The sequence below is a fragment of the Protopterus annectens genome, chromosome 8.part0, assembly GCF_019279795.1.
Source record: "Protopterus annectens isolate FY-2018-M chromosome 8.part0, PAN1.0, whole genome shotgun sequence".
NCBI classification, from domain to species: Eukaryota; Metazoa; Chordata; order Ceratodontiformes; family Protopteridae; genus Protopterus; species Protopterus annectens.
The window spans coordinates 241,272,049-241,416,227 of NC_056741.1; the positions used below are offsets into that span (position 1 = coordinate 241,272,049).

The window sequence follows — 144,179 nt, forward strand, 5'->3', positions numbered from 1 at the left end:
TCATGTTAAGTTTGTGTGTACAATGATTGTTAGGATAGAACTGGGTTGAATTCCCCCTCCAAAGAAACAGTTCTTTGGATAGAGCAGAGTATATTTTTCATCCCAGTAAAATCAATGCACCACTGACAGGTCCATATATGTAATATTCATTGGTATTAGTTGACTGGCCATTTCACTATATACAGTAGAGGCATCTCCACCCTGTCTGTCACGTGTTTCACAATTTTATTGTGTGAGCAGCATGTTTATTGTGTATATGAACAACTGTATTATTGTCAAAACTGAAATAGCCTCAATGGCTACAAGCGCGGATGTTTCATCTTGATAAATAGCTCCTGCAGTTTGTATTCCCTTATGTCACACAGCATGCAAGGATGGCTTTTAACTTAACCCCCCTGTATGTTATGATCAGTGCCGCAGCCTACGATCACCTCCTCCCTTACTCACACCCTCTATATCATGTAGTCCTGCACTAGAGGGTGGTAATCGTACCCACTGTTACCCATGCAAGTAGAGATGACACTTTTGTCACACAAAAGGTGCTGGAAGAGCTTATAGGGGATAATAGATAGGAGTTTGGATGCCCGCCTTGGCTATATGGAGACCATGCTGCAGTCTTCCCAGAGCTGTCTCCAGCTACTGAAGCAGGACCCACTGGTGACAACCAACAGGGTGAGTAATGCCACAGTAGGTCAAAGTTGGCAGAGACTGCATTTGTAAATTCTCAATCCTGTCCTCAAACCCAGTGTTCTCTCCCCTTTTGTGTTTATGCCCACCCCAGCATGCAAACCCAGTGTTCTCTCCCCTTTTGTGTTTATGCCCACCCCAGCATGTTGTACAATCTCCCCTTGTTTGTCTGTCTACATTAACATTGTGTTCCCCTATCCTCATTTTGCTTCCCCACACCCTGTCAGTCATGTATGTCTTTTCCTGTGGCCTAATATTCCCATCTTACCCACCTCTTACTTCCTTGACTTCCTTCCCCAACTTTCCCTTCTCCAAAGAAAAGACATAAAAGGGGCACCTGTCCCACAAAAATACTCACTCATGCCTCTCCACTTTTCAATCATTTGACCAATGTGTACATAATTGGCTGCAATTGTTCATCATAAAAAGTGTAGTTTTCTGACAAATTATAAAGGATTTCTGTCATTAAATCATTACAAGAATCATTACAAGTATTGTTGTAATTCACCAGGATTATTGAACTAAGAAGTTGAGATGTATGGCTCCGAGCCCACCTCCATCCTGCTCTCCTCATGTCCTATCTTCTTGCTTCCCATTTTCATCTCTGTCCTATACTTCCCTTTCTAACTTATAATACGGTCAAGAAATAGACACATCCCACAGGCCTATAATTCAAATCATCTTTCTGTGGTCATAAGCTGTGTGACATTTTGCAGAGAACACTGATAATGCCCATGTATAACCACAGAGAAATGACACTTACAATCCTATGACAAAAATGAAGAAAAATCCTTGACATGCACAAATGCTTTTGCTATCAGTCATGATGAGTTTCATCAAACATTTATGAAATGCTATAAAGTAAACAGTTTCTCTGTAAAGACCTCCATCGCTTATTATATTCATGATATAATGTGCACATTACTAGAGCACTGGGAGCAGCATTCTAACCCCCTAAGGGTGGTATGTTTTACAATATTCATTTTTCAGTCTGCAACTGTATTCCATTCCTTTGTATTCTGTTTTTTCCCTATGCCTTTCCTATGACTGTTTCTGTGGCATGCCTGGCTAATGCTCTTGGTCAAGGAGTATGATTGACAATGGCATGGGTTCAAATCCATTTTTTTCTTGCAATTATGTGTTCCATTACCCTGAAATGAAACCTTCCTATCATTACTTTGTATATTATGTCATGGAATGTGGAAATTTCCAGGCAAACATATTAATGGATTCATATAGCATTGTTGAACTAATAAACTGAGAGATATACTCATATCCCACTTTCATTCTGCTTAGTCCTTATTGGCTGCCCTTGTATTCTACCTCTGCTTACTTCCCTTTTTCATCTGTGTTCTATACTCTCATTTCTAACCTTTAATCTGGTTAAAAAGTAGACACACACACACAAGCCCGCAGAGAACAGCAGTGATGCCAATATATAACCATAGAGAAATAGCACCTTTATATCCTGTGGCAAAAGTGAAGAAAAATCCTTGTAATGTGCTAATTAGTGTCATTGTGCATGAACATTCCAGTATGAAATAAAGTACAGCTAATGTTTTTAGTCAAACACCTTTGATGGATCAGTGCACTCATGAACTTATTTTTATTATGTCAGTGCACTGTTTGGGGGGGGGTCACATCTTCTGTGGGTTATATGTTGTTGTACCATCTGCACATGTGCTACAGTTAACTATTATGTGTGTTTTATAATCTTACTAGTTGGAGTGCTTCAGTGGCTCCTCTTACTGATGCACTGCTGTGGAGAATATTAGTAGGAAAGTCATGGGTTCAATTTCCTTGAGCCCTATCTTTATGTTACTATTAGTCTGCATATGTGCTACATTTCCCTGATATATGTTTTATGACCACATTTAATCTGACTGATTCAGTAACTCTCTGCTAAGGAATTGAATTGATGGGTCAACTCCCCTGACTGTATCTTAGTTTCTTTTTTTTAATGACTTTACCATTATAGTTCAGGTTCACTGCTCACAATCTGATGTTGTCAGGACTGGAGTAGGTCAGTACATCATGTTACTTTACTGTATCCCACATCTCCTGTCTAGGTTTCACATTATTCTACATTTAAGTATTGTTATACCTCCTTTTCTGTTGTGTTTTGCCATCCTGTTTTGTTACACAACTCACTTCACACTTTTCTGTGCATCTCTTTCATTTCCTTTGCTATGGTGAAACCTCTTACTACACCCTTAGCCATATGTGCCAGTTTCACTGCAATGGAATATTTCACTGCATATATATTGCTCTACATTACATCCACATTATCAGTATTGCTTTACTGTCTATACATGCAAACGTATGACCTCTATCAGAAGTGTTAGTGCACATTCAGTGTTTACCTCAGCTGCTCACACTTAACTCTGGCCATGAGGAGCTGCTCTAGTAAATCATATACGCACACTTGCATGCATATACGGATCTATCCTACCCCTACACACACACACACACACACACACACACACACACACACACACACACACACACACACACACACACACACACACTTAAGTATGTTATGAGCTCTTTACATCAAAATATTTTGGATATAATGAAAAACATTTAAAAAATGTAACTTTTCAGAATTTGCAATCATTTTTTGCTTTTGAACATCCATGCATTTGCTTGGTTTATTTAATGGTCCTCCATGTCCAGAGTGCTTAATAAAATGAATTATAGACATCTGATTTTTCATTGAAATGGTTGCTGTCCCATTGCAGTTTTACTTAGAGACACAACCTCAGAAGTTTCACAGTCTTTATGTGCTAGGAACAGTACTGAGGCAGTTGTGAATGTTCTTCCAGGAACTGCGTGGTACTTGTTTTACACAAATGTTTATAATTCCACTCATACAGATTTCCAGACTTCCATATTTCCCAGAGAAGCACATGATCCTGGTGTGGCTGCTCTAACAATTACTTCAACATTAAGCTTGATACCTTCCTACTGCTTTTGCATAGAGTCAGGGAGTCAGACGTCTATACGAAACACTAGGGATATGCACTCTTATGTATGAAAACTAGTTTGTGATAGCCAGGGTTTTTTCTGGAATATCAATTTTGCAGTTTACGAGGGATTTTTCCTTTCCCTGGTACAACCTCAGACTATATATATATATAGAGAGAGAGACACACAGAGTGAAGACATGAGAGAGAGAGAGAGAGAGAGAGAGAGAGACACAGAGTGAAGACATGAGGGGGATGAAGTACCCAACACACTGGACTGTACAGGAAAGACTTTTGTGATTTTTTTTTTTACTGCAAATGGTGTCTACATTCCTGTGGTGTCACTACCTTGTGATTGCATTTCTGTGAGATCACAGTAGAGTTAAAAGCATGCCAGAGATCTCTTTTTCACTCTTATCCTCTCTCCAACCAATAAATCTGGTAGTCTTCTGAAGTTTCTAAGACAGCAGTATTTTTGCATCTGACAACTCCTTTCTCATAAGATTCTTCAAGGGTCGGATAGATGTTCATCATTCTCAGTGCTGCAGTAGCCTATGTATATTTTGGATTATATCCTGCCTGGATATAAAAGACAGTCTTCAAAAGTCTCTGGCTTCCCTACACATATGTGCCCAGGCTGCTGTGTCTCAAGATCCACAGGGATAAAACAGCTGTCTAGGAACTAATTTCTTCAGCACTTTCTTGCTGTTCTACAGAGTGCACCTCTGGGCTTCACAGGATCAACAGTCAGCTTATGAGAAAGGAGTTGTCAGAGGCAAAAATACTGCTATCTTAGAAACTTCAGAAGACTACCATACACACCAAGTCTAGTCCAGATACAGATTTGCTGTATCCAGGACTGTTTGTAAGCTCCTGAGCCCCACCACCCGCTTAACTAGGGTTAAACTATTCCTGGCACCATAAAGTCTGCTCTTTAAATGTTCCCTTGCAACTAGCCAGCTTTTTAGTTTTAGCACTGAAATCTGTTTCTTTGAGCTCAGCACTTGTTCAGAACTTGTTGTAAGCACTAAATAAGCTACAAATTACTACAGCACTTAGCTTTCCTCACTTGTCTAGAGGAAAACAGTTTTTAGTACTTAATAAATAAGCATCTATCCAAGCATGTCTAAAGGTCAGCTCACAATGTTTTCTCCTGTCTAACTGATGAATCTGGGCATCTTAGGGCAATGCAGCAATTGCCTCATGTGCACAGACAACTCTCTCCTCCTACCACCCAACACTACAACTTGTGAGAGCTGCACTTATATAGCCAAACTGGAAGCAAAGCTCTCTTCACCGAAGAAAGGACTAGACAGTCGAGGAGAAGGTAAACAGTTGCACCATACCACACTCATCACATAGTCCCTCAAAACCTACACCACCAAAACACACACACACAAACACAAAACACATGCCTACATTCACAGAGGCTCTCAATAAAAATCTGCCCAAACAACTGAGACCTGCAAAGTAGAAATGCAAGTAACCTTCGCCATCAACACAACCCAAATGACACATAGTCCACATACTCAGTGTGCCACTCAACTACAGCCCATAAGGCATAATGTACCCAACACTCTAGTCATAGGTAACTCTATAGTCAGGCACAATGATGTTCCACTCACTAGGCTAAATAAGGAAAAAGTTACTGTCAGCTGCCTGTCGGGTGCCAGGATCCACCACATAACGCATGCACTCAGGCCACTCCACAAGAAGTACAAATATGACTCTCTCATTGTCCATGTTGGTGTGAATGACCTGAGATGTACCTCCCTGGACTACATGAAAAGAGACATAGAGGAGCTCTCTGATCTTGTAGCCCAGGCAGGTATGACCCTAGCCCTGATTAGCATCCTGCCATCACCCAGAATGATACCACAGTAGAAAGACAAAATGATTGACTTCAACAATTGGCTAAGCTTCTGGTGTCATTCTAAGGGAATCCAGTATCTGTCTGCCTGGGATGACATAATCGACAGACCATGATGCCTTGCTAGAGATGGCCTTCACCTGTCACCCTTGGGATTCCGGATACTGGCAAAGGTTCTTGTCACTCCTATAGTGCCTTTTTTTAGGCAAGGTTCAAATGACAAATTCACCACCGTAACAGGTACAAGCAAGCAAAATCTGTGGGTAATTCTACTCACTGCTAGATGTATAAACCTCAAATTGCATTAATTCGAGGCACTCCTTAAAATGGAGAACATCGACATCTGTACAGTGACAGAGACTTCTTTCAAAGCTCCAGAGAGCACCCCTGCATTACCAGGCTATAATTTATACCACACCTTTCAGCCACCTAACCCGGACCGAAACACTAAAGGTGGAGGCGTATCCATATTCATTAAGGATATCCACACCCCCAAGCTAGTTGCTCAGCATAATGCATCCGAGATTATCCAAGTTCAACTAACTCTGGGCAAGACCGCAATCCAGATTGTAGCCTGCTACAGACCCCCCACCATGCCCCAGGATTCCCACTCCTTTTTTCTTGATACACTGGAAAATATTAGGGTACAACCCAACACCCTAATAATGGGTGATTTCAACTACCCCACCTTTAACTGGGAAAACTACACATGTACCAACTCCTTTGCTCAATGTTTTCTTGAATTGCTCAATGTTTTCTGGAATTCATCATTTCCAGTGTCTTGGATCAACTTATCCACACCCCTACCAGGGGCAGCAATATCTTAGACCTGGTCATCACCAACATGGGTGACCATTGTTCCACACCAGAGGTCAATTCCTTGTTGGTCAGATTCGACCACAAGCTAATCACCCTAGACATCCAGATCCCGCTCCCACCTGCCATTAGGAAAACGACCATAAAAAATTTCTCCAAAGCCAACTTCACACTTCTTAAGACAGAAGTGGCAAACTTTACGACACCCATGCAGATGGACAATAGAGGTATGACTGCTGAATCCTACACAAATGCACTTTATAAGCACTTACACGAGTGCATGGATCATGCTATCCCTAACAGAACCAAGATACTATCCTCCAAAAAAAAGGAAGCTAATCTGGTGGTCTTCTGCCATAAACAAACTCTACAACAGAAGAAAGAAACTGTTGCAAAAAAGAGTGAAATCCCATAATGGGGGGAACTCCCTAATCAGCCTCAATAAGAAGCTGAGATCCCTCATAAAATCCTCTAAAGCTAGTTATAAAAAAAATCGCCACTAATTCTAAAGACAACCACAAAGCATTCTATAGCTATGTCAAGAATCTCAATGGCAACACTCAGATCTGCTCGGAGTTACAGCACAATGGCACTAAATATACAGAACCAACTGATATTGCAAACATCCTGGCAGATAGGTTCAGTGATAACTTTACCCCCCTCTCACCCCCTAAAGGGCCCATCTCTATACTGGAAGAATGCAAAGTTCCTGTAATCACGACTGCACAGGTAAAAACCTAACTCGCCAAAGCCAGGAACACAGCATCCATGGGACCTGACAACATCCCAGGCTGCCTTCTACACAAACTACAGAATGAACTGGCACCCCACCTAAGTACCATGTTCAGTCATAGCCTCACCTCAGGCTTTGTGCCGATTGAATGGCACACCACAATGGTTATCCCACTCCACAAAGGGTAGACATGACAGACCCTGGGAACTACCACCCCATTAGCCTGACACACCTGGTCTGCAAGGCCATGGAACATATCATCATGGAACTCATAAACAAAGACATTGGAAATCTCCAAACTCTGGACCCCCACAGAGTTTGGGTTTGTAAAAGGCAGATCATGTCTCCTAAATCTGATAGACTTCTTTGAAGCAGTTACCAAAGCCATAGATGAGGGTAAGGTGGTTCACACAGCCTATCTAGATCTCACCAAGGCATTCGACACCATCCCCCACTCTGGAATTACAGATAAACTCACTAAACTAGGTATAAATCCCTATGTCACAAGATGGGTTGCCAACTGGCTTACTGACAGAACCCACACTGTGAAAGTAGCAGACTCCAAATCAGACTTCAGACCAGTGACAAGTGGAGTACCACAGGGTTCAGTCCTGGGTCCTCTTCTGTTTGGTATCTACTTCTCTGAAGTACAGGCTAACACAGAAGGTCTTTGGCTAACTGAGTTCGCAGATGACTGCAAACTACGAGCCATAACTGAAACTCCTAATGATGTGGATATCCATCAAAAGGGCCTCACTGAGACAGATGCCTGGTGTCAAAGCTATGGCCTCAAGCTCAGTGCCAAAAATGTCATTCCCTTTGGTAAAAACTCTGCACCCATGAACTACCACATAGGTGGTAGTCTACTTAACACCGATAGTGTGATAAGAGACTTTGGGACAAAGGTGGAGAGTAGTGTCTCCTTTGATAATCACATTGCCACAGTGGTCAGGAAATCTTTCTACGTGGCACTCATCACAAAAGGTTTCTCATCCAGGAAAAAAAGAGGTCATTGTTCCCCTCTACTCATCACTCATTAGATCCATTATAGAGTACAACACCCCTTTTGGTATGTACCTGACAAGACATCTACAGCAACTGGAAAGGCCACAGAAATACCTCACAAAGAAGATAATTGGCCTCAAACAGATGCCCTTTGCAGACCATCCCAAAAAAACTCCAGATTTACTCCGTTGCATACCACCTACTCAGAGCTGATCTCTGCCTAACATACAAAGCTATGTCAAACCCAGAGCTGTTGGACATGCTCCACTTAAAGAAACCTCAATCCCTCCGAGCTACATGCTCTAGGGACCTAAACCTTGTCACCACAATAAACAGAGCATGCTGGAGGGATAAATTTCTGTCCCAGAGACTTCCCTTACTCTGGAACAGATTACATATCTATGTCAAACAGAGCTCCTCATTAGCACTCTTCAAGAAAAATCTTATGATTGGATGGGTAATAGGAAATTCACCCCAGGATCACTTCTGTGGCTCTGCTTGACAGAGGCACAGGAAAATAATTTTCTTGGGTGGCGAAAGCCAGGGTATCTTTTTGGCTAGGCTTGTATAGGCCCTAGGGCCAATAGCCTAGTACCTACCTATAAACCTATGAGTTATTTTTAGTTGCTAGGACTAATTAACTATGTTTGGGGTACTATTTGTGACACAAAGTCTGCTACCTGTATACTTATTATGTGTAAATTGAAGAATGAAATGTTTTAAGGGATTACAAGTTTGTTTGTGCTTGTATACACATTGTGACAATTTACCTTCATTTTACTTAATTCAGTGACATTTTCTGTGAAAAGGGACTTCTGAATTGTGAAGGACTGAAGTGTACTGCTTGTGCATTTGTTTTTGTGATATTTGTGAGATTGTGTAGGGAAAAGCAAGCTCATGTAGTGCTTGTGAACTCTAGAGGGACAACTGACATTTTGACCAACTTTTCCAGCAATACTCATTGGCAAACAGGCTTCTTCTTCAGCAAGAACATGGATCCCCATACCAGTCCTGTGGTTCCTCTTCCTGCTCTACCTAAAAAGTAAAAACAAAAAAAAAAAAAAGATCCCTTGCCTATACTGTTGCCCCAGTCTACACTTCAGCCATTGGTGGATGACTTCACAATGGCCACAGCTTGTTCCTCAGACCACTCACTGGTTTCCAGGGTACCTTCTGGTGTAGACTCTTCTGCCACAATGGGTTAACCAAGTCCTTTACTGCTGTTCTAGTTCCATACTGGGCATGGGGAATCATTATCTTTGGGTATGAGAATTTCTCCAGAAGGTTCTTGAGTGTAGCTGGGGTAAGAGACATGCATCTCAAGTTGAAGAGCCATATTTCAGTCAGTCTCCTTGCGATGTCCACAGAAAACAAGAAAAAAGTTAGAAATATTCATCTAAAGACAATGTGTCTGTTAAAAAGGATGAATTACTTACCTTAGCTAAGGGTTTATTGTAAACATTGAGTTTTGTGGAATAGCAGAAAAATTTAGTCATAAATCCACAAATCCCAAGGATGTTTTATCAGGGAATTCTGATAATGACAGAGATATAGCTTCTTCTGCATTTTCCTCACAAGCACCTGACTGACCCTGAGGAGGGTGTTTCCTTAATTTCTCCTATGGTTTTCTTTTTCAGAGACTGTGTCTAGGATGAATAATTTATTTTTGTGAGAAGAAATGAACGCTCCCCTCATTAAAGAGGTATTATGATATGTTACAAGTGGACAGGCCACATTCTACTCCTATTATGCAGTTTTGGATGTTGTTTTTTATTCTGCTGCAATAATCCTGATGGTCAATCTTCAGTCCCAAAAAAAGCAGATAGACTTTATAAAGTTCCTCAGTCTAACATGTGTCTGTTTCTCACCTCATGTCTGATCCAGCAGCTATTTCTATTTCTTCTCCAGATGCTAACAAAGTTCTGGTCTATAATAATCCTTCACCTTCAGATAACACTGGTAAAGCCTTTGATAGACTTTTGTAAGATACATTTTTCTTCTTCAACTCTAGTCTTCAGAATCCTGAATTACTAGGTTCATACAGTGGATATAAAAAGTGTACATACCCTGTTAAAATGCCAGGTTTTTGTGATACAAAAAAATGAGACCACAATAAATAATTTCAAAACTTTTCCCACCTTTAATGTGACCTATAACCTGTACAATTCAATTGAAAAAACAAATCTGTTAGGGGAAAAATATAAAAAATAAAAAACGTACAATAAGCTGGTTGCATAAGTGTGCACACCATTAAACTAATACTTTGATGAAGCACTTTTTGATTTAATTACAACATTCAGTCTTGGGTACACACCTGCCATCAATTAAAGGACTCTAATTAACCCCAAATAAACTTCAGCTGTGCTAGTAGGATTTTCCAGACATTTACTCAGTTGCCTGCTACAAAAGCCATGGTTCGCAGAGAGCTTACAAAGCATCAAAGGGATCTCATTGTTGAAAGGTATCAGTCAGGAGAAGGGTACAAAAAAATTTCCACAGCATTGGATATACCATGTAACACAGTGAAGACAGTCATCAAAAAGTGGAGAAAGTATGGGACAACAATGATGTTGCAAAGAACTGGATGTCCCTCCAAAATTGATGAGACTAGACAAAAACCTGGTCAGGGAGGCTGCCAAGAGACCTACAGCAACACTGAAGGAGTTGCAGGAATTTCTGGCAAGTACTAGTTGTGTACTACATGTAACAACAATCTCCCATATTCTCCATATGTCTGGACTATGGGGTAGGGTTGCAAGATGAAAGCCTTTTCTTACACAAAAAAAAAATCTAGGCCCAGCTAAAATTTGCAAAACAATACATCAAGATATACTGTGTTTAGTACGAGGGAATCACGTTCCATGTTTTTTCATACTTTTATACAGTGGCATTTCAATGTTTCTTCTAAATATTTCTAGCATTTTTATATATTGTTAATTTGTTTTATTGCTTTAATCAACATGAAAGGGTATTTAAATGAGTCGTGTTTTAAGTGATGCTGTTTCCATTTTAAGCTTTCAGCGTTTCTGAGGAAGTTGGTGAATTTTAAACTGACGAAAAGCTCGCAAAGAAGCTTAAGTTCATTAATAAAGTTTGTTATTCCAGTGTTACCGGCCTCTTTACTGGATGTTTTTGAGGAGCGAAGAAGTGTAGTTTCCTCATTTTAATACATCATCTCCCAAAAGCATGTGGAAAAATGTGTTATGGTGTGATGAGACCAAGGTTGAACATTCCGGCCACAATTCCAAAAGGTATGTTTGGCGCAAAAACACTTCACATCACCAAAAGAATACCATCCCCACAGTGAAGCATGGTGGTGGCAGCATCATGTTTTGGGGTTGCTTTTCTTCAGCTGGAACAGGGGCTTTAGTCAAGGTGGAGGGAACTATGAACAATTCCAATTACCAGTCACTTTTGGCCCAAAACTTTCAGGCATCAGCTAGAAAGCTGAAGATGAAGAGGAATTTCACCTTTCAACACAACAATGACCCCAATCAATCTGACAGATTTGGAGCACTTTTGCAAGGAAGAGTGGGCAAATATTGCCAAGTCAAGATGCACCATGCTGATAGACTCCTACCCAAGAACACTGAATGCTGTAATTGAATCAAAAGGTGCTTCAACAAAGTATTAGTTTAAGGGTGTGCACAATTATGCATCCAGCTTATTGTACGTTTTTTATTTTTTATATTTTCCTCTAACAGATTTGTTTGTTTTTCAATTGAATTGTACAGGTTATAGGTCACATTAAAGGTGGGAAAAGTTTTAAAATGATTTATTGTGGTCTCCTTTTTTTATATCACAAAAACCTGACATTTTAACAGGGGTGTGTACACTTTTTATATCCACTGTATGTTAAAGTACATATTGATTTATGTAGACAGTTTGAAGAAATGTCCTGCCATGTTACCTTCAGAAGGTAGATCCTCTCTGGGTTCTATCATTGCTAGTCTTTCCTAAGTGACTTTCTTTAAGGAGTGCGTATGGTTGTGCTGACTCCGTGTCCTGGGCTACAGCTACTACTACTGTTATGAGACATTTTCCTTGGGTAGGTAATCAGAAGTTTTCTAAAGAAGTAAAATCTGAGATTTTGAATTCTCCTTTGGATAATGAGGTTTTGTGTGGTCATTCTACTACTCAGATACTCAAACAGTTTGATGGAAGAGGCAAACTGATCCAGGGAGTTTCTAACATTTTCAGCGCCCTTTTTCTAAATTTCCAACCCCCCCCCAAAACAACAGCAAAACAAGAAATCCCAGCAAGCTTCCAGCAAACAAAGATCTAAAAAGACATGGTAGAAGGGGTGCAACAAAAAACAGGGACCCTTTCAGAAAAAGGGAAAGGACTCTACTTCAGTATAACTATGCCAGCATGTCCTCCTATTCTTCCCCTTCCTATATCTTTTTCAAAAATTGGTTCTTAGTTTTCATATTTTACTATAGCTTGTTTCAGACAAATGGGTTCTGTGAGTAGTGTAGGAGGGTTACAATGGCACTGGATAGACATGCCTGCTTTGCAGGGCGTTCTTCATCATCCAAAACAAATGGAATGTTCTTCTCAGGATCTTCATTATATGCTTTCTTTGGAGGTTATGGAACAACAAAGTGCCTCAAAATCAAAGGGGAGAAGGATTCTGTTCTAGAATATTTCTGGTAGCAAAAAAAGTATCCTTTATGGTGATCAGTAACTCACCTATCCTTTTTCAACTTGTTTGTGAAAGTACCAAAGTTCAAGATGTTGACCTTACTGAGTCTGTTACCTTTAATTCCTCTTGTGAGCTTCATGGTAACTCTAGATGTAAAAGATACTTATCATCACATTTCTATTGTGATGGACTTCGGGGGTTTTCTTAGATGTTCTGTGTAAGGAGTCACATTACCAGTACTCTGCATTACCATTTGGGTTATCTACTCCTCCAACGGTGTTTACAAAATGCCTAGTTCCAGCAATATCTCATTACAATCTGCAGGACATTCACATATTTCCTTATTTATATGACTTCCTTATCTTTGCAGTGTCTTTTTTTTTTTCAGGTGAAATGAGTCAGTTCCGTGGGCTACAAATCTCCTTCTCAACCTGGACTTTCAGATCAACAGTCAAAAAATCTTCCTTAATTCCTTCTCACAGGATTGTGTTTCTATGATGCCTTCTTGATTGTTCCTGACAAAAGGCATTCCTACCCTAGAAGAAAGTGGATGTGTAGCTGGACATCTTCCTGAGCTTCTCAAATCAGTCTCAGATTTCAGACTGACAGTATCTCAAGATTCTAGGGTGCATGATATCCATGACTCAAGATTCCTCTTGCAAGGCTATGCATGAAAAATCATCTAGTGGTTCTTAAAACTATGTGGACCCAACATTCTTATGCTTTGGAATTTCAAATTCCAATTAGGGTTTTGTGAAGAGACAGAAATGGATTAGTGGTGACAGCAGACTGACCTGAATTCAAGTCTCCCATTCTTTCTTCCACCCCAGCTCAATCTGTGACAACATATGGTTTAGATTTTGCTTAGGATGTGGTGTCAGTGTGCAGGATATTTGAAACCAAACAGGCTGAAGCACATACATGTCAAAGAAAGGTTAGCTGTGATCCATGCTATAGAATGTTTTCATTATCTGTGATCCATAGGGCCTCTACAGGTGATTATGGACAACACCAAACTGATGTGATACATAAACAGGAGGAACTAGGTCTCACTCTGTGTGCAGGCTAGCTATGGTAGCTTGGGAGGTCATTCTGAAGCATTATTTAACCTTCCAAGCTTCTTACATTTTGTCAGAGCAAAATGTAATGGCAGACAAGCTGAGCAGGACCAGGACAGACTCTCATGAATGGAAACTGGATGAAAGTATCTTCCAGAAACTGATCCAGTCATGGGGAGCACCCCATATAGATCAGTTTGTCTGTTTTCAAAACAGACAGCTAAACAAATTCTGCTCCAATGCTCCTTGCAGACAAGCCAGAAAAAACAGATATTTTTGCATTCCTTGGGCTAGGACAGTTTTTTTTTGTTGTTTTTTTGTGTGTAATGCATTTTCACCCTTTTACCAATATCCAGGATAATTCTAAAGATTCAGTAGAATTCCCCAAAAATCATTGTGGTGACTCCCTTCTGGCCCAAGTAAGACTGGTTCTCCTATCTTATGGATTTGACCAATGGCAATTACTACATTCTTCCTCACAGACTGGATCTACTTACATCAGACAGCGGGAGTTTGATATACCCCAATCTCAAACAAATACAAATGACTGCCTGGAAATTCAGTTTTGATACCTTTTATGCATCTTGTTTCTGAGGATGTGCAACAGGTACTAAAGAAGGCAAGAAGACCTGCTAAGAGAAAATCTTAAGTTAGCAAGAGGGAGAGATTTTCTAGTTGGTACCACACTATTAAGTAGCCCTCAGTCAGGAATTATGTACCACTGGTTATTCAATATTTGTGTGAGTTACTACCCTTTGATCTGTCTTACTCAGCTATTTCTGCATGTCTGCCATTGATCCTATTTTTTTCTTTTCAAACTTTGCTCCAGCTGTTCTACAAAGGGAAGTTTTCACTTTTAAGACCACCTAGTAAAAAAGTAGCACTTTAATGGGATTTTTTCTTTGTTCTGAAAAAGTTAATTCTACCTTTGAACCAGCTCTACTAACTGTTTTTGGCCCATTATTTGGTAGACTAATTTGCATATTGCTCTGGCTTCTGCAAGAGAGTATATGAGTTGCAAGATCTCAAGTAGGTAAAACCTATACAGATGTAGGATTATTTTTGAAAAAAAAATCCTCCATTAATGCCATTAGTAATTTCAGTTTGCTTTGAATCTGCCAGCTATCTCCCAGTATTATTTCCAGAAGTTTATAACTGGGGAGAAAGGACTGGTTATACTCTGGACATCACAATACAGGTCAGGTATCATCTTGTCAGAGTGAAATCCTTTAGGAAAGTTGAAAAGCTGTGAACTCCCTATGAAGGGACAAAGACAGGTCAACTTGTACCAATTCAGGCAATTACCAGATGGTTGTTCCTTGCTATGTTTTTTTCTGTTATTCCCACCATAAAACAAAAAAAGAAAACTTAAATGTTCAACGGTCATACAGATCATACAAAGCTTTCGTGTAAAACTCTTTCTCAATGTATAAAATCATCAGCAGAGCATACCATTTAAAAAAAAATTCAACCAGTCTGCTCACATAATCAATTAACTTAATTAACTAAATTAAAGTACCCTATCTCTTAGATACATAACCACTGAATATATGTGATAAATACATATAAAATAATACATATAAAATATAGACACATACATAGAATATATTGAATAACGAGGCGTAAACTAATTCATGTCTTTCTCTTAAAACAGGTTTAATACTAATAGCAGAATTCAGTCCTGGGTGATGGCCTGCTCGAAAAAAATGAATCCACTTATACTCCGTTAGTTCCATTATATTCACTAAGTCACCGTCTTTAGGATTCTGATAAATTAAATTGTAAAATTCTAAACTTAAATCTGTGTGTTAAATCATTACTATGCACATGTTTGGCTAGGGCATTCATTAGAACATTCCTTCGTATATCTGATAAATGTAAACTGATTCTATGTTTTCATTTTTGATTGGTCTTTCCTATATAGAAACAGTTGCATTGGGTACAGTTAGCAAAATATACCACATGTATTGTATTACATGTGCCCCTAGCGCTAAATTCAAACAATTTCCCATTTAAAGGGTGTATAAAAAAGTTGTCCATGTTAATAGCACTACAGTGTATACAGTTCAAGCAAGGCACTGTCCCTAATCTTCCCATAGATGTCTTAAAGGCTTTCCTCATTTTAACGTCTTTATAACATAACAATTGTTTAAGACTATTTTCTCTCTCTTATATGTAAAGCTTGGTTTAATTCCTATTGATTCGTTAATTTCCTGGTTAGATGTCAAATAGTCATTTTTTTCTTGATAATTTCCTGCGTAGTATCTTAAAGCCTATTAAATTTCATTATGTAATTAATTCTACTATTATAGTTAGATTTAATAGTAGAATTACTAGGTTTCTCATTTGACCTTAATAAATAAGGTTTGGCTACAGTCCCTCTCATAGACATCACTTCTTTCTTAGATTGTTCGATCACACTTTTATTATAACCTCTATTGGCAAAATCTGTTACCATCTCATCCATTTCCCGAAAAAATATGTCATCTTTCGTGCTCAGCCAACTAGCTCTCATAAACTGGCTTTCACCACTCCCCCTAAATGTGTGCTTAGGGTGCATACTTGTGGAATGAACATATTTTGGTACCTGGACATTCTTTCTATGTATGGCAGTAGCTAAAGTATTACTTTCCTTCGGTATAGTAATATCCAGAAAACATATAGATTCAAATGAATAGTTCAAGTCAAATAATAAAAAGTCAGTAGTGGCTTCAAGATATTCTTTATATGTAACTAGTTGGCAGTCACTATTTTTCCATAACAGAAAAATATCATCCACAAAATGTTTATATAGAACTAAATTAGTGTTCCTAAAATTCACTGAAGTATTACAATAAATGTGCTTTTCTTCCCATCTAGTTAGTACCATATTTGCATAGGTGTTAGCGACAGGTGTCCCCATCGCAACCCCTTGTTTCTGATGGAAGTAACTTTCACCAAAACTAAACACATTATTCTCTAAAACCCATTCCAACATCTGACATAATAACTACATTTTTGATGAGGAAAATCCACTATGTATAGTAAGATATTCTCTAATTGCTTCAATACCATATGAATTTAGAATTACGGTAAGGAGAGATCTTACATCCATGGTTACAAGCCAGATGTTAGTAATTTCATTAGTCATCCACCATTCCTTTAATGAGAGCAGAAAATCACCAGTGTCTTTAATAAAACTACACTGAACCAAAGAAGGGGAGCTAATTGCTTATTATTATACTGTTATTCCCACCATGGAAAAATAATTCAAGGCAGGTCCAAGGTACATTGTACTAACTAGAGCTTTATTTTCTTTTATGGCATACTGGAAAGGAGTGGATTCTAAAAGCATTCTAAAGGCAGCTGTACACATATTATGCATTACACATTGGATTCCTTCTCCAGGTCCAGGACAACTTTTCTATACTACAATCCCAGAGGGTCTTGGATTCTAATTCTTTCTCCTTCCAGGATGGATAACTTATGGTAATCTACCCAAAGAGCTATAGGCTATTACTGCAATGAGAATGATGACCACAGTACAGTTGTGCAAGTTGCACTTATTTTTAACAGTAGATGTTCAAATTCCTTACTATTGCAGTAGACGCATCTTCCATCCATACCCTTATACTGTATATAGTTTTTTTTTTAGATAAAAGTTTTGCATTCCTACCTTTTTTTGGATTTCAAGATAAGTAGACTCTCTCCCTTTAGGAGAGCAATAAAGTCCTGAAGAAACTGGTACCCATGCTGCAATTTTCTCCCTGTGGATCTTGAGACAAAATAGCCTGGGAGAATATGTATAGGGGAGCCAGAGACTTTTTGAGTCTGGTGGGCTGCTATATCTTGGCATGATATAACACAAATATCTAAAGGCTACTCCAGCAGTGAGGAATTCGAACATCTACTGTTATGATAAGTGCATCTTACAGAACTGTACTTTCCATTCACTTGTCCATTTGACTGCTGATAGCAAGGACTGGATGTTATATGTCTGAATTCCCACTCACAGATAAAACCTTTGTATTCCTAACTTTTGCATTGTAAATCATTGTCATATATGAAAACATCCAGTATCTCTGTTTCAGAAATACAGACTTTAACTCACTAACTTCATTTGCACTTGTTGGATCAATCAGCTTGATTATTTTAAAGACCTTGAAGTTATAATTCACATATACCAGATACAAACATTTTTGAAATAGAATAAATCTGTGCTCACTTGACTCTATAGAAGATATGGGTATGGTATCATATTTTCTTTTGGACTATTGTTTCAGTACACCTTGCAGTTGGTACAGCTCTTTTCTACTTGTTCTATCCAAATCAACATGTCTGGCCAAAATATTATATATATCCTGTTTTTTGTGACTGATATATGTCACTCTTTCTTTGCACATTACTACTCCCAGGTGTGCTTTGCACATTACTATTTCCAGGAGTGCTTCATGTACTCACTGAGGCATTGCCTTCACAGTTAATTGATAGAAAGTATTTGGCAGCACATCAATGGAATTCTTTCATTCTTTTTCTGCCACTAATAACTCTAGAGTTACTCTAAAGCATACCTCTCAACTGTCCAGATTTTTGCCCCATATTTTTGTTATATTCCCCATAAAATTTGTGTTTTTTTAGCAAACAGCTGGGATGATGTGAAGACTGAAGTCAATAAATAATGATATGCATTTGAGTCTCAGACTTCATATCCTCCAGAAAATGCATGCTAATACAAAACTTATTATTCTAGAAACTTTCTAAGTTCAAGAGAGCAATATATAAAATCTGTCCCCATCTTTGAGCCTTTGTCCCCCCATTATATCAGGCTTTGTCCAGATTTCTTGCACTAAGAGGTTGAGAGGTATGCTCCAAAGCATCTTTAGCTTTTCTTCTAACAACTCTTCATGCTTCTGTGATGAATATGTTCAACTCAAGGCATCTGTTATATAAAGCTTCCTGCATAGACTTTTCTTCATTTGCAGATCATACTTCTTTAGATTGCATCAAAACCTGAAGATGCCTTATAAAAAGTTTTCTGAATATGCTTAGCAAGTGTTTATGCTTTTTGCTTTTGTTCTTCCCCTCACTTCATACCTTCCAGACTACTATTCCAGTAATAACGTCCTCCTCCAGGAGTTCTGGTGCCTGCTTTTATCCCCCGGACTAACACCAGTTTTTGAGTTGGTGCTGTCATGGAAGCTAGGGGTGTCCGGGGGGGTGGGGTTCAACAGCCACTGCTTCCATGATGAGGAGGGATTTTTACATTAAGACCTGCACTCTTTTCCCTCCCTCTCCCCTGTACACATCCTGAAACCATCCAAGGGCGATTCCCTCTTTACAGACCACACCTCCTTTCAGGGAACATCAAGATGATTGTCCCTGCCCACTGGGATAAGCACACCCACCCTTCCATGCTGTGCCTAAAATACCTGAGCTGCTAATCAAACCTAGGTCATATGGGCCATAGTTAGGTCTTTTCTCTCTGTGACACAACAATGGATTGTGTTTTTGTTTAACCTGAACTTCTTTACCATGTACCTGTCCATGGAATTCCCCACATCCATATAGTATTTTTAACAGGTCATTTTATATATAAGCATTTCTCTTTGTTCTTGATCAACAAGCAACTACTGTGCTCTCTTGTAGACTCACAGCTCCCATGCTGAGTACCATCTACTTACAACATAACTTACTTACTTGCATAATAATAATAATAATAATAATAATAATACTTCATTGTTGGTGCATTTCTAAATAATGTCTTAACCACTTCAGAACCCTTTTCCATTTGAAATTTCCATTTCCAGATTAGCCCTGGGATTCATGAAGCTTGCACCAGGTGTAGCGTAGGCAGTATAATGCCAAACATGGCCGCCGAGCGATTCAGGTACGATCCAATTCCACATGCACTACCGGCGTATGCCAGATCTGCGCAGCCCTCGGCTTAGGTATGCTAATCACCCCATGCGCAGTGCCGCACCATGCAGATGAAGGTACATAGCGATTCATGAAGTGGTGCAGGCGTAGCATAAGCCCACAGAAATGTAAACCAAAAAACACGGTTTACATTTTTCCAAACAGAACATCGGAGCTATGAAAGTGAACCAGACTCATGTATTACAAAGTTAACATATGCCAATGGCTAAATATACAGCCAATGGCATAAGAAAAGATGCACAACACCTAAAAAACAACATTTAATGTCATGTCCACAGTAACGCAAAGTAAAACCGTAGGGCATGTGTGTGCAAACGGGAACACAAAGAAAATATATACAAATGTCATAAAATCGCAATGTAATACAAATAATGATTTCACCATAATACTCAATGGTATGCATGGTACACCACAACCAAGCTGCAAGGGTTGCTAAGGGTCTGTGACAGTGTTCGGCATGGTAACTAGGAATTAGTAGTCAATGCCATGCAAATGAGGCAGGTAATAGTGAATCGCAAACGTCCTGCCGGACTAAGGATGTACCATACGGCGCAACACTGAGGAGTGGCTTAGAGGTATACATGACATCAGCAGTGGGGTGTGCCACCGTAGCTGTAAGCACATTGGAGCAATGCAAATCCAGCCTGGCCATTGCTAAGCAAAGCTGCAGGACAGGGGTGGGGAGGTATGTATAGCATCGTTTAGCTGAGAGCACATATGGTGCCTGAAAGCGCATGTGTACAGGGAGGAAAACATGCCCAAAACCCGGTAAGTGGATGCACGTGCCGCGCACCATAGCTCAAACAGGATGATCAGGGGAAGAAAATAAGGAAATGCTGCAGTAGGGTAATTGGAGTACAAATGAGCAATTAACACCTATTAACTCATAGCGTGTAATCGACGGCAGCTGACAAGTCTGCTCGCAGAAACCTGCAAAACAGGATAGGGGAGGTGTCGGATTACAAAGAAAAGAGAACTGTCATAGCAGAGCAAAGCAAACCTGCAGTAGACCAGCCATAGAGCACATTACACAAGATAAGCCAGGTGGAGGAAAGTACAAATGAAAGCAGGCTGCTTGATGCATGCCAGAAAATGGGAGGTGAAACATGAAGAAATGTAAAGGGAAGGGCAAGAGGTAATCCATGGCAGCCAAATGTAATTCAACACCAAAGGCACCACAATAGTAGTTCCTGTTGTAAAACACATAAGATACCCTGTAGCTACGATCATACATACACATCCTATGACATCATCGGTGTTCACAGCACAATAGTATAAAGCGTGAAAGCACCCCACAGACACCTGTGTATTCCCAAACACTGCACCATAGGTGTAAACATACGGGGAACTTTTACAATGTACGTGTTGGGAGCTGCCATAGCTGTGATTCATCACCATGTATTAGAGACTGATGGTGTTGTGGAGGATGATGTTGACAACCACCACAGGCCCCAGAGGAGGAGAAGAGTGTACAGACCAAGGGTAACCTACCAGGGGCTACATGATCTGGAGATAGTAGAGCGTTACAGGGTGGACAGGGACATCTTACAGCAAATAGTTGAGCTGTGCCGGCCATGTCTGAGATCCAGAAACAACAGAGGGGAACCCATCCCAGTGGACATGAAGGTATGTGTAAGCTTGCGAATACTAGCCACAGGTACCTTTCAAAGGCCAACTGGAGATATAATGGGGATCTCACAGGCATCAGCATCCAGGGTACTACACCAGTTCCTGGATGCCATGTTACCACATGCCAGTGAGCATATATACTTCCCCCGAACTCAGGAGAGGTTGGCCAGCAATATGCATCTCTTCCACCATGTGGCACACTACCCGGAGGTACTGGGTGTGATAGACTGCACGCACATACATATCAAGTTACCACCCAGTGAGCATGGTAGGTGCTACATAAACCGTAAGGGATACCACTCCATCAACTGCTAGGTCATGTGCAATGCCCAGGGCATTATCATGAATGTGTATGCTGGCAGCCATGGAAGCTACCATGACTCCCACATCTGGCATGCCTCACAACTGTATCAGGTATTTGTCAGGGGGGACATCCCACATAACTGCCATGGCTTTGCACTGGAGCCGTGGATGATAACTCCCATCAGAAATGTACACACACCCATGCAAGAACGCCATAATGAGGCACACGCACAAACCAGAATCATCATAGAGTGTGTGTTTGGGATGCTGAAATCATGGTTCTGTTGCTTGGACATATCTGGTGGAGCCTTGCAGTACTCTCCAGGCACGTGTGCCCACATCCTCATAGTATGTGCCATGCTACATAATATGATCCTGCGGAAACAGCTGCAGCAGGGACAAAATGGTGAAGGCCCTCACAGCCCACCGCAATTGCCAAGGCCATCACAGGCACAGAGGGATTCAGACCATGAACACCCTGTGCCAGCCCCAGTAGGCAGACAGAGGTGTGCCCAATATGCCTATGCCTTGGCAAAGAGGGAACCTATAGCACATACTCTGACAGTGTAGGCCCCTATGGACTGACACACCTCTCCACCTGCACACACAGTAAAATGGATGGCACACACACACGACCACCTGTAAATTGTAATGTATAGGTGGCCTACTGTGTGAATCCTACATTGGCAGCCCACAACCATTGTACACACAACAGCTATTGGAACAAGGAATGTCAACACCTGAACAGTACACACAACTATCAGCATATGTTGGTACTGTGTGTATAGGTTCCTAGGTACATCAGTAGGTACACGCCTGATTGTCAGAGGCCATTCATCAATTGAGGCAAACAGTGTCTGCTGTCGCCACCACATCGAGTAACCAACTGTCACTCAGTGGAGCAGAGCCAATTGCAGGATCCATGTGTGTGTAATCACTGTTCCCCACACACTCTGCATGGATTCCCTGGTGCGTTAATGAGGGGCTCCATATAATGTAATCATGGATGTAGTGGCGAAGCATGGGGTGTACCCATGACAGGTATCAGTCACCCCAGCATGCTCCACCTATGGTTGTGTGAAGGTGTAGCACATTATAGTGTGTGGTTCACTGTGACATACATACCCAATGCTGGAGCACATCCATTAAACATCACTTGGACATACCATTAATAGGTCTCATCCATATGTAAACCAACTGAGTTACCCATTTGATCGCAGTATGGAGTAACAGCCGTAGTACAGTCCACATATAAAATGCCATAACACGTGTACAAATCCCAGATGCCCAAGTGGTGAATGCAGTGACTGTCGTGCATGTTCCCGGTCCCATGTCCTGCAAGGGATGTAACGTAATCCTGAAGGCACGAATAATGCATGTTGGATGCAGGTCATGAGATCATGTTTAGCAAATATTAGCAGGAATACGCGTTGCCCAGTGCTGGTAAGCGTAGTTTAAATATGACAATACGGATATGCGCGAAACAGGGCTGAGCTTCTCTGAATATCATGCAGATCACGGTCAATGATGTCCAGAACAGGTGAAACCAGCATTATTCACCCCTGTACTAATAGTGCCTGCTCTGAAGGGTAAAATGACCACTGCCAGGAGTAGAACACGCAATCATGTACACAATCACCTAACACTAAGTTACCCAAGATATACCAACGGAATGTGCAGAGTCCAGGTAACAGTATACACCGACATGTACACAATGAAAGGTATATTCTGCTTGTCACTCTCTCTGTTTTATATATATATATATATATATATATATATATATATATATATATATGTATACATAATAGAGATAGAAAGGGTGATAGAGAGATATATGTTGATATATACGGATTCACCTATATCTGCAAATATGTAGATAGGTCAACGACATGTACACAACCATAGAGGTACAAATAAATAGGATACTGCCAACTATGGAATGTGTCACATACCGACTCGCGTAATCACGAGGCTGAAAGACCGAAAGAACACAGTACCGGAACACTAGAACTGCATGTAATATTATCACGATATTAAGGGACATTTAGTTATCGCTGCCAGTGTTGCGGTCCACGTAGGTATGTGTTCAACTGTGTTTGTGATTGCCGTAGTCTGTGTATGTGTGTGTTGAGGGTGCTGTGTGCATTTCCGTGGGACTGTAATGTGTGTGTGTGTGTGTTTGCATCGTGTGTCTGTTAGTGCTAACTCGGAGGTAGATCATTACGGTAGGTGTGGTTATAGCTAGCCGTAGGCATACGGTTACCACCTGTCTCACTTTAAGAGGGACAGCCCCTCCTTGGCCAGTCGTGTCCTGACAAAAAATATTAAAAAGTGCAAATGTCCGAGATTGTAGGACATAATTATGTCCCATATATGATGTAATAGTTGCATTAAATAGTCATGCTAAAGTGCTACAAGAATAAGTATGTATTCAGGATAAAAGTATGTGCTATCCTGTGTACTGACCGTGGGTATGTGTCGGCCTGTAAACACCGATGTGTGTCCTGCAAATGTCCCACTATAGCCATTTGAAAAGGTGGCAACCCATGCCAAAGAGGTTCAGTCACCAACACAACTGCAATGAGTGCATATATCTGTGACAGAAATACACAGGACAGCTGTCATTTAGTAACATTACTTTACATATCGCTGTATTTCCGGAGGTATGGAAGTATCAACCTCACCTGCATGCTATATAGAAACCAATTAACAACGGCCCAATGTATAAGCCCGTAACAACCATAGTTTCAGTCTACTAACTGATAGGTCTTCAATTAGAGAAGGAGCCCACACACATATATGGTATAAGTAGAAATGCAGTCCCCACAAACCTGTATATGCTATGTACACCCACCTACATCTCCCACACACGAAACAATACAGACTGTAATAACATCACAGACATCCAGTCACTCAATTACATCTGCAGAAGCGTTAACATACCTTGTGAGAGACACATTTGTAAAGGCGCCATGTGAAATCGTAGCTGTTATATAATGGAACAGACGGCGATGTTACAGGTTTTGTTTGTAATAGTCCCTTATCAGACGGTTGAGATGACAGGTACATTCACATGTAGAACCACATGCTCTAGCCATCACACACAATCCACGGGGGACATGAATCCAAAATATCCATGTCTCTACAAATAGCAGTTGCAATTCCACACAACAAAACACATAAAGGCCATCTCCCCGAAGGTAGGGCAAAAGGGCAACGCCCAAGTGGAGAATTCAATTATACCCCACTGTTGCCGCGTAATTGGAGAATGGAGTAGCTGCACAGCTGATGCACATGTAATAATTTACTCAGGAACACCAATTGGCGGTAGGAAACCACATGTTACAGGTATCGACGTATATAAGGATGACTTGCCAGACATTCAAACCGTATGCTCATACCATAGAACCGTTTAAACAGTAAAGGTGCAAGAGAGATATTTACGAAAGTTCAGAATGCTAACAAGGTATGTAGAACACTCAGTATGTTAGTGTATGTATAGCCTGTTTTGTATTAATTAAAAGTGTCCGCAATGCATAAAGTGGGAAACAGTATCATGTAGTGATGTCTTGCTGAGCATAGTAACACTTGTAGAAATTGTGTGTCCTGCTGTGGGCCACAAGATAAACATCACAGACACCACAAGGGATGCTACACGAGGGCTTTAAACAGAACAATTCCACACCACCCACCATCAGTGGTAGGGTATGTCCAACAAGTACGTGCCATAGCAGGGGATAGTATATGTTGATATACTGTCACAGTAGGCATGTATATGGGCATATAACGACAATAACATGCCTAAGGTGGTCCTGCTGTGCAAGTATGCTTTGCATTATGGGATAATATGTAAAATATGTGTAATGTACAGTATTGTAGGTAGATATGTCAGATATTCTACACAGCATAACAGTTATATCATGCAAACAAAAGGTATCATCTATTGGCATGTACAATACACAATAACAGGATACATATGGCTTGTAGTCACAGGACACTGTAACAGCATGATAGCTAATTGAAATGGAAGAGCTACTCAATTAACCATGCACAAAGGACATGTAATAGCTTCACAGGTTCATAGTGAGGTACTATGCTGTCTGGCAAGTCTATGTGTAAGCCCAACTACAGTGTTTACACCGGTGACACCTCTCTAGGGTAGTGTCCTGTCTGTGAACAGCAGAGCCATGTGTTACCTGCACCTCTGTACAGTACAGCCACTACAGTGATCCCTGGCGTACATGTGTGTCTCCCGTCCACCAAGTGAGGTATCTCATAAACAGTGCTACTGAGTGTCCCTGCGTGATGTACATAGGAATCATGTTCCAAAGCATGGTGAGTGTCTGGTTTGGGAATGTAACCCTCAAGAACATCCCACTCATCGTTGCGTTTGTGCACATATCCATGAGCATGTTGCTCTCAGTGGCTTTTGCTTATGTCGCTTATGTGGAGTATATCCATGAATATTGTTGTGGACATGGGCCGTGTATGTTCAGCAGAGGTCACCCCTGAGTATGGAGTATGCAAATGTGTACAGTCGTGGTGTCCGTAGTACTGCTGCATATGTCAACCTTCGGAGCTCAATAATCCTCATGGTGTGTTAATGTTGTGGTATGTAAAGCCGTTGCTGTTCTGTAAGGTACACCCTAAATGGGGTGTTGTACCCTTGAAAGTGTGTATACGTCAGGAGTTTAGAGGTATAATGGGTGCCTTTGTTCCAGCTACAAACCCATTACAGATAAAGGTGGCCACGTAGAAGGATATCCACGCCACATTCGCAATATGGTTATCAAAGGAGTGGGTGCTACATACGTGTGTACTAAGATCCCGTATAATGTCACATGTATGTAGGGGACTACCACCTATGTGATAGTCAGTGGGTGATTGGTGGAATCCAATGGGGATGTTCATGCACCATGTGTCATGCAGCTTGAAGCCATGTTATCGACATTAGGTATCCGTCACAGTGACACCCTTATGGAGGGAGTCTTTATCAGCTGATGGATCAATCATGGCGCCTTGTATGCAGTTGTCTGGAAACCTAGTCAGGGAAAGTCCCTCTGTGCTAGCCTGTACCTCAGGGAAGCATATACCGAACAAGTGTGGGGTAGGAGGATGGCATAATGGTTAAGGTGTTTACCTTATGAACACAAGGTGCAGGGTTTGATTCTCACATGGGGTAACTGGCTAGGCTTGAAATGGCCCACAAGGGTAGTTAGCCTAGTGCTAACCTATGAACGTATGAACCTATGAGGGGCCCTATGACTGAGGACTGTGGTATGCCAAGTGTAACTGAAATACAGTAGGTACTATGGTATGCTACCCTCATTGTGTGGGTCCTGTCTGTGAGCCACTTTGCATAACATCCTGAGACGTAGGGGTCTATGTGCAGGTGGATGTGTATGTTGTCAATACCAGAATGGAGAATGGTGCTGAAAGCCAATGAGAGGACAATGAGAGGACAATGTAGGCTGTGTGGACCCCCTTATCATCATCAACTACCCTGGTAACTGTATCAAAGGAGTCCACCAGGTGTAGGAGCCATGGTCTGGCCCTAACAAGTCCAACCTGGGTGGCATCAAAGGTCTGGTGCCCACCAATGTCTCTGTGAATGACTTCCATGATGATGTGCCCCTTAGCCTTGCAGAACAGTCCAGTCAGGTGTATAGGGCAATTGTCCCTTTGGTTCATTGTGGCGCCACCTGTGTGGAGTGTGATAACTGTTGCTGTGTGCCATTCAGGGGCCACAATGTCTGATACAAGGCTATTAGTGAATCTGGTGACCAAGTGGGGAAACATGTCGTTCTGAGGTTTGTGTAAATCACAGCCTGGGATGTTGGAAGGTCACATGGTGTCTGTGTTCCAGACCTTAAAGAGTGCAGAAGAGTGCAGGTTGGAACTGTGTAGTTGTGACCGCAGGGACCCCGCAATGTTCCTGCATGGATTATGGCCCTGTAGGGAGTGTGAGGGTGTAAAGTTGGCATTGAACCCATCCACCAGGATGTTGCCAACATCACTCGGTTCTGTAATGTTCCTGAGTAACCGTCGTATGTTAGAGCAGATGTGGGTATTGCCATTGACTACTGACATACCTGCATAATGCTTTGTGGTACACCCTGGAATATGTCGCAGTAATGTTTACGTAGCTAGGTTTGGAGGATGTGATAAGGGATCCCGGAGCCCTACTGAGGCTGACCAGTGAGCTACCCCACCCATGGGATTGTACTTCACTTTGCAACAGCCTCCACCTTTTGTTGTACATTATGACCATGGAACTGGACCCCCAGAGTGGCGTCCATTATCTGGTGGGTACCATCATGGCTCTGTTTGGAATAGCATGATCTATGCAGTTGTGTAAGTGCTAATGAAGTGCACTGGGGTATGTTTCAGTGTTTGTATGTGCATTGTCCATCTGCACGGGTGTCATGACGTTTACTACTGCTGTCATAAGACATCTGTAGTAGGCGTTGTACTAATCTTGTACTGTGTATGTTGTGAAGAGTGTGGTGCCGGGATGTGGATAACAAGGGTGATTAGCATATGTTCGGAAACTACCAACGAGGGGATAACTACAGGTGTGGAACACCAGTGACATGTTGGTAATGTCCATGTCTAGGATATTGTTGGTCTTGGTGGTGGTGTGTATGGGTTGATCCAGCTGAGTGGAGGTTATGAATCCTGGACAGCATTGGCCTAATGTGTCAGTACCTGAGTAGCTATCCCAGTTAAGTGTGAGGTAGTGTCAGTCGCACATCAGTAGTACCTGTCTGAACCCTACTGTCCAGTACACCAAGAAATGAGGGCCGGTAACCATGAGGTATGTTGTTGAATCTGTAGCATGTTACAATGTGTATAGCAGTTCTGGCCACAGTTAGTTGCACGTGGATCACCTCTGATGCATTGTGCTAAGTAACCAGCCAGGAGGTGTGTACAACATAGTGAAATATGGGCACACCTCAGCCGTGGGTGTTCCGGTCCAGGTTACATGACTGAAAGGTGTGGTCTGCGTATAACCTGTCAGTGCAGGTGTGCTCTGCGGAGCCTAGAGGCAGGTCCCAGTCACTGCAGAGATATTGAAGTGGTCCATTATAAGGAGTGCCGTGCCTGCGTGCATCAGGGATGATGTCAAGCATTGAGTCACATGACCCCATGTTTTGCTTGCCTGTTCCCATTCTGGTGGTGAATGTTATTGGAAACTGTGCAAGACAGGCAGTATAGGAGCAGCAAGAGCCTTACATGTTATCTGTACTCCCAGGGCTGACAGGTGCAGGTCATCTGTGCCAAAGCATCGTGTTTTGTTGACCATGTCATTCAAAGTGGACAGAGACTGGATGCCTGTGGAATGACAGCAGAAGCATAGGCTACTGTTGAAGTGAAACAGTCAGTTGTTGTACAGTGGTATCTAGTCTGGATGAATGCAGAATGCTCCCCAGGGCTTGGCCGATACCTTCTGGGCTACAAGACTGGAGAGCTATTGCATGTCCCTGCACATGTAGTCTGGGAAGTTACATCTCAGGGCAGTCACACTAACATGGAGAATGACAGTCAAATTGTACCTGGTGAGGTGTGGCATGGGTGCATAGGTTATGTTGCAGAACCAGTTACCCAACAGCTAGATGTAAGCGACTATCACCTTGTGTAGCCTGCTGAGTGAGACATCAGTGTGACCGCCTACAGAGTCACCTATGACTGGTGTGTTGGGTATGTTATAACACCCTATTGGCTGTATTTGATGGGCACACGTGAGTATGTGGGCTATAAGTAATTGTTGTTGTGTTTGGTGATGGGGGCTGCCTCTGGTGCCTACACAGAGTATGGAGAGGTTCTGCAAATGTCATACTCATACTATGTGTGGCCTGTGGTGGTGGAGATCTTGTGAGACTATGTGATGAGTGGGGTGCATTGCAAATGTTACACATCCCCACATGAATGTCAGGTACAGTCTGGGTTGGTGAGAGCATTACCCCCAGCATGGCTACATATGTGCATCTCCCACAGGCTGTAGTGTTGTATGTTGGGAGGTGAGCATTGACTGTGTACATGAGACAATTGCTCTATTGCCACATATTCACCATATTCATCATATAGACAGGCAACAGCACTGGTTCGTGACAGTTGGACATGCCTGTATATTCAACCATGTCTCACAAGATATGTGAGTTACGTGTGTACAACAGCTGTTGTACTGTAAGCAAGCTGGAAATGTAAGGACAGACAGTGTACTTGTAAGAAATGAGTTGGAATGGGTGCTATAGTAATTAGTAGCTCATGAAGTGCTCACAAGTTCTGAACAAGTGCTGAGCATGAATATGCAATACAGGTAGGGTGTTGGATAATATCAACCCACTGCAACCCACAAGTGGAGACGACAGTCATAATTGGAGGCACTGCACTATTACCCTGCTGAGTATGGTCTGCAAGTCTATGAACCTTTATCAATGTAGATGTTAGCAGTACAGAAGTAGATGACATTACGGATGATTTCGCACTGCATAGCATACCTGTGACAGGTCATAGGACATCATCACCCATACCGTGTTCCAGCTACACTGAGTATACTAGATGTACCTTTGTATGTCACAGGAGTGTTCTACCAGTGGCCTGTTGACAGAATCAACACTACAAAAGGCGTCAGAGTGACATGTGCATATCACACCAGTGGCAGCTACAGTAAAACAAGGTTAATGTTTTGTACTCCCCCCTCATTGTAGCCCATACCACACAGACAAATGGGAGGAATTTGTGTATGTAAGGATGTGAAAGGCCATGACCTAGGAGCAATAACTGTCTCAGTGTTATGGACAACATACAGAATGGGCTTTGTGGGTGAGGTGTGTGACATATGTGCACAATCTGACAGCTGATAATAGCATTGTCACCACTAGGTGACTAACCCTGTACCCATTAACTACCACCTAGGCAGCGGTCAACATTATGGACACTGTGTAATGGATGGTGCTGTGCAGTTCACCTCCCTGAGTTGGTGACGTCTCCAGGCCTATTAGGTAGTCATACGAGGCACCCATGTCATGACAGGGTGCCATCCATGAGCATGGAGATCATTGGACAGGCATACTCAGCACTCAGGTGACCAATATCGGATCACAAATCACATTTAAAGGGTATTGGCCATGCATGGAAGGGCAATACAAGCCTTCACAATCCTCACCTCCACTATGCAGCATGTTGGCTACCTTGCATAAAGACATGTGCTACACTGTAATGTTGGACATGCTACACGTACATATCCTGATCTGAAAGACATACGTCATGGACAGCCACAGTCCAACTACAAGGATCGCCACATGCTGGACAGATCCCTGTGCCACACATGTTACATACTCCCACCGTACCATGCAACCCTGTCCATCAAAGCTGCACATGTCATCTCTGTCATACATGATGTGATGACCGCATGGTAGATGTATTATTAACTGTCTGGATCAGTAATGTGGCACTGATGCACCTCGCGGTGGCAAAATGGCTGTCGGATACAGCTAGGAAACCTTGCCCATACATGCTATAGTTGATAACCATCCCTGCGAATGACGTCCGGCTAGCCATTGTCCCATGTCTATCACATGTGCAACACAGGCGATCCGTGGCAGGATGTTGAACTGCTGTACAGTTCCGTGTAGATGTATATGGCAAACACATGCATGTAAAGGTTCCATGCGTATGTGTGCATTGTCACTGCTCATGTCCATTAAGGCAGTGTATGTGTAGATATTTGACATATACACAGCATCAAGGTCAACAGCATCACTGTAGACACATCCAGGCATGTGCTGATAGGTAAGAACACCAGTACAGGCAAACAGACATGCCCACATCAAGACAGCATTCACATGGAGTATGAACAATGTAATGAGGTGACACGTATATATGGTGATGATATCCAGTGCATAACGGGTGTTACATGTGTGACACAAACATGTCAGTCGTGTCAGTGTCATGATGATTTGCAAAGATAACTGTGCAGATTTACTAGATTTAATACAAATGTATGTGCAGTTGTATCTCTGTACATCTCTGTGATACTGTGACCTGTCACCATCATTATGTCTTCCAGATAATGCCTCATTCACGCCAGCCAGCGTACAGCCACCAGGAGGATGATGTCCTCATCCCGTACCTCCATGAGAACTACGAGGTGTTGTTCAGCCATGTGCCACAGCATGCCCAGCAGCATGACAACCTGTGGCAGGACCTTTGCAGGAGGGTTAATGATGTGGGTGGCCATAACTTCACCTACCAGCAGGTGCGCAGACACTGCATGGACTTGATACAACATGCGAAACAGTGTGCCACTGCAATCACCAGGAAACAAGGTGGAACAGGTGGTGGGCCACCAACCCAGCCCCCATTCACACACACCGAGGAGCTACTGGCCAGCCTGGGGACACCCTCAGAACAGCATCCACAAACACTAGCTACCATCGTGGAGGTGGGTGTCTCCCAACCAATGAGCCTGGAGTTGCCTGGTAAGTCACTACTGCACATATGACTATTATATCCCATTTAGTTGCATGTGTCACTGTACAATATGCAATGTAACATCATATGCAAGGTATGTTTACACACATGCTGCATACTACAGTATGCTACCCTGTGTATGCACACATGTGCATACTATATGCTATTGTACAGGCGAATGTGTTAACATGCACAGTACACCCTGTGGCTGTCATACAGTCATGGATAATGTTCAAACTGCTGTGTCACCCCTATACAGGTACCTTTGGCATGCCACACAGACATCAATCCATTGCAGGTGAGACTGTCATCAGTATCAGGCATGTTAATGCATATATCTATTCACCATGTGGCCAGTTAACACATGTACACATGATGTATGGTCCAGTCACGATATACAGGTCGCATCTCCCATCATTCACACTGGCTACCCATGTGCAATATTTACAAAGGAAATGAAACACCGACATGAAACCACAGTAGCTGTCATTGCTACATGTGTGGACAGCTGTGCATACAACGGTGGAGGTGTTGTTTAATGTAGGCATATGTACTATACATTGGAACAACATATGTGTGCTACGCAAACAGTACCACACAGTGAGCTGGGATATGGACAGCCCACAGGAGTCACCATTGTTTTATATGCCCCTGCAATGGGTGCACACATTGTGATGTGCCATCTGACATGTCCCAGACATGTAGTGTTCTGGCTGCAATATTGTCACACTATCCCATAATGCATACACCACATACCAAACATACAACCCGTTGTCTGCATAGCCCTGTGGACGGTGACATATCTGACATCTATGGGTGTATGTCATATGGGACTACACAGACATGTGAGATAGATGGCCATCACAAACATTTGGCCAACACATGTTCACACATGGCCATGGAGGATGGCCAGAGACATGTAGCCACACAGTAGATGTGATGTGTATACACCCTGTTGCACATTGTCCACACATGGTCCAACTATAGCCTTAGTTGACTGATTATACAGTTGATGTGGTACACTGGACATCCTAAAAGCCTGTGCACAGCTAGTGGAGGTGTCACATAAGTCGACCATATAAGATGTGTTGAACATCACGACTGTGTCATAGCATGACAGTAGTCACCTGTACAGCTTCCGCAGACATTGACACCATATCAGGCCACAGATACCGTACATTTCCCTTGCTGCAGTAGGACATCACCGTGTGTGGTACATCAATGTCATGTGGGACATGGTGTATTGACAAGTCTGCTATGTGTGGACATGGTTGCCAGGCAGCTAAGACTCTGTAGTAATTGTGCAGGGGTGTCATCCTTAGGTCTTCCAGTGACCTGTCACATGACACAGCATGGTTTGGTGTGTATACACCTCAGCAACATGGGTCACAATCCACAGTTATGTCATGTGTATGCACGCAGTTATGGCTATGCAATGTGTGCATATTACACACTGTATAGCAATATAGACACTGCATGATGCCATGCAATGGCACAGTGTCTGTACTTCACACTGTATAGCAATGTAGATGCCTCACACTACCCTTCCATGCTCATGCACATTTGCTAAACGTGCATTCTATCTGTAGGGCATACAGACCACACTGCAATGTGATACCCATTACAACGCTGTACATGTGTCAGGACACCATTGTGTCAGACATGTATGTATGTCAATGCACACGTCAGCAGATTACATGTCAAGGTCACTTCAGCCATGTGTACTGTTAACCTGTGCTGGTCCACATGGTGTATCACAGGGATGCATGCTTACTACCATGATTGTGTGAACTGAATGGCTACTGATATGATACCTGTTTGCTGTTGTGTGCAACCCAGAGAGGTATGCTAACTACCACTATTAATGTCTGAGCTGAATGCCATCTGCTGTATCACATGCATGCTGCATGCCGTCTGTCAAATCACATGCATGGTGTGTGTGTGTGTGTGTGTGTGTGTGTGTGTGTGTGTCTATTGTAATGTAGAGTCTTTCTTTGCATTCACAGGTGATGTAGGTGCGTTACCCTCCTGCGGTCCGTCTGATGTTAGTGTCCCCACAGATGCTAGCAGTGATGAACATATGCATGAGGTACAGGCAGGGTTGTCAGGGGCTGAATCTGTGCCAGTGGTTGCCATCCCAGCTATGCCCCCCTCTTCCCCACACACAGTTCTCATGCCAACACATACCCCATCACCAGTGGCCATAGAGGAAGGACAGTCAGCATGTGTTAGCTTGGAACAGGAACGTGTGGTGGCTACAGAAGGTGTGTCTCCACAACATGGTGTCAGTGTAATGACTGCAGATGTGCCACACAGTCATGTGGCCAGTGCTGCTTGTAGGAGGACCTCTGGCAGACATGCACCTGCAGGACAGAGTGCAGCAGCTGGTGTCACCAGGCGCATATTCCAGACTGTAATGGCGGCACAGGCACCTGCTGAATGGCAGAACAGAGAAGGGCAGAGGCTTCAGAGGGCTGCTATCCGTACTCTAAATGACAACATCCAGGCATTGGCAAATGCTCAACAGCAGATTGCTGATGTTCTGGACAGGCGATTGGGTGACATGGTCAAAATCCTTGACAGTGGCATGGCAATCCGTGAGCGTGAGCTGTCTGTGCTGTAACATCTGGTAGGAGTGAGACATAGGCCACGTGGACGTAGGCCAGCTACACCACCTAGTGCAGGTCAACATGAACGAGCCACCTCACATGCCCACTCCCATAGTGCCGGTAGCAGTAGCAGTGCAGCTGGTGCTGCGCTGTCCACACCAGGACACAGCAGGCCACATGGACATGGCCCTGGACGTTCCCAGTGGGGACACGGTTCCAGCTAACATGTGTCATCGGAAGTAGCCAATCTGTACCTCCGCCTGGTAGTGCCTGTGCAATCTCTGGCAGGCACAGGTCACGTGGCCGTGGCCTGACGCAGTGAGCTGTACATCCTGGTCTGTACAATCTGGAGCTGTCAGTAATACCCCTGTGTAGGCCTGGCAAAAGGCAGAACTGTGTGCAATCATACACGCACACAGCAAAAACGTCTGTAGGGCACCGCAACACCCACATGCATAATGACCACACATGTCCAATCAGATCACTGGCCCTTACCCACACACATGATGTCATCCACTGGTGCAGTAATGCCCCTGGCAAACATTAGCACCCTGTGCATATGATGATGCCTGTGCTGCATCCCTGTTATCCACACCATCGGTGCAGGGACATGCTCAAATGATCTGATGCACCGGGTGAACAGAATAGTGAGAGAAGTGTATTTTACATTAGTTGTGTACTGTTGACACGCACCAGACATACCATGTAGTACAGGTTTATAATGCATTGTTGTATGTTCACAGTATTTGTCTTGGTAACAACAGTAACAGCATGTTGGTAATGATGCCCTGGTTCCCTCCTTATGGTCTACTTGCATATGCCAACAAGTAGCAGTGTTTGCAGTTTCCCATGTGTAAATGTAGAGTACTCACAGGCATGTATGGCAATACCAGCATGCTATACGTAGCCTCAACCTGACTGTTAGGCTACTATACCACAGATGTCCACACATCTACTGATCCAGAAGCATGTGGGCTGTTTAATAGACTACAGTGGCTAGAGATGTGACATCCATACCAGGTCACATCACAGGTATGTTGACATGGTGCGGGGGGTTTATACAGAGGTCTGGCCGATGATAACGTTAGAGGTCATTGATAGGATGAGGCCTCACTGTGTAGCAGTAATACCCTGTCACATTACAGGATGAGAACACACACAGACATACACAGAAACACACAGTAACATGCCCACACTCATGGGGTCAACAACACTATAATGCACACTCGATAGTGTTGAGGTGAGGACCCCTGCCTATGTGGTAATCACCCTCACAGTACTGTGCACCCACACTATGTGACACAGAGAATGAACATGTACAGGTAGCCAGTAAGGCTGAGACCGATGGCATCAACAGGGTAGTAGACTGCATCACCATGAGGGGTTAGGGATCCTGTCTGTTCTGTATGGTAGCATACACCCTCACGCCATGCACCAGACAGCCATACATACATACACACACACACACACACACACACACACACACACACACACACACACACACACACACACACACTGTGGAGTCCACAAATGTCATTCACATATGGATAGCTGACATGTGTGTGATACACACACCACCCCTGCCTACGTCATGCTTTCCACACTGCAGTATGTACAGATCTCTACAACAGTGTACAGGGGTGTGTAACAATTGGGATGTATTCCCCACCATATGTGGCATATATGGTCACACAAGCAAACACACATGGCAGTACTGTGAATGATACACCTGCTATATGATGATACGTCTGACAGACATGCAGCAGTATTGGCCGCATTATGTGTACCAACGCTACCTTCGGCAATTGTGCTGCTATATGCACACGGGTGGATGTAAGTGTTACAGGTGTCAAGTGAGTTACAGTCAGTAACACCTGACCGCTGTGTAGGTTTTATGTCTTCATCATCAAGTAACAGTAACATAGCGTACTGTTTGCACATATAATGGTAGGATGGCTTGGGACACACCTGTCAGCCGTCCCCAGCAAACATCCATCTGCAAAGGTGGATCACCACTTTATGTACACACATCCATCCATACCTGATGTACATCCTACCGTACTATCAGTATTTCACCATATACAGGTGTCAATGATGGGGCTGCATTGCAACTGCATGTTGTAGCTGCATGTTGTAGTTAGGCACAGATGAATTACATACATCAGCTACTGCACATGCATGGTAGCTGCATGCACACCACGACATGTACATGTGTGTTGGTCCTACATGCCTGTCATGTAGCCATGTTTGTATGCATTGCAATTGGTAGACATGTGTGATGACATACATAACACATGGACTGTTGTATGATATGATGGGTGTCATGGGTAACTAGTACAGAGGGAATGTTTCCTTGGTCAACATTGCTACCTCATGTACTGTTAGCATTCAACAGCCATGGACCTACCTTCCATGTGCATGCGTGTGATTGCTGTAGCCACTTGGACTGTTGTATGATATGATGGGTGACATGGGTAACTAGTACAGAGGGAATGTTTCCTTGGTCAACATTGCTACCTCATGTACTGTTAGCATTCAACAGCCATGGACCTACCTTCCATGTGCATGTGTGTGATTGCTGTAGCCACTTGTCTGCATGGAGGACAGCAAAAGCTATGCTATGTACATATGTGTTGTGTGTGGTCCATGCACATATTCACTGCGATTACATGTATGTTATATCCAAACATGTGTGGTGTTTGGTGTACAGTGACAGTCATCTGTCATAGCTGTGTAAGACCCAGGGCCCCTGTTATGTGTAGAGCTGACCTGGTTATGTACAGTGGTATCATTGCATTGCATAACACATGATGGAACCCTGTCAGTACATGTGTAGTCTGCACAGTTGCTGTAGACCTACTGGTCATGAGTCACACGGTGTTGTGGTAATGTATGGATGTGTGTTGCTGGTCCAAGGATATGGTGATGTCTGAGGGCTACATAGTAGAATGCGACGTTTACCTCTGTGATCTGCACCTGAGACATCTGTGATGGCTCTTGAGTGTGTATTGGTTAGTACATGTGAGTGGCCTTCATGTACGTGGGGACAGTAACACCATACTGTGCCCTTCTGTGTTTAGAATCCATGTGCATGCAAGACAGCCCTTTGTAACTGCTAAGTGTGTGAGCATGCCCAGTACACTGTTGTGTAGATGGACACACAGTACATTCCAAACTGTGCCCTTCCGTGTTTAGAATCCGTGTGCATGCAAGATAGCCCTTCACTTCTAATAAGTGTGTGAGCATGCCCAGTACACCATTGTGTAGATGGACACACAGTACATTCCAAACGGACATGTGATACTGTATGAGCATGCCCAATGACACCTTGTGTCGGTGATGGGCCTCTGTGTATGGGCATGGCCATTGACATCCTGTATAGTGATGGTGGTCATCCAGGCAACAAATGTCCGTACCCCACATCAGGATGGATGCCTACATTGAACACACTGGTTGACTGTCTTGAAGGGTGTACTGTCTGTGACACGTCTCGTATTTATGTAGTGTTGTAATAGTGCTCCGTAGATAGGCAGTTGTCCCACTCACACCACTGCCGTGTGTTTGTCTACGTCTACCTTGGAACAGTAATATGCTTTTAGACTGCTCACTCTCTATACATTCCCTATCAGTGTCTTTGCCTTTGCGGATGATGTCATCCACCTAGAAGTATGCCTCTGGGAGTGCTGTGTTCCAGTAATCTCGGTAGCGCATTCTGTAACTGTGTAATGCTGTAGTGTGATAAGGTAGTTAGGCATATGTACGACTCCCAGTCCTGTCAAGTGTGTGTGTGTTTCCAGCTGCCTTGGGACAGAGTAATGCTTTTAGATGTCTCACTCCACATACATTCCCTATCGGCATCTTTGCCTTTGTGGATGATGTCATCCACCTAGAAATATGCCTCTGGGAGTGCTGGGTACCAGTAATCTCGACAGCGTGTTCTGTAACTGCATAATGCTGTAGTGTGATAAGGTAGTTAGGTGTATGTTCAACTCCCAGCCCTGCCAAGTGTGTGTGTGTGTATTTCCAGCTGCCTGGGGACAGAGTAATGCTTTTAGATGGCTCACTCCACATACATTCCCTATCGGCGTCTTTGCCTTTGTGGATGATGTCATCCACCTAGTAATATGCCTCTGGGAGCACTGTGTGCCAGTAATCTCGATAGCGTGTTCTGTAACTGCGTAATGCTGTAGTGTGATAAGGTAGTTAGGTGTATGTTCGACTCCCAGCCCTGCCAAGTGTGTGTGTGTGTGTGTGTGTGTGTGTGTGTGTGTGTGTGTGTGTGTGTGTGTGTGTGTGTGTGTGTTTCCAGCTGCCTGGGGACAGAGTAATGCTTTTAGACGTCTCACTCCACATACATTCCCTATCAGCGTCTTTGCCTTGGCGGATGATGTCATCCACCTAGAAGTATGCCTCTGGGAGTGCTGCGCTCCAGTAATCTCGATAGCGTGTTCTGTAACTGCGCAATGCTGTAGTGTGATAAGGTAGTTAGGTGTATGTTCAACTCCCAGCCCTGCCAAGTGTGTGTCTGTGTGTGTCTGTTTCCAGCTGCCTGGGGACAGAGTAATGCTTTTAGATGGCTCACTCCCCATACATTCCCTATCAGCGTCTTTTCCTTTGCGGATGATGTCATCCACCTAGATGTATGCCTGTGGGAGTGCGGTGATGCTGAAACTCGGTAGCACATTCTGTTACTGCATAATGCTGTAATGTGGTAGACTAGACAAGTAGGTGCTCGATTCCAAGGCATGGCAGGTGTGTGTGTTTGGCAGTTATACTGTATGTGTTGGTATCTGTGGGTGGTTAGCTGCGGGATGTGTTTAGTGTGTTTTGTTGCTGACCTATATAGTGTCCACAGCCCGCACATTCTGCCAAGACACTGGGTTGTCAACACATACATTCGCCAATAGGTCTGGTGAGTAACTGTCAGCAGCCCTACTCCTACCCTTGATATGGTCTGACCTGTGTGACGCAACATAACACACGTGCCTTGATAGTAACAACACTACATGATGCAGGTGGCACATGTAGTTTCCTTTTCATTCCTGTCTAATGCATTGCTGTCATGAGGTACATTGTTGATATAAATGCCATATCTACATATGTGTGTACATGTATATGTGTGTATGTATGTATATATATATATATATATATATATATATATATATATGTCCATGTATATATGTATACAAATCATATATATGATATATGTAGATGTAGAGGTGGACATAGATGTGAACATATATGTCTGGGGACATAAGCACTACTGAATGTTTGTGCCAGATGATCTGTACGTGATAACCTGGGATCTATGTATATCTGCCATGGTGTGGTGGTAATGCACATCGTCTGTAGTGTGCAGGGCCACGGGTTGTAGTCATGTACACACTGGTTATTTTGTTGCTGGGAAGACCATGGGACATTGAATATGGTGATAGTAAGGCACCTGTTGCCAGTTGTGTATGGATCTGAGCGACACTGAGCAGTGGTTATTAATTTGGAGGTTCAGTATGGGTCATATAACTATTCATTAGTAGACTATACTATGTAGATGAGGTTGACTATAGTGTATCACATTTATCACCAGGGTGTGCTGCTGGTCCCTGGAGTGTATGTGTGTAGTCAGCCGGGTGCAGGTCTCGAATATAGTTGACAGCATGGGAGGGGGGGTCAGGCATACTGTACGTACATTGCAGTACTGTGCCTCGGGAGTGCTCCTGCCTTAGCACACCTAAGCTAGGGGTGTGTCTATACCTGCCTGGTGACATTGGGAGGGATGATAGCAGTGGAGGGGTAGTCAGGGTGTACAGGCTGCACAAACAGGTGTTGATCAGCACAATCAGAAGATGACATGGCCAGCCCGCACATGAACAATACGTTAATGCGAGCAAGCAGCATACACACAGGTTTCGTCCGCACTCGACATCACCAGTGTATACCTGCAGGGACATTTCATGACACAGTCCAACCAAATAACACGGTCTGCAGCAGGCAACATATACCAAGATGTGCAGGAGGCTGGGGCAGTGAGGATGTGTATGCTGCCGAACAACCCTTACTAGAGTGACATAAGACTTTATAGACCGAGGATGACTTACCAGGGACTACATGGGCTGGGGATGTTGGAGCACTATGGGGTGGACAGAGACCTCCTACAGCAGCTTGTTGACCTGTGCCTGCCACACCTGACCCATCAAACAGGCCGAGGGAAACACATCACAGTGGATACCATGGTATGTGTTGGCCTAGGTGTACTAGCCACAGGTACCTCACACAGCACAACTGGGGATATCATGGGTATCACAGGCATCTGCATCCAGAGTATTGCACCAGTTCACAGACACCATATCAACATGTGCTAGTGAGCACGTACATGTCCTCAACACATGTGATTAGTAGACCAGCAATATGTATCTGTTCAACCACATGGATGACTACCCTGGGGTACTGGGTGCTATAGCCTGCACACACATACACATCGTAGCACCACCCGGTGAGCAGGGTAGGCCTATAGTCACTGCAGGGGCATACCCCCCAACGGCTAAGCCATATGCCATGGCCAGGGCATGAGATTGAATGTGCGTGCTGTCTGCCCTGGAAGCTATGATGTCTGACACAGCTGTAGCACACCAATGCCAATATGGACATCCCCTACAGTTTCCTAGTGGGGGATGCTGGGTAAACACTGGTGTCGTGGCTGATGACACCCATCAGCAATGCACACACACCTGAACACTCACAGTGGATGCACAGGCAAGACATATACTTGTGCTTGGTTTTGGGATGCTCAGTTCACAGTTCTGGTATCCGGACACATCCGTTGGAGCTCTGCAGTATCCACAAGCTACATGCATACAAGTTGTTATGGTATTTGCTATGCTACATAATCTTATCCTGCAGTAACAGTTGCAGCAGGAACAGCATGGGGCAGGGCCACACAGCCCAACACCACTGCCAAGGCCTGTACAGGCACAGTGTGACTTGGTGAAGGAACTACCTGAGCAGGGCACAGTCGGCGAAAGCCCATGCACAGTATGACCTGCCCTTGGCAAAGAGGCAACACAAGGCATATGCACTGACACAGTAGGTACCCATGGATTTCCCCTCTCTGACCCGCACACAGTACAATGGATGCCAAACATGACCGTACCTGTGCTCGGCCATGTATAGGAGGTGCACTGTGTGCATCCGACATAGGCAGCGCTCCAGCACCATCCTCAAGTCTGGAACACACCCATATGTCTATTGACCTAACAAGTGGCAGTTGTATTAGAACGTGTAGTTACCCATTGCTATGGTATGTATGTGAGCATACAAGTGACTGTGGTGGCCAAATGTTAGGGCAGCAGACAGTACACATCCATAGTGGCACCATGACCTCTGTAGCACATACAGGGGTCACAATGGTAGCCTGTAGTACACAGGGTGTCCTAACCCACTGCAGATTATGGGCTGACCATCATGTGTGTCCATACAGCCCACACACGTTCCATGCAGCTGGACAGATGTGGACCAATACAGAGAAATGATATACGATGGCCTATGGTTATGCCCAGTGAATGACCCCAAACCCCTAAGACACACACAGATGACAGCAGGCCAGGCAGTTTGATGTAGGTTGTGTAAGTTAGGATGTCCAACACCACTGTGCTGGTAATTAAAGCTGGGAACTGATGTACCCTGCTATCTCTCCAACCAGTAATTTAGGTAGGTCCACACACTAACATGGAGTACCCGGCATAACAGTACAGTAGCGGCAGATGTGTACAACTGTTGGCTGTGCCCCCCATCAAACCTACACATGTGAGAGTCATATGTGCCACCCACGGTACTGTGTAGGACTGTGGTTGTGGTTGGATGTCCCCCCACACTATGCAGACATGTAGCAACTGTCAATGCCACATGACCATTAGCTACCCTGCAGACACAGCATGACACCTGTCTGTGTAGAACGGAGGGGTCAGCAACACAGTACTAATGATCTGGACATGTGACACATGCAATATAGTTGACCATACTTGGCATGCTCACACACATGATGGTATGACGGTAATGTCGGTCGACAACATGCGTAACAGTCATACTGGGCATGCTCACACACTTAAATGCAGGACGGCCAGACATGCATACACCAGTGGTCCGGACATATCTGCCAGTACATTGCTATACTGTTGGATGTCTGTGCTGTATGGGGTTGTGTGTGGTCTATTGTCTGTACATATGCCATGGTCTATTGTTAATTCACATTAGCTATGTGTGCAGGGTACTTCTACCATCACGTGTATAGGGTGGTTCTTTGTTTGCGGACAGGCCGACGCCTTTGGATACAGACTGGGTAAGGCACATTCCAGCAGGTGGGAGCAGTTGTGCATGGGTTTGAAGAGTGTTAAGCACTGCTGACCTCTAGTCACAGCACCTTATACACGTTTAGACTCCACATTTCTTTGACAGTGTACTACTGGCATACTGGTAGACAAACACGCTTACAGCCGCTCATTCACCAACATTTCCCCTTACATTTGTCACTCATGCTGGGTGTGTGCAATCCCTTGTGATGCGTATTACATCAGACTACATGACTACAGTATCGGGTATGTGTAACCATTTTGCGATGGCAGGCATTCGACTGTATGGACTCGGCGACCTGTCGAGTGACGTAATCATATTATATGCGACTTCCTCATACGATCTGCTCCCATCTGCCTGATACATGGGAACTGATACTCTGCAATGCTGACATGTGACTTGAGATTGTTAATGCAGCTGTCTGCCGAGTCATGCTACCGCATACCTACTGCACGTTGTCCACCTTTCAGATTGCACGACGGGAGACTGTAGGAGTGACACCTTTCCCACTTTGCATGGGACAGTCCCTCATCATGCATATCTCATGTGACAGTACCAGAACTCTCCACCAATCGAGGGCACATTTCTACAGAATCAGGGACAGGTCAAGAAAAATCAGGAACACTTTTACAAAAGTAGTGCTATTAACGTGAAACATTGACAGAATCAGAGCATATGACAATACACATATTCTGAAGGAACAGTTGTTTATAACTCTTACTTATTGTCATTAGTCAGTAAGTGTAATTCACCACCTTTCCTTCAACAGCCACTAATTTTAGGAGGGATTAAGAGGGACAGAGTTAAACTTTCAGTCAAACTCTGGGATGTACCTGACATTCAGGGACAGTTGAGTAGTATGGACAATACTCTAGCCATTGCAACTGTCCTGATTAGGGGACATTCTCATGTTCTATGTGTCTGTACTGTACTGGTTGCTTGTTACAGGTCTTGTATACCTGACACGTCAATATGTCATATGTAGTAGCATAAGCAACTTTACTGCTGCTAGACTACGCTTTGATTTGTATCAATATGTATATTTCTCTACTATGCATGGCTGTAGGTATGTTCTGCCCTGGTACATCTGACATTTCTACAGAGCAGGTTTCACTTTGGCCATTCAGAATGGTGGCAGCCCTATAGACCCTATATGTAGAGCTATCACATGTGTCAAGGCAACACATACCCACAGCCAGTAGTAAACGGACAACTTCCACGGTTTGCATATGTTAAGGTTATTCATGTAGCATTATAATTGATAATACTGTTTTCTATTACATGTAGCTGTTACTGATACAACAAATTGATGTCTGACACCACTACACACACTATATAGCCTCCATTCCCAAACTCACAGGCCATGTGCCATAACTGTCATTTTGCAGGATACAACTGTCCAGACGGGTGTGTCCCTTGCAGGCGTACAGGTGTTGAACCTCTTCTATTATGCTATCATCTACCTAAGGTGGTCAGCAAATTGTGCACTTTCCGTCAGTAGCAGAACTCACATACCAATGGGTGTGAATGAACACTGTATCAGGGACAATGCATAACACCATGTGGGACACATGTAGATGATTGGTTTTATTAACCAGACACATTCACAGTCACAGAGCATATGTATTCGTTCACGTTTGTCGAGGTACATGCTGTTTCTGACTCATTACAGATGTCGCACGTTTTACATGTCTGGGGGGCCGCTGCTAACTGGGATGTGATACAGTGTCATTCGACCTATTACTCATATGCGCAGCCTATTATTCCTGCTACTGTGTTTGTTTCTGTGCACATTCATATTATTACTGTTGATAGGATGTGTGTTTGTGTTACTGTGACTGTACGTCAACATATTGTTGTCTTCATGTAGTTGTGTCTTTCTGCTTTTCCCAGTTTGGGGTTGTCACAGCAGAACTCTGTTCCATTCATGGGTGGTATATAGGTTTTACATGCCGGGCTGCCAGCCCTGACGCACAATGTCCGACAACGATACGCCCATTCACGCATGTCTCAACGCAAACGCCGCTCTATCTGGGAATCACACCTACATACTAGCTTACCTCCACGGGCCACTCCATTGCACCCAGTGCAACATAGCCTAGCACTCCTGTGTCCATAATCGCATATCCATAGTTTCTCCTGCACACCCGTGTTGAGTTTCCATGCATAACAGCCATTATACACCTGATATCGCAGCCATGACATACCTTTACACATTGCCCTCTCATGAGCGTTGGGGTCCCACACACATTTTGTTCCACCTTGTGTATTCACAGGCTTACCATCCATTCATATTTGCACATACGTGCCTTTCCTGCTGTTATGGATTACGAATGATTTGCGGTTTACAAGTGTAGGTGGTCGCAACATGTACTACATTCCGTCTGTTTACAATGTTGACGTAGCACTTCAACGATGTTATGGCCACTGGTATAACCCTGCCTCTGGTGTGAAGAGCGGTGCTCTACTCACACTTGTGCAGCTTTATGTGACATAAGCTGTGAGCACTTCATAATTCCTTACTTGCTCTGGATTCCCTTCACAACCCTTATGTTTGCTTTTGTCTTTTGGCGTTCCTTACATATATATATATATATATATATATATATATATATATATATATATATATATATATATATATATATAGATATATGTATATATATATATATATATATATATATATATATATATATATATATACATATGTATATATATATATATATATTTATATATATGTGTATATATAGATAAATATGTAGATATATAAATTTCTGTTATGTCTGTGGATATTTATCTATACACACATCTATCTATCTATATATATAAAAGTTACAGCTGTACAAGACAACATACGTTTGCTATGCTAATAGCTGTGTACACCCGCGCAGGCGCACTTGCATCTACTTATTCTGAGTTACATATGTTTACAGGCACTTCTTTGGGATTACATGTGCCTTATTCCTTATGAAAGTACCACTTTGATGGAATCCAGTTAACGGACTCATGCGAACGTGGTCACCTTTACATGTATAAATGTTGGCTTTACAGTACAGACGCATTCATTACACAATTAATATGTGCTATAGTCGTACTTGAACAGGGAATGCCTTTACGCTGGGTGGATGCTGTAACCACTACACTATTGGTGTTCTGGCTCATTTATATGTATACCCATGGTTCATAGCGACTCTGACATACACCTCACCACTTCCCTTACACAGCAGGCATCCATTCTCCTGCTGGGAAAACCGCAGTACTACAATTAGGACATTCCCTGTTTCCTACTGCTCTGGACCCGTGCTGCAGGTCTACTCACTCCAAGGATATTCAGAACTCCTACGCTTATAGTCCTCGCACATACACATGTTTGATTGTCAGGGTGTTCATGCGCTGGTCCAGGTTTAGGCTTGGCAGACTGGTGATTAGAACTGCCCTGGCGCTGTTCAAAGATCAGACATAGCACATGGGCAGAATTACTCCAGATTTTAACATTCTACCTGTGTTTACAGATGCAGGTGTTTGGGCGGGGAGTGGTTCCACTACATAATGCAGGTTGGGGGGCGGTTTCCACGCATTTCCCTTCCCATTTGACTATTTCATTCATTTATAGATACAATTAATATTATTCTGCACATCTGTTATAAATTCACTACAGGTATGCAATAGTTCTGGCAATAGATGTGACAGTTGGTTGGTGTACTTATGTGTACGGACCTCTGTGATACTCGGGGACTTGTTTCTACAGGGACAATCGCGGACACTTCTACCATATTAGTACTATTAACTTGGAACGTGTTGACAGATTCATAATACTACTAATTTTCTGCAGTTAAATGCGTCTATTACTCTTCATTGTTGTAAGTAGTCATTCTCATTCAACACCTTTCCCCCAAAGGTCACTGGCTTTGTGAGTGGTTAAGAGGCTGGCCAGTTATTGTGCGAATGCTCTGACCATTGGTAGCGTTGACATTGTCATATGTACAGGTTGGGATGTATTCTGGGGACTAGGGTTGCCACCTTTTCAAATGGCCAAGATGGGACATTTTCAGAACACCCATCAGATTTTACAAGCCGACACATACCCACGGTCAGTACAAAGGATAGAACTTTACTTATTGGCCTACATAAAAGCCTATTGTTGTAGCGGTTTAGTTGCTTATTCTGTTTCTTGTAACATTTAGGTATTTTAGATACTGAAATAATTATTTTCTGCAACTATTACATAACATATGGGACATAATTATGTCCTACAATCCCAGGACATTTGCCATTTGTAATGTATTTTGTCAGGACACAACTGTCCAAAGAGGGACTGTCCCTTGCCAGATGGTAACCCTACTGTGGACACCAGATTGTTTGGGCCAACACATAGCCACGATCAGTGCAGGTTTAGAACATTCATTTGTTTCCTAGCTATAGTCGTACTTGAACAGGGAATGCCTTATACCTTTGGCACTTTTGTTGTTTGCCTGTGTCTTCTACAAATTACATTTATTCTATCCTGACGTGACCGCTTTAGGCAACTGTTACATGCAGTATGGTACATAGTTATTTCCTACAATCACAGGACATTTGGCATTGTATCACTGTTAGTCAGGTCACACCTACACACACATTAATTGTCCCTCACACAGTGGATCAGGGGATATCCTGTTTACGTCAGTGCCTTCATCACCCTTATACCATGTGCCACTATGTGAATGTGTGCAATATATTCTTTTGCTTATTCGTGTCGGGACACGTGCGTCACAGGCAGGTGTTTGATCCTGGGTAGTAGGCTCTGCATGACCATCTAGGGCTGGACAGTCTCGTGCACCACTACTGCACATTCCAACTTGTGTCCAGATATCTACAGGACTGGACTTTGTGTCTTCATACCCATTCTAATGTTTACATAGGTTACTTATCCCATGAGGGATATCCCAAAAATTGAACAAGACCAAAACAAGACAAATACCGAACATTCTTCTGGCATTACAAAAATGTGCTGGGGTTTTACATGCAAGGGATACATAGTTTGCAATCCTGAAACTGCCTAGGGTGACACTATCTACTACATATGCATAGTGGTCACTATGTGTAGATGTGGCTGCACCAAACCAGTAGGCCAAGTATGGCTGGATTTGGTGGACATTCAGGTATGGGAGCGGGTTGTGTGCTGTGTAGGGGATGCTGAGTAGTCCATTATGCATCCAGGTGTGTTGCATTTGATATGGCCAGTTCCATCAGGACCAATTTGTGGGTATGTGCCGGTGACATGTCTATACATTTGTATCGCACATTTTAATATTGATATGTTTGTGGGATTGTGTTCTACAGTATGACCTGTCTGGTTGTATTGCAGATGTGTATACATGTTTTTGTGTTTCTTTCTGCTTCACCCGGTGCTCCCTCATACACGTCCAGTTCACCTATTCTGCATACGATACAGTGTCACCTTGGAGGATTATACCATTACCCACCCCCCACACACATATTCCTGACACTCCATCATCACTGCTTTGGTTGATGTCTCATGACACGGTCAAGGTAACACATTGCATACCCTACATATGTCAGGTATCTGTATGGTTGTGTGGACTACCCTGCCATGTTTGACTTTCCACATGCTATACCTCACGCACATAGGTACACGCCCATACTTAACTTTCATGACATGGTTGGTATACCCCGGTAATACCCGTTCAACTGTGACACATCCTGACAAGTTCGGCTTGGACCACTGATGTGCGGATTTTGGCCGACTGTTCTAATCATTGGTAGGATGCCACCTTTTCCTATGTCCAAGATGGGATATATTCCGGACACATATCCAAATGTACTGGACAACACGTACCCACAGTCAATGGTACGGATAATACTGTTCCTTTCAGCCTACATGTTGCCTTATTGTTGTAGCAATTTATATGCTCCTTCTGTTTCATTTACATGCTTATTCTATTTCCTGTCACATTTGGTATGTGAAATACGGACATACCTATTGTATGTGACTATTACATGCATTGTGGGATATAATTCGGTCATACGGTCACTAGATATGTACATTTATCGTGTTTTTTGTTATGAACACATCTGCCCAGCTGTGTACCCTCCCTCACAATATGGGTCAGCTGGTGACCCTGACCACTGTTCCAATACCTATTGGCGGTGCTAACATACGATGCATTTCACTTCCACTTAGTATAACTATCTACACTGCGTTGGACTACGGGCACACGGTTTTCAATGTCATTTGTTTGTGGGATAGGGACCAGTTATTCCCTACCGTGCATTTGTGTTTGCTTCTTCATTTTGTGTTCGCAGGAACTGTCTTGCATGCTTTGCATACGTTTCAGTATCCACTGACACTGACAGATGTGATTACTATTGCTTGCAAATTGTTATATGCAAGCATTTTAGGTTGCTCGTCGACAGCTGAAATTTCCATGCCTCCATACGGCACTTCGACACGCCCTATGCACTCGAGCTCCTTTCCTATGCACGTGGCTGTGGTGGCAGCGCACCTTCATTAATATGCATTTGGCGCTACTGCGCCATCTTTACGCCGCACGGTCGGTGCAAGCCTAATGCCGGCCTTGCGCTGTGCTTCATGAATCCCGGGGTAGGTCTTACTGTAACATCTTTCTTAAAGGCACAGTTATTTCAGATGAATTCCTAGTAAGCAATCAATGTTAATATGATTGCACTGGAAAACATAAGAAAAATAAAGTTAGGAATGAGATGGCTGATTTGTTTTACCAAAAATATAAACTAAAATGTTCTTACAGGGGTGAAACCCACAAACTTATGGCTCCTCAAATCCCATGTTTTAATAAACTAATTCTAAGTACCCTGAGAGCAACTAGAAGACTTTCTGGATGTAAAGTTCCATGGTCCTGAAACAGGAGTTTTGATATATGTAACTGAAATGGATGACTATTTGTGGTTAACTACTCCCATTCTGAACAAAGCCACATTGATTATTTCTATGTATACCATCATCATCAACCACCTTGTACCCATTTTTTACATGGGGGGGGGGTCAAGGTGCTGTGACAACTGTCACCACATCTCTTAATTCAGAGCTTCTCTCCTACCTTCTTCTACTGTCATGCCTGACTATTGCAGTTCTTCTCTCACACAATCCATTCATCTCTTGGCTGAAGATCCTGGTTTCCCCTTGCCTTCTTCCTGTCTCTTGCAAAGCTTCTTAACTAAATTGTCTTTTGCTTTATTACACATGTGACTAAACCACTGTAATCAGTCTTTGACTTTCACTGCATTTGAGTTTACTTTGACTATCTTCATTTCTTTGTCTGTCCCACAGTGAACATCCAACCACCTAACTCAGGCACTTCAACTCCATCACTTCCTCAACTGCTCTGCATTCATTTCTCAGGTTTCTGTGCCACACTGCATTACTGGTCCCATAACTCAACCTCTTAGAGCAAGAAATCTGACTAAAGCCATACATAATGGGGGGAGACGAAGGCCCAAAAATAGGGGCAGTTTTTTTTTTAAATATTGCTCCTACAATAGAAAGTTGATATAATAATATGTTTTGCATCAGCATGACTTTTCTGGATGGTATGAAGTCTGAAACTTAAATGTTTGTTATTATTTTCCTACTTCAGTCTTTACTGAATTGCCAATTATTTGCCAGAAAACTAGAATATTATGAAAAATTGACCAAAATATGAAGCAAAAATCTGGACATTCTGTGAAAATCTGTACAGATGAGAGGAATGACTGCCCCCCCCCCCCAGCTTTGGCATTTTTCTGTTACATACTACCAATGACACTGTGCCATTTGGCTGCCGCGCCTCTGATTCTAGCTTTAACCTCTTCATTTAGACTTCCCTTCTCCTCTTCTTCATATCTGAAGCTGTTAACATGTTCCATTTGCCTTATATCTCAGTTTTCAACTTCTTCAGATTTTCCCCATTTGCTGCCATGAAACTTGTCTATACCCAGTTTCATTCTATACATCTTTAATTTTGCTTTCCATTCTTCTATTATTTGCTGAAGTTCCTGGTCATAGCCTGCTTGCAATATAATATTGTCTGCATACAGCAGCGTTGCTGATCTTTCCCCTCCAACCTGTTTGTTAATGTAGTCCATCACCAGTATAAATAGCAATGTGCTCAGAGCTGAACTCACAGGTAACCCCAGTGTGAGCCCAAACTCTGTTCACACTTGTGTTATTGGGTCTTTGTGCATAGCCTGCACTAATTCAGCTGATGATTCCAGGAATTCAAACCACTACAGGACTGCCCAAATTGACTTTTACCAGACTGCGTCATATGCTTTCTCCAAGCAAGGGATGCCCTTTTTGAATCTTCCCTAATCTCCAGCTTCTTCTCTACTATCTATGTCACTGCAAAAAAAAAGGTTGGTTGCTTTGCATCCTGATCTAAATGCATACTGCTCACCTTCCATCATGTTTCTACTAGTCTGTAAATTCATTTATCAGTCATCTTCTGCAGTAATTTCATGCACTATTATAGTTGCAAATGTATTCTTTGTTTTTGTACACTGACAAAAGAATTCTGATTCTCTGCTCATATAGGATATGCCTTCTCTCCATACCATGATGAGTACTCTCAGGAGTCACTTCTTCTCTAACTCATTCAACATCTTGATTATATCTGCTGTGATTTCATCTGAGTCTCTTGCTTCCCTGACTTCATTTTCCCTAGTGCTATACTTAATTCTTCTAGGGTGGGTTTTCTTTTTCTTCTTTGTTGGCTATTGATGGCTCAATACAGCTTCTTTGTGGGTTTCTTCATTCAGAATCTGCTGAAAGTACTCCTTCAGTGTGCCTCTGATGTCCTTTGGATTGAACAGCAGATTGTTGCTGGCACCTCTTATGAACAGCATGTGACTATTTTCTGGGGGATTTTTTTGTCTTTGCTTTGCAACTTGTTACGAGTTTCTTCATACCATTTGCTGATGCACTTTTCTGAACCTGGTAGAGTTTTTTGGATGCCTTGTTCTTTGCTATTGAAACTGCTCTCTTAGCCTCTTTGTTAACCAACCAGTATTCCTTCTTTGCCTGGTCTGCATTTTCCATGTCACACTCCTTCTTTCTTTTGGTTACTTCCTGGACTTCCATATTCCACCAACAGCTTTCTTTATGTACCTTATCAGCCAGATATCTGTTCTGAAGTCCATAACACATGCTGTTTTGAGACACTGCCATTCTTCTTTTTCAACTTCACCTATTTCCTCTTCTTCCAGAGGTGGTAGAGCCCTAAGTGTTTAATTGAATTCCAGTGCTTTCAGTCCAGTCAGCGTCCAGGTCTTCAGCCTAGTCTCTGTTAACCTTAGAGCCTTCCCTGGCTACTGCTTGCAGTTGATTGTGTCAATCAGGGGTTTATGCTGGCACAGACACTTTCACTAGAGTTGATATCTGATTCTAGTCCAATACCTTTTGCTTACTAGGATTAAGTTAATCTGAGTCACATGTTGACCACTCATAAGACTGAAGTAGAGGTGAATTTGGCATAATGGTTAGGGTCTTTGCTTCATAGACACAGGGTACATGTCTTAATTTGGAACTCAAATCATTGGCTAAGCTTAAAAATGGCCTTTTGGGGCAGTTAGCTTGGCATTCGGCTATGAACTCTTGTATGTGACCTTGCGATGGTGTTTCTTTGTAAACCATGCATTGGCCACCATCAAGCCATTTGCCAGCTAGAAGTTCATTATTCATGTTACCCCACCAATGTGGACTGATGTAGTCCTCCTATCTTTTTATGTCTGTCCCAAAATGAGCATTCATGATCTCCATTATCAACACCAACTCATTTTGTTGCACTTTATCTAATAGGTCCTGCAACTGTTGCCTACATGCACTCTTTTTCCTCACCTTTATAACCCTACTGTGGAGTATCAGCTGAGATTATGAATACTAGCCTGTCTTCAGACTGGAGGCTGATTGGAGTTTGTCACTAATTCTTATGACATCCCTTACTGTCTTAAGATGACTATATATCATCACAATTCCCACACCATTTGTAGTCTGTCCTGTCCTTGAGTAGTAGATTCTGGGTCCCAAGCCAGGTGATTTACTGCACTACCCTTTCAGCTTGTCTCCTGTATATAATGGATAGCCAGCCTCCTTCTTACCATCACATCATCACTTTGAAGCTGAATCTTGTCAGTGAAGCTATATTCAGTTTATGTATCAAATCTCAGATATATTAGATACTATATAATTTTTATAAAATGCACATCACTCCTAAAAAATTCTGTACTGCTTGTTTGTCTACTGGATTTGTCACTAGCACAACCACTCTAATTTTTATCTACATCAGGTTTCATTGATGTTGGACTATTACCCACATATATCAGACCTGTCTTTATTATTTTATAAGTACTCTTATTTAACTTGAAATTGTATTGTCTTTGTCTATTTAGCAGCTGTAAAAAACATTTTTCTAGTTCTTTGTGTGTCCTGTTCATATTTCGTATGTAGTAGTAGTTCTGATACTGTTTGTTTTGCAGGGTCCAGGTATGCCTTGTATGCCAGGCATATATTACCTCCTAGTAGTCTGTAGGAGAGTGAGTACAGAAATAGGGCTTTGAAGTGGTCCGCAAAGGACATTGTGTTTATGCCCTGTATTCTTTTTGTGTGGAACCTTTGCAGACATTTCAGGTAATGCATGCACTCCAAAGAGGAGTGGGCCCAGCATGGAGCCTTGAGGGTCCATAAAGAGGTCTCACCAATCCTAACTTCCTGAGGCATATCTGTGAGCCAACTGGTTATTCAGCACATTATATAGGGAATTATTCCTAATTCTGTGAGTTTGTTAATAATGCCAGAGTGAGGTACAGCATCAAATGCCTTAGCCAGATCAAGGTAGGCTGCATACACCCTTTTACTCTCATCCATTGTCTTGGTGATAATGTTGTACTGTACCGTAATTAGCTGGAAACACTGTATGTAATGAGACTTGGAAACAGAAGTCTTAATTATCCAAGCTCGTGCTGAATAGGTGTCATTCTCTCCCTTATGGACCAAGTCTTGTGTACTTTTAAGAATGACTTCTCCTAGCACTATCCCAGTGGCTATATAGGTTGAGTCATGACCTCCAGTATAGTAGGTCCTGGGTTTGAGTCCTGAGCTGTCATACTTTTAAATAGGAAATTCACCCCGGGGATCACTTCTATGGCTCTACTCAACAGGGGCACAGGAAAGTAACTTTCTTGGGTGGCAAAAGCCAGATAACTTGTTGGCTAGGCTTACATAGGCCCTTGGGCCGATAGCCCAGTACCTACCTATGAACCACTGTAGTTCATTTAGTAACGTTTTATTAGATGTTCACAATATCCAAATACTGTCTCTGTTAACCATACTGATAAACAATTCAAGTTGCAGCACATCATTCTGATTGTCCTGAACAACGTAAACTGACATAGTCTCTAGAAGACCTGTTTTCTGTACTCAGGCTTGAGTGTTTGTTATCTTCTCTAAAGTAACAGGTCGAACAAAGTTACTAACCTTAACTGCCCTGCTATTCTGAATACAGCATATTATATTGCTTCAGTCCAGTAAATTATTTATTTTCTAACCTTGGTCTCAGGCTTTGTCTTGTATGTACAAAGAACATTCTGTAAGGTTTTAGCTTTCCCTTGAGAAAGGAACATAACGAGAACTGTCTGCAATCTCCCGTTGAGAAACTGTTATTTCATTAAGGTCAACATTCAGTGGAAGATTCTTTATTTCTGCTTTTCTAAAACATATGCATAAATGAAACACCATATCCTAGCCAGCAAGGTCATTTTCCTTTCTGTTTAATTATCTTTTATGCATAAATGAAACACAATTTATTTTACCCTTTAGCCTGTCTAGTGTCTAATCCTTAATCTAACAGTGACCTTCTCAAAGAAGTCCACCAGGTACAGTAGGCATGACCTTCCACTGACAAAAACAAATGGGGATTGATCTGGTGTCTTTGTTAATCATTTGCATGAGAATTCTTTTCAAGGCTTGGAATATGAAACTAGTCAGACTAATGGGTCTGTAGTTTCTGAGATCTGTTTATGGTCTGCCCTTACAAAGCGGGAAGACCATTGCAATCCTCCACTCTCATGGCACAAAGCCTGTTTTGAGACTATAGTTAAATCATAGATCCAGTGGTCAGATAGGTCATATTTTACACTATTCAGGAGGCAACCCATGATATTATCTGGGCCCAATGAGGCTGAATTCTTGGCTTCAGTGAGTGCAGCCAGGACTTACTCTCTATTTACAGTTACTTTGGCTATGTTTGAAGGTATTTCTTGGGGAGTGGCTGGGGTGAGTGCAAGGTAAATTTGAAACTGAATTTGTCAACCAGCAGATTCAGTGTATTGCCCAGCTCAGTTAATGTGGCACCATTAACCATCATTTCAGCACACTGCTGTGTGCTGCCTTTAGGTTTCTGGCAATTTTTTTTCCTTCTGTTGCATGGCCTGTTTAATTTGGGATGCCAGCATGGTGGCTTGTTTTTGGAGTTATTTTTACCCTTACTTCTCGTAGGAACAGTTGCCTCTATGCAGCCATTGACATGGTTATACAGAATTTCTGTGAGCAATTCTTTATAGGCAGCTGTGTTCTCAAGGTTTGGAAGGGCACTGAATTTTGACAAACTATCAGTTAATAAAAGGTAGTTTACCATGGAATAGTTCCTAACTGTTACTGGATTTACTGAGGTTATCAAGCTGATTTTTATTTTAAAAAGGCAGTGTTATGGCCAGATCTTACCATGGAGGACATGATGTGGGCAGGGTGCAGCATTCTCCAACATTTGTGAGTACAAGATCCAGTATGTTAGAACTACTATTCGGCGTATGCACTAACTGGTCAAGGGTGTTTGCATTTACAAAGTGCAGGAATCTCTGCACCTGCAGATTTTAGGCCATGTAGGATTCCCAGTCTATAGAGCAGTAATTAAAGTTGCCCATAAGTAAGATGTTAGTTTGGCTGGTGTCTCCAGTAGGTCTAAGTATGTGCTATGATTTTCATGGGACATAGACAATGAAGTACAACTTGATAGCTTGTCAGTATACAGGATTTTATGTACGGTGACCTGCACATGGAGAAAGTCCAGTGCATTAACCAACCTAGAGGTATGATTGTTTCTGATGTATATCAAGACATCTCCACCTTTGGCCCTTGTCTGTACAGCTACTGGTCTAGAAGTGTGGAAGGTACTGAAACCTTGCACTGCTGGGGTATTCTCTGTGGCTTTAAACTGTGGTCACTAACTACACGGATATCTATATTCTTCAGGATGAGGAAGGCTTTGAGGGAGTATATTTTTTTTTTTTGTTTAGGTGCTTGGCATTGAGCAGTAACACCTTAATTTCCCAATGTAGGTAGATTTGTCAATTTGGCATTGCCTAGAAGAGGGTCTATGGGGTAGGATAAATGTTTAGTCAGTATTCCAAAGCCTACAGGTAACAGATGCAGACCATACTTGGCAAAGCAATGTGGTTTGTTAACCATGTCTTCCTAAGCTGGCAAAGGTCGGATCCCCTTAGAATGACACCAGAAATTCAGCCAATTGGTAAAATCAATCATCTTTTGTTCATATTGTGACATCATCCTTGGTGAAGGTAATATACTACTCACTGCTAGTCTCATACCAGCCTGAGACACATAGTCAGAGAGCTCTATACTGTCTCTCTTCTTTATACAGTCTAAGAAAGTACTTCTTAGTTCATTTTTACCTAGATGGACTATAATGGAATCATTCTTGTACCTCTGGTGCCGTAACTTGAGTGCATGCGTAATTTGGTGGATCCTGGCTCCAAACAGGCAACTAACTGCTATCTTCTCCTTGTTCAGCCTGGTTAAAGGAGCAGAGTATGTCTTACAATGGAGTTCCTTATGACTAGATTTCTGGAAAGTGCATTTTCTTGCATTATGGACTTTGTATTTGGGGCTCCAGTGAGTGTGGTTGTATGTGTGGTGTTAGGTGTTAGTGCTTTTAGGTTTGCTGAGGATAATCCTTGTTGATGAGAAGTCTAGGATGTCTTTGTTATTTAGGAAGATTGCATTTAAGTATCTCATCATGCATTAGTCTTTGTGTGTGTGTTGTGTGTTATATGTGGTGGGTGTCATGTGTGTGTGTGTTTTGTTAACCTGAAATGTGCTTGTATGCAAGAGATTTGCCTCCAGTGATACTGTGGATGCACACCACTCACATACTGTATCTGCTACTTTAAGAATTAAGTGGTTGTCAGTAAACATGAGGCAATTGTTACATCATCTTAATATGCACATATCCACCAGGCTGGCTGTTGAGAAGTTGAGAAATTGCATATCTATGTTGTCCAGTCCTCTGATGAACTACGAGGTTGTGTGTTGCATACAGGACTAAACAGAAGGCTACTAAGTATGCTTTTTTGGAGGACTGGCAGACTAGTGTATAAAATACTAAATTCTACTAAATTTAATGGTATTCCCAGTCGATGTGCAAACTAGTTGCTCTAAGCTTGTCAGTGTGCAAGGAATTTTCTCTATACTTACTGCTTTACAGCGTACCACTTTATGGGCAGTTTTCTAGGGAAAATTTGCTTCTAGATTTTTACATCTGTGCAGGACACCAGAATGGTAAGCAGCTCCATGCAAATGAGCTTAATTAATACTAGCACTGAAAATACAGAACTAGAGCCCTCTGTCCAATAAAACAACTACATTTAAAGCCTTTTTCTGTGATCCCCAACTCAGATAGACCAGGCAAACACCTACTGCTTCTAAATGAATAAACACAATCCTGCTGATGTAAAAACATTGTAAAAGAGTGTCCCAAGTGCAATGCTACCACAAACAAACTTCAACAAACTTCAAGAAAGGCATAAAGAGAGGCAATACGTAATTCCAGATATCAACAATGTCCTTTAAACAGCTTATAAAAGTGTGATTATTCAATAAAAGTATTTTGTTTTGGCTGGATGGCACCAGAATTTATAGCCAACTGTCCAGATTTCTGCAGAATGTCCAGATTTTTGGCACATATTTTTGATCTGCTCCTCATTAAATTTGTGCTTTTCTGGCAAATCACTGGGATGATCTGAGGACTTGAAGTCACTAAATAATGACATACATTTGAGTTTCAGACTTCAAATTCTTCAGAAAATGTATGTTAAAACAAACCCTTTTACACTAGCAACTTCCTAAGTTTATAAGAGCAATACTTAAAATGTGTCCCTATTTCTGGGCCTTTATCCTCCCATTTTGTTTGGCTTTGTCCAGATTTCCTGTACTAAGAGGTTGAGAGGCATGCACTAAATGCAAGGCAAACAGTTCTGAAGCACAAAGCACAGGAGAGGATGTCAAGTGCTGCACAGCTCTGAAAATGAGCTGAGTTGCTCGATTGTGCTGAATTTATACAGGCATTTATACAAGGTAAGCTGACTAATAAGCCTTCTGGCCAATGAAGCGACTACAATCAAGGCTCTCTAGTGTGTTTCCTAACTTGTATAGACCAGGCTACCGCTTACTGCCATTAGATGGAAAAACCTCAGTCCTCTTGATGTAAAAACACAGAAAAGAGGTTGGGGGAATATACAACTGCACTACTTTATCCAGCAACTAGATAATGAATTCAGAGCAAGTAAATCAGCAGAATGAACAATAAGAGGCGAAATGCATGTCTTTCCAAACTAAGCTATGGAAAGGCAAATAAATAAATAATTAAATATACCAACAGCAGTGAAGAAAGGGAAGAGTTTTCAAAGCTCAATTTACATTAAAGGCAGGCAAGTTAAAAATCACCAAGTTTATAAAGCAGAACAAGAAATGTCAAGGTGAGTGGGAAAAACACTAGAAGGGACTCAAACAGTGCTAGTAATTTTTACAGGCTTTGAGTCTTATCACAGAAGACAAGGCCACAGATATACTCTATGTATTTAAGTATCACTCAAGAAGCAAACTTACCAATGGAAAAAAAAACAAGTGAAATGTGAAGGCTATGTAATTTAAGTGTCTATCTTACACACAGAACAAAATACACCAAGCCAAACAGAATCCTCAAAAGAGAAAATAAAACGGAACAGGTATTGCAATAAACAACTCTATCAGCTTAAGCAGCTACACAACAGACACAAAAAGAGATGATTACTTTCCTTGGTTCTTTGTTTTAAATCACCAACAGGGTGTCAAACAGTGCTTGTAGGTTTTGCAAGCCTTGAGTCTTATCAGAGAAGACAAGGCCACATCTACACTTTATGTATTTAAATATCACTCTAGAAGCAAACTAACCAATGAAAATAAAAAAAACATGAAATGTGAAGCCTGGGCAATTTATGTGTCTATCAGCCACAAAGAACAAAAATACCAGGCCAAACAAGTTTCTCAAAACAGAATACAAAATGGAATAGGTAATACAGAAAGGAGCTCCATCAGTTTAACCAAGTACAGATTGTACGCAAAAAAAAAGACATAGGATTACTTTCCTTGTCTCAAATTACAGCAGGGAGTCAATTCAAATCGCGCTTGCAGCTTTTGCAGGTCATACAGGAATAAGAACGGCACTAACTGGTTCGTTTGACAAAGTAGCTTATCTACTGCTGTACTAACTGTGGGCATGCATATTCTGGCCTTTTTAATGACTTCATAAGCACAGCATAAGTGAATTGTTTGGCTATACTTTAGCTACATAAGGTCTTTAAACCCAGCTGATGTCCATAAATGTTAAGGTACCTGCAAAACATCTGAATTAACATCTGAACCAAAGGGTGAAAAGGTCACAGAGACAAACAATTCAGTAAAAACTGCAAGAAATACCCAACTAAACTAAAGTTCTCAATGTGTGATACCTAAAACCTCCTGTGATGGTGACCTTGGGATATATGCGAACGACCCCTCAAGGACATCAAATGTTTCAGCTACAAAGTTTCTGAATGCCCATGACTCTTTTTACTTTGTAAGCCTTTATGGCTATATTCAGGCCAATAAAGCCAACCTCTACTAGCTGTGGACATGCATGTTTTGGCCTTTTTAATGACCTCATCAGCACAACAAAGGTGGATTGTTTGGCTATACTTTAGAAACAACATTTTATTAATTTGTTACCAAAGATACAATGTATTCTAATCTAAAAAAAAAAATCTCCTTCTGTGCTCCTTAATTTAGTTGACAATCAGTTCTCAGGTTGGTGGGACAGATTTGTGTCCCAAAGACTCCTCCCTTTGTGGAATACACTCTCTCTTCACGTCAAGCAGAGTACCTCATTAACCCTTTTTATGCGCAACCTGTATAACTGGATGGGGAACAGAAAATTCACCCCTGGGATTCTACCTGTGTCCCTGCTGGACAGTGGCATGGGGGGGGGGTGCTGACTTGCTGGAACATGGGCTAAATTCTTGGCTAGGCTTGTAAAAGCCCCAGGGCCAATAGCCTACTAACTTCTATGATCCTATGAAAATGAGGCAGGGATTATTTCTAAATTGTGGTGTAACTTAGTCTCTTCATTTCTTTGCAGAATTATATATTGTACAAATCCTATATTGTCCTGTGCTTGATGAAGAGGTTAATGGACAGTGAATGAATGAAAGAACAAAGGAATGAATTAATGTCTAGCATATGTTTTGGGGACAGCTGACATTATGGTTTGCATTCCTGAAGCCTTATCTTGTATTTCCTCAGAAATGAGCCAAAGTGCTCAGCATTCTAGAAATGGAATTGTGTCTACCATAAATCAGGCACTTCATTTTCAATAGGTGGTGTGATATAATCACAAAACATCATTCACTATGAATCACTCAGATATAGCCTTACGTGTGTGAAGCAGACATAGTACACATCATTTTGACTAGGAAAGGAATGCTTTCAGACAGTAATTGTACCGAAATTTTGTCTTTATTTATTTTTTTTATTTGTCGATTGGATAAGTGTACTGGCCCAAGGATCCTTTTCAGGCATGACATGGGCCACACTGGCAAACATAATATACATATACATAGGCAATTACATTCATATAGAGATGAACATCATCCTTACAAAACATCACAGACAAGTATTCAAGCAGTCCTATTACACATGTATTTGTGTAGTCATATTACACAGTATTCTCAACAGGAGAAAGCAAGGTAATTTAACAGGTCATAGTTTTCAAAGTGTTCAGTTACATGTATATTACAAAAACACTAGGTAATCATGAAAACAAGTCTGTTCAAACAGGTTAAAAGTCCATGAACAGGTTAATTCAAGGGTGGTATTCAATCATCCTTTTACTCCCTTCAGATGTCCTGTTTTTTCTGTAAAGTTTGAACTGAAGGCTTTATCTTGTTTGTGTAACTAGTGTAAATAAGACTAGTTATGGTGCAACCAGCATAGTTTATTGGTGATATTAATAAACAAACACCAGGACAGGGAAGTTATATACAAGACCCTGTCTGTCTGTAGCAGCATAAAGACTAGGGGCAGGATTCACAAAGCCCCCGTGTAAGAGTTATAACTCTTACACGGAGGCTGCAGTTAAATGGAGTGATGTCAGCATGCTCTGCATATTCATGAGAGCATGCTGAATCACACCTAAGGCTAACACGGTCCATGTAAGACAGTAGGGGGTGTGTCCGTAGGCCGAGCTCTGCAAGCGGAGACGCCCCCAGAAGAGTAAAAGTGCCCAAAGTAAACACCCATCACAGAGTCCATGGAAATGTGAATAAACACAACACAACGCATGCCGCCACAGACTACGAACATAAAATGTACAAATGGACATCTTATAATTTTTTTTTAATTGTAAAGATGTTTGCCCTTGAGTGCGCTCGGTTGCGTGGGCGTGCCTGTAGCGCAGCCACAGTTAGCAGTCAGTGGGAAAGCATATAAGAACTAAATATGCAAAGTAAGCCAAGAAGTAATAGCGTAGTGGTAGAGACGTCGGCTGAAGAGCAGGCATCCATGGTTCGAGCCCCCACAACATCAATTTGTTTTTTTTAGTAAGATAAGCACGAAACAAGTCCCTGACAAATATGTACACATATAAAATCACAATTTATGTAAAATGTAATGAAATAGTCCTTTTATTTTGAAGAAATGTGAGGTAACAAAACAATAGCAAATGCCAGATGTGCCTATAGCTGAGCTACAGTTTAACAAAGTGAGTGCATCTGCCCGTAGCTGAGCAGTGGTTTAACAGGCGCAAAATGAGTGCCCATAGCTGAGCAGTGGTTTCACATGCTGAAACTGTGTGACCCTAGCTAAGCTGAGCGTAATATGCATGCTGACAGCCAAATGAGGCGTGAACCAGCGTAACCCATTTGCACGGAGCTGCGCACCGCACAAACAAGCTAACTGACGAGCAACGTTGAGCAAGCTGTAACAAAACTGCTTTTACACAGACACACCCCCTAGCCTGTCTAGACAGTCATAAAATATAAAAAGCAGTGGCCAGGTTCTAACCCAGGATACCATGCACCATAGTCAAGGTGCTGAACCACTAAGCCACGACAGCTGTACTCAGAAATGCAGTAATAGCAAATATATAGGAATGAATAGAAAGTGGAGCATGACAAAGCAGGTTTTGTGAAGTGGATATAATTCCAAAATGGCCAATCACAGATAAGTGTGGGAAAAACGGCATATATAAGCCCCATAAGCAGGAATACACAGCATAAATGATTGTAGAACTGACTTGCAGCCAGAATGTCAGGTGTAGGTGAGGGTAGTTGCTTTCGAGCACAGAGGTGGGGAGTTGAGGAGTCCAGATACATGGTCTGGCTCCTAGTCCACAATCATGAGGCCCAACTCATGCAGGGCCAGGTCCTGTGGGAAGCATATAGGGCTGAGGCGTGGGACCAGTTGGCTCATGATCTCACCAGTGCCACAGGGATTCCAAGGACTGGTGAGCAGGTCCATCACCACCACGCGGACCTGAAGAGACGCAAGCAGGAACAATTGAACCTTTGGATCCAGGAGGCCCGGCAAATGCCCAACGCCCCACTACTGAGTAAGTTACATTTAATTATGTATGTAAGAAATTAAATTAGCTGATATTATGGAGATGTGTATTCCAATATTACTTCATTTATATTACAGCTGCAGGTGTCCGTTCTGTGAACCGCAGAGCCTATGGCGATAGGCTGGTGCAGTTGTGCCACCAGGCAGGTCAGTAATCCACTCCCAGTAACTGTAAAGAAATATCAAAGTATGACAGTTAGCAAAAGAGTGCAGTGTAGTCACTAAGTAATAAAATGTGCAAGTAACAGTGTAAAAGTGTTTGCAAGTATTGCTTGATTAGAAAAGTGTGTTGCAGTCTGTAATCCAAACAGAAAAATGAAAATGTCTGAAATAAAGATGCCCCACCTGTAATATAATAGTACACAACCTGCAGCAGGCTGAAAAGTACAGCTGCAGAAGATGAGCAAATCACATGTGTGAAATATATCCCTGTTGAAATACTGAAACATGACAGAAGTGAGACTGCTGGAAAGGATTGCAATAACTACAGGTAAAACATGTCAATAAAGCCTAGAAGTAAGTACCATCCTGAATAGTAAAATGAAAACAAGTGAGAGTGTGTGAGAAAGAGTTATGAATCCACCAATAAAGTAGTAAGAACCCCTGAATAAAGTATACTGCAGTCAGTACAGAATGAAATGAATGTGACAAGTAGAACCAAACTGCGAAATGTGTCCAAAGTGTTGCTGCAGCTGGAATGTGTATCCCAAAATCTGGATATGTTGCTCTCAGTCTGCAATATGCAGATAGTATGATTGTCTGAAATATCAAACATCCACAGTTGTCTATAGCTATATAAAGCAAATGTAGCAGGATGATGTAGCTGAACAAAGCCAGATATGAACGTGTATGAATAACAATAAAATGTATATTGATGTAGCAGTAACCATCCTATCACCAAATTGAAGTAGTTATCATATAGGAAACTGTAGTTAGAACAGTAGTGTGTATATATCTGTAGCTATTAGAAATGTACAGCATATGTATTGGTATTCGAAGGTGTTAATATTTTCTTCACCCCACCCTATAACCACATATAATCCATTCCACGTGAAATTGGTATGTGCAATCACAATTAACACCCCTGGACATTTGTCCTGTTGGGTCATAAATATTTGCATGTCCGTTGATGCATCTGCCCTGTTCATACATCCAAACCTGATGGCCTGTTGCCATCAATCAACCCTGCATGTTGTTGGACTGTGTATTGCTGTTCAAATTATGCATGTGTTATGCTCGCTGTTCAATGGTGTGAATATCTGGGTGTTTGGTTAATGGGAATACTAATGCATGCTGTTACAACTAATTGCGAATGGTATTGTCTGTTACTAACCCAAACTGTCATGACATAATGCAAAACATAGGACAACAGGGAAGGCGGGTTCCAGCGGACCCACCTCTCCCACCTCAGCTGGCGAGTGCACCTGGCACTAGTGCCCAGTCTGGACCCTCCTCCGGTGGCCCTGTGCCACCTGCGGGTGGAAGCACTGCAGGGGATGGGGCCCGTCCCCCCTCTGCAAGCGTGGCCAGAGGAGAACCACCACTCATCCTCCATAGCGTCCAGACTGTGGTGCGTAGGGAGATCCAGGACTCTGTTCTTGGGCCCCTACACCAGCTTGAGGCACAGGTGGCACAACTTACGGGCATGCCTGTTGCCCGGCCTACACAGCCCCCAGCACAGCCCCGTCCTGGGCAGTGAAGGAACAGTGGCAACTGCCCATGGGTGGGAATATCAGTTCCACTGTTGCCATCTGTGGGCTCATGGACTCTGGATATCCAAACCTCTGTCCCCGTCAATTGTGTAACCCCCCCCACACGTGTCATACACCGCCCCTGTATGCGTCTTGTTTCTCTTGTCTGTTGACCTACCCAACCTACCTCCCCAGCTATACCGACTTCCTTCACCTGACATACCACTCTCACCTGAAAAAAAAAAGGGCAGTCTGTACCCACAAAAAAATTACGCCCCATACATAGCTGCCCATTCCGCACATATGTCTGCCGGACATGGAAACTATCAATTACAATTGGCTGTACAACAAGTATTATTGTTGTCCTTACACCTCTCTCAGGGGTGGAAGGTATCAAATGTCACACCAAATTACAAACATATGCACAGCTGTTGCTGATGAAGAAATGGGCAGCTATGGGCCTTATCTACATTTCTCCTGCAAAACCCAAGCTTGTTTCCCTACTGTCTTACCCTCTTTGTGACCCCTTTTTCACCACTTTCCTGTCTCCCCATTTTCATTTCTTTCAAAGAAAATAGCGCGGGTGTGCGCAAGAGTAAGCACGTTTAAGCGGTTGTAAGCGGGTGTGTGCGCAGAGCTAAATGCCAGTGCGCATGCGTGAGCTCCACGCAAACCAGTGCTAACCCGGTTACAACTGCTTAAAAGTGCCTTAGTCACTTTGATTGACAGGTCCTGTAGTCAGTTCAAAAGCAAAATAAAATCTCACTGTCAGTCCCAAACCCAGGACCTTGGAAACAGTAGTCTGCATGACTTACCACTAAGCCATGACTGTTATACAAGAACATTGTGCTAAAATAAATATATCATGTAATAGTAGGAATGAATGTAAAGGGAATATAGGATGTGCAGTACACAAAGCATGTCATGTAGAATTACTGTCAAAACTAGTGGATTTCCATAACAGTAGTGTGTGAACAGAAACAGCCATGCTAGTTGGTAGCTAGTAGGTAATAATGTCACTGTAGAACCTTGCAAGCCACACACATACTCACAGCAGGATAATCACTGCCCATACCCCACAACCTCTTACAGGAACACATCCGGACCAAGTAATAAAATATGTGGAGCAAAGGGCCAAAACCAGGGACACATTACAAATAATGTTACAACAAACTCAGACAGTTCAGAGAGTAACAGGTTCTGCATTTCGTGGGATGTTTGGAAGGGTATGAAGTCTGAAACTTGAATGTTTGTCACTATATTCTGAGTTGAGCCCAGAGTGATTTGCCACAAAAAGCTGTGCATGAAATATTGACCAAAATATGAGGCAGAAATGTGGACAACCTGCAAATATTTGTACACGAGAGGTCTGACACCACCATATTTGAATAGTTAAGAGCCTAGACATAGCAACAGTGAATGAGTTACAGGGATGCCCCAGAGACTCCATGTGAAATGTACAAACAGTAGGCAGAAAGGTGTTACAACACATGCAATGGTAACTATGGAGTCCTGAAAGTATGCACCACTTGCATGGCAGAAAAAGTGTAATAATACATATCCTCATGCTATCCCACAGTCACAACTGCAGCATACCAGACAATTTTAATGGGTGTACCCCACTGATATGTACCATTCCATGAGGCAGATAACAGATGCACCTGAGAGTCTCTGGGGCCTGCTCAGCAGCATACTCAAATACCCTAATAGATGTCAAGGCCCACACCATGGCCAGACCACACTGCATGCTGTAACACCCTAGCAGATATAGCAAGCATTCCAAGGTGTGAATGTACATGGAAAATAGGAAAGCCACAGCAGCACACTACAGTCAGGACACCTAGCAGGCATACAAGTAGTGACTGTAAAGGGCAAATATGGAAGCCATAGCAAAAAGTGCAAGCAAAAGTGCAAGGAAAGCACACACACACACACATTAACAGTAGTAGTAGCCGTAGGTGTCAGTGTACATACACAGTTAGTACAGGGAACTGGAGAAATTAATGGAGGAATGTTAATCTACAACACAGCTGGAAATATGAGAGAGATACCAACCTTTACACTCACAGAACATTGTCCACAGCATACCAGCATGGTCCCTGCCCTTAAAATCTGAAAGGGCTATGCCTATCTCACATACCTTTTTATAGAACTGTTCTGAAATCACAGTGAGAACTGCAATCAGTACACAACTGGCTGCATGCAATTAGCAAATGCTGGCTAACAATTGGTGCAGAGGCCATCACATGGACATATGCAGATACCTACAAAAATATGCTGTACTCCCAGTCCACACATGCAATACTTTCATTGCACCCTGAGGAGGAAGTGAGAGACAGAGAGAGAGAGAGAGAGAGAGAGACAGAGAAAAACGAAATTAAACAGACACAAACAAAACTGTTCAGCAACAGCCACCTGAAAGCTGACAACTGGCAAGTGGAGCAGCAGGACACAAAACCAGACAGCAACACAAGCAGCTGTGACAAACACAGGTAATGTAAAGTAATACTATAAAGGTCTACATGCTGTGAACCCTCCATATGTGTCATTGGTCTGTATCCATATGTATATGAAGATGTGCAAAGGGCAGGGGACATACAGCAACTATCAGTGAAGGCTGTACATACATTTGTATGTGAGAGCATCTATGTGCACATATCAATGTAGGTTGACTGTAGGTTGTAGTGCAATGTACAAAGTAGGTTTCACAGTTATGTATGTTTAGCAGTATGTTAGTGTGTGTATACAGTATGGTAGACAAACATGTTGATATACCTGTTTATCATATGGATACGTATGTATGTCAAAATATGTATGTATGTATATATATATATATATATATATATATATATATATATATATATATAATATGCATATATGTATACATACATAGAGAGATGTAGGAATACATAGACAGATGTAGATAGATAGAATATGTACAAACATATATATGTAATACACACATACAGATATAGATATATGTAGATACATATACATAGACAGACTGATCTGACTATCTACAGGTATGACTGTATATGATGACCTCAACACCCCTGTCGCACCACCTCTGTCACTCACACCCCCTGTGGCCCGCGTCTCCATATCTATAGCAATATATCTACATCAATATATATATGTCTATATGTATACAGACATATATATATATATATATATATATATATATATATATATATATATAGATATATCTATATACATATATATACATATATATATATATATATATATATATATATATATATATATATATATATATATATATATATATATATATAGAGAGAGAGAGATATGTATATATATTCTGAGTGAGGCACATGTGTACAGATGTATTGCAACAGGTGCCTGGTGACAAAGGCATGGAGTGAACACCAGTGTCAAAACTGGAGTACCATACCCCATTTCAAATCACCTACACCAGTAACCACCAGATATGTGATTGGCTGCCCACCACTGCATGTGTCAGGGGTGAATAGGGTCATAAATGTGTACAATAGTCCCCCCAATGATATTCACAGTGGCACACTATTCCTGGAATAACTGCACATGGTATGTGTCAGCAGACATGGTGTGTCAGCTATGGACATGTAGGTCAGTGTACCCCTCTACACCACATAATGGATGTCATGGTATGTACCTCACATGACAGCTACAGATATGGAGAAGGACACAGTGACATGTACAAAACTGTGACAATGCACTCAAACACATTACCAATGCACAGTGACTGACAACACCACAGAGTACACACATACTACCCACATAGAGGTTACCACTCCTGGATTTACATACGTAAGTCACACAGATGTCCAACAACCATAGTAACACCTCACACCATCCACAACCTAAATGACTGCTGTGTGTCGTCCATGCTACAGCAATAGAGAGCACATGTGGAGGTAAAGGTTCCTACCCACAGATAAGACATACCCTGCAATAAACCACACAGTGTTAAGAAGCAAGACTCCCCATGAGTACATGTCACACATACCCCTACTGAATGTTAGTCAGATAGGTAATATGCCATATGAGTCACCCTGTGTAACTGTGTGACAGCAGCAGGTACCATCACACCACATGTGTCACAATGGTCAGGGTAGCAGAACAGTATGCTGCTGTAGTCCCAGGAGCAATAGCATATTGTATAGTATTGTAATGTATTGTATTGTGTTGTATTGTATTGGTATGTTGAGGTGCCTCCTTTGTGGAGTGGAACCACTGCTGTTGTGCGCCAGTGTACAGGTACATATCCTGTAGTCAGGCTAGTGTTACATAGCACTTCTATATGTGTGTTTGGCTCCTGTCAGAGTTCATGTAGCATGCAACCGGGGATACCATCAGGTCCCAGTCATGTTGTGTATTCTGCTTTCCTGAGGTCGGCTCTCACCTGGACATCTGTGATGACAGGGAGGTTACAGTCAGCTGGGATAACTATGTCTTATTTTGGGGGAGAGGGAGGGATGACACCTGCACTGAAACTGTCTGCCACAATGTTGTCAATATCTGTGGTTTCAGTGAATTATTTGTTGTTGTGTACTAACTATGAGCATAGAGGAGGGATTCTGACCAGGTTGCTAACATAACTGAAGAAGGCCTTCTGGTTATCTGTAGTGTCCCTCTTGATTTCCCTCTCAGAGTTGCCCATGGATGTTTGTATGAGGGAAAATAGATCCTTACTAGTGCTGCTCAGACATGCCTTCCCTTTATGGAATTATGCTCTGTCTTGCAGTAGCTGCCATCTTTTGTAATACAATCTGTCTATGGCTGGGGTCCACCAGACAGGATGCTGTCCTTTTGTGGAGAGTGTCTTGGTCATATATGGGATTGCATGATCCATGCATTCTCGGAGATGTCGGTAGAAAGCATTTGTGTAGGGGTCAGCATTGTGGGTTGTGTCTTCCACTGGCCCAGTGGGCTGAAAGGATACCATGTCACTGTTACAAAGTGTAAAGTTTGCATCTGCAATGTTATTCACTATAGTTGTTTGTGCTGGTGGTGGAGGTGGGATATGTATAATCAGGGCAATTAGTTTGTGGTCAGCTCACAGTAGTTGATTATGTAGGCCATACAGTACCTAGATACAAACCCCCAGAATGAGGAGGTGCTCTGGACCTGAATCAGTGTTCTGACTGCTGGGCTTTGGTAGTATGTCGTATGGAGTGTGCCAGGTACTGTTGCACAGTTGCTGGCTGAGCACTGATACCTGGCCATTTACATGTGTATCCACCAATAGACAGACAGATGCTATATATGTGAGATATGTTGTATCATAACAGTCGAGTAGCATGTGTAGTATGTGTGCCAAATTCTGCTGACATATATTGCTGATATCAGGTTATTTTCTTTTTCAGGAACATGGCTCACCCGCAAAATCCAGCTTACTCCGCAGCTGAGGATGAGGAGATACACCAGAGCCTGGTGCGGGATTATGCAATACTCTTTTCCCGCACCAGCCCGAATCAGTAGGAGAGGGCTGCACTGTGGCAAGACCTGGTCCGTCGGGTAAATGACATAGGCACGCATAATAGAACATATGAGCAGGTACAACATCACTGCAGTGATTTAATCAGAAATGTCCATCAGCGTGCGTCGGATATCCCCAGGCAACAGGTCGCCACAGGTGGTGGGGTGGCTACACATCCCCCACTCACCAGACTGGAGGGACTACTCATGAGTGTAGTGGCTCCAGTCTGCCAGCAACAACAACAGCAGCAGACATGCATTATGATGGAGGCTGGAGCCACGCAGCAGCAAGACTATGAGCGTGCAGGTAATATGCCATATGTATAGTTGACTGTTGTGTACACTGGTAGTTAATGCATGTGTGAGGTGTGCCCTTGGTTTGTAGCTGTCATCATAGTATTTAATGTGCAAGTGTGATATCCTCAATATCAGCAGCTGACCTGTGAAAGGTGACTGTTGTACTACTGACCTGTATCATACTCAGTAACAATGGCACAGTTGTGCCCACTGACATTAGTTTCCTCACTTCTGCAGGTCCCTCCGGTGTAACAGCAATGCAGCCTATCCATGCTGGTGAGTGTGTATTAACAATACCTTTAATAGTCTTGATAGTAATAGTAATATTAGGCTCACTTAGTAGTGCTCTGTGTATGCATGCAGGTGTGTCTGTGTCTGTGTGTTGATATCACACATACTGAGTAGTAAAAAAGTATAAAGTCAGTGACACATTGAGCAACGCGTTTAGTAATAAACAGCAATTACTCATCCAAACACTAGGGGGCAATACGCTTGAACACATCGTGAACAGCAAGTTCTATGTTTGATCTTGGCTTTGATTTTATCTAGTATTTATTCTCCAAGGAGATGAAAAACAAGATGTTATGTTCTGTTGTTACGATTATTCATAAGGATTTATGTTCCGTCTCAAATAAGATATGCGACACCTTTATGCTCACAATGGTTAGTAGATCAGACAATGAATTACGCAGATAAGGTATTCTTTGTACTATATGATGTCACTAGTTGTTTACTAGTCTTTAGAGCTGATTTTTATTTTATTTTATTCTATTTATGATTATGGCACTTTTGCATATTGTTAGGGAATATTATACATAATGTTCATACACGACGCTAGAAATGCTGCTGATTCCCATGAGATGAATTTTTAGAAATGAATTTTTATGGAAAAAGAAGTTTAAGACGAAGCTAATCAGTTCCTTTTGAGAATGATAACACAGATTTCTGAAACTTAATTAGACATAACCACAAAGAGTGTACATAAGTTTACATATAATAATTTTAAACTATTAATACAGATACGACTTTTTATAAAAGAACTGTTAATAATATGTCAGTTTTTAGTATTTATATTATCATTTGATATTTATTATCATTAATATTAATATAACATATAATGAATGGATTTTTATGATGCTTTTAATGGTAATGAAGCTTTGAATCAATTTGAACAGGTTTTGAACACACATATATATTTACTTACTGCATCTTTTACTAACTGTGATGAATTTTCTTGTTATCTTAATTGAAAAACAGATTAATCATTGATTATCTAATTAAGCAACAGGATATCCAATTTAGATGGGGGTATATAACAGTTGATTCTTGATATAGTAACTTATATCTGAAGAAGCGTGCTAGTTGCATGCTTGGCGCTCATTCCTGCTATTTTGTTTTTGCTAAATAAAAGAATCGTTTGGAAATATTCCGTGTTCTCGTGGTGTGTCCTACAGGTTATTATCTGAGAATTCTTGTCGTCTGGTTTGCCATAGGACACTTTGGGAGCAAGAGGCAAATTTATACATTTTTTGGTACTGATTGTTTTGTTGCTGCTTGCTCCACGCAATGGAGAACACCACCATAGAACTAGACTATAATCCCACTAATCGAGTGGGTTCTCTTGGACTAGAAGCTTTTTTACCAAGCAGAGGTAACCCTCTTTTGAACCTTGATTTTCCTGATACCTCTGACAATTTATATATAAGAAATGAATCTGATAACAACATGAATGAATTTTACAGTTTGTTGAGGAATTTAGAGAACAACCTCTATAAGATACAGAGACTGTCCTGGCAACGCAAACACCTCCAAGCATGCCTTAATTTTAAGGTCATTCCCAGGGGGATGCGTGTGCTATGTATGCCGACGTACGGACATCAATATCCTGACCTCTTAAAAAAGTGGCAAGATTTAAACTTAGAACTCAGTAACAAATATATTCACTTGCTGCTGGAGTATTTTGAACCTATAGAAACAGCATTACAAGAAGAGATAGATGCAGCGTATCGAGTGATAACGGATAGGTTTCACTCTGACACGTTTAATAGGAAACTTCAAGATGTATCGGTTCAAGTGAACTTATTTAGTGAAAAACTGAGAGCCATAAAACAAAAAAAGCTAACTAGAGATGTGCATGACTTTAGAAATGCAAACATTTTTGTTTGGCCTAAGACCACGGATAACAACACAACATCTACACAACGTCACTACCGTGAGAACCAGAGGGGACCGGAAGACAGTGAAGCAAGTACCTCAGACGGAAGCTCAACGATCAGAGATTCCAGGGACACCAGAAAGGCTTCGAGTCAACGATTGGAGAGATCGAATGTGAATGGAGATGAATCTACACCACCGCCCAACCAACTTGCGTTGCAACAACCAGATGATTCCAGGAGAACAGGAACTATCAGGAAATCCACAGCGATACACAATACCGACGCTCCTTTTCCGATAAGGATAAATACATATTCCAGAGGGAGGTCGATGAGTCGTGGCCCGAGGAAACGAAAAGTCTCGACCGACAGGACAGACAGGCAACAGAAGAAGCAATGGAACTGACTTCTATGGTATTTAATTTATCTAGCTATGTTTTATCTTTATTTGACATTTCGCTCTTGAATAGAGGGCTAAATTTCATACCGTCTCAAAATAGCAACCTAGCAGAGACATTAATTGACATTAGGTTGTTTGCTAGAAAAGTAGCTTTGAAATTGCTATTTAAGAATCAGGTACAGCAGACACAAACTAACTATATGTTTAAAAAGAAGAGTTGTTTTTCTCCGATTTTACCATCGAATGTAGAATGTTTTGTTAAAAGCTGTGAGAAAGACTTGTATAGTCTGTACACCACCAAACGAATTAGGAATAGATATTTCAACCTAGAGAAAAATGAATACAAATCATTCTTGAATTTGAGATCTAACAAAGACATAGTGATTATCAATGCTGATAAAGGGGGCGGGGTAGTTGTGCTAGATAAAAAGAACTATATTAGCATAATAGAAGCATCTCTACACAGCAATGAAACATATAAAGAAATACAAATAGAAGAAGTGATGAGAGTTATAAATATAGTTAAAAATGAGCTTTATGATTGCCTGATGTGCAGGCAAATAAGCAAAGAGATGTATGACTTTCTGCTAATAGAAGAACCGCTTATCCTGACACTGAAAGGTTTGCCAAAAATACATAAGCAAGTGGAACCAATACCCATGCGACCTATAGTCTCAGGAAGAGATTGGGTAACATATAACATATCCATATTTCTGGAGAAAATGCTCAGGCCCATAGTCAATGAGGCTAATACCATTCTCAAAGATACACAGCATCTATTAAAAGACTTAGAAAATTTTGACAAACTAGAGAAGAGTAATGAGAAATTGTTATTAGTAACACTAGATGTTCGTGACTTGTTTACCTGTATTCCGAATGAATACGGTATTCAATCTATAAGAGAAACAATGGTCACACATAGTGGATTCTCCAGAGATAGACAGACACTTATAGGGCAGATGTTAGAACTAGTACTTACTTGTAATATATTCTTGTTCCAAGAAAAATACTACCTTCAAACATGGGGTGTTGCCATGGGCACCCCATGTGCAAACTCTTTTGCTAACCTAGTAATGTACAATTGGGAACAGAGATATATCTTTGAGAGTCACTGGAAGAACAAGATACGCATTTATAGAAGGTTTGTGGATGACATTCTTCTAGCATGGGACGGTACCGTAGAAGAACTGCATAGTTTTATAGAATACATAGAATCAACCACTACATTTTTTAGATTTACATCTGAACACTCTTACGAAAAGATAAACTTTTTAGACTTGACATTATATTATGACAAAGACAATAATTTATCACACAGAATTTATCGAAAAACTTGCTGGAGGAACAACATGTTAGAGTACAGGAGCATGCACCCTAGATTTATGTTCCAGGGTATAATGAATGGACAGTTTCTGAGGCTCAAGAGGATATGTAAGAATCCAGCTACATTGAATATTGAAGCTGATGAAATGGAAGAATTATTCAAAGCCAGAGGCTACAATACTCATATGGTAGAAGCAACAAGGAAGAGAATTATACCACAAGAAAGTAGCAGAAATGATTTGTCTAATGAATACAAAGAAACTAAGACTACTAAAAATAGTTTAACCTTGAAGTCAACAACTAAATACAATTACAATGACAACAAGGCGAGAATTATATTGAAATATACTAATGACATCAATGAAATTAAGAATATCTTAATAAGACACTGGAATATTCTAACCATGGATGATGACATCAAGTTAATAGTGGGCGAGAGACCTAGATTTACATACCGAACATGCGATAATTTGAAAACTATTTTTTCCAATCAACTGAAATATAGTTTAAGTGATGGATTGAGTAACACATTAACACCAGGGACTTTTCCATGCGAACATTGTAGTATGTGCCCATACATAAATCCAATACAAGAATATCATCATCCCAATGGACATTTTCTGTTCTCTCCAAGGAAACGGACTGACTGTAATACTCAGAATCTTATATATATGGCAAATTGTGACCTATGTCCAGCCTTTTATATTGGCCTTACAAAGAGGAGACTCAGAGAACGTATATATAATCATATATATGACATCCGGAAACATGTAGAATTAAATGCACTAGCCAAACACATAAATTCAAACCCTACACACAGCTTTAAATTTAGAATATTACAAGTGATATCCAGCAGCCTCAGGAAGGGAGACAACAGTAACACCTTGGCTAGACTGGAAATGGAATGGATATTAAAAGCGGGAGCCCACAGAGAACCAGGCATCAACAGCTACGTTAGTGTCAAACCATTTATAAGATGAGAATGAATGAATATTAGAGAGACATCTCAACATATTCATAAAAAGCCTTTTGTTCCCCCTTCTCAAAACATCTACTGCTCAGTGCTAGTGATAAGTAATAACATTCTGACAGTTAATTATCTCTTGAGATCACCCCTAAGTAAATATAGAGAGAAACAAGAAAGATATATAAATTTATACAATGAATTATTAATAAGAGATACCAGATAAGATGGTCTTCTTATGTAGAATTGAGCCTTCCATAGTGACTATGATGACCAATAATTTATGTAAAACCTCAATAACGGCCAGATGGTCATCGGTGCATTTGTATGTTACCCTAAATTTGAAGGTTAGACAGAAATGCAAAAGAATATCTGATTTTAGTTAAATTAATCAGACATTTAAACATCACTGGCTGAGTAATGTAATATAAAACAATAATTTGGAATATCTGCCTCAGTCAGATAGCAACTGACATAACCATCTAATCGTAACCATATAATAACATCTACACATCAACAAGCAGATATACTGAGTTAGGTCCACTTAGATTGGGATATTTTAAGATGAGTTTCACTCTATGGATAACCCAATATAACTAGATAGACATGATAAGACAACACCAATGGGAATAGTTAGACATACATTTATACTTTCCTAACATCTTATAAAGTCAGTGACACATTGAGCAACGCGTTTAGTAATAAACAGCAATTACTCATCCAAACACTAGGGGGCAATACGCTTTGAACACATCGTGAACAGCAAGTTCTATGTTTGATCTTGGCTTTGATTTTATCTAGTATTTATTCTCCAAGGAGATGAAAAACAAGATGTTATGTTCTGTTGTTACGATTATTCATAAGGATTTATGTTCCGTCTCAAATAAGATATGCGACACCTTTATGCTCACAATGGTTAGTAGATCAGACAATGAATTACGCAGATAAGGTATTCTTTGTACTATATGATGTCACTAGTTGTTTACTAGTCTTTAGAGCTGATTTTATTTTATTTTATTCTATTTATGATTATGGCACTTTTGCATATTGTTAGGAATATTATACATAATGTTCATACACGGCGCTAGAAATGCTGCTGATTCCCATGAGATGAATTTTTAGAAATGAATTTTTATGGAAAAAGAAGTTTAAGACGAAGCTAATCAGTTCCTTTTGAGAATGATAACACAGATTTCTGAAACTTAATTAGACATAACCACAAAGAGTGTACATAAGTTTACATATAATATTTTTAAACTATTAATACAGATACGACTTTTTATAAAAGAACTGTTAATAATATGTCAGTTTTTAGTATTTATATTATCATTTGATATTTATTATCATTAATATTAATATAACATATAATGAATGGATTTTTATGATGCTTTTAATGGTAATGAAGCTTTGAATCAATTTGAACAGGTTTTGAACACACATATATATTTACTTACTGCATCTTTTACTAACTGTGATGAATTTTCTTGTTATCTTAATTGAAAAACAGATTAATCATTGATTATCTAATTAAGCAACAGGATATCCAATTTAGATGGGGGTATATAACAGTTGATTCTTGATATAGTAACTTATATCTGAAGAAGCGTGCTAGTTGCATGCGAAAGCGCTCATTCCTGCTATTTTGTTTTTGCTAAATAAAAGAATCGTTTGGAAATATTCCGTGTTCTCGTGGTGTGTCCTACAGGTTATTATCTGAGACATACTGAGTAGTGTACAACTGTGTGCAACTGTGTGCATGTGTACGTGTGCATATGTGCATGTGTGCATGTGTGCACCTGTGCATGTGTGCACCTGTGCATGTGTGTGTGTGTGTGTGTGTGCATGTGTGCATGAGCACATGTGTGCATGTGTGCATGTGTGCAAGTGCACATGTGTGCATGTGTGCAAGTGCACATGTGTGCATGTGTGCATGTGTGCACCTGTGCACCTGTGCATGTGTGTGCATGTGTGCATGTGTGCACCTGTGCATGTGTGTGCATGTGTGCATGTGTGCATGTCTGGACCTGTGCATGTGTGGATGTGTGCATCACTGGTAATATTGTGTAGACATTGTAAACTGTGTTTCCTGCTTCCCTCCCACAGGTTCTGGTGCTGCTCTGGTGTCATGCAGCAGGGAACCTGAATCAAGTGCCATGGGTACTGATAATGATGACATCTGTGTAATGGCACAGGAAGGTATGCCAGGGTCCATCATTGGTCAGCCGATTGACAGTACACAGCTGTCAACCCCATCAATGCGCACAGTTATCCTGCCAATACACCCTTTGTCACCAATGTCCCTAGGTGATGGATAGCATACAGTGGGCATTGACCAGGGTAATGTGGTATCTGTGGCACATGCCTCCCCACACAGCAGCCATGGGCATGGCCCTGAGATGGTACCACACAGACAGATGTCCAGGGGTTCTCGTGGGAGCATCCATGAGCGTACTGCCCCTATCAGACATGCCCACAGAGGTCTTACAACCTCAGCTATGTTTCGGGCTGTCATGCAGGCACAGTCACATATGGAACGGTACACCAGACAGGGTCTGAGGGAGCTGACAGCATGTCGCACAGCCATGACTGACATTATGCGTGACATTGCGGCTGCCATCCGTAATTTCACCGATGTCATAGACAGACATTGTGGGGACATATTAGACCAGTTCCACAACTATATGTCCATGAGCCAGGGCGATGGTGGATGGTTGAGACGTCGACGTGGGTGTATGCCAGCAACAGCAGCAGCTGGCAGTCATCGCGGACGACAACAGGGCCGCGGCCGCCCCCATAGTGCCAGCAGCAGCCCCAGCAATGCTGGGTCTGTGCTGTCATCAGACTGCCCCAGGAGACCACGTGCACGTGGCTCTGTCCAGGCCCTGCAGGGATCTGTGTCCAGTCAACGAACACCTGCTTCTGATGACAGTACCCAGTCTGGGTTGGTACCGGATACAGTCCATAGCACCCCTGCAAGGCACAGGTACCGTGTCCATGGCCAGAGACACTGATCTGTATGACCTGGCAGGTACAGTCTGTGGCTGTCCACAAACACCAGTATATGGCAGCCATGAGGTGGAACTGTGTGCATCCATACACACATGAGAATTGACAACACCTAGGGCTACCGCATACACACACACACTGCATCAACATTGCCCCACCTTGTACTGCTGTCCCTCACCAACACACATACACATACATGTCAATCGGTGGTATCAGTGGCTGACTCAGGCATACCAAGTTCACACCCTGTTCATATGATGAAACTGTGCCACCTCCTGCAATCTGTAACATCAGTGCAGGTACATGTTAACATGTTGCTGATGCACAGGGTGACTACATAGACGTGTAGTAATAGTAGTGACTACATAGACGTGTAGTAATAGTATCATGTTGTTAACAGTACTGTGTGCTGAAATAATTGTGGGTATATCACAGCATGCCTGATGCAGTAAGGGTATGATTGTCATGTACTGTTGTCTACACCCATGGTAAGTACCATAGTGTATCATCTGCACATGTTGGCATACTGGTGGTAAGGATGTCAACAGAAGGCTACATACATAGGTAGCACAGGGGATAAGGTAATGAAAGTATTAATATGCAATGATGGACATGTAAACTGCAAGTGGCATGTTGCCCCCACTGGACTCTGTAATGCGGATGTTTGAGCATGTTGATATGTGTGCAGTACTACACGACTGGTACAGGACACACAGGAGCAACCTAGCACTGCAAGTTCACATCTCATACCATGCTAGACAGCCCCAACACACAAAACTAACTGTCACAGTAGAGAGAGTCCCCATACATATCAGAGATACTGTGGTGGCAGGCCAGGTAGCATACATCCTACTAAGTATGGAACCACTGAGTGAAGGCTCAGTGGCTGTTATTTGACATGTGTATAACTGCAGGTATGAGCACATGGGTTTCCATCCAGTTATTGTGCATCCTGACAGTACATGGTCTGTACACTTGTGTGCACTGAGACTGGACCCTAGCCATCTGACCTGTGTATTTCCATGTACATGTTCATAGTGCCTGCATATCTGCAGTGTTACCTACTGGAAGTGGTACAGCTTGCTTGTTGTAAAATGGACTACATGCAGCCCTGCTTACTGTAGCTTTGTTTGCATGCATGTTTGCTTGCAATTACCCTGGAATACTGATCCCACCTGCAATGCATAGTTAGAGAGCTTCTGTGGACTCCTAGTGACATCTGCATAGCTTACTATATGTATGTCCATGTCTCACTTGACAGAATGTCACTGTTTGTCCTGTTCACATGTACGTTGCCTGTGACACATTGCATATGACTTACCTGGCATTTGTCCATGTGAGCAGTCATATATGCTACTGCTAACTGATCACAGGCACTACACCCTCACATATTCATCTTCTGTTGAACCACCTGCTTTGCTAGGGACGGCTTGCACCTGTCACCCCTTGGCTTTCAGATATTGGCAAAGGCTCTTGCTACCCCCATAGTGCCTTTGTTAGGCAAGGCTCAAATGACAAACACACCTTCATAGGTATCACAAGGGATAAGAAACTAAGAGTAATGCTACCCAATGCCAGAGGTCTAAACCTCAAGATGCATGCACTCGAAACTCTCCTTAGCATAGAGAACATCGATATCTGTGCAGTAACAGATGCCTGGTTCAGGGCTACTGAGAGCACCCCAACACTACCAGGTTATACCTCATACCATGCTTTTCAGCCCCAAAAGTTGGAACGAACCACAAAAGGAGGGGGAGTATTGATATTCATCAAAGATACCCACACCTCCAGGTTGGTGGCAAAGCACCAAGCATCAGAGACTATCCATGTGCAACTAACAATGGGTGAAACTGCCTTCCAGGTTATAGCCTGCTACAGACCACCCTCCCAAACCCAAGAACTGCACTCGGCCTTCCTGAGAACAGTGAAAAATATGAAGGTCTCTCCAAACACCATTATAGTGGGCGACGTCAACTACCCAAACATAGACTGTGAGCATGATTCTAGCTCCAACACCCTAGGCCAAAGATTCCTAGAATATATGAGCTCAAATGCTATGGAACAACTTGTTACCACTCCCACAAGAAGAGGAAACATACTGGACCTGATCATCACCAACATGGGGACTCTATGCTTCAGACCAGATGTGTATCTCTCACTGGTAAGATCAGACCTTAAAATAATCTCACTGGATATTCACATCCCGACCCCACCCCCTGCCCAGAACACCACAGTGAACAACTTCTCTAAGGCAAATTCACACTCCTCAAAACTGAGGTGGAAACCTTCAAAGCCCCCGGGCCTGTGGAAACTACAGACCAGACCGCAGATTCCTCTATAAATGCATTCTATGGACACCTTCAGGAATGCATGGATCATGTGATCCTGAATAAGACCAAGACCCAATCCTCCAAAGGCAGACGTCCTGTCTGGTGGACCCCAGCCATAAACAAACTACACAATAGAAGTGGTGGCTGCAGAAGGTGTGTCTCCACACCATGGTGTCAGTGTAATGACTGCAGATGTGCCACACAGGCATGTGGCCAGTGCTGCTTGTAGGAGGACCTCTGGCAGACATGCACCTGCAGGACAGAGCGCAGCAGCTGGTGTCATCAGGCGCATGTTCCAGGCTGTAATGGCGGCACAGGCACCTGCTGAACGGCAGAACAGAGAAGGGCAGATGCTTCAGAGGGCTGCTATCCGCACTCTAAAAGACAACATCCAGGCATTGGCAAATGCTCAACAGCAGATTGCTGATGTTCTGGACAGGCGATTGGGTGACATGGTCGAATTCCTTGACAGTGGCATGGCAATCCGTGAGCGTGAGCTGTCTGTGCTGTAACATCTCGTAGGAGTGAGGCATAGGCCATGTGGACGTAGGCCAGCTACACCACCTAGTGCAGGTCAACGTGAACGAGCCACCTCACATGCCCGCTCCCATAGTGCCGGTAGCAGTAGCAGTGCAGCTGGTGCTGCTCTGTCCCCACCAGGACACAGCAGGCCATGTGGACATGGCCCTGGACGTTCCCAGTGGGGACACGGTTCCAGCTAACATGTGTCATCGGAAGTAGCCAATCTGTACCTCCGCCTGGTAGTGCCCGTGCAATCTCTGGCAGGCACAGGTCATGTGGCCGTGGCCTGACGCAGTGAGCTGTACATCCTGGTCTGTACAATCTGGAGCTGTCAGTAATACCCCTGTGTAGGCCTGGCAAAAGGCAGAACTGTGTGCAATCATACACGCACACAGCAAAAACGTCTGTAGGGCACCACAACACCCACATGCATAACGACCACACATGTCCAATCAGATCACTAGCTCTTACCCACACACATGATGTCATCCACTGGTGCAGTAATGCCCCTGGCAAACATTATCACCCTGTGCATATGATGATGCCTGTGCTGCATCCCTGTCATCCACACCATCGGTGCAGGGACATGCTCAAATGGTCTGATGCACCGGGTGAGAGAAGTGTATTTTACATTAGTTGTGTACTGTTGACACACACCAGACATACCATGTAGTACAGGTTTATAATGCATTGTTGTATGTTCACAGTATTTGTCTTGGTAACAACAGTAACAGCATGTTGGTAATGATGCCCTGGTTCCCTCCTTATGGTCTACTTGCATATGCCAACAAGTAGCAGTGTTTGCAGTTTCCCATGTGTAAATGTGGAGTACTCACAGGCATGTATGGCAATACCAGCATGCTATACGTAGCCTCAACCTGACTGTTAGAAAGGCTACCATACCACAGATGTCCACACATCTACTGATCCAGAAGCATGTGGGCTGTTTAATAGGCTACAGTGGCTAGAGATGTGACATCCATACCAGGTCACATCACAGGTATGTTGACATGGTGCGGGGGGTTTATACAGCGGTCTGGCCGATGATAACATTAGAGGTCACTTGATAGCATGAGGCCTCACTGTGTAGCAGTAATACCCTGTCACATTACAGGATGAGAACACACACAGACATACACAGAAACACACAGTAACATGCCCACACTCATGGGGTCAACAACACTATAACACACTGAGCAGTGTTGAGGTGAGGACCCCTGCCTATGTGGTAATCACCCTCACAGTACTGTGCACCCACACGATGTGACACAGTGAATGAACATGTACAGGTAGCCAGTAAGGCTGAGACCGATGGCATCAACAGGGTAGTAGACTGCATCACCATGAGGGGTTAGGGATCCTGTCTGTTCTGTATGGTAGCATACACCCTCACTCCATGCACCAGACAGCCATACATACACACACACACACACACACACACACACACACACACACACACACACACACACACACTGTGGAGTCCACAAATGTCATTCACATATGGATAGCTGACATGTGTGTGATACACACACCACCCCTGCCTACGTCATGCTTTCCACACTGCAGTATGTACAGATCTCTACAACAGTGTACAGGGGTGTGTAACAATTGGGATGTATTCCCCACCATATGTGGCATATATGGTCACACAAGCAAACACACATGGCAGTACTGTGAATGATACACCTGCTATATGATGATACGTCTGACAGACATGCAGCAGTATTGGCCGCATTATGTGTACCAACGCTACCTTCGGCAATTGTGCTGCTATATGCACACGGGTGGATGTAAGTGTTATAGGTGTCAAGTGAGTTACAGTCAGTAACACCTGACCGCTGTGTAGGTTCTATGTCTTCATCATCAAGTAACAGTAACATAGCGTACTGTTTGCACATATAATGGTAGGATGGCTTGTGACACACCTGTGAGCCGTCCCCAGCAAACATCCATCTGCAAAGGTGGATCACCACTTTATGTACACACATCCATCCATACCTGATGTACATCCTACCGGACTATCAGTATTTCACCATATACAGGTGTCAGTGATGGGGCTGCATTGCAACTGCATGTTGTAGCTGCATGTTGTAGTTAGGCACAGATGAATTACATACATCAGCTACTGCACATGCATGGTAGCTGCATGCACACCACGACATGTACATGTGTGTTGGTCCTACATGCCTGTCATGTAGCCATGTTTGTATGCATTGCAATTGGTAGACATGTGTGATGACATACATAACACATGGACTGTTGTATGATATGATGGGTGTCATGGGTAACTAGTACAGAGGGAATGTTTCCTTGGTCAACATTGCTACCTCATGTACTGTTAGCATTCAACAGCCATGGACCTACCTTCCATGTGCATGCGTGTGATTGCTGTAGCCACTTGGACTGTTGTATGATATGATGGGTGACATGGGTAACTAGTACAGAGGGAATGTTTCCTTGGTCAACATTGCTACCTCATGTACTGTTAGCATTCAACAGCCATGGACCTACCTTCCATGTGCATGTGTGTGATTGCTGTAGCCACTTATCTGCACGGAGGACAGCAAAAGCTATGCTATGTACATATGTGTTGTGTGTGGTCCATGCACATATTCACTGCGATTACATGTATGTTATATCCAAACATGTGTGTTCTTTGGTGTACAATGACAGTCATCTGTCATAGCTGTGTAAGACCCAGGGCCCCTGTTATGTGTAGAGCTGACCTGGTTATGTACAGTGGTATACTTGCATTGCATAACACATGATGGAACCCTGTCAGTACATGTGTAGTCTGCACAGTTGCTGTAGACCTATGTACAGTCCACTGGTCATGAGTCACACGGTGTTGTGGTAATGTATGGATGTGTGTTGCTGGTCCAAGAATATGGTGATGTCTGAGGGCTACATAGTAGAATGCGGCGTTTACCTCTGTGATCTGCACCTGAGACATCTGTGATGGCTCTTGAGTGTGTACTGGTCAGTACATGTGAGTGGCCTTCATGTACATGGGGACAGTAACACCATACTGTGCTCTTCCATGTTTAGAATCCGTGTGCATGCAAGACAGCCCTTTGCAACTGCTAAGTGCGTGAGCATGCCCAGTACACCGTTGTGTAGATGGACACACAGTACATTCCAAACTGTGCCCTTCCGTGTTTAGAATCCGTGTGCATGCAAGATAGCCCTTCACTTCTACTAAGTGTGTGAGCATGCCCAGTACGCCGTTGTGTAGATGGACACACAGTACATTCCAAACAGACATGTGATACTGTGTGAGCATGCCCAATGACACCTTGTGTCGGTGATGTGCCTCTGTGTATGGGCATGGCCATTGACATCCTGTATAGTGATGGTGGTCATCCAGGCAACAAATGTCCGTACCCCACATCAGGATGGATGCCTACAGTGAACACACTGGTTGACTGTCTTGAAGGGTGTACTGTCTGTGACACGTCTCGTATCTATGTAGTGTTGTAATAGTGCTCCATAGATAGGCAGTTGTCCCACTCACACCACTGCCGTGTGTTTGTCTACGTCTACCTTGGAACAGTAATATGCTTTTAGACCGCTCACTCTCTATACATTCCCTATCAGTGTCTTTGCCTTTGCGGATGATGTCATCCACCTAGAAGTATGCCTCTGGGAGTGCTGTGTTCCAGTAATCTTGGTAGCGCATTCTGTAACTGTGTAATGCTGTAGTGTGATAAGGTAGTTAGGCGTATGTTCGACTCCCAGTCCTGTCAAGTGTGTGTGTTTCCAGCTGCCTTGGGATAGAGTAATGCTTTTAGATGTCTCACTCCACATACATTCCCTATCGGCATCTTTGCCTTTGTGGATGATGTCATCCACCTAGAAATATGCCTCTGGGAGTGCTGGGTACCAGTAATCTCGACAGCGTGTTCTGTAACTGCGTAATGCTGTAGTGTGATAAGGTATTTAGGTGTATGTTCAACTCCCAGCCCTGCCAAGTGTGTGTGTGTGTTTCCAGCTGCCTGGGGACAGAGTAATGCTTTTAGATGGCTCACTCCACATACATTCCCTATCGGCGTCTTTGCCTTTGTGGATGATGTCATCCACCTAGTAATATGCCTCTGGGAGCACTGTGTGCCAGTAATCTCGATAGCGTGTTCTGTAACTGCGTAATGCTGTAGTGTGATAAGGTAGTTAGGTGTATGTTCGACTCCCAGCCCTGCCAAGTGTGTGTGTGTGTGTGTTTCCGGCTGCCGGGGGAAAGAGTAATGCTTTTATACGTCTCACTCCACATACATTCCCTATCGGCATCTTTGCCTTTGTGGATGATGTCATCCACCTAGAAATATGCCTCTGGGAGTGCTGTGTACCAGTACTCTCGATAGCGCGTTCTGTAACTGCGTAATGCTGTAATGTCATAAGGTAGTTAAGTGTATGTTCAACTCCCAGCCCTGCCAAGTGTGTGTGTGTTTACAGCTGCCTGGGGACAGAGTAATGCTTTTAGACGTCTCACTCCACATACATTCCCTATCGGCGTCTTTGCCTTTGTGGATGATGTCATCCACCTAGAAATATGCCTCTGGGAGGGCTGTGTACCAGTAATCTCGATAGCGCATTCTGTAACTGCGTAATGCTGTAGTGTGATAAGGTAGTTAGGTGTATGTTCGACTCCCAGCCCTGCCGTGTGTGTGTGTTTCTGACTGCTTGTTGACAGAATAATGCTTTTAGACATCTCATACCACATACATTCCCTATCGGCGTCTTTGCCTTTGTGGATGATGTCATCCACCTAGAAGTATGCCTCTGGGAGTGCTGCGCTCCAGTAATCTCAATAGCGTGTTCTGTAACTGCGTAATGCTGTAGTGTGATAAGGTAGTTAGGTGTATGTTCAACTCCCAGCCCTGCCAAGTGTGTGTCTGTGTGTGTCTGTTTCCAGCTGCCTGGGGACAGAGTAATGCTTTTAGATGGCTCACTCCCCAAACATTCCCTATCAGCGTCTTTTCCTTTGCGGATGATGTCATCCACCTAGATGTATGCCTGTGGGAGTGCGGTGATGCTGAAACTCGGTAGCACATTCTGTTACTGCATAATGCTGTAGTGTGGTAGACTAGACAAGTAAGTGCTCGATTCCAAGGCATGGCAGGTGTGTGTGTTTGGCAGTTATACTGTATGTGTTGGTATCTGTGGGTGGTTAGCTACAGGATGTGTTTAGTGTGTTTTGTTGCTGACCTATATAGTGTCCACAGCCCGCACATTCTGCCAAGACACTGGGTTGTCGACACATACATTCGCCAATAGGTCTGGTGAGTAACTGTCAGCAGCCCTACTCCTACCCTTGATATGGTCTGACCTGTGTGACGCAACATAACACACGTGCCTTGATAGTAACAACACTACATGATGCAGGTGGCCCATGTAGTTTCTTTTTCATTCCTGTCTAATGCATTTCTGTCATGAGGTACACTGTTGATATAAATGCCATATCTACATATGTGTGTACATGTATATGTGTGTATGTATGTATATATATATATATATATATATATATATATATATATATATATATATATATATATATATATATGTCCATGTATATATGTATACAAATAATATATATGTATATGTAGAGGTGGACATAGATGTGAACATATATGTCTGGGGACATCAGCACTATTGAATGATTGTGCCGGATGATCTGTACGTGATAACCTGGGATCTATGTATATCTGCCATGGCGTGGTGGTAATGCACATCGTCTGTAGTGTGCAGGGCCACGGGTTGTAGTCATATACACACTGGTTATTTTGTTGCTAGGAAGACCATGGGACATTGAATATGGTGATAGTAAGGCACCTGTTGCCAGTTGTGTATGGATCTGAGTGACACTGAGCAGTGGTTATTAATTTGGAGGTTCGGTATGGGTCATATAACTATTCATTAGAAGACTATACTATGTAGATGAGGTTGACTATAGTGTATCACATTTATCACCAGGGTGTGCTGCTGGTCCCTGGAGTGTATGTGTGCAGTCAGCCGGGTGCAGGTCTCGAATATAGTTGACAGCATGGGAGGGGGGTCAGGCATACTGTACAAACATTGCAGTACTGTGCCTCGGGAGTGCTCCTGCCTTAGCACACCTAAGCTAGGGGTGTGTCTATACCTGCCTGGTGACATTGGGAGGGATGATAGCAGTGGAGGGGTAGTCAGGGTGTACAGGCTGCACAAACAGGTGTTGATCAGCACAATCAGCAGATGACATGGCCAGCCCGCACATGAACAGTACGTTAATGCGAGCAAGCAGCATACACACAGGTTTCGTCCGCACTCGACATCACCAGTGTATACCTGCAGGGACATTTCACGACACAGTCCAACCAAATGACACGGGCTGCAGCAGGCAACATATACCAAGATGTGCAGGAGGCTGGGGCAGTGAGGATGTGTATGCTGCCGAACAACCCTTACTAGAGTGACATAAGACTTTAAAGACCGAGGGTGACTTACCAGGGACTACATGGGCTGGGGATGTTGGAGCACTATGGGGTGGACAGAGACCTCCTACAGCAGCTTGTTGACCTGTGCCTGCCACACCTAACACATCAAACAGGCCGAGGGAAACACATCACAGTGGATATCATGGTATGTGTTGGCCTAGGTGTACTAGCCACACGTACCTCACACAGCACAACTGGGGATATCATGGGTATCACAGGCATCTGCATCCAGAGTATTGCACCAGTTCACAGACACCATATCAACACATGCTAGTGAGCACGTACATGTCCTCAACACACGTGATTAGTAGACCAGCAATATGTATCTGTTCAACCACATGGATGACTACCCTGGGGTACTGGGTGCTATAGCCTGCACACACATACACATCGTAGCACCACCCGGTGAGCGGGGTAGGCCTACAGTCACTGCAGGGGCATACCCCCCAACGGCTAAGCCATATGCCATGGCCAGGGCATGAGATTGAATGTGCGTGCTGTCTGCCCTGGAAGCTATGATGTCTGAGACAGCTGTAGCACACCAATGCCAATATGGACATCCCCTACAGTTTCCTAGTGGGGGATGCTGGGTAAACACTGGTGTCGTGGCTGATGACACCCATCAGCAATGCACACACACCTGAACACTCACAGCGGGTGCACAGGCAAGACATATACTTGTGCATGTGTTTGGGATGCTCAGTTCACAGTTCTGGTATCCAGACACATCCGTTGGAGCTCTGCAGTATTCACAAGCTACATGCATGCAAGTTGTTATGGTATTTGCTATGCTACATAATCTTATCCTGCAGTAACAGTTGCAGCAGAAACAGCATGGGGCAGGGCCACACAGCCCAACACCACTGCCAAGGCCTGTACAGGCACAGTGTGACTTGGTGAAGAAACTACCTGAGCAGGGCACAGTCGGGGAAAGCCCATGCACAGTATGACCTGCCCTTGGCAAAGAGGCAACACAAGACATATGCACTGACACAGTAGGTACCCACGGATTTCCCCTCTCTGACCCGCACACAGTACAATGGATGCCAAACATGACAGTACCTGTGCTCGGCCATGTATAGGAGGTGCACTGTGTGCATCTGACATAGGCAGCACTCCAGCACCGTCCTCAAGTCCATAACACACCCATATGTCTATTGACCTAACAAGTGGCAGTTGTATTAGAATGTGTAGTTACCCATTGCTATGGTATGTATGTGAGCATACAAGTGACTGTGGTGGCCAAATGTTAGGGCAGCAGACAGTACACATCCATAGTGGCACCATGACCTCTGTAGCACATACAGGGGTCACAATGGTAGCCTGTAGTACACAGGGTGTCCTAACCCACTGCAGATTATGGGCTGACCATCATGTGTGTCCGTACAGCCCACACACGTTCCATGCAGCTGGACAGATGTGGACCAATACAGAGAAATGATATACGGTGGCCTATGGTTATGCCCAGTGAATGACCCCAAACCCCTAAGACACACACAGATGACAGCAGGCCAGGCAGTTTGATGTAGGTTGTGTAAGTTAGGACGTCCAACACCACTGTGCTGGTAATTAAAGCTGGGAACTGATGTACCCTGCTATCTCTCCAACCAGTAATTTAGGTAGGTCCACACACTAACATGGAGTACCCGGCATAACAGTACAGTAGCGGCAGATGTGTACAACTGTTGGCTGTGCCCCCCATCAACCCTACACATGTGAGAGTCATGTGTGCCACCCACGGTACTGTGTAGGACTGTGGTTGTGGTTGGATGTCCCCCCACACTATGCAGACATGTAGCAACTGTCAATGCCACATGACCATTAGCTACCCTGCAGACACAGCATGATACCTGTCTGTGTAGAATGGAGGGGTCAGCAACACAGTACTAACTATCTGGACATGTGACACATGCAATATAGTTGACCATACTTGGCATGCTCACACACATGATGGTATGACGGTAATGTCGGTCGACAACATGCGTAACAGTCATACTGGGCATGCTCACACACTGAAATGCAGGATGGACAGACATGCATACACCAGTGGTCCGGACATATCTGCCAGTACATTGCTATACTGTTGGATGTCTGCGCTGTATGGGGAGTGTGTGGTCTATTGTCTGTACATATGCCATGGTCTATTGTTAATTCACATTAGCTATTTGTGCAGGGTACTTCTACCATCACGTGTATAGGGTGGTTCTTTGTTTGCGGACAGGCCGATGCCTTTGGATACAGACTGGGTAAGGCACATTCCAGCAAGTGGGAGCAGTTGTGCGTGGGTTTGCAGAGTGTTAAGCACTGCTGACCTCTAGTCACAGCACCTTATACACGTTTAGACTCCACATTTCTTTGACAGTGCACTACTAGCATACTGGTAGACAAACACGCTTACAGCCGCTCACTCACCAACATTTCCCCTTACATTTGTCACTCACGCTGGGTGTGTGCAATCCCTTGTGATGCGTATTACATCAGACTACATGACTACAGTATCGGGTATGTGTAACCATTTTGCGACGGCAGGCATTCGACTGTATGGACTCGGCGACCTGTCCAGTGACGTAATCATATTATATGCGAGTTCCTCATATGATCTGCTCCCATCTGCCTGATACATGGGAACCGATACTCTGCAATGCTGACATGTGACTTGAGTTTGTTAATGCAGCTGTCTGCCGAGTCATGCTACCGCATACCTACTGCACGTTGTCCACCTTTCAGATTGCACGACGGGAGACTGTAGGAGTGACACCTTTCCCACTTTGCATGGGACAGTCCCTCATCATGCATATCTCATGTGACAGTACCAGAACTCACCACCAATCGGGGGCACATTTCTACAGAATCAGGGACAGGTCAAGAAAAATCAGGAACACTTTTACAAAAGTAGTGCTATTAACGTGAAACATTGACAGAATCAGAGCATATGACAATACACATATTCAGAAGGAACAGTTGTTTATAACTCTTACTTATTGTCATTAGTCAGTAAGTGTAATTCACCACCTTTCCTTCAACAGCCACTAATTTTAGGAGGGATTAAGAGGGACAGAGTTAAACTTTCAGTCAAACTCTGGGATGTACCTGACATTCAGGGACAGTTGAGTAGTATGGACAATACTCTAGCCATTGCAACTGTCCTGATTAGGGGACATTCTCATGTTCTACGTGTCTGTACTGTACTGGTTGCTTTTTACAGGTCTTGTATACCTGACACGTTGATATGTCATATGTAGTAGCATAAGCAACTTTACTGCTGCTAGACTACGCTTTGATTTGTATCGATATGTATATTTCTCTACTATGCATGGCTGTAGGTATGTTCTGCCCTGGTACATCTGACATTTCTACAGAGCAGGTTCCACTTTGGCCATTCAGAATGGTGGCAGCCCTATAGACCCTATATGTAGAGCTATCACATGTGTCAAGGCAACACATACCCACAGCCAGTAGTAAACGGACGACTTCCACGGTTTGCATATGTTAAGGTTATTCATGTAGCATTATAATTGATAATACTGTTTTTTATTACATGTAGCTGTTACTGATACAACAAATTGATGTCTGACACCACTACATACACTATATAGCCTCCATTCCCAAACTCACAGGCCATGTGCCATAACTGTCATTTTGCAGGACACAACTGTCCAGACGGGTGTGTCCCTTGCAGGCATACAGGTGTTGAACCTCTTCTATTATGCTATCATCTACCTAAGGTGGTCAGCAAATTGTGCACTTTCCGTCAGTAGCAGAACTCACATACCAATGGGTGTGAATGAACACTGTATCAGGGACAATGCATAACACCATGTGGGACACATTTAGATGACTGGTTTTATTAACCAGACACATTCACAGTCACAGAGCATATGTATTCGTTCACGTTTGTCGAGGTACATGCTGTTTATGACTCATTACATGTTGTCATCTGTCATTACCTGTATTCCGCCACCTGTTCACCTAATATCACTAGTTCTGGAAGTGTTTAGTTGGACTTTGTTACATTCTGATACATAACTATGGACGTCCATGCTAATCGGGTACACAGCACTCATTTGGTCTCTATGTTTTCCCCCAATGGTTTACAGACTATACGGTAGATGTGCTCTTCAGGTTTGGGAGGTGTAGGCGTATGCTATGCCCATATAGGAATATTAATGACTTCCACTGGGCAGGCCTACTACATCTCTGTCAACCAGCACCTGCACACTTAAGCCCATTAATGCATACCCATGGTCCACCTACCTGGCACCCCTCTACAACAGTCATGACAAATACTTACTGCGAGCGCAGCTGGGGTATGAGCACACCCCTACACATTGCCCACTATCCTCGTCTCGGGACACATGTCATATGTTTTGTCAACCCATGTATTATCACACTTGCACAACCTACTGTTCCATGTACACCTACATCCTGCTCATATTAATGTCAGCAGATTCAATCGTACCCTGAATTTTTGGGGTCCCGCAAGGGACACCGTTATCCATGTTTAAAGTGTAGACCTTGCAGAACTCTCCCACTGGTACTTTCCTATCGGTGTTTTGGACAGAGGCAGTGTATTGATCTGTATTGCCTGTCTTTATGTCTGTCCGGCCTAGCTGGGCGATGTGGGGGGGTACAACGTTTATTTATTGGACCTCCTAGTCACATATGCCCAGGCTGTAAATATGTTACCCCTAATTGCTGTGAAGTAACCTATTTATGTACGTGTATATCTACACTGACATACATATTTTGTTTTGTGTGTATGTGTATATATCAGTACCTGTTGTTTGTATATATATATATATATATATATATATATATATCCGTAGTATATCCTTGTGTGTGTGTATATATATATATATATATATATGTATATATATATATATATATATATATATATATATATATATATATATATATAGATATATATATATATATATCCGTATGAATATATATGTGTATATAAATTAATATAGATATATGTATATATACGTTTTGATCTATATATACATCTGTGTGTCCATTAACCTATACATTTCCCGGACATGGACACTTACACATGCGTATTGGGTTTTATCTCTGCTTCAACAGCATACTACTGCCTTAGTCATTATGACACCGACATTTCACTCCGGTGAACTTGTGCTCAGTATATTGCACGTTATACAGCGGACAGATGTCGCACGTTTTTCATGCCTGGGGTGCCGCTGCTAACTGGGATGTGATACAGTGTCATTCGACCTATTACTCATATGCGCAGCCTATTGTTCCTGCTACTGTGTTTGTTTCTGTGCACATTCATATTATTACTGTTGATAGGATGTGTGTTTGTGTTACTGTGACTGTACATCAACATATTGTTGCCTTCATGTAGTTGTGTCTTTCTGCTTTTCCCGGTTTGGGGTTGTCACAGCAGAACTCTGTTCCGTTCATGGGTGGTGTGTAGGTTTTATGTGCCGGGCTGCCAGCCCTGACGCACAATGTCCGACAACGATACGCCCATTCACGCATGTCTCAACGCAAACGACGCTCTATCTGGGAATCACACCTACATACTAGCTTACCTCCACGGGCCGCTCCATTGCACCCAGTGCAACATAGCCTAGCAATCCTGTGTCCATAATCGCATATCCATAGTTTCTCCTGCACACCCGTGTTGAGTTTCCACGCATAACAGCCATTATACACCTGATATCGCAGCCATGACATACCTTTACACATTGCCCTCTCATGAGCGTTGGGGTCCTACACACATTTTGTTCCACCTCATGTATTCACAGGCTTACCATCCATTCATATTTGCACATACGTGTCTTTCCTGCTGTTATGGATTACGAACGATTTGTGGGTTACAAGTGTAGGTGGTCGCAACATGTACTACATTCCGTCTGTTTACAATGTTGACGTAGCACTTCAACGATGTTATGGCCACTGGTATAACCCTGCCTCTGGTGTGAAGAGCGGTGCTCTACTCACACTTGTGCAGCTTTATGTGACATAAGCTGCGAGCACTTCATAATTCCTTACTTGCTCTGGATTCCCTTCACAACCCTTATGTTTGCTTTTGTCTTCATGCCTTACATATATATATATATATATATATATATATATATATATATATATATATATATATATATATATATATATATATATGTATAGATATATATATATATATATATATATATATATATATATATATATATATATATATATATATATATATATATTTATATATATGTGTATATATAGATAAATATGTAGATATATAAATTTCTGTTATGTCTGTGGATATTTATCTATACACACATCTATCTATCTATATATATAAAAGTTACAGCTGTACAAGACAACATACATTTGCTATGCTAATAGCTGTGTACACCCGCGCAGGCGCACTTGCATCTACTTATTCTGAGTTACATATGTTTACAGGCACTTCTTTGGGATTGCATGTGCCTTATTCCTTATGAAAGTACCACTTTGATGGAATCCAGTTAACGGACTCATGCGAATGCGGTCACCTTTACATGTATAAATGCTGGCTTTACAGCGCAGACGCATTCATTACACAGTTAATATGTGCTATAGTCGTACTTGAACAGGGAATGCCTTTACGCTGGGCGGATGCTGTAACCACTACACTATTGGTGTTCTGGCTCATTTATATGTATACCCATGGTTCATAGCGACTCTGACATACACCTCACCGCTTCCCTTACACAGCAGGCATCCATTCTCCAGCTGGGAAAACCGCAGTACTGCAATTAGGACATTCCCTGTTTCCTACTGCTCTCGACCTGTGCTGCAAGTCTACTCACTCCAAGGATATTCAGAACTCCTACGCTTATAGTCCTCGCACATACGCATGTTTGATTGTCAGGGTGTTCATGTGCTGGTCTAGGTTTAGGCTTGGCAGACTGGTGATTAGAATTGCCCTGGTGCTGTTCAAAGAGCAGACATAGCGCATGGGCAGAATTACTCCAGATTTTAACATTCTACTTGTTTTTACAGATGCAGGTGTTTGGGTGGGGAGTGGTTCCAATACATAATGCAGGTTGGGGGTGGTTTCCACGTGTTTCCCTTCCCATTTGACTATTTCATTCATTTATAGATACAATGACTATTATTCTGCACATCTGTTATAAATTCACTACAGGTATGCAATAGTTCTGGCAATAGATGTGACAGTTGATTGGTGTACTTATGTGTACGGACCTCTGTGATACTCGGGGACTTGTTTCTCCAGGGATAATCACAGACACTTCTACCATATTAGTACTATTAACTTGGAATGTGTTGACAGATTCATAATACTACTAATTTTCTGCAGTTAAATGCGTCTATTACTCTTCATTGTTGTAAGTAGTTATTCTCATTCAACACCTTTCCCCCAAAGGTCACTGGCTTTGTGAGTGGTTAAGAGGCTGGCCAGTTATTGTGCGAATGCTCTGACCATTGGTAGCGTTGACATTGTCATATGTACAGGTTGGGATGTATTCTGGGGACTAGGGTTGCCACCTTTTCAAATGGCCAAGATGGGACATTTTCGGAACACCCATCAGATTTTACAAGCCGACACATACCCACGGTCAGTACAAAGGATAGAACTTTACTTATTGGCCTACATAAAAGCCTATTGTTGTAGCGGTTTAGTTACTTATTCTGTTTCTTGTAACATTTAGGTATTTTAGATACTGAAATAATTATTTTCTGCAACTATTACATAACATATGGGACATAATTATGTCTTACAATCCCAGGACATTTGCCATTTGTAATGTATTTTGTCAGGACACAACTGTCCAAAGAGGGACTGTCCCTTGCCAGATGGTAACCCTACTGCGGACACCAGATTGTTTGGGCCAACACATAGCCACGATCAGTGCAGGTTTAGAACATTCATTTGTTTCCTAGCTGTAAGCCTTATACCTTTGGCACTTTTGTTGTTTGCCTGTGTCTTCTACAAATTACATTTATTCTATCCTGATGTGACCGCTTTAGGCAACTGTTACATGCAGTATGGTACACAGTTATTTTCTACAATCACAGGACATTTGGCATTGTATCACTGTTAGTCAGGTCACACCTACACACACATTAATTGTCCCTCACACAGTGGCTCAGGGGGTATCCTGTTTACGTCAGTGCCTTCATCACCCTTATACCATATGCCACTATGCGAATGTGTGCAATATATTCTTTTGCTTATTCGTGTCGGGACACGTGCGTCACAGGCAGGTGTTTGATCCTGGGTAGTAGGTTCTGCATGACCATCTAGGGATGGACAGTCTCGTGCACCACTACTGCACATTCCAACTTGTGTCCAGATATCTACAGGACTGGACTTCGTGTTTTCATACCCATTCTAATGTTTGCATAGGTTACTTATCCCATGAGGGATATCCCAAAAATTGAACAAGACCAAAACAAGACAAATACCGAGCATTCTTCTGGCATTACAAAAATGTGCTGGGGGTTTTACATGCAATGGATACATAGTTTGCAATCCTGAAACTGCCTAGGGTGACACTACCTACTACATATGCATAGTGGTCACTATGTGTAGATGTGGCTGCACCAAGCCAGTAGGCCAAGTATGGCTGGATTTGGTGGACATTCAAGTATGGGAGCGGGTTGTGTGCTGTGTAGGGGATGCTGAGTAGTCCATTATGCATCCGGGTGTGTTGCATTTGATATGGCCAGTTCCATCAGGACCAATTTGTGGGTATGTGCCGGTGACATGTCTATACATTTGTATCACACATTTTAATATTGATATGTTTGTGGGATTGTGTTATACAGTATGACCTGTCTGGTTGTATTGCAGATGTGTATACATGTTTTTGTGTTTCTTTCTGCTTCACCCGGTGCTCCCTCATACACGTCCAGTTTTCCTATTCTGCATACGATACAGTGTCGCCTTGGAGGATTATACCATTACCCACCCCCCCACACACATATTCCTGACACTCCATCATCACTGCTTTGGTTGATGGCTCATGACACGGTCAAGGTGACACATTGCATACCCTACATATGTCAGGTACCTGTATGGTTGTGTGGACTACCCTGCCATGTTTGACTTTCCACATGCTATACCTCACGCACATAGGTACACGCCCATACTTAACTTTCATGACATGGTTGGTATACCCCGGTAATACCCGTTCAACTGTGACACATCCTGACAAGTTCGGCTTGGACCACTGATGTGCAGATTTTGGCCGACTGTTCTAATCATTGGTAGGATGCCACCTTTTCCTATGTCCAAGATGGGATATATTCCGGACACATATCCGAATGTACTGGACAACACGTACCCACAGTCAATGGTATGGATAATACTGTTCCTTTCAGCCTACATGTTGCCTTATTGTTGTAGCAATTTATATGCTCCTTCTGTTTCATTTACATGCTTATTCTATTTCCTGTCACATTTGGTATGTGAAATACGGACATACCTATTGTATGTGACTATTACATGCGTTGTGGGATATAATTCGGTCATACGGTCACTAGATATGTACATTTATCGTGTTTTTTGTTATGGACACATCTGCCCAGCTGTGTACCCTCTCTCACAATATGGGTCAGCTGGTGACCTTGACCACTGGGCTGGACATACCTATTGGCGGCACGCTAACATACGATGCATTTCACTTCCACTTGGTATAACTATCTACACTGCGTTGGAATACGGGCACACGGTTTTCAATGTCATTTGTTTGTGGGATAGGGACCAGTTATTCCCTACCATGCATTTGTGTTTGCTTCTTCATTTTGTGTTCGCAGGAACTGTCTTGCATGCTTTGCATACGTTTCAGTATCCACGGACACTGACAGATGTGATTACTATTGCTTGCAAATTGTTATATGCAAGCATTTTAGGTTGCACGACGACAGCACGACGACGACAGCTGACATTTCCATGCCTCCATATGGCACTTCGACATGCCCTATGCACTCGAGCTCCTTTCCTATGCACGTGGCTGTGGCGGCAGCGCACCTTCATTCATATGCATTTGGCGCTACTGCGCCATCTTCACGCCGCACGGTCGGCGCAAGCCTAATGCCGGCCTTGTGCCGAGCTTCATGAATCCCGGGGTAGGTCTTACTGTAACATCTTTCTTAAAGGCACAGTTATTTCAGATGAATTCCTAGTAAGCAATCAATGTTAATATGATTGCACTGGAAAACATAAGAAAAATAAAGTTAGGAATGAGATGGCTGATTTGTTTTACCAAAAATATAAACTAAAATTTTCTTGCAGGGGTGAAACCCACAAACTTATGGCTCCTCAAATCCCATGTTTTAATAAACTAATTCTAAGTACCCTGAGAGCAACTAGAAGACTTTCTGGATGTAAAGTTCCATGGTCCTGAAACAGGAGTTTTGATATATGTAACTGAAATGGATGACTATTTGTGGTTAGCTACTCCCATTCTGAACAAAGCCACATTGATTATTTCTATGTATACCATCATCATCAACCACCTTGTACCCATTTTTTACATGTGGGGGGTCAAGGTGCTGTGACAACTGTCACCACATCTCTTAATTCAGAGCTTCTCTCCTACCTTCTTCTACTGTCATGCCTGACTATTGCAGTTCTTCTCTCACACAATCCATTCATCTCTTGGCTGAAGATCCTGGTTTCCCTTGCCTTCTACCTGTCTCTTGCAAAGCTTCTTAACTAAATTGTCTTTTGCTTTATTACACATGTGATTAAACCACTGTAATCAGTCTTTGACTTTCACTGCATTTGAGTTTACTTTGACTATCTTCATTTCTTTGTCTGTCCCACAGTGAACATCCAACCACCTAACTCAGGCACTTCAACTCCATCACTTCCTCAACTGCTCTGCATTCATTTCTCAGGTTTCTGTGCCACACTGCAGTACTGGTCCCATAACTCAACCTCTTAGAGCAAGAAATCTGACTAAAGCCATACATAATGGGGGGAGACGAAGGCCCAAAAATAGGGGCAGTTTTTTTTTTTAAATATTGCTCCTACAATAGAAAGTTGATATAATAATATGTTTTGCATCAGCATGACTTTTCTGGATGGTATGAAGTCTGAAACTTAAATGTTTGTTATTAATTTCCTACTTCAGTCTTTACCGAATTGCCAATTATTTGCGAGAAAACTAGAATATTATGAAAAATTGACCAAAATATGAAGCAAAAATCCGGTCATTCTGTGAAAATCTGTACAGATGAGAGGAATGACTGCCCCCCCCCCCAGCTTTGGCATTTTTCTGTTACATACTACCAATGACACTGTGCCATTTGGCTGCCGCACCTCTGATTCTAGCTTTAACCTCTTCATTTAGACTTCCCTTCTCCTCTTCTTCATATCTGAAGCTGTTAACATGTTCCAATAGTTTGCCTTATATCTCAGTTTTCAACTTCTTCAGATTTTCCCCATTTGCTGCCATGAAACTTGTCTATACCCAGTTTCATCCTATACATCTTTAATTTTGCTTTCCATTCTTCTATTATTTGCTGAAGTTCCTGGTCATAGTCTGCTTGCAATATAATATTGTCTGCATACAGCAGCTTTGCTGATCTTTCCCCTCCAACCTGTTTGTTAATGTAGTCCATCACCAGTATAAATAGCAATGTGCTCAGAGCTGAACTCACAGGTAACCCCAGTGTCAGCCCAAACTCTGTTCACACTTGTGTTATTGGGTCTTTGTGCATAGCCTGCACTAATTCAGCTGATGATTCCAGGAATTCAAACCACTACAGGACTGCCCAAATTGACTTTTACCAGACTGCGTCATATGCTTTCTCCAAGCAAGGGATGCCCTTTTCGAATCTTCCCTAATCTCCAGCTTCTTCTCTACTATCTATGTCACTGCAAAAAAAGGTTGGTTGCTTTGCATCCTGATCTAAATGCATACTGCTCACCTTCCATCATGTTTCTACTAGTCTGTAAATTCATGTATCAGGATTACGAACGATTTGCGGGTTACAAGTGTAGGTGGTCGCAACATGTACTACATTCCGTCTGTTTACAATGTTGACGTAGCACTTCAACGATGTTATGGCCACTGGTATAACCCTGCCTCTGGTGTGAAGAGCGGTGCTCTACTCACACTTGTGCAGCTTTATGTTACATAAGCTGCGAGCACTTCATAATTCCTTACTTGCTCTGGATTCCCTTCACAACCCTTATGTTTGCTTTCGTCTTTCGGCATTCCTTACATATATATATATATATATATATATATATATATATATATATAGCTGTATATATATATATATATATATATATAGCTGTATATATATATATATATATATATTTATTTATATATATGTGTATATATAGATAAATATGTAGAGATATAAATTTCTGTTATATCTGTGGATATTTATCTATACACACATCTATCTATCTATATATATAAAAGTTACAGCTGTACAAGACTACATACATTTGCTATGCTGTGAAAACAATACGTGAGTCCAACAGAACACAGCCACAAGATAAATCCAAGAACCTTTACTTGTAAACGTTTTCGTGTACAGGAATACATACACTTCTTCAGACAAGTAACACTGAAACCTCTTGTGAGTTTACAAGACAACATACATTTGCTATGCTAATAGCTGTGTACACCCGCGCAGGCGCACTTGCATCTACTTATTCTGAGTTACATATGTTTACAGGCACTTCTTTGGGATTGCATGTGCCTTATTCCTTATGAAAGTACCACTTTGATGGAATCCAGTTAACGGACTCATGCGAATGCGGTCACCTTTACATGTATAAATGTTGGCTTTACAGCACAGACGCATTCATTACACAATTAATATGTGCTATAGTCGTACTTGAACAGGGAATGCCTTTACGCTGGGCGGATGCTGTAACCACTACACTATTGGTGTTCTGGCTCATTTATATGTATACCCATGGTTCATAGCGACTCTGACATACACCTCACCGCTTCCCTTACACAGCAGGCATCCATTCTCCTGCTGGGAAAACCGCAGTACTACAATTAGGACATTCCCTGTTTCCTACTGCTCTGGACCCGTGCTGCAAGTCTACTCACTCCGAGGATATTCAGAACTCCTACGCTTATAGTCCTCGCACATACACATGTTTGATTGTCAGGGTGTTCATGTGCTGGTTCAGGTTTAGGCTTGGCAGACTGGTGATTAAAACTGCCCTGGTGCTGTTCAAAGATCAGACATAGCGCATGGGCAGAATTACTCCAGATTTTAACATTCTACCTGTTTTTACAGATGCAGGTGTTTGGGTGGGGAGTGGTTCCACTACATAATGCAGGTTGGGGGGTGGTTTCCACTTCTTTCCCTTCCCATTTGACTATTTCATTCATTTATAGATACAATGACTATTATTCTGCACATCTGTTATAAATTCACTACAGGTATGCAATAGTTCTGGCAATAGATGTGACAGTTGATTGGTGTACTTATGTGTACGGACCTCTGTGATACTCGGGGACTTGTTTCTCCAGGGATAATCACAGACACTTCTACCATATTAGTACTATTAACTTGGAATGTGTTGACAGATTCATAATACTACTAATTTTCTGCAGTTAAATGCGTCTATTACTCTTCATTGTTGTAAGTAGTTATTCTCATTCAACACCTTTCCCCCAAAGGTCACTGGCTTTGTGAGTGGTTAAGAGGCTGGCCAGTTATTGTGCGAATGCTCTGACCATTGGTAGCGTTGACATTGTCATATGTACAGGTTGGGATGTATTCTGGGGACTAGGGTTGCCACCTTTTCAAATGGCCAAGATGGGACATTTTCGGAACACCCATCAGATTTTACAAGCCGACACATACCCACGGTCAGTACAAAGGATAGAACTTTACTTATTGGCCTACATAAAAGCCTATTGTTGTAGCGGTTTAGTTGCTTATTCTGTTTCTTGTAACATTTAGGTATTTTAGATACTGAAATAATTATTTTCTGCAACTATTACATAACATATGGGACATAATTATGTCTTACAATCCCAGGACATTTGCCATTTGTAATGTATTTTGTCAGGACACAACTGTCCAAAGAGGGACTGTCCCTTGCCAGATGGTAACCCTACTGCGGACACCAGATTGTTTGGGCCAACACATAGCCACGATCAGTGCAGGTTTAGAACATTCATTTGTTTCCTAGCTGTGAGCCTTATACCTTTGGCACTTTTGTTGTTTGCCTGTGTCTTCTACAAATTACATTTATTCTATCCTGACGTGACCGATTTAGGCAACTGTTACATGCAGTATGGTACATAGTTATTTTCTACAATCACAGGACATTTGGCATTGTATCACTGTTAGTCAGGTCACACCTACACCTATGTATCGGTGGCTGTGGCGGCAGTGCACCTTCATTAATATGCATTTGGCGCTACTGCGCCATCTTCACGCCGCACGGTCGGCGCAAGCCTAATGCCAGCCTTGCGCTGAGCTTCATGAATCCTGGGGTAGGTCTTACTGTAACAACTTTCTTAAAGGCAGTTATTTCAGATGAATTCCTAGTAAGCAATCAATGTTAATATGATTGCACTGGAAAACATAAGAAAAATAAAGTTAGGAATGAGATGGCTGATTTGTTTTACCAAAAATATAAACTAAAATGTTCTTGCAGGGGTGAAACCCACAAACGTATGGCTCCTCAAATCCCATGTTTTAATAAACTAATTCTAAGTACCCTGAGAGCAACTAGAAGACTTTCTGGATTTAAAGTTCCATGGTCCTGAAACAGGAGTTTTGATATATGTAACTGAAATGGATGACTATTTGTGGTTAACTACTCCCATTCTGAACAAAGCCACATTAATTATTTCTATGTATACCATCATCATCAACCACCTTGTACCCATTTTTTACATGGGGGGGGTCAAGGTGCTGTGACAACTGTCACCACATCTCTTAATTCAGAGCTTCTCTCCTACCTTCTTCTACTGTCATGCCTGACTATTGCAGTTCTTCTCTCACACAATCCATTCATCTCTTGGCTGAAGATCCTGGTTTCCCCTTGCCTTCTTCCTGTCTCTTGCAAAGCTTCTTAACTAAATTGTCTTTTGCTTTATTACACATGTGATTAAACCACTGTAATCAGTCTTTGACTTTCACTGCATTTGAGTTTACTTTGACTATCTTCATTTCTTTGTCTGTCCCACAGTGAACATCCAACCACCTAACTCAGGCACTTCAACTCCATCACTTCCTCAACTGCTCTGCATTCATTTCTCAGGTTTCTGTGCCACACTGCAGTACTGGTCCCATAACTCAACCTCTTAGAGCAAGAAATCTGACTAAAGCCATACATAATGGGGGGAGACGAAGGCCCAAAATTAGGAGCAGTTTTTTTTTTTTAAATATTGCTCCTACAATAGAAAGTTGATATAATAATATGTTTTGCATCAGCATGACTTTTCTGGATGGTATGAAGTCTGAAACTTAAATGTTTGTTATTATTTTCCTACTTCAGTCTTTACTGAATTGCCAATTATTTGCGAGAAAACTAGAATATTATGAAAAATTGACCAAAATATGAAGCAAAAATCTGGTAATTCTGTGAAAATTTGTACAGATGAGAGGAATGACTGCCCACCCCCCCCCCCCAGCTTTGGCATTTTTCTGTTACATACTACCAATGACACTGTGCCATTTGGCTGCCGCACCTCTGATTCTAGCTTTAACCTCTTCATTTAGACTTCCTTTCTCCTCTTCTTCATATCTGAAGCTGTTAACATGTTCCAATAGTTTGCCTTATATCTCAGTTTTCAACTTCTTCGGATTTTCCCCATTTGCTGCCATGAAACTTGTCTATACCCAGTTTCATCCTATACATCTTTAATTTTGCTTTCCATTCTTCTATTATTTGCTGAAGTTCCTGGTCATAGTCTGCTTGCAATATAATATTGTCTGCATACAGCAGCTTTGCTGATCTTTCCCCTCCAACCTGTTTGTTAATGTAGTCCATCACCAGTATAAATAGCAATGTGCTCAGAGCTGAACTCACAGGTAACCCCAGTGTGAGCCCAAACTCTGTTCACACTTGTGTTATTGGGTCTTTGTGCATAGCTTGCACTAATTCAGCTGATGATTCCAGGAATTCAAACCACTACAGGACTGCCCAAATTGACTTTTACCAGACTGCGTCATATGCTTTCTCCAAGCAAGGGATGCCCTTTTTGAATCTTCCCTAATCTCCAGCTTCTTCTCTACTATCTATGTCACTGCAAAAAAAAAGGTTGGTTGCTTTGCATCCTGATCTAAATGCATACTGCTCACCTTCCATCATGTTTCTACTAGTCTGTAAATTCATTTATCAGTCATCTTCTGCAGTAATTTCATGCACTATTATAGTTGCAAATGTATTCTTTGTTTTTATACACTGACAAAAGAATTCTGATTCTCTGCTCATATAGGATATGCCTTCTCTCCATACCATGATGAGTACTCTCAGGAGTCACTTCTTCTCTAACTCATTCAACATCTTGATTATATCTGCTGTGATTTCATCTGAGTCTCTTGCTTCCCTGACTTCATTTTCCCTAGTGCTATACTTAATTCTTCTAGGGTGGGTTTTCTTTTTCTTCTTTGTTGGCTATTGATGGCTCAATACAGCTTCTTTGTGGGTTTCTTCATTCAGAATCTGCTGAAAGTACTCCTTCAGTGTGCCTCTGATGTCCTTTGGATTGAACAGCAGATTGTTGCTGGCACCTCTTATGAACAGCATGTGACTATTTTCTGGGGGATTTTTTTGTCTTTGCTTTGCAACTTGTTACGAGTTTCTTCATACCATTTGCTGATGCACTTTTCTGAACCTGGTAGAGTTTTTTGGATGCCTTGTTCTTTGCTATTGAAACTGCTCTCTTAGCCTCTTTGTTAACCAACCAGTATTCCTTCTTTGCCTGGTCTGCATTTTCCATGTCCCACTTTTCCCTGCACTCCTTCTTTCTTTTGGTTACTTTCTGGACTTCTATATTCCACCAACAGCTTTCTTTATGTACCTTATCAGCCAGATATCTGTTCTGAAGTCCATAACACATGCTGTTTTGAGACACTGCCATTCTTCCTTTTCAACTTCACCTATTTCCTCTTCTTCCAGAGGTGGTAGAGCCCTAAGTGTTTAATTGAATTCCAGTGCTTTCAGTCCAGTCAGCGTCCAGGTCTTCAGCCTAGTCTCTGTTAACCTTAGAGCCTTCCCTGGCTACTGCTTGCAGTTGATTGTGTCAATCAGGGGTTTATGCTGGCACAGACACTTTCACTAGAGTTGATATCTGATTCTAGTCCAATACCTTTTGCTTACTAGGATTAAGTTAATCTGAGTCACATGTTGACCACTCATAAAACTGAAGTAGAGGTGAATTTGGCATAATGGTTAGGGTCTTTGCTTCATAGACACAGGGTACATGTCTTAATTTGGAACTCAAATCATTGGCTAAGCTTAAAAATGGCCTTTTGGGGCAGTTAGCTTGGCATTCAGCTATGAACTCTTGTATGTGACCTTGCGATGGTGTTTCTTTGTAAACCATGCATTGGCCACCATCAAGCCATTTGCCAGCTAGAAGTTCATTATTCATGTTATCCCACCAATGTGGACTCATGTAGTCCTCCTATCTTTTTATGTCTGTCCCAAAATGAGCATTCATGATCTCCATTATCAACACCAACTCATTTTGTTGCACTTTATCTAATAGGTCCTGCAACTGTTGCCTACATGCACTCTTTTTCCTCACCTTCATAACCATACTGTGGAGTATCAGCTGAGATTATGAATACTAGCCTGTCTTCAGACTGGAGGCTGATTGGAGTTTGTCATTAATTCTTATGACATCCCTTACTGTCTTAAGATGACTATATATCATCACAATTCCCACACCATTTGTAGTCTGTCATGTTCTTGAGTAGTAGATTCTGGGTCCCAAGCCAGGTGATTTACTGCACTACCCTTCCAGCTTGTCTCCTGTATATAATGGATAGCCAGCCTCCTTCTTACCATCACATCATCACTTTGAAGCTGCATCTTGTCAGTGAAGCTATATTCAGTTTATGTATCGAATCTCAGATATATTAGATACTATATAATTTTTATGAAATGCACATCACTCCTAAAAAAATCTGTACTGCTTGTTTGTCTACTGGATTTGTCACTAGCACAACCACTCTAATTTTATATCTACATCAGGTTTCATTGATGTTGGACTATTACCCACATATCTCAGACCTGTCTTTATTATTTTATAAGTACTCTTATTTAACTTGAAATTGTATTGTCTTTGTCTATTTAGCAGCTGTAAAAAAACATTTTTCTAGTTCTTTGTGTGTCCTGTTCATAGTTTCATATGTAGTTCTGATACTGTTTGTTTTGCAGGGTCCAGGTATGCCTTGTATGCCAGGCATAGATTACCTCCTAGTAGTCTGTAGGAGAGTGAGTACAGAAATAGGGCTTTGAGGTGGTCCGCAAAGGACATTGTGTTTATGCCCTGTATTCTTTTTGTGTGGAACCTTTGCAGACATTTCAGGTAATGCATGTACTCCAAAGAGGAGTGGGCCCAGCATGGAGCCTTGAGGGTCCACAAAGAGGTCTCACCAATCCTAACTTCCTGAGGCATATCTGTGAGCCAGCTGGTTATCCAGCACATTATATAGGGAATTACTCCTAATTCTGTGAGTTTAATAATGCCAGAGTGAGGTACAGCATCAAATGTCTTAGCCAGATCAAGGTAGGCTGCATACACCCTTTTACTCTCATCCATTGCCATGGTGATAATGTTGTACTGTACCGTAATTAGCTGGAAACACTGTATGTAATGAGACTGGGAAACAAAAGTCTTAATTACCCAAGCTCGTGCTGAATAGGTGTCATTCTCTCCCTTATGGACCAAGTCTTGTGTACTTTTAAGAATGAATTCTCCTAGCACTATCCCAGTGGCTATATAGGTTGAGTCATGACCTCCAGTATAGTAGGTCCTGGGTTTGAGTCCTGAGCTGTCATACTTTTAAATAGGAAATTCACCCCGGGGATCACTTCTATGGCTCTACTCAACAGGGGCACAGGAAAATAACTTTCTTGGGTGGCAAAAGCCAGAGAACTTGTTGGCTAGGCTTACATAGGCCCTTGGGCCGATAGCCCAGTACCTACCTATGAACCACTGTAGTTCATTTAGTAACATTTTATTAGATGTTCACAATATCCAAATACTGTCTCTGTTAACAGTACTGATAAACAATTCAAGTTGCAGCACATCATTCTGATTGTCCTGAACAACGTAAACTGACATAGTCTCTAGAAGACCTGTTTTCTGTACTCAGGCTTGAGTGTCTGTCATCTTCTCTAAAGTAAGAAGTCGAAGGAAGTTACTAACCTTAACTGCCCTGCTATTCTGAATACAGCATATTATATTGTTTCAGTCCAGTAAATTATTTATTTTCTAACCTTGGTCTCAGGCTTTGTCTTGTATGTACAAAGAACATTCCGTAAGGTTTTAGCTTTCCCTTGAGAAAGGAACATAACGAGAACTGTCTGCAATCTCCTCTTGAAAAACTGTTATTTCAGTAAGGTCAACATTCAGTGGAAGATTCTTTATTTCTGCTTTTCTAAAACGTATGCATAAATGAAACACCATATCCTAGCTAGCAAGGTCATTTTCCTTTCTGTTTAATTATCTTTTATGCATAAATGAAACACAATTTATTTTACCCTTTAGCCTGTCTAGTGTCTAATCCTTAATCTAACAGTGACCTTCTCAAAGAAGTCCACCAGGTACAGTAGGCATGACCTTCCACTGACAAAAACAAATGGGGATTGATCCGGTGTCTGAAGGTTTCCTATGTCTTTGTTAATCATTTGCATGAGAATTCTTTTCAAGGCTTGGAATATGAAACTAGTCAGACTAATGGGTCTGTAGTTTCTGTGATCTGTTAATGGTCTGCCCTTACAAAACGGGAAGACCATTGCAATCCTCCACTCTCATGGCACAAAGCCTGTTTTGAGACTATAGTTAAATCATAGATCCAGTGGTCAGATAGGTCATATTTTACACTATTCAGGAGGCAACCCAGGATATTATCTGGGCTCAATGAGGCTGAATTCTTGGCTTCAGTGAGTGCAGCCAGGACTTACTCTCCATTTACAGTTACTTTGGCTATGTTTGAAGGTATTTCTTGGGGAGTGGCTGGGGTGAGTGCAAGGTAAATTTGAAACTGAATTTGTCAACCAGCAGATTCAGTGTATTGCCCAGCTCAGTGAATGTGGCACCATTAACCATCATTTCAGCACACTGCTGTGTGCTGCCTTTAGGTTTCTGGCATTTTTTTTTCCTTCTGTTGCATGGCCTGTTTAATTTGGGATGCCAGCATGATGGCTTGTTTTTGGAGTTATTTTTACCCTTACTTCTCGTAGGAACAGTTGCCTCTATGCAGCCATTGACATGGTTATACAGAATTTCTGTGAGCAATTCTTTATAGGCAGCTGTGTTCTCAAGGTTTGGAAGGGCACTGAATTTTGACAAACTATCAGTTAATAAAAGGTAGTTTACCATGGAATAGTTCCTAACTGTTACTGGACTTACTGAGGTTATCAAGCTGAGTTTTATTTTAAAAAGGCAGTTTTATGGCCAGATCTTACCATGGAGGACATGATGTGGGCAGGGTGCAGCATTCTCCAACATTTGTGAGTACAAGATCCAGTATGTTAGAACTGCTATTCGGCATATGCACTAACTGGTCAAGGGTGTTTGCATTTACAAAGTGCAGGAATCTCTGCACCTGCAGATTTTAGGCCATGTAGGATTCCCAGTCTATAGAGCAGTAATTAAAGTTGCCCATAAGTAAGATGTTAGTTTGGCTGGTGTCTCCAGTAGGTCTAAGTATGTGCTATGATTTTCATGGGACATAGACAATGAAGTACAACTTGATAGCTTGTCAGTATACAGGATTTTATGTACGGTGACCTGCACATGGAGAAAGTCCAGTGCATTAACCAACCTAGAGGTATGATTGTTTCTGATGTATATCAAGACATCTCCACCTTTAGCCCTTGTCTGTATAGCTACTGGTCTAGAAGTGCGGAAGGTACTGAAACCTTGCACTGCTGGGGTATTCTCTGTGGCTTTAAACTGTGGTCAGTAACTACACGGATATCTATATTCTTCAGGATGAGGAAGGCTTTGAGGGAGTATAATTTTTTTTGTTTAGGCGCTTGGCATTGAGCAGTAACACCTTAATTTCCCAATGTAGGTAGATTTGTCAATTTGGCATTGCCTAGAAGAGGGTCTATGGGGTAGGATAAATGTTTAGTCAGTATTCAAAAGCCTACAGGTAACAGATGCAAACCATACTTGGCAAAGCAATGTGGTTTGTTAACCATGTCTTCCTAAGCTGACAAAGGTCGGATCCCCTTAGAATGACACCAGAAACTCAGCCAATTGTTAAAATCAATCATCTTTTGTTCATATTGTGACATCATCCTTGGTGAAGGTAATATACTACTCACTGCTAGTCTCATACCAGCCTGAGACACATAGTCAGAGAGCTCTATACTGTCTCTCTTCTTTATATAGTCTAGGAAAGTACTTCTTAGTTCATTTATACCTAGATGGACTATAACGGAATCATTCTTGTACCTCTGGTGCCGTAACTTGAGTGCATGCGTAATTTGATGGATCCTGGCTCCAAACAGGCAACTAACTGCTATCTTCTCCATGTTCAGCCTGGTTAAAGGAGCAGAGTATGTCTTACAATGGAGTTCCTTATGACTAGATTTCTGGAAAGTGCATTTTCTTGCATTATGGACTTTGTATTTGGGGCTCCAGTGAGTGTGGTTGTATGTGTGGTGTTAGGTGTTAGTGCTTTTAGGTTTGCTGAAGATAATCATTGTTGATGAGAAGTCTAGGATGTCTTTGTTATTTAGGAAGATTGCATTTAAGTATCTCATCATGCATTAGTCTTTGTGTGTGTGTTGTGTGTTATGTGTGGTGGGTGTCATGTGTGTGTGTGTGTGTGTGTTTTGTTAACCTAAAATGTGCTTGTATGCAAGAGATTTGCCTCCAGTGATACTGTGCATGCACACCCCTCACATACTGTATCTGCTACTTTAAGAATTAAGTGGTTGTCAGTAAACATGAGGCAATTGTTACATCATCTTAATATGCACATATCCACCAGGCTGGCTGTTGAGAAGTTGAGAAATTGCATATCTATGTTGTCCAGTCCTCTGATGAACTACGAGGTTGTGTGTTGCATACAGGACTAAACAAAAGGCTACTAAGTGTGCTTTTTTGGAGGACTGGCAGACTAGTGTGTAAAATACTAAATTCTACTAAATTTAATGATATTCCCAGTCGATGTGCAAACTAGTTGCTCTAAGCTTGTCAGTGTGCAAGGAATTTGCTCTATACTTACTGCTTTACAGGGTACCACTTTATGGGCAGTTTTCTAGGGAAAATTTGCTTCTAGATTTTTACATCTGTGCAGGACACCAGAATGGTAAGCAGCTCCATGCAAATGAGCTTAATTAATACTAGCACTGAAAATACAGAACTAGAGCCCTCTGACCAATAAAACAACTACATTTAAAGCCTTTTTCTGTGATCCCCAACTCAGATAGACCAGGCAAACACCTACTGCTTCTAAATGAATAAACACAATCATGCTGATGTAAAAACATTGTAAAAGAGTGTCCCAAGTACAATGCTACCACAAACAAACTTCAACAAACTTCAAGAAAGGCATAAAGAGAGGCAATACGTAATTCCAGATATCAACAATGTACTTTAAACAGCTTATAAAAGTGTGATTATTCAATAAAAGTATTTTGTTTTGGCTGGATGGCACCAGAATTTATAGCCAACTGTCCAGATTTCTGCAGAATGTCCAGATTTTTGGCACATATTTTTGATCTGCTCCTCATTAAATTTGTGTTTTTCTGGCAAATCACTGGGATATCACTGGGATGATCTGAGGACTGAAGTCACTAAATAATGACATACATTTGAGTTTCAGACTTCAAATTCTTCAGAAAATGTATGTTAAAACAAACCCTGTTACACTAGCAACTTCCTAAGTTTATAAGAGCAATACTTAAAATGTGTCCCTATTTCTGGGCCTTTATCCTCCCATTTTGTTTGGCTTTGTCCAGATTTCCTGTACTAAGAGGTTGAGAGGCATGCACTAAATGCAAGGCAAACAGTTCTGAAGCACAAAGCACAGGAGAGGATGTCAAGTGCTGCACAGCTCTGTGAAAATGAGCTGAGTTGCTCAATTGTGCTGAATTTATACAGGCATTTATACAAGGTAAGCTGACTAGTAAGCCTTCTGGCCAATGAAGCGACTACAATCAAGGCTCTCTAGTGTGTTTCCTAACTTGTATAGACCAGACTACTGCTTACTGCCATTAGATGGAAAAACCTCAGTCCTCTTGATGTAAAAACACAGAAAAGAGGTTGGGGGAATATACAACTGCACTACTTTATCCAGCAACTAGATAATGAATTCAGAGCAAGTAAATCAGCAGAATGAACACTAAGAGGCGAAATGCATGTCTTTCCAAACTAAGCTATGGAAAGGCAAATAAATAAATAATTAAATATACCAACAGCAGTGAAGAAAGGGAAGAGTTTTCAAAGCTCAATTTACATTAAAGGCAGGCAAGTTAAAAATCACCAAGTTTATAAAGCAGAGCAAGAAATGTCAAGGTGAGTGGGAAAAACACTAGAAGGGAGTCAAACAGTGCTAGTAATTTTTACAGGCTTTGAGTGTTATCACAGAAGACAAGGCCACAGATATACTCTATGTATTTAAGTATCACTCAAGAAGCAAACTTACCAATGGGAAAAAAACAAGTGAAATGTGAAGGCTATGTAATTTAAGTGTCTATCTTACACACAGAACAAAATACACCAAGCCAAACAGAATCCTCAAAAGAGAAAATAAAATGGAACAGGTATTACAATAAACAACTCTATCAGTTTAAGCAGCTACACAACAGACACAAAAAGAGATGATTACTTTCCTTGGCTCTTTGTTTTAAATCACCAACAGGGTGTCAAACAGTGCTTGTAGGTTTTGCAAGCCTTGAGTCTTATCAGAGAAGACAAGGCCACACCTATACTTTATGTATTTAAATATCACTCTAGAAACGAATTAACCAATGAAAAAAAAAACATGAAATGTGAAGCCTGGGCAATTTAAGTGTCTATCAGCCACAAAGAACAAAAATACCAGGCCAAACAAGTTTCTCAAAACAGAATACAAAATGGAATAGGTAATACAGAAAGGAGCTCCATCAGTTTAACCAAGTACAGATTGTACACAAAAAAAAGAGATAGGATTACTTTCCTTGTCTCAAATCACAGCAGGGAGTCAATTCAAATGGCGCTTGCAGCTTTTGCAGGTCTTACAGGAATAAGAAAGGCACTAACTGGTTCTTTTGACAAAGTAGCTTATCTACTGCTGTACTAACTGTGGGCATGCATATTCTGGCCTTTTTAATGACTTCATAAGCACAGCATAAGTGAATTGTTTGGCTATACTTTAGCTACATAAGGTCTTTAAACCCAGCTGATGTCCATAAATGTTAAGGTACCTGCAAAACATCTGAATTAACATCTGAACCAAAGGGTGAAAAGGTCACAGAGACAAACAATTCAGTAAAAACTGCAAGAAATACCCAACTAAACTAAAGTTTTCAATGTGTGATACCTAAAACCTCCTGTGATGGTCACCTTGGGATATATGCGAACGACCCCTCAAGGACATCAAATGTTTCAGCTACAAAGTTTCTGAATGCCCATGACTATTTTTACTTTGTAAGCCTTTATGGCTATATTCAGGCCAATAAAGCCAACCTCTACTAGCTGTGGACATGCATGTTTTGGCCTTTTTAATGACCTCATCAGCACAACAAAGGTGGATTGTTTGACTATACTTTAGAAACAACATTTTGTTAATTTGTTACCAAAGATATAATGTATTCTAATCTAAAAAAATCTCCTTCTGTGCTCCTTAAATTGGTTGGCAATCAGTTCTCAGGTTGGCGGGACATATTTATGTCCCAAAGACTCCCCCCTTTGTGGAATACACTCTCTCTTCACATCAAGCAGAGTACCTCATTAACCCTTTTTATGCGCAACCTGGATAACTGGATGGGGAACAGAAAATTCACCCCTGGGATTCTACCTGTGTCCCTGCTGGACAGTGGTATGGGGGGGTGCTGACTTGGTGGAACATGGGCTAAATTCTTGGCTAGGCTTATAAAAGCCCCAGGGCCAATAGCCTACTAACTTCTATGATCCTATGAAAATGAGGCAGGGATTATTTCTAAATTGTGGTGTAACTTAGTCTCTTCATTTCTTTGCAGAATTATATATTGTACAAATCCTATGTTGCCCTGTGCTTGATGAAGAGGTTAATGGACAGTGAATGAATGAAAGAACAAAGGAATAAATTAATGTCTAGCATATGTATAGGGGACAGCTGACATTATGGTTTGTATCCCTGAAGTCTTATCTTGTATTTCCTCAGAAATGAGCCAAAGTGCTCAGCATTCTAGAAATGGAATTGTGTCTACCATAAATCAGGCACTTCATTTTCAATAGGTGGTGTGATATAATCACAAAACATCATTCACTATGAATCACTCAGATATAGCCTTGCGTGTGTGAAGCAGACATAGTACACATCCCTTTGACTAGGAAAGGAATGCTTTCAGACAGTAATTGTACTGAAGTTTAGTCTTTAATTTATTTATTTTTTATTTATTTGTCGATTGGAAAAGTGTACTGGCCCAAGGATCCTTTTCAGGCATGACATGGGCCACACTGGCAAACATAATATACATATGCACAGGCAATTACATTCATATAGAGATGAACATCATCCTTACAAAACATCACAGACAAGTATTCAAGCAGTCCTATTACACATGTATCTGTGTAATCATATTACACAGTATTCTCAACAGGAGAAAGCAAGCTAATTTAACAGGTCATAGTTTTCAAAGTGTTCAGTTACATGTATATTACAAAAACACTAGGTAATCATGAAAACGAGTCTGTTCAAACAGGTTAAAAGTCCATTAAACAGGTTAATTCGAGGGTGGTATTCAATCATCCTTTTACTCCCTTCAGACTTCCTGTTTCTTCTGTAAAGTTTGAACTGAAGACTTTATCTTGTTTGTGTAACTAGTGTAAATAAGACTAGTTATGGTGCAACCAGCATAGTTTATTGGTGATAGTAATAAACAAACACCAGGACAGGGAAGTTATATACAAGACCCTGTCTGTCTGTAGCAGCATAAAGACTAGGACTGTGCTGCAACTTGACACAGACTGGTGTTTGGTGTTAATGTATTGTAATGTTTTGGCATTCTTGACATCTTTTGTTGTAGCAATGCTGAAGATGCTGGAATACTTAGTTATATAATACAAGTGGATTTAATAATGCATATCTGCCTATTCACAGATGCTGTATATATTAGCACTGATTATCAGTACATGTAGACTATGTACCCGTTCATTTCTTATGCATTTCCCTTGATCCCCTCTGTAAGTGAGTAGTGCACAGTAAAGCCTGCCTGGCTGAGAAAATGTAATAAGGGAAACAAATCATATTTCATCAGTCCTCTAGTAAATCCTCAATGGCATATCCTTTCTGCAGAACCATAACACTCCCACCACATTATACTGTTGAGGAGATAAATACCTAACCCTGCACCAAAAGAATATAGTAACATCTTAATAACTACAGAGTATTAAGCATACTGCTTGATCCAGTACAGAAATTCACAGCATGCTGCCACCACAAATTTGTTACTTGGAAGATGATTTTCCACCAGTGATTGGTACACATCCTAGCTTTGAAGATTTACATGCTGTGGGCCCCCTGGCCCATGATATGAGGTGATAGACTGCAGCACATTTTAAATCTCATATCTCTGTTTTTCAAGTAGCATTTCACACAACTGTGGAGTGACGTTTACATGAATGGCTGTTTTCAAATACTGGGCATCTTCTACCTTGCTCAGCGTCCCATATGTGCATCATGTGATCTGGTTTCCTGTAAACTTCTGCATACTTCGAAAATCATACCTGTGGAACTTGTAGTGCTGTTCATCCTGTTTCATCTTCTATATTCATATTTTTGAATAAAAATGTTAGATGGGGTCAGTAGTCAGAACTGAAGCAAAACAGGTCACCTTGTCTTTTGTTTAAGAATAGTACAGCTATATTCTCCACAAAATCCCTCTCTGAAGGGCATTTTGTCCATGATCAGGAAACTATAAACAGAAGTTTGATGATGTATTCCTGTATATGGCCTCTATATCTATGAAACCCAAAATGATTCCGTGAAATATGTTTCTGCATGTCACAATGGATAAAGCCCTGAACTTCTGTAATTCATTTGGTTGGGGGGAGTAGGTATGATTCAGAGATTCCAGACTTGTGAACCAAAAAAAAAAAATGACCTCCATTCTAGGGATCAAATCTTGCCTCGGTGAGTAAATTATGTATAACTTACACCCCTATATTGCTTCCAAATTTTGAGAGTCATAGGACACTGACTGACAGATCAGCAAGCATACAATGTTGAATAGCCTATTCAATGAATGGCCAAAATATAGGCAAAAGACAAACATGAACAACCCAGATATTGACAGAGGAACATTGACAGTAACGTCATAATAGCCATCCACGTGGCCCCAGACAGTCTGCAAATGTAAAGGCTAAGTAAGACATTTGCAGGATTTGCTGGCAAGTTGTGCCTTGGTGTACTGGATCATGCAGCAAACAAAAGACACATGTATTACCAGTTCAAATCCTACAAAGCTCTCCTCTGTCTTTTTTCCATTTTGCTAGTAAATTGAGCCATTAAAAAACATGATTTTGTGCTGCTTTGTGCTTCTTGACTTTGTGCTTTTTGGGAAATGTACTTTCTTTGCTATATAGGATAAAACTATGTATATATAAGACAGTGGTAATGGCAGCAAATTGGGGAAATCAGAAGACTCTGAGAATTGAGATATAAGGGAAGATAGCAGAAGAATCTGAGAATTGACATATAAGGGAAGATAGTGGAATGGGTTAATAGCTTCAAGTATCTGGGAGGGGTGATTAAGAAGAAGGAAAGTCTGAATGAAGAGGTCAAAGCTGGAATCGGAGGGACTGCAGCCAACTGACATAGAGTCTCAGGTGTAGAGTATGACTTAAGAATGCCAAAGAAACTGAAATGTAAAGTGTATAAAATAGAAGTGATAGGACCAGTACTACTGTATGGTACAGAAACCTGTACAGTAAAAGGCAGAGCAGATGAGGGATCTAGAGCTGATTGAAATGAAGTGCATGAGATGGATGGTGGGATGCAAACTGTGGGGGTAGATAAAGCAATGAGGACATAACAGCAGAAGCCCAATAGCTCCAATTACAGAAAAGTTCAAGAAGGACAGATTACAGTGGTTTGGGCATATATGCAAAAACGCAGAAGACAATCTGGTGAAGAAGATTTGAGACAGACAGGAAGAAGGTAAGAGGAAATTAAGGCACTCAGCAAAGAGGTGGATGGATTGTGTGAGAGAAGGTCTGTGGCAGTCAGGCATGATTGCTGAAGAAGGCAGGAGTGTGGCATTGAATCGAGAGAGATGGTGACGGTTAACACTACACCAGGACCCCATGTAGAAAATGGGAAAAGGGGTGATGATGATGATGATTATACTTTCTTTGCTGCTGAATGGCTTCTGTGCTGCTGTTGTAGCTTTCTTTAGGTAATTAATTTTATTTGTGTTTCTACTTGGTGGTCAGATAATGTGTTTCTTATTGTGGTCAGACACAGTGTTTCTCATTATGGTTTGACAGTGGTTTCTCTGTTTTTCACTGTGGCTTAAACAACATATCTCTGGACTATTCAAGATGTTCCTCTGCCAATATGTTGGCTGTTCATTGACTAGGACATTTGACATTGTCTGCTCACTGATCTGTAAGTGAATGTGCTTGTAACTGGTCAGAACTTAGATGACTCTATATTTATGCCATTCTTTGAGTAAACTGTGCATAGTACACACAAGCAGAGCATTTTGATTTGCTAATACAATGTATTAGGTGTAGTAAATTGCTTTATTTTATAACTTCTAATAGAGCCTTCTTAACTAGAGCACAAAGTGGTGACTTCCATTCTAAAAAGCCAAGGGCAACCATAGCCTGAAAAAACTGCATCCTTTTAATAAGAGAAAAAGTAGAATAGACACCTCAGTCTCATTTCTATCCTTATTAATTGAATGGAAAGAAAGAAGCAGATGTAACATTCATTAAAAATGTAGCCTTAGTCCCAGTCACACTTCAAAACAGCACATTCTACCCTCACAACCTCACATCACGTGGAAAAGAAAAAGAAAGCATGAGTTTAAATAAAAAATAACACCTACCAGTGCTGGGAATTGCAGTTTGCATTTACTCCTTGTGTGCATGAACATTTGAATCTTCAGGATCAAACCTGGTCATTCAGAAGAAAACCCCACCATTATTCTCACACCTGGAAGGCATTATTGCTAATCAACCATAGACGGAAGGACTTGTTTGCATCAAGATGCTGAAGCATGTTTATAATGAGAGACTAAACATAGAAGGGGTAAGGATGAAAAACGTTTCATAAAATGTTTGGAGAGAATGCCAAAGTTCTATTCTGAATCACAATTAAGGAGCATGAATGTGATGCAAGAGCTGTTTACATACTAGTGAGAGGACAATGGTCACACTGTGCACTGGGAGACAGCTGCTTATGAGTAGTACCAGATGCAGAGCAATCTGTAGGGAATGAGATCTTTTTATAAGTTTCAAACTGGGAACCAAATTGTCAGTAAAAGGTCCTGATGGGATTTGAAGTAGAAAAAGATGTGAACCAAAAGAAACAAACTTGGCCGGAGGTCAGCATGGATACAGACAAACCAATGGAGTCATGAAGAAAAAATTATCACAAGATAATCACAAAAAAACAGGAGTTAAGCACTTTCATCCCTAAATTTAAAGAGACTTCATCAGAACTGTCATAAAGTTGCTCTGCCACCACTTATAAATAATAAAAGGTGGCAAAACGTAACAATAATTAATAACACAATCGAATAAGAGTTAATTGGTTAAAAGTCAGATAACTGACTGACATGCATAAAAATAATAACATATCAACTTTAAATAATAAAGTGATTTCATCAGACAAACTTTTTCTTGTGCATATAAAAATGTGGAATCAAAAAGCTAAAAACGTGTTAAAAACATCAAAGACTTAGATACTTAAGTCACACATATAAATGTATAAGGTAAAGTTAACCAATATAATTAACCCCAAAACCTAAAGAATCTTTAAAAGAGCAGTACAGTCTTGATAAAAAGTAATTAGTAAGTAATTAACCCAAAGGAAACGTTTTACAATTTCATAGCCCTTAGCTTCAATGCACTGGTGATAGAAATGCTATTGCTTAACCAAGAGTTTTTCACTGGCATTTAAACGCAATTGCCATAATAATTCTTTGTACTTACTATATGTGCCCCAAGGACCACCTCTCAGATTCTGGGGTATTTGTTTTAGCACAAAAAGTTGCATTTTTTTACCCTCCTTACAAATTACCTTATGCCTGTACAATGCATTGGCTTCATTGCATTGCTTAACATCATACAAATGTTCATATATTCTCTTACAGAGGGAACATTCAGTCTTCCCCACGTAAAAACAGAAGCAAACATCACAAAAAGCTAAACAGATAATGCCAGGAGTACTACAATTAAAATGCTGATGAAAACAAAAAACATATCTAATGGTGGGTAAATTAATAATCTACACCGCAATGTCTGGTACTCCTAAAGCTTCCATGAGGATGATTGGTAGAAGTTAATGTCCTGTCTATTTTCTCTTTAATATTGCTGAATCTTTTGAAAGTAAGACAAGGAACATCACCCAACAAATCTTTGATCCGAGGATCACCCACTAATATTTTCCAATTAGTTTTAACTAGGGTTAAAATGGTATTGCTTTCTGAGAATATTTAAACCCCAGATTTCAAGTAAAAATATTCTCCTTATCTTTACCAATTTTAACAACAGTTGATCGGGATGAAAGTTTAGGCATCCCATTGTTTAAAATGGGAAGAAATGTAAACTTTTACCTACCATAACTTTTTGATGATTTTCTTCAAGTAAAGGGTCAGAGTAACCTCTTTTTTAAACATTGCTTTCAGAGTTTTGAGCTCAACCATTAAATCAACATCACCCGAAATAATTCTGGCAAGCCTTACTATTTGGCCTTTCCATAGACTACGTTTTTGCTTGTAGGAGTGACAACTTTGAAAATGCAAAAAACTGTTGGAATGGGTGGGCTTCCTATAAAGTCTAAATTTAAACTTACCCAAAAAAATAATCCTTTTCAAAAAGGATGTCAAGGTAAATTATCTTGTCTAAAGAAAAATTGTAAGTAAATGACAAAAAAGCGGTAGTATGGTTCAAGTAATCTATAAATGTGTTTACTTCTGCCTCACTGTCTTTCCATATGATAAAAAATATCATCCAAATATCTAACATAAGCTGTGAGGTGATCAGTATGTGTATAAGTCAAAACATATATTTGTGCCACATGCAGATAATAATATCAACATAAAGGGGAGGGAACAAGAGTTTCCCATGGTCACATCACTGCTTTGCTTATCGTATTCTCCTTCAGAAAATGCTAAATTGTTCTTCAATATAATTTCCATGAATTCACAAATCATGTAAACTTTGCTATTGTTAAAAGCGCTGCAGTAGCTAATAAAAATCATTGAACCACTTGATTCCTAATGAAAAAAATACGTAAACTATACAGAAATGTTTTAGACCCCCCCCCACTTTGACCTATCGTAGCAACTGCATGTTCTATAATCCACCCCCTGGCCCTATATGTTGACCAACTTTTAATGAATTAAAGTCAACTTTTTGCTACACACTCCTGGGACTTCCTTAATAACATTAGACAAGATTTTTTTCGTAAGGAATGGTATGTTGTTAATGTCAGTGTCAAGGATTTGTTTTCTTGTATTCCCCATGAGTTGAGGCTTGAGTGGTTCAATGATTTTGTTAGCTCCTGCAGCACTTTTGACAATAACAAGGTTTCCATGATTCATGGAAATTATATTGAAGAACAATATTGTATTTTTTGAATTGACTACTATAAGCAAAAGAGCTGTGTGGCCATGGAAGACACTTGTGCCTCCCTTTATGTTGATATTATTATGTGCATGTGAGAACAAAGATTATGTTTTGACTTGTACAGGGGCTGATAACCTTGCAACCTATTTTAGATATGTGGATGATATTTTTATCATATGGAAAGGCAGTGAGGCTGAACTGAAGGAATTTAAAGATTACTTGAACCATACTACCACTTTTTTCTCATTTACATACAATCTTTCTTTAGATAAGTTCAATTACCTTGACATCCTTTTTTAGAAAATGATTATTTATTGGGTAAGTTTAAATCTAGACTTCATAGGAAGCCCACCCATTTCAACAGTTTTTTGCATTTTCAAAGTTGTCACCCCCCCTAGAAGCAAAAACATAGTCTAACAAAATGTCAAATGGTAAGGCTTGCCAGAATTATTTCAGACGATGCTGATTAAGTGGCTAGCTAGAGACTCTGAAAGCAATGATTTGAGAAAGAGGTTACCTTGACCTTTTACTTCAGGAAATTCATCAAAAAATTATGGCAGGTAGGGATTTTAATTTTCTTCCCATTTGAATGGGATGCTGAAAATTTCATCTTGATCAACTGTTGTTAAAATTGGGAAAGAAAGGGAAATAGTTTTACCAGAAATTTGGTGTTTAAATATTCTCAGGAAAGCCGTACCATTTTAAACCTAGTTAAAACTAATTGGAAATATTCTTGGATGATTCTGGGATCAAAGATTTGGTGGGTAATGCTCCTTGTGTTACTTTCAAAAGATCCAGCAATATTAAAGAGAAAATAGAGAGGACATTAACTTCCACCAATCATCCTCATGGGGCTTTAGGGGTACCAAATGTTGTGGTGCTTGAAAACAGTGCAGTTTTATTTGTGAGGGGATTAATTTACCCCCCAATGGATATGTTTTTTGGTTTCATCAAAGTTTTAATTGTAGTACTACTGGCATCCTTCAAAACTTCTATAAAAAGAATACTTCAACAAAGCTTGGATTTGCTCCTGTATGAGCCCAGGCGGAGGTACTCTTATACCTTTTTCTATCTCTACTCTATTCCCCACTACTAACTTACCCTACCCTCCCTTCCTCTACACATACTCCCCTAAAGTCACACTCATATATTTTCCACATCTATTCCTGCTATCCCCTCTATCACAACTTACTCTTCTCTTCTGGTAATATCTTACGCCTTCACCAATATAATCTGTTACCATATTTCATGACCTCTAGAATATTAATAATTGTAATGATAATCATCTATTATGTAAATAATGCTGCATTGTCATATTATCAGGCTTTCCATATAATTTATGCTTGAACACTATAACTTTATTATGTATGTTGCGTTTTTATTCTGACAAACTAATGGGTAGTTTTTCAAATTTTATTCTTGAATGTTGTGACTTTATTATGTCTGTTAAGTTCTCATTCTGACACACTAATGTGTTGTTTTGATATTTGTGACTGAATGTTATGACTTTATCATGTAGGTCTAGTTTTTCATTCTGTTAACCACATGTAGCTGGAGCTTTTCTCCCTGGGCCTCCACTGAAAATGGGTATCTCATGACCCAGTTGAACCCTCCTGGTAAACAAATGGCAGCTAAATAAATAAATAAATAAATAATCTATTTAGATTATTGTGATGCTTGTTTTTGTTTTTACATGGGGAAGACTCAACGTTCCTTCCATAACAAAATATATGAACTCCTCTCAAAACTCCACAAATTTTATCAACCTGTATAGATTTACTGAACTCATCCAATCCCCCACAAGAATAGATAAGGAAACCAAAAAAGAATCAACCCTTGATTTGATACTTATAAATAGACCTACCCACTCCTTTCAGTCTGTTTGCCTCCTTGACAGCATGAGTGACTATCAACCAACCTTTCTACTGTGGCATTGGTTTCATCATAACAAACAATTAGCTTACCATCTGATAAGAAGCAAAAAACATTTTAACACCACCAATTTCTTATCAGCATTACAAATCTGTAATTGGACACCTCTAAAGCTACTTCCCCTAGAATATGAAGTTCAATTCTTTAATACTACTTTTTTATATATCCTGAGCACACATGCACCTCCTAGAACCATAAGAACCAAATCAAAGGCTGATCATTGGCTAAGTAAAGAAACTAGGTCACTACTAAAACTAGAGAAAAGGACAGGAACCATTGGCATTCTACCAGGCCCCAAGCATCAAAACATTCATTCTTAGAGGTCCAGAATAAAGCAAAAAAAAATCAGTTAAACAAGATAAAATGACTTACTACCAGAATATACAAGTGAAGCACAACCCGAAGTTCTTGGCAGCCATTAACAATATTCTCCTATCAGGAAAATCCACAACTCCCTCCCCATCAACCAATAACACCACTGAAAACATAGCTAGCCAATTCAACAAATATTTAATTGAAACCAAAACTGCCTCATCTAATCTTCACCCCCTCCCACTGAACCACCCAAGGCAAACATTAACTCCTCCTTTACATTCAAACCAGTCTCCATCAACAACATAAAAATTGCTTAAAAACTACAACCCACAACTCTAGATGCAGACTAACGTCCAGCAGAATTTCTGCAAATTGCTGCTGATGCACACACAGACATTCACACACACACGCACACACACACACACACACACACACACACACACCACATACACACACACACACACACCACACACACACACACACACACACACACACACTTATAACAAACATACAACATGGCTTTCGTCCCTCCCATAACACTACTACTGCCTGCATTAATGTCCTTCACCAATACAGTAAACCACCACAGAAACAACGGTAAATTTGTATCTGCTATCTTTCTTGATCTTTCCAAGGCCTCTGACATGGTCACACATAGTAAACTTATCCAAGTTCTTTCTGAGTTTAATATCAATCAACCTTCTATCTCTTGGTTTCAAAGCTACTTATCAGATTACCAATAGGCTGTCCTATGGCAGAATGACCTCTCCTGTCTTCTTACAGTTACAATAGGAGTTCCCCAAGGCTCCATTCTAAGACCCCTACTCTTTTCACTTTTGACTAACAATCTACATATGTTCTCTCTTCATACTTATGTTATCCAGTATGCAGATGACTTAACCTTAATCTGTTCTGCCTCCTCCCTACAGGAGCTCCATTCAATTACACAAGATTCCTTTCTCGGTTGAAGCATGGCTCACAAACTCCAAGCTAATTATAAATCCTAACAAAACAAAACTTCTTCTATTTTACCCAACAAGATCCACCACATCAAGCCCCTCCTTCAATATTATGTCCAAGAACAAAACCATCATTTCTCCCGTAACCCGCACTAAACTTATAGGTGCCGAAATTGACTGTTATATGAAATTTGACATCTATATCTCCCAGACCATAAAGAAAGTGCATAAAAATTAGGTGTTCACTACAGAAATAAACAATTACTTACTAAACAGGCTAAATCCACAATTGCACATACCCATCTCTTATCTACAGTCCTCTATGCCTCCCCAGTACTCACAAACTTGAGAAAGACTGAAACTCGATTCCTGCTACAATAAAATAGCCAGGTTTGCCACCGACTCTCCTTTCAGGTCACATCATTGTTCAGCTCTTAAACAACTTAATTGGCTTGAACTTCTTCAACTCCTTCTCTATAACAAACTGATTTTTGCAAACAAAATCCTTCATCAACCTGACAAAACCCCTGCCTTTAAAAATGTAATACTTCCACACTCATACAACAGATCACTCTACTCAAGTAATAGATTACTATTACAGGTAACAAAAGCCAACAAAGCAGCTGGTGATTCCCTCTTCTCCAACTTCATATTTAAAAAATGGAATGCTCTGCCCCACAATATAGTATCCCATTCTTCCTTAACAAAGTTTAAACAAATGCTAAAAACTCATCTGGCAGATACATGGCTATGCTCCTGCACCAGCCCTTGTTAATTCACCCTCAATTTCTGAAGCTATCTAACCCCCCTTGCATCAACTAAACTACCAAACTATTAACCTCAGTATTTTGAGACTGATTTCTCAACTCCTGCTCATTTTGCAGTACTGTACATCAACAAAACTAAGAATTTCCAGTGTACAATGTTTCTCAGACCTAGTCTTAGTATGTAAAACTACAACAGGACTTTTATCATGTCCCTTACAGATAAGCCTAATATTGTGTTGATACTTAAAATCTACAGCATGGGGATCATCTCTGACCACAAATTATATAACTCTTAAACTGCATTTTTTTCTGTATATACTGTAACCTGTACCTTCCATCAACTGGATTTGCTGTCAGACTTTGTATATCGCTATACTGTACATTATATGTTATTTCTTTCTATTTTTCTAACTGTAACTTGAATCGTACTTGTATCTGGTATTTGGTATTACTGTACTGTACATTGTATGTTGTTGTTATTTTCATTCTATTTTTCGATTGTAATTTGAATTGTATTTGTATCTGGTATCAGTATCCTGTATATGGAGATTTTTCCCCGGGCCTCCTCTGCAAAAGGACTTGTGTCCAGTTGGACTTTCCCAGCTACCAAATGTAAAATAAAATAAAAAAATAAAATAAATGAACATCCGTATGATGTTAAGCAATGCAATGAAGCTAATGCATTGAGGCATGCGGTAATTTGTAAGGAAGGTAAACAATTTTACTTTTTTGTGCTAGCACAAACACCACAGAATCCAAGAAGTAGTCATTGGGGCACTTTGATTGAGTACAAAGAATTATTACGACAAATGCGTGTAAATGCCTGTGAAAACAAACCTTTGGTTAAACCATACATTTTCTATTACCACTGAATTGAAGATAAGGGCTATGAAATTGTTAAGCCTTTCCTTTGGATTAATTATTATTATTATTATTATTACTTATTTATTTATTACTTTTTATAAAGACTGTACTGCTCTTTTAAAGATTCTTTATGGTGTTGGGGTTAATTTACACTGGAAAACTTTATGCCTTTATATGTATGGCTTAAACATCTAAGTCTTTGATGTTTGTAACATGTTTTTAGCTTTGTGATTCCACATTTTTATATGCACAAGAGAAAAGTTTCTCTGACTAAATCATTTTATTATTCAAAGTCGATAGGTTAGTATTTTTTATGCATGTCAGTCCGTTATCTGACTTTTAACCAATTAACAACTATTATTTGATTGTGTTATTAATTCTGTTTACATTTTGCCACCTTTTATAATTTATAAGGGGTGGTAGTACAACATTGTGATAGTTCTGATGAAGTCCCTTTAAACACTGGGACAAAATCGCTTAACTCCTGTTTTTGTAATTATTTTGTGATTTTTTTTTTTTTTACTACTTCGTTGGTTTGCCTGTATCAGTGCTGGCGTTTGGCCAAGTTTGTGTCCTTTGGCATAGCTGGCTTTAGGCACTAAAGAATCCTGCTGTCACTGGGGGCCCCCTGTTCCTGGAGGGCTCTAAAAACAGCTAGTTCTTATGTTGATATTTTGTAATGTCTGTTAACCAAAAGTTAGTACAGCTATCTTGTATACTTAATAAACCAGGTGGGTAATAACTCTAATTTATTATATCCTTTAAAATTCAAAGATACTTCTGCTTATAGTAACAGTGTTTTATCAAGTAACAGAATTCAAAATCCCACTAAGTATTTTACCACTGACATAGTGCCTCTGGCTTAGATAAACCCTGCTTGGTGGACATTCTCTCCACTAAAACCAGCAACATAGCCAACTTTAGATACTAACAATACCTGTGGCTGCAAGGGGGCCCCCTTAATCATCATTGACTTTGTGGGGGCCCCACAGAAGCAGCTGATGGATAGGAAAAATGAGGAAAAAATGTATTTATTTCCTGATTATGCTCTTTAACCTGAACAGGGCTGTGGTATGACCCTGTTAGCGTAAAGTTGATAATGAACATAAGCAGTAGAGAGATCAGCAGGCAGGAGTGGCTGATTTGAGTGCAAACCTTGTATTTTAAGAAGAGATGATGCTTCTGATCTTCAGGGATTTTTTTTTCTTTCAGGGAGTTTTATAAGTACTGGTAGAACAGTGGATACTACAGCTCTCATCTTCTTTGCAGAAGAATTCAGTACAATCCCAAAAATAATAACAGAATAAAGGCTCAAAATCAGGAACATTGGTATCAGTGAAAAATATAGCTAGCAAGTAATCATATTTCAAATGTAATGCATAAAATATATCACAGAATATTCAGACAGGTCAATCTTCAAGGAGTCTGGTGGCCCCCACTCCCCAGACTGTATAAATTGATACAGGGGGCCCCCTTAATCATCCTTGACTATGTGAGGGACTCACAAAGACTGTTGCTGGTTAGGGAAAAACTGAGAAAAATGTATTAATTTTCTGATTACGCTCTTTAATCTGAACAGGGCTAACCCTATTAGGATAAAGCTGATAATGGCCTCTGCTCTCAACTGTGCCCATTCTAAGACCAGCCCTGCTCAGATGTGTGTGTACAGAAAGCTGCTGTAAGTTAGGAGGGGTTACTTCTTTTATTTTCATTACAATCTAACCATAGAGGTGTGCACATGAGGTCATTACAGCTTTTGTTTGGGCTGAAGACAGTGTGGCCATTGTTTCTTTTACTTTTCAGGAAGACCACAGAGGTGTATAAAGAATGTTATTATAGATTGTGTAGGGGCAGTGTGTACTGTCTAGAAGCATTGTTTCTTTTACTTTTCTCAAAGACCACAGAGGTGTATAAAGAAGGTTACTATAGCTTGTGTAAGGGCAGTGTGTACTGCCTAGGAGCAAGCAACAAAGTTGAATACATCACTGTGATCATTATTCTTTTCACTTTCCTCACAATCACACTTCAGGCATGTATATACGTAGCTGCTTTTGACAGTTTGGGTTAAGCAGTGAGGAAGCATGCTATGTATATATATATATATATATATATATATATATATATATATATATATATATATGTCAGCAGTCACCTGACATATATGACTGTGGCAATTTGAACCTCTGCTTTCATCCATGTCTTTTTTTTTTGGGGGGGGATAGGGAGGCAGGCCATATCCCAGATTGGACCTATGTATCTAGACAACAAATCTTGTTAGTTTGTTGTGAGCTACTATTTTGTCATCTCTGAATATTAAGCCTTGGGCACAAATGATGTCTTCCTTGAAAGAAAAAGAATAGACTGAAATTATTTTCTTACTCATGGTTTTTGTTAAGGACACCATTGGATTAAAAGGTTGGGAAAATGCTCTAAAATGCATCCCAGAACACCTATAATCCCGTGGCTTCTTGGGCCCTGGCTTTATCTGAGTTGTTTCTTAAATGGTTATTACTGTGCTGTCGTGGTCAGGAAAGGTGTGCCGAAAGAATGCAAGGAAACCTTAAGCTGAAAAGCAACCACTGAATTTCTTTTCTTAATCATAATTTCTGTTCAAGCCATCAATGGATGAAAATATTACATAAAAAGAAAAAAAATTAAAATGCACTTTAGAGCATATAAACAGCATTTAACATAATTCCAGACCTATACAAAGAGTTGCTATTATATATCATTGTTGTAACTAAAATGCCAGTAACTGTGACTGACCCTCTTTGAGATGGGGAACCATAGTGTGGTACATAGGCCTGTTGTACTGTAAGAACATTGTAGCTACAGGTTAGTCTGTACATACTACTCCTAAAAGTTTGTAGCATGAACTAAAAGGCTGCTTTGAAGGGGTGGCACTGCAGTGACAGAGTAATACTTTGACAAACATACCTGGGGGCCCCACAAACTTGACATTTGCTGGGGGCCCCCCAAAAATGCTAACATCAGCTGTCTCTTTTTGTTTATAGTTTGGAGTTTTAGCTGGTAAGTTTTTTTTTTTTTTTTTAATTAGAAAAAGATGTGAGACTGAAGTGATAGTGGGTAAGACAAAGCAGGTTTGTGAACTTCAGTTTGATGGTAGCAGGTGAGGTTGAGATAATGGCAATCTGACATAGTCCTCAAATTCTTTCTTCAAGAAACAGGGACAAAACCAAGAAGAGTGGGAGAGAAAAGGCCCAAAACCAGGCACATTTTTAAAATAATATTCTGATTTAATTTAAAAAGTTCATAGAAGCACAGGTTCTGCAGTACACAAGGTGACCAACTGTCCCATTTTTTCCAGGACAGTCCCAGTTTGGAAGTCTCTGTCCCAGAATCCTGAACATTGTCTTTGGTACACAGAAATATCCCAGTTTAGACCTCTCAGTCTGAATGGTAACCTGGCTTCCTGGGGTGGCCAGTCCTCCTGCTTTCACATCCTGCTCAGCTCTGGGGACTTTGCGATTTTTTGGGAATGTCATTGGGTATGGGGTAAGGTCAGATGCCTTCACCCTGGTAGGAGCCTTCCAGGCCCTTTCACCATCCAGCAGTCACTCCCATCCAGCAGTCACTCCCTCAAGAATTTCCATGATGGGGGGCACTGCCTGACCCAACTCACCCAGGCAGAAGCCCTCTAGGCCCAGTACCCATCTTCCTGGAGCACCCTTACCAACTTTTGTCAGGGCTGACCCCTACAGGCCTCCTCTTCAACGTGGCCAAGAGACCTCCCCAGCCATGGCCTCCCATGTCAGGGGACTCTGCCACCTCCATGTCTCCTGCAAGCTGCCAAATTGTGCCTGATCACTCATGCCCTTGGACACTCTCAGGGGACCCTTCCTCCAATCCTGTCCGCCCTTCTGGAAATCCCCTCAACCACTGAGGAGCAAATCCGCTTTCATGAAGACTTCAGAGTCCCCCTGCTTTCCCATCCAGAGCAGCTCTGGGGACTTTGAGATTTTTCAAGGATGCTGTCGGTTTTGGGGTGAAGTTGGATGCCTTCGCTCCAGCAGGAGCTCTTCAGACCCCTCCACCATTCACCCTGGTGCTTCCTCAAGGACTTCCATCATGGAGAGTTGTGCCTGACCCACTTATACAGGCAGGATCTCTCCTGTCCGCCAGTCACTCCCTTAAGGACTTCTGTCATGGGGAGGCTGTGCCTGACCCTGCTCACCCAGTCAGGAACCTGCCCAACTCTGCCACCATCTACCTCTCTCCCCCTTCCAGACTTCTGTCCCAGAGGGAGCATGATTCATACCCCCTCACCCAGGTGAGAGCTGTCCTGTCCCAGTCACTTTCCACCTCTCTCTCCCTTCCAGATTTCAGACCTCCTCTGGGCTTCTACTTCTACACAGGAGACAGTGAGCTCTTTTCCAGGGTTACATATCTCCTGACTGCTGCCAAATCATGCAGGTCATCCATGCTCTTAGAGCCTCTCAGGGGATCTTCCCATCCTCATGGAACTCTGCTGGGCTATGAAGCCTCAGACAGTCCCTCATCCAGACTTCTCTGACACTGGTTCTCCCCTTTCCTTGCACCTATGGCTTTCAGTCCCACAGAAGAGATGACCCTGGGTCCCCCCATCTCTGTGCTTTTTGTGGGACACCTCATTCTCTCTCCCCCACGGTGCCAGGGTTTCAACGAATGTGCATTGCTTCAAGCCTCCTGGTATGTGGCCTCTTGCCTCTTGGGTGGAGTCATTCACAGAGTGGCATCCCCACAGTGCCGGGTGAAGGACGGGAGGTCAACCTGCCAGCCCCAGTGTGAGATGACATGGCAGCCCTATCTCCACTCCCATGGGGGCTGGGAGAATGGAATTACAGACTTGGCTTCCCTGGGCAGCCCTCAAATGTCCCAGTTTAGGTCCTGTAACAAAATGGTCACCTTGGCAGTACATTTTCTGAACAATAAGTAAGGAAATGAAATGTCTAGTATTATTGACCGAGTGTAATTCTCATTGATTTAGAAGAAAATCAAACATTTTATGAAGGCCAAAACAACATACAAGACAAAATCGTATTTGTTCTTCTTCTTTCAGCTTTTCCCAGTTAGGGGTCGCCACAGCGGAACTCCAGTCCGCTAATGATTGGCAGTAGATTTTTTACGGGTGCTGAGGTGCCAGCTCGATGCCCAACATTCAAAGAAGGCACACCCATTCTACGCATGTCTTTCGAACTCCACTTGACCACGGGGAGGACATGCAGACGCTACACAGAAGGCGCTCCAGCCAAGAATCAAACGGGCAAATCATGTACGTTCTGCAAAATGAACAGCAGCTTGTAAAACAGTTAGTTATGTACTCACCATAATGTCAGATGTATGTGGTCCATCTCACCTACATTCTTAACTGATGGGTTCAGAGCAGAGAATCGGCTCCGACCCAGACGCTATTTACTAGCTCGAAGTCTCTGATTGGCTGGGCTAACCCTAGTATCCCAAGATGCACCACGCCCAAACCCCCAGATCTTGTTTGCCAACAATATAACAGAGTGGCATACACAACCTCCTAGAAATAACACAAGCAGGAAGAGAGAAAAAATAACATCCTCAGAAGGGTCTAAGAACATAATCTCCTCCAAGTCTAACAGGTTGGGGGATGGTGGGCGGGTATGTAAGAATGTAGGTGAGATGGACCACATACATCTGATGTTATGGTGAGTACATAACTAATTGATGTAATGTGGTCCTATCTCACCACATTCTTAACTGATGGGACAGCGTCCCTAGCACCTACATTCTGGGAGGCTCACTGACAATACTCCTGAGCACCATGGAACCAAAGGAAGCCCAGTCTCTAGACACCACATCAAGCTTGTAATGAGAAGCAAAGGTGTGCAGAGAGGACCAGGTGGCCGCAGCACAGATGTCATCCAAGGAGAGCCTAGCATGATAAGCTACTGATGCAGCCATAGCCCTGGTAGAATGTGCCTTAACTGGGAAAGGTAAATATCTGCCTGCTAATGCGTAAATAAAGGAGATACAGCCCTTAATCCATTTAGCAATAGTACCTTTAGTCACAGGGCTACCATTCTTGTTCTCTGAAAAGGACACAAACAACTGATCCGATTTCCTGTGGGGTTGTCTCCTGTGCAAATAAAACCTTAGTTGTCTATGAATATCCAACTGGTGGAATTTGAATTCCGCTTCATTTGAAAAGTTTGGAAAGAAAACTGGTAACTCAATGGATTGGTGAAGACAAAGGGTAGAAGATACCTTAGGAAGGAAGGAGGGGTTGAGTCTCAAGGAAACCCTCTCCTTATGGAAGACCAAATAAGGGGGCTTTATGGAAAGGGCCTGAAGCTCCGATACCCTCTTGGCTGAAGTAATGGCAACCAGAAAGTCTGTCTTCCAAGACAAATATTTTAATTCACAAGTGTCAGCCGGTTCAAAGGGGGTAGAAGTTAAGGTTTGAAGCACCAAGCTTTAATCCCAAGGTAAAACTGGTTGTGACAATAGTGGACGGAGTAACCAGGCTCCTTTCAGGAAGGCTTTACAGAGTTTATGGCCCATAAGGGAAGGCTTATGTGAGACGTGAAAGTTAGAAATGGCCACCAGCTGTACCTTAATAGTGGAGGTAGTGGAACCCTGTTTGAAGAGCATAGCCAAAAAATCTAATACCACCAACAAGGGGGCTGTGAAGACTCTAGATTGTGTGCTTCAGCCCAGATAGCAAATATTTTCCATTTGCTAGAGTATAGTTTCCTGGTAGATGACTTGTGGGAGGACGACAGAATATGCAACACCTCAGGTGAAAAGGAATGTAATCTAACTAAGGATGGAAGTGGAGCAGCCAAGCTGTCAACCTGAGGGTTCGTAGGGATGGATGGAACTGACCCAAGTGATAAGTCAATAGGTCTGGTGCTGGTTCCAGAGTCCAAGGTCTGTCCACTGTATACTTCTGAAGAAAGGGGAACCAAACTTGACGAGGCCGGTATGGTGCGATAAGAATCATCTTGCTTCCCAAGGAAGTTGCCTTCTGAATCACTCTTGATAATAGAGGGGACAGAGGGAAGGCATAGAGCAAACCTGGGAGCCAATCGTGGACTAGAGCATCTCTGGGTGGCTCCCCCGGGGGGGATCAGAGTGAAGTACCTGCTGCACTTGGCATTGAGGGGGCTGGCAAACAGGTCGCAGCAAGGTTGACCTCACCTGGAGAAGATCTGAGTTGCAACTCGTTTGTTCAAGGACCACTCGTGAGGCATCAGAATAGCTCTGCTTAGCCTGTCTACTATCACATTGAACTTCCCCAGAATGTGCATTGCTACTAGAAAGTGTTGGGAAGACACCGCCCAGTTTCACACTCTCATGGCCTCTCTGCAAAGGGGATAGGACCTGGTTCCACCCTGCTTGTTTAGGTACCACACTATTGACATGCTGTCAGAAAGAATAGCAATCGTCCCCTTGGGAAGAGAGCTCTGAAGTGCTTGCAACGCTAGAAGCACTGCTCACATTTCCAGGACATTGATGTGCAAATGTACCTCTTGATCTTGCCATGTGCCTTGGACCATTCTGCCCAGATAATGGCCACCTCAACCTATCTGGGAAGCATCCGTGGTCACCGAGGCGGTAGGAGACAGGGGGGTCAGAGGTCTCCCTATGTCTAGATTGGATGACTGAAGCCACCAATGTAGGTCTTGTCAGCATTGTTCCGTGATGAGAATGGGATAAGACAGAGGAAACTCCTGAAAGGACCACTGGACCGAGACCAGCCACTGGAGGATCCGCATATGTAGCCTGGCTAGCGGTACTAGCATGATGGTAGCCGCTATGGACCCTAGTAGTTGAAGAGCAAGTCTGACTTGGACTTTCTTGAGGGGCAGTAAGGCTAACGCTTGAGCCTGTAGCACTTTGATTCTTTCTGTTGGAAGAAAGGCTCTCATTTGGATGGAGTCTAGCTCTGTGCCGATAAATGCAACATGCTGTGATGGCCGCAACACAGATTTTTCCCAGTTGAAGGTAATCCCTAGGTGTTGGCCCAATGTGATGGTAGCCCTCGTGGCTTGAACAAGTAGATGCCTGGAGGGGACAGTGAGAAGCCAGTCGTCCAGATAAGGAAAAACCTGGAATCCTTGATGTCTCCAGTGAGCTGTCACCACTGCTAAGCATTTGGTAAACACCCTGGGGGCTGTGGTGAGACCAAAAGGCAGAGCAAGAAACTGGTAGTGACTGGCTCCCAGCCAGAAGCGTAGGTGACTCCTGGATGCCTTGTTTATCTTGATGTGGTAATAGGCATCCTTGATATCGATGGAGCACATCCATACTCCTTTTTCCAATAAGGGGAAAATGGACTGAAGAGTGACCATTCGGAACTTGAACTTCAGTACAAATCATTTTAAACGGCTGAGGTCCAGAATGGGCCTCAGGTCCCCTGTCCTTTTTGGTACCAAAAATAATCTTGAGTAAGTTCCTGATCTGATGTGGTCTGAGGGGACTGGTTGGATGACTCCTTTTTCCAGCAACTTCGAAACCTGTAACGCTGCTTGATCCCTTTGACTGGGTGGAACGTCTGGGATTTTTCTGGATTGGGGAGGGAGTGTAAGAAAAGGAATGGTGTAACCTCCGGTAATTATTCGGAGCATCCATTGATCCTGAGTGATACTTTCCCCTGGCTTGAGGATGCCTCGAAAAACAGCCCCCGACTGGCTCCGGAGTAGCACAGTCGGGCAGTCCCTCATGGACGTTGGTAGGAGGATCCACAAAATGATTCACGGTCTCCGGAGTTGCGGGGGCCTCCTCCGCCTCTAGGGCGGTGCCTTCCAGAGTAAATCCCCCTCCTCTGCCCCTGGAGAGGGGGTCACCATGATCGACGGGGAAAGACTTCTGAGATTTCCTGAACCACATCTTGCCTCCCCTCCGTGCCTTGGGATAAGGCCTAGAGGGAGGCAAGAAACGGGCCCCCACGGCAGACAAAGTCTTGCCCACCTGCTCACATCTAGTGAGAGTGTCTTTCACTTTGGGTCCAAAGAGGGAGGACCCATCGAAGAGGGCGTCCTTGAAGGAAGACTTGAAGGCTTCTGTGAAGTGACACAGGTGCATCCAGGCTTGCCTCCTGAGGGCTATGCCTGAGCTAGCTGCCCTACCCGCCCCTTTGGCTGCATAGGATATGAGCCTCATGGACGAATTGACAATAGAGGAAAGGGTAGACAGCTGGGCATTGACAGTCTGATTCAGCACCTCAGGCAAGTTACCCGACAGGGTATCTCCCAATTCCTTAAGGAGATCTCTTTGGAGTCTAGTGAAGTGGCAAAGATAGTTCAACACCCGCAAGGTAAAGGTTGCTGAAGATAGGGTACGCTTCCCATACCGATCCATACTCCTGGACTCCTTGTTAGGAGAATGAATGGAAGCAGAAGCTTCTGCAACTTCTTGCTGAGTGGCAGACGCCACCACCATGGCATCTACAGGAACTCCTTTAATTAGGAACTCTTTCTCTGGGGGTGCCGACAGAAACTTGTTTGGGTGGCTGGGCACAGGTTCCATGGAGTCAGGGCATTCCCACACCCTTCGACAAATAAGGTTTAACAATTCATCGAAGGGTGGAGAAACACAGGAGGTGGAAGGTCAGGCTCTGAAGGCTTAGAGGAGGACCGACTCATCCTCAGATGGGGATTTAGAAGGCCAGTCGCCTCTCTGCCTTAAAATCTCCAGGATATCAGAGAATGAGACCTCATCGGAGGGTGACTTAGGTGACCCCTCTGCATCATCGAGGTTGGTATCAGAAGTGATGGACTCATTTGGGGAGTCAACGTGCTTCCTCTTGAACGACTTCTTTCTGGGAGGCTCCTCAGGCGAGGAATCTGAAGGGCCCTCAGAAGGCTGGGAACCACGCATGGAAGTATCCTCAGGCCTTCGAGCCCTGCTGTCCACTGATAAGGGGGCGTCAGAGGCTCCAGCAGCAGTGCCAAGGAAAGGAGTGGCAGATTCGAGTGAAGTCACTGAAGACCTGGCCAGTACGCTCCTCGTGGCCTCGAATGCTGGTCCACCGGAATCTGAGGATCGACCCATCTCTGAAACCACAATCAGAGAAGGGGTTCCCCTAGCCGAGGCACCAAGAGGGAGACTCTGAGCCGAGGGATGAAGCCCCGATGTATCCCCCTCTGGTCCAACCAAGGAAATCCGAGTGCCAAAACCAGAATATGGAATCAAACAGGTTGGAGCCAAGGTCGGAGCCAATAGGCTTAACGGGGGTATCGGAGCCAACCCCAGGACCCCACTCAATGCAGAACACCCCGGCTCTGATGACATAGGACTGCTCGGAGGAGGAATAGTCAGAACCGACAAGAGGGAAGGCTCCGGAGCCGACTGGGCTGGAGCAGAAAATAACCTGGCTAAAACCGGTGCCTGAAGGAGCCTCTGCACCACCCTGTCCACATCCGAATCAGACAACCTGGAAGACTTGGAGGACACAGAAGGTGGTTGCAATCTCTTACCCAGAGGATCCAAGGTTAGGCTAGGAGAAAGGCTCCGAATCAGTTCCAAGAGGATCAGAGCTGAAGCCAGCTCCAGTGTCATAGAAACCTCCTGCAGCACCGGTAACAATGGAGCTGAGGAGGTCGACTCAGACACAGAAATCCCTTCCTTCATCTCCGAAGCCAATGGAGCCGAGGAAGGTGGAGCAGTCTTCATTATTTTCTCTGTTGACTCCGATGAACCAGACGGAGCCGGAGATCTCTTTTTTGGTTTAGACTTAGACTTCCCACTAGAGGAAGATGACTCCAAGGCTTCTTCAAAGGCAGGTTTGACAAGGCCCCTGAGAATCAATTTATTTTTCCTCTCTTGCAAGACTCTAGAGCTAAAAAAGTGACACACACTACAAGATTCTTGCAAATGAATAGCACCCAAACAATACACACAGATGTCACGGCCGTCCGTTAAGGACATCTTATAAAAACATTTAGCACACTTTTTGAAGCCAGAAGGCTTATGAACTTTCTGATCTTTGCCTGACATGGCAATACAATAAAATGCACACACAAGGTAAGGAAGGGTGGGGGAGGGACTCTAACTTGAATTCCCAACAGACTTAACAGACCGGGGGGAGGGCTAAGGCCCTCTAACTTAAACGGGCCTAGCCCGTGAAAGAACAAGGTTTCTACAGAAAAACTAACTAAATAAAGAAAGGGGCGCTAACTGAAAATGCCCCTACAGGTGTAACAGACACAGGAGAGGCTAAGACCCCCTAATTTAAATGGGCCTAACCTGCCAAAAACACAAGGAATCCACAAAAACAAAAAACTGACTAAAAATAGTCGCAACTCACAGGATACACTGAACGTAGCTGTAAGAACAGCTTTTGACAGAAAAATAGAATAAACTAAGAAAAATAGTTTAAATAAGGTACTTAGCCACAGCCAAGCTCGAGACCACGTCTGTACTCTACGAGCGGCAAATAAGATCTGGGGGGTTGGGCGTAGTGCATCTTGGGATACTAGGGCTAGCCCAGCCAATCAGAGACTTTGAGCTAGTAAATAGTGGCCAAGTCAGAGACGATTCTCAGCTCTGAACCCATCAGTTAAGAATGTGGCGAGATAGGACCACATTACATCGTAATTCTTCATGGTTGCTGTGTAACTGCTTTCAAGCTGTAGGCTAAATGTGAATATGATGTAGTTTTATAAAAGAAAAATAATTAACTTGGTACAAATGCAACTACGTTATGTCTGTTTATCAACATGATTTAATACTGCTGACCTTCGTTTTCTATTTTATAAATGTCTGCTGCATAAAGGTACCAATTTAGGGTTGAGTGACAGTGCTTTTGTTTCTCTTTACATTTGTTGTAGTCTAATACCTGATATTTCATTATTTTTTAATAGCATCGCATTTGTAGTTAAGAATGAGAACCTGTTCTTGCCATTAATTAGGAGTAAAGGTCACTGAAAAAAACAATTATCCCATAATAGTAAACCCGAAGGATTACTTTTGCATAAAACTATGTATTTATTACTTACACCTTCTTATTATGGGCGAGGAAACAAACTGAACATCTTCCGTTAGGCCGACCTAATTAGCATGATAGGCTGGTCTTTCCTTTTTTACAGGACGTAATTTTTTAAAATACTGAATGAAGCTTATGATGGCTTTGATGTGTATTATAATTTATACAACACATGGATGGTATGGTATGCAGAAACTGCACAATAAACAACCTAAGAAATCGAAACCATGATAACAAACCTAGGAGGAGATTTGTGTAAAGGCTTGCAAAGTCCTGTGTCGCTGTGCGTAACTTGCTGCGCAGAAATACATTCCTGTGTCACTCGCCTTCAAACGTTTGATGGTGAGCCAGCCTTTCTGAGCACCGTCTCTGGTGGTGTTTAATCTTCCTTTAAACTCATCTTCATCAAAAGGATCACCATTGCTGAGGGAGTAGGTCATCAGCTTCAGCCCACCGTGGCCACTCGTCTGTTGGTACCAGTAGATGGTACCATAGTCAATACCCCCGTCATGAACACAGGAGAGCACAGCGGGGTCATTGGGGTACTTGTGGAGGATGCGGGGCGACTGCTTCACTGTGATAGAGCTGCAGGGATCTGTCCATTAAAATAACACCATTAGATCATGATAAACTAATAAAAAACATAGCTGCTGGCAACACAAAATTATTGAACAGATAAGCAGTAGTCTCTAGCGAAATGATACATTTAAGTCATATATAACTCACAACTGAAATGTTTTAATTATTCTAATGTCGGTTAAAGTTAATCAGTTGCTTGTATTAGCACCACAATACTTCACTCGGATAGATGTGTGACTGCTGCATAAACGAACAATTTCCGCGAAATGCAATAAAAGATTAAACATGCATCCACAGCAGTGATGTAGTAAAAACAAGAAGAACCTAAAACATCAGTAGGGAACGGTCTATAAAATGAGCAGCCAGAGTACACAAAACGGCAACCCCGTATCGAAAAGCGTTCTTAACTTGGGCAACAAGCATGATTTCTACAGTCCTGTCTTCTTACCTGGTACCAAGAGGAAAATGAAAAGGCGTGTGGCAATCAGAAACATTGTTAGCATATTGCCGGAGCTACAGAAGGACGGTTGTGATAAAGCTAGTCATATATACGCTAGTCTAGATAGGAAGTGACATCACCTTAAGTTAAAGAAGCCCTTTCCCGAAAATGTTATTTCGTTATAGCTATTCTAGATATGCTCTTGGGACTGTGTGTGCGTGTGTGTGTGCGCGTGCGCCCAGTGCAGGACTTTGTTTATTTTAAAATCCAATTGATCATTACGATTGCCACCTTTTCAGATGCTGAAAGTATGATATTTATGGGAAAACCCGTTAAAATCTTGCTGAACAAATCATGCACATAAACAGTGCAAAGGACTGGAGTGCACTTTTTGTCCCAGTAGAAAAGTTCACTCTTGTAAAAATTGAATTGTTTTTGCATCTGTTAGAGGAAACTTGGGACACTTGTTTTGAAGTAAAATCTCAAACATAATGGGGAGGGGCAAAGGTCCAAATTCAGACACAATTTGTAAGTATTACTGTAATCCATTAAAAAAGTTAATAGAGAACCGAATTTGCCATCGACTTGCATTTTTTAACAATACCAGGGATGAAAGTCTAATGACTGATTCATAGGTTAGTATTTGGTTAACTGCCCTTGTGAGCCATTTTAAGCCTAGCCAGTCATCCCCTGGGAGATTCAAACCGTGTACCTTGTGTTTGTAAGGCAAACGCCTTAACCATTAGGGAACCCTCCCAACCTTAATGTTACTGACGTCTGTAATTCTCAGTGATATACCAGAAGATCAAACATTTTATGAGGGTCAGTGCAAAAATATGAGCAAAATTGGAACATTTCGCGTTATCAGGGACAGCTGAGAGATGTGGACCCAGCTGCCTCAATAGGGTCTGTCATGTATACATCGAGACAGGTGGGAATCATTTGGAACATAATGCGACTTTTATGGTACATACGATTTCTGAGAGACAAACTAAATGATGTGCATTATAATGGTTGATAGCCAAGGGGACTGTTCACAGAAAAGTTGAGGTTGTCCGCCTGTAAATTCACCAGCAGCTGTAAACTCCAATGCTTTCCATTTTATCTGACATGCAATCTCAAGAACAACTACATACCTCGCTGTAACTTAATACTTATGCATATTATTCATTGGTATAACTAACGGTTATTGTAAAGCAACATTTCATAAATTAGAGTTGTGTAAGTAAACTTACCACAATAGATTTTTTAATGATCACTGCTGCAGTAGCCTGAGCTAAATGGTATATCCTGCAAGGCCAAGGATATAACTGTCAGCCAGCTTCCAAGGCTTCAGGGCACCTTCCACACACCCAAAATGGCAGCTCAATCTGAGCTGAATAAAAGACAAGTTTTGGCACCAGGCCCTTCAGAGATTTCATGCCAATAGAGAGAGGGAAGCTAAGCTTTGGAAGGACAATGCTAGAAACAAGAAAAAATAAATATCCACACCATAGCATAAACAACACACCAAAAAACAAGGTGCATGGAGAGAGGGAGTGGCTACTGCAGCAGTGATCATTAGAACATCTATTGTGGTAAGTCTACTTGTACAACTGTACTATGCTCACCATCTGATCACTGCTGCAGTAGCTTTAACTAAATGAGTAGATTACCCTAACTTACTACACTTGGGAGGTGAAAAGAGAAGTGCACAGGAGGTCATGGAAAATGGGGCTAGCAAAGTTTGATCTAGAGTCTAGACCTACAGAAGGAATCAAGCTTACAGTGCTTTGTGTAAGTATTTACAGAGAACAAAGTAGCAGTTTCTAGAATAGTTCTATATTCTAACTTTTTCCAAAAAAATCACAGATGAAGCCAAGGCCCCCTGGTATAGTGGGCCTTGATCCTACCTGGAATAGTTTCATTGTGGTGAGTAAAATAAAGGTAATAGTAATTGACAAAAATTTGGAAATAGTCTGTTTTGACATAGGTTATCTCTTCTTACATTCACAAGAAACAAATAATTAATCTGAAGATCTGCAAAATTTAGTTCTGTCAGGATAGTACCTGAGCTGTCTGTGGACATCCAAGGTATGGAATATGTTTTCCCTCTCATTTTTAGGTTCAGGAAAGAAAATTGGGGGGATGGCTAGTTTAGCTTAAAGTAAACTTAGATACCACTTTAGACATAAAAGAAAGATTAGTTCTTAAAGAAACCTTGTCTCTGTGGAAAATGAGAAAGGGCTGACTCACCATAAGAGCTTGCAACTCAGATGCCATCCTTGCAGATGTCAGAGCAATCAGTAAAACTGCTTTCCATGCTTAGAACCTGAAGTCAGGCAGGTTAGTAGGTTCAATTGAAGCAAATATTACCTTCTGTAGCACAAAATTAAGATTGCGAGGATGAGGCAATAGTTTTTTTGGAGGTCTCTTATGCAAAACCCCTTTCCAAAACATTTTGACATGAGACTGTATTGAAAGAAAATAATCCATGGGCAGCCATGCTGAAATGGCCAGTAAGTGAACCTTGACTGAGGAATAAAAAAGGCCATAGGATAATAACTCACACAAATATTGTAAAACTAGACAAAAATTAGCCTTGAATGGGTGCTGGTTATGTTTTTGGCACAAACTAGAAAACTATTTCCATTTCCTAATATATGAGTTTCCAGCAGCAGACGTTTTGGCTCCATTAGTACCGGCTGCACTTTCTCAGTAAACAGGTGTCTAAAGGGATTTAAGACCCTATCATCCATGCAGACAATTGAAGTTAATCAGGATGGGGTGCATCCAACACCCCTTTTTTTGTGTAAGGGGATCTAGTTAGTAAGGAAGCTTGTGGTAATTGCCCCTAGCCATTTCCAGAACAAGGGAGAACCACTGTTGCTTGGACCAGAAGGGAGTCACTACAGTGTTCTTGGGGTAGTCTTTCTGAATCTTCAGAAGTCCACTGGATATCAGTGGAAAGGGTAGAAATATATACAGGAACATTCCTGCCCAAGGAAAAGAAAAAGTGTCCCTCTTCCAGGCCTTTTTGCATGGAGTCCTGGAGCAGAAACTTGACAGCTGATTGTTCAGAGATGAGGCATTTAGGTCTACTTGAGGAGCTTCCCACAGATGGATCAAATCTTGGAAGATCTTTTGATCTAGTTTCCATTCATGAGAGTCTGCCCTAGTCCTGCTCAGCTTCTCTGCCTCACAGTTTTGCTCTAACAGAATGTAGGATCTCTGTAGAGTGAGACTGTGCTGTGAAACTATATCCCAAGCTAACACAACTACTCAACAAAGGGAGGTATAATCTGGTTCCTCCTTGCTTATTGCTGTACCACATGACTGCAGTATTGTCTATAACAAATAAGATGATTTAGAAAGTTGACTGCCTTGATCAAAGCAAGCATCTATTTTATCTGTATGTGTTTGTATCTGTCCTTGGTGTCCCACAGACCTTGCACTTTTATCCCTCCTGAAACTGCTCCCCAAGTAAAGTCTGAGGTATCTGTGGTGACTGACTCCTTTGAAACATGGAGAAATAGGGGAAACACAGATTTAAGGATATTTGCTGTCTCCACCAAATGATTTCTCTTCTGACAAACTCCAGCACTAGAATTTGAAAAGAAAAAGGATGTTGGTGTTGGCAGCAAAGAGACTTCAGATACCATTGCATTTTCCTCAAGTGCACTCTTGGCCTGGTTATCATGAGCATCATAGATGCCATGAGACCTAAAATCCTGAGGGTATTGCCTTGCAGTGACTAAAGTCTGAGTGGAAAACCTTAGAAATAGATCTAGATAAAGATATATTTTTCCTGTGGCAGAAAAGATTGAACTGAGGAGTCTGACTGTGGTAAAGGAGTCAAAAAATACTTTTGAATGCTCTCTTGGAATCCCAGCTTGTGTAAGTTATCTATCACCCAAGTGAGAGATTTCTGACACTATGAAAAAGATTCTGCAAAGATAACCGAGTTATCTGAAGATGGAAAAATGTGGATATCCTGTAGCTTGCAATGAGCTATAACTGGAGCTAGACACTCTGTGAATACTGTTGGTGTAGTGGATAGTCCAAAGGGTAAGGCACAGAACTGATAATGTGATCCAGATACACAAAATGTTAAGAAACACCTGAAGTCTGGATAAATACGGATGTGATGGTAAGCATCTTTTAAATTTATTGATACTAGGAAACTTGAATGAGGAAGAAGAGGCACCAGGTTGTAAACTGACATAATTATGAATTTAGGCACTATCACAAACAGGTTTAGGAAAGAAAGATCCATATCTTCCTTGAATAAAACCCTTTCCCCACCTGGGAATTAGGAACTGGTTTTATCACTCCCTGGGATCCCATGTGATGACAGATGGAAATAAGAGTCTGGACTGGTGGATAAGGAATTATCCCCTGAAAAGGAGAAGTTTCCTCCCACTGCCATCTGGAACCTTGGTTAATGATCTTTGGAATCAATTTGTCTGAAACTATCTGTTGGCAAAGCGAAAAGTAGAGATTCAGACTTTCTGGAAGGGAAATGGGGCTGCCAAAGTGGGGGTGGGGGAAAGGTCCCTTAAATAGTCATTCTGACTTGTTGGACTGTCCTTGGTTTTGGGAGGTTCCAAAATTCTTTTTATAACCCCCTTGCCATGCCTTCTTAAACATCTGTTTACCTGCATTTTGTTGAAATTGTTTATTTTATTTTTTTATTTTTGCCTAAATTGGAAAAGGGGTTAGGGAGTCCCTTTGAAAATTCAAAAAAGGAGAACTGAAAACTTTTAGAGATTCCCTGAATCAACTTACTCATTTCACCACAATTCTTGATTACCTCTATGGCAAAGGGGCCAAAAACTAAAGCTCTATCTAAAGGAGAATTTAAAATCTCATCTTAATATCATCTGGGAGATTCTGAGAATGCAGCTAAGCAAACCTCTTCAAAACAGTACCAGTGGTCATAGCCCTGGAAAAAGTGTCAAGTTAGTCAAACACACACAGCAAATAATGATTAGTGACTTGTCCAACTGAAGAAACTAAATTATTTAAAGTAGATTTTTTGCTCACACGAAGAAACTGCAGTCAATTCATTACTCATATTTTCACAATTAGTCAGACCAAACTTTAACATATGAGCCTGATAGTTCAAAATTCTGAAAATCAAAGATGCAAAAACCAACAAAAACATAGAAGTACAGGGCTGGACCAAGAAACCAAACTAGAAAATCTGCATAAAAAGGAGCACCTGGTACCATCCAGATCAAGCATCTCTGATAAATAAAAAATATTCAGTCCAAAGGGGAAAAAGACACTCCCAAATTTATTACAAGGTACAAGTAAGAAAACAATAAGAATAAAACAACTGCAAACTTACAGACTTCCTCAGAACTGCTTCCTTCATTGCAATCAATCAGTTATATAATTTCCTCAAAAAAGGATTCCACCCACTTAAAGAGACAGTCCACATTATCTCCCTAAGAAACACATATCATTTCATTACAGCCAAAAATTATGTATGCGATCAAAGTGTTTCATAATAACATATCTTGCAAGTATGGAATAAAATATTTAAATAATTTTACAAGTAGTAAAATTGTTACCATAAGTCAATTGTTACCATAAGACAAAGACGTAAAAAAATCACATTACAATATGTGCCAAACACAGCTCATATTTCCTTTGTTAACATTTTTTAAAAATGTTCATAAGTTGACTGCCCTCATCTTTAGTACTGGGTGTAGTGTACTATTTTCATTTAAACCATGAGGCTCAAAAACATTTAGCTTAAACTGCCAAAGGAGCTCCTTATATTTGAGTTTGTTCTCCCAAGCTCCACTTCTTACTTAATTTGGGACATTTTCTAAAATACAGAACACAAATTTGTTGAATCCTTTACAAGTAATAAAATGTTTATATAAACTTTTTTTTTCATTCTTGTTAATAATATCGTAATTATGTGTGTATATTCTTCTTCTTCTCAATGCCAATTCTGTTTTGCCCACTTTAAAAATATAACAGGTGGAGCAGATTGCTAAATAAACTGCCCCTTTAGTTACCTACTACTACAACACCCTCAGTACTGTGGGGTCACCACTTTTTCGCTGTGAAAATACAGGGCATTGTTTGCAAAATCCACATCTGTGGGTCCCCTTTGTTTCTTTAATTCCTAGTAATCCTTACTTATTATTATGCTCTAAAATTGCTTTTACATCGTGACCTGTTTTAAAAACAAAACGAGGGTCAAGTTCAGTAATTGTTAAGATGTGTTTATTAGCCCTAAAAATGATCCAGTTCTTTTTAACAATGTCCTTAACCTTTGAACTTTCGGAATTGTATTCTATGACTAAGGCTGTCTTGAAAGGCTTAGATCAATCACCTCCTGTTTGAGGAAGTTATATAAGTTATATAAAAGACTGATTGCAATGAAAGAATCAGTTTTGAGGAAGTCCATTAGTTTGTAGGATGAAAGCACTTAACTGCTGCCTTTGAATGGACTTATTTTATTCTAATAATTTTTTTTTACTTATATCTTTAAGCAAAGATGCAGAGACATATACTTTCTTCCCATGCTTATCAGTCATCTTCCCATCATTGTCAGAAAGAGTAGGATTGGAATTAACTAAATGCTTAT

At 41.8% G+C, this 144,179-nt stretch overlaps 1 gene segment (V, D, J or C); it reads right to left on the reverse strand.

Moving 5' to 3' along the window:
- Positions 1-136,334: 136,334 nt before the first annotated feature.
- Positions 136,335-137,708, reverse strand: LOC122808000. The segment is given in 2 exon segments: positions 136,335-137,167; positions 137,600-137,708. Coding segments are annotated over 2 exon segments (411 nt in total).
- Positions 137,709-144,179: the final 6,471 nt, after the last annotated feature.